The 115742-nt window shown below is 43.6% G+C and overlaps 1 protein-coding gene across 1 annotated transcript; it reads left to right on the top strand.

Annotated features, from left to right (window-relative positions):
* Window positions 1-32926: 32926 nt before the first annotated feature.
* adamts18 (ADAM metallopeptidase with thrombospondin type 1 motif, 18) lies at window positions 32927-85489 on the top strand. The gene is made up of 24 exons (XM_068756785.1): window positions 32927-33028; window positions 33234-33288; window positions 34325-34638; window positions 43297-43570; window positions 43901-44100; window positions 44228-44311; window positions 44405-44564; window positions 48585-48690; window positions 49165-49302; window positions 49399-49552; window positions 52054-52149; window positions 54733-54881; window positions 62287-62459; window positions 63669-63799; window positions 64083-64206; window positions 64558-64802; window positions 72430-72550; window positions 72936-73062; window positions 79452-79656; window positions 82036-82230; window positions 82878-82948; window positions 83108-83273; window positions 84197-84392; window positions 85374-85489. The coding sequence occupies exons 1-24, from the start codon at window positions 32927-32929 to the stop codon at window positions 85487-85489; spliced, it is 3702 nt and encodes a 1233-aa protein (XP_068612886.1).
* The last annotated feature ends 30253 nt before the right edge of the window (window positions 85490-115742 follow it).

Genomic DNA, 115742 nt, shown 5'->3' with positions numbered 1-115742 from the left:
AGGTGGAAGAGGGATGGATGGATGGATTGATGGATGGAGGGATGGACGATCGATCATGGATGGGGTTAATCCGTTCGACGGATTAAAAAATATCATGAACAAACCACTATACTCTCAAACACTTTATTGAACAATATTGCATCAATAAGAACGATTACATTAATCATATCAGAAATTATTATTCGTAAAACCTCCCCTCCTCGGCTGAGGTAATTACAACCTCGACCGTGAACAGAAGCGTTATTTTATGTTTTCTGCTGCTTTCTATTCCGGCATATTATACCGTCATTACTTCTCTAGCTGTTGTAACAGGATCATCACAATCAAGAAGCAAATATATTCTGCATCTCACAAAACATATGTAAGAACCGTCCCTCAGCATGACAAAAAAGAAAAGCCCAATTAAACAATAAACAACAACATTGTGTGTTCCCTCAAGGTAAACAAGTGCATACAATCTGTGTGTGTATATGTTCGGCAAAAGTCTACAAAGAATCAATAAGATCAGTCCCTATCTGCTGAGTCAGCTGAATTCCGTGTTGTTGTTGTTGTTTTTTACTCACTTGGTGAAATCTCTTCACTCTGAAAAGTTTCAATATTACATCATACGTAAACATTCAGATGAGGATGGAGCTCCAGTTTCCTCCAATGGAGCGTCTCGGAATCCAATTCTATTCCTGGCCAGGAATGTCTCCAGGTCGCTGTTTCTAACCTGCATGCGATGCGCCACTGGTCCCAGTCCTCGCCCTCCAAATATATTTGATCACAAATGTTTCTGCTGCTGTCTGTCTTGCTCAGCTAAACGAGTTTCTAATTTCATGCAGATTATAGCTATCTTTCAAATTCATGTTAAAAAAAAAAAAAATGTGGCAGAGTGGTGGGAGATTGCTTGTTGCACCACCCAGGAGAACTTCACGCCTGGGAAATTCTTAGATGGGGAATTAAACACAGACTCTATATGTGCACTTGTTTCCAGATACCAGGGGCGCAGGTTCACAGGATTATGGGTAATAACTTGGAACTAATTGCTCAGTTCTGTAAATCAGAATCTGTAATTCATCAGAGGCTCTTTAGCTGCGGTTTTCTCTCTCACGCCGAATCTTTTAGAGAGTAAAGTATTTCCTACACAAAGAGTTGCTTTGGTTCAGCCCTAACTAACTTACAAAAAAGGCAATCACTCTGCAGCGTAATTACAAACATATTACGGACATGGTGATAAAGCCAATCAAATTCTAGCCCACCAGTTGCGGCATCAGGCTGCCTCTCGTTTGATTCCCCAAATAAAAGATTCTTCAGGCACACTACAAACGGACCCTAATAATATGTGATGCCTTTCTTAAAAAAATAAAAAGATTAGATATTCTTTAAGAGCGGTGCCCTCTTAGTTTCATAGTAAATGGCAACCTACGTTCCCTCTAAGCTGTGCGCGTGCGCAATTGCGCACTGCTGATGCGGTCTTTGCGCAGCGAAAATCTCCGCGGCGCACAAAAACAAAATCCAACCTGAATGTAAAATCAAAGAAACACGCAAAAGTTCATCCTGTGCTACTTTTCAATGTGAGCCAGTGAGTGGCCGGTGACCGGTAACCGGTAACCGGTAACCGGTGCTGCAGCTAACGATGAGAGTCACGTGCGTCTTTACGCAGCTAATCGACGTCCACAGGTGTTTGAGTGAACGAAGCGGCGTGGCCGATGTGGAGGGAAGACGCGTTATAATAATGACAAGGCGAACGGGCGGTGACGTCATCTCAGCGCGCCAGAGTGGAAAGGAGATGCGATTCTTTTGAGCTCGGTGGTTCTTAACCGGGGTTCGGTGAGCCGGTCTCAGGGGTTCGGCGGAGCCTCCGCCGTGGAGGTCCAGACGCCCCCGACTCATCGTGTCAATTCGCGATGACACGCCCCCTCCTGGCCGTCACTGGCTGCAGGGAATTGAGTGCGCCCAGTGCTCAACGTGGGACTGTCCTGGTCGTGCGTCTTGTGATTTTAATCCAGACTAACTATGTGGAGCAAAAAAAGAAAGTGGTCGGATGAATATGTTGTTAAGCCTTTCCGGTTCTGGTCTCGGGACCGTGGTTAGGTGACACCGGGGAGATCGCTCCTCTCCTCCGGGGTTAACTCCCTTCACGCTGGTGAACGAAGCTAAAGTGCAGCAATGCTAAAGCTAATGGGACACGCCAGACAAGCTGGATAGATGAAGCTGATTTATTCCACTTGCACTTAATAATAAAGTCCCTTTTCCTCGATACCTCCTATCTCCGCTCCGTGCTTTGCTCTCTCTCTCTCTCTCTCTCTCTCTCTCTCTCTCTCTCTGCGCTCGCGAGAGAGAGAAACAGAAGAAATGGGGAGACTGGGGGAGAAGTTTTCCTTTTGCTGCACTGGCAGAGAAGTGTGAGGCTGTTCTGCAGAACCCACATTCTGGAGGTCATTAAAGTGAGGCTGTTCTGCAGAACCCACATTCTGGAGGTCATTAAAGTGAGGCTGTTCTGCAGAACCCACATTCTGGAGGTGATTAAAGTGAGGCTGTTCTGCAGAACCCACATTCTGGAGGTCATTAAAGTGAGGCTGTTCTGCAGAACCCACATTCTGGAGGTCATTAAAGTGAGGCTGTTCTGCAGAACCCACATTCTGGAGGTCATTAAAGTGAGGCTGTTCTGCAGAACCCACATTCTGGAGGTCATTAAAGTGTGAGGCTGTTCTGCAGAACCCACATTCTGGAGGTCATTAAAGTGAGGCTGTTCTGCAGAACCCACATTCTGGAGGTCATTAAAGTGAGGCTGTTCTGCGGAACCCACATTCTGGAGGTCATTAAAGTGAAGCTGTTCTGCAGAACCCACATTCTGGAGGTCATTAAAGTGAAGCTGTTCTGCAGAACCCACATTCTGGAGGTCATTAAAGTGAAGCTGTTCTGCAGAACCCACATTCTGGAGGTCATTAAAGTGAAGCTGTTCTGCAGAACCCACATTCTGGAGGTCAGCTGCAGCAATAAAATCTAGGAGCTCAAACATCTCAGCTGTTTGTGCTACATCTCAAGCATCCAGAGCAGAATATGAAAGAGAACTTAGTTTAATGGAGCGTATTAAAATAGCATCCAGAAATGGTCTTGAAGTGTTTGGACCAGCCGATGCGTATAAAGTCAAAGCTGCAGGCAGGCGAGGACGTCAACCTGGACAACGTGTCCAACCGTCAACGTGAGAAGGACACAGGACAAATTTGGTTATATACTGTATTTTGCAGACGAGGAGTTCCACATGAATGAATGAATGAATTCTGTTTTCGAACATGTATAAAAAAATATATAAAGGTATTTGTAGATACAAAGGAAAGAAATACTGATAAAAAAAAAAGAAAGAAAAGACATAACCAAACAAGCACATAGTTCAAAAAAGGAATTGGAAGAAGTGGACTACTTATTTTAAAAAAATGTCAACCCTATTATTCAGTTTATAGCAAAATATTCAACATAAATACTTGCATTAATAAACCATAAAATACTATCATATACAAATACAAAATATATACTCCTCATCATCCACAGTTAACACCTTTTCTCTTCTGTATACTTGTTTAGAAAAACAAATGTTGGACCTCCCTTGCTTGTTAATTTTATGTTTTATTTGTTGATTTTATCTCTTGTTTTTGTGTTTCTTTTATACTATTGTGCACTTTGAGCTTTGCTTTCAAATATAAAGTGCGTTCAACATAAAATGTATTATTATGATGTTGCTCACATTTGTACGAGGGTCTACTCAGGGAGTGCATGTGTTTGCTCAGACGCACGCAAAATTAGAGGGAACATTGATGGCAACCCCCCCTTATCTTTGTATTTATTTGTTTTGTTTTATTTTCTCAATTCTTATTTGTTAAAAGAAAGTATTGATCTGGATTTTATTTATTTCTCTTTTTGTGACAAAAAAAAAGACTATTTGTGAGGTTTGTACTTCTTGAATTCTTACTTTTCTGATATTTTGTGATTCTGCCATATTTTCTTTTTCAATAAAGGACATAACTATATAACTTGCAGGGAAAGTTATGGATTTGTAATTAATATTTAATTACATGAAAATTCCGAGACCAAACTTTTTTTAAATAATTGCCCCAGCCCATGTCAATCATTGATTGCATGGGCTGGGGCAAGAGTCATGTGATTGGTAAGGCTTGGGAACACTTCAAATTAAAAGCACAGCAAACACTTAAACCCCATAGGCAAAACACACACACAGAAAAATAACATTCCATGTAATTTAGCCTGATCACACCGTGTGAAGAGGGTGTCAGTGAGGATGAAGGTAAGGTCTGCAAGACAGTGGTGAAGCCAGCCATGGTGCATGGCTTAGAGTAGGCACACCACGAACCAGCATTAAGATCAAAGCAGATCCACATCAAACAGCAGAGCATATCTGGCAACCAAAAGTCAACATCAAAGCAGATGGACATCAACGCAGATGCACATCAAAGCAGATGGACATCAAAGGGCGTTTATATAAGGAGTGTGTGGCTGCATTGCCATCTGCTACGAATTAAAATGCCACATTATTCATCTACCTTGAAATGTCAAGGTCGACGAGAAAATAGCGAAGAAATTGATGAATCGACAACACGCCGAGCTCAACGAGTAAACACGAACATTGCTGGACCATCTCAGCTGACGAGGAAAGTCAATCAGGATATTAGTCCTTCAAAGTCGCAAAATCAGCCACAACACCCACAATCCAGGCAATATGATCCCAACCACGGTCCCAGGACAAGGTCCCATAAAATAGTCACCCAGCACGTGGTGCGCCAGAAGGCTGAGCATTCTTGGAACGCCTCTGTGGAAGAATCCACTCTCTTCCGTAAAGCGGAGGCTGAGCAAGTCACGCCTGAAGGGCTGATCAAGCATCTTCATCGTAAACTCAACATGCCTAACCCTCAGAAGTTACAGGAACTGGTGATACAGGTGAAAGACCTGACATGCACAGAGAAGAGGCTTAATGAAGTCATTGATTTGATCTTTGAGAAGGCCATCTCAGAGCCCAGGTACTCTGAGCTCTATGCCAGCATGTGCCACAGCCTTGTGGGTTTTAAAGTTTCCAACCCAGACAAGCCTGAAACTTTTGTAGAGTTCAGGACTCTTCTCCTCAAACGATGCGAGAAAGAGTTTGACAGGGGCCCACATAAAGATGAAATTTTTGTGAAGAAACGCAAAGCGTTCGAGGCTGCCAAAGATGAAGAGCGTGATTGCCTTAAGAAAGAGCTGGAGGTGGCCAGAACCAAGGTCCTCCAGCGCTCACTGGCAAATGTACGTTTTATTGGTCAACTCTTCAATGTAAAAATGCTGGCAGCAAACATCATTCACAAATGTGCTTGTGATCTACTCAATGATCATGATGAGATGTCTCTAGAGTGTCTCTGCAAGCTGCTCTCTGTGACTGGAAAATTCCTGGACAATGACAGTGCCAAACCACAAATGGATCAGTACGTTGACCAGATGCACAATATCATCACAGAGAGGAAAACATCAACCAGAATCCGGTTCATGTTGGAAGATGTATTGGACCTTAAAACGCGTAACTGGTTGCCTCGTAGAGAAGATAACCAAGGTCCTAAAACAATTAAACCAATCAGCAAGGAAGCACAGATGGAAGAGACCAGAGGAGGATACAAGGCTCCAGAGGTCTGTGCTTTAAGGGCAGAGGCTGGCCTGAACTCGAACAAGGGGGTGGAGTGTAATACCCAAGGAAAGGGTAACATTGTGGACGTCACAAGTCTTCAAAACGAGCTCAGTGATCTCAAAGCCAATTATGAGAAAGTCACGCTGGCCATGGAGGAGCTGCAAATTAAACACAGGCAGCTGATGGAGGATTCTGAGCAGGCAGAGCAGGTCAGCAGGGAGAAGCTCACCAAGCAGGAGGACAATTTCAAAGAGATGCTCACCGAGAAGGAGGAACATTTCAAAGAGATCCTCACCAAGAAGGAGGAACATTTCAAAGAGATGCTCACCGAGAAGGAGGAACATTTCAAAGAGATGCTCACCGAGAAGGAGGAACATTTCAAAGAGATCCTCACCAAGAAGGAGGAAGATTTCAATGATGCGCTTGACAAAAAGGAGCAACGTTTCAAAGAGATCCTCACCAAGAAGGAGGAAGATTTCAAAGAGATCCTCGCCAAGAAGGAGGAAGAATTCAATGATGCGCTTGACAAACAGGACGCATATTACAAAGAGATCCTCGCCGAGGAGAAAGCCATTAGCAGAGAGTTCAGTGAGCAAAGGACGTTGATTGAAGAGGAGCCAGAGGAGGCACAGAGAAATGAGGAGGTCCTGAAACAGGATGATATCCAGTCACAGGAGCCGAAGAAAAAGAAGCGCTGGTGGGCTCGACTATTCCGACGCAGAAGGAAACCAGCAAACCAGTGAATGGATTGTGACTGAAAGGGGTTCAGCCCCTTTTTGATTATGCTCGCACCTCCTGGTATTCCAACATCAAAATGTCCCTGAAAACCAAGCTCCAAACTTCCCAAAACAAACTCATTCGGCTAGGAAGAAGGTGGATCATGGGCCCACCTTCTTCCTCAGTCCCCTCAACTCCTGCATACCTGAATAAACACCTCCAAAGATTCAGTGACACCCACAGCCACAACACTAGAGGGAGCTCAAACAAAAACCTGATTACACCCTCCTATCGGACAACATGGGTAAATCCTCCATTTACAATACTGCCACCCAAGGGTGGAACTGTTTGACTCCTGCCCTCAAAACATGCACCTCTTTGGCCTTTGCAGATAGACTGGACAAATGTATTGAAAAGAACAACCTCCTTACAGAGAGTCAATATGGATTTAGAGCAGACAGGTCAACAATCTCAAGTTTTATTCATCTTTTTTGACTGCTCCTGCTCTGTCTGGCTATCGCTTCCCTATACATCTCCATGTTTTTGTCTCTCCTCCGACCTGCCATTCTCTCTCTCTCTATCGCTCTCTCTCTCTCTCTCTCTCAACCCAGCCGGTCAGACAGATGACCGTCCACCATGAGCCTAGGTTCTGTCCAAGGTTTCTGCCTGTTAAAGGGAAGTTTTTCCTTGCCTCCGTTGCCAAAGTGCTTGCTCTTGTGGGTCAAGTTGGGTTCTGTTTTTCCTGGCAGGTCTTTCCCTGCTAACCAACCAAAGTGCCTTGAGATGACTTTATGTTGTGATCTGGCGCTATATAAATAAAACTGAATTGAATTAAATTGAATCTCTAGAACTAATTGAATTAATAGACAAAGTTATAAACTATGTATACAATAAAAGAAATATCAATTGGAGTATTTGTGGACCTAAAAAAATCATTTGATACCATTGACACAACATGTTATTAAATAAATTAGAAAAGTACTGTATCCTAGGCTGCAGTTCGATGATCGATTTTGTAGTCGTATCGCCGGACTTGCTGCCGCATGTTTTGGACTACAGCATTGATTAGTCGCTGTCCCTCTCCCCCCTGCTCTGTCGGTGTCTCTCTGCCTTTACAAAGGAAGATTTTCTTTCCTTTAACACCAAAGTGCTTTGTCAAAAAACCAGACATTCTATACAAATAAAGTCAAGAGAGAGGGCTTTCTTTTGCTGCGCTTTCTGTTCATAATGAATCTCTCCCAGGGCCCCCGTGGATGGGGCCTTGAAGATACAACAAAAGTCACACGGAAAGTCAATCTTGGCTCAACCAGACTCCCACTTGCAACAGTTGCTACTACTTTGTAAAATTCATTTTGTCACACACCCAATGTTTGTGTCAGCTGACAACACTATCAAATCAAAATATCAAGATGTCTTGTGCATCACTTCACACACACATATTTCCCACATCTGGTTGGCTATTTAGAATAAATTATAGAAGTGAGAGTTCTTTCCAAGAGTTTACCAACCAGTGCACTAAAACTGTCATTGACTCTGAACGTACCCCCATTAATAATATCAGCTTACATAATGCAATTATTGAATTAGAGGACAAAGTTGTATATTTTAGCTGTGAATTTCCAGGTCTTGTCAAAATCTCACTCCCAAAGATTTTACAGACTGCAGAAGCGAGCTGCTAAATAAATAATCTGTCCAACATTGCCATCTAGTGGCAGATATGAGAACAGCTGCAATACAGAGAAAATACCAGTAACTGTCAGATTAGGCCATAAGGCTGACTCCTGGGGAATATTACTTTTGTATAATAAAGAAATAGAGAACAGAGAAAGAAATACTGAAACATATTTTATGTCAGTATTTGTTTTGAACTTGACATTAATGGAGAGAATTATAACAACTCTAATGAGGTAAATTACAACTTTCAACTTTACTTTGAAGTTTCAGTCTTTATTTTGTCCTTAAAGACTATTTTCACCATCTAGTTTTGAAACATTGTGTCTACTGATGGTGAAAAAATATGTTTTCACCTGTATGAAAGTTGCATTGTAGCCATCAGCTACCTTCTTAAAGAAAGGAGAAAATAGAGTAAATTACATATTTTTTCATTATATTTTTTAAAACTTGTTCCATGCACTGGATGCAATATTCTTTTTCCTCCAGTGAAACTCCCGATGTTGACCCTGTCAGCAGCAATGACACAGGGGTCATTCGGCATTTGTAAAGGCCTGATGGATTCATCATCCATTTGATTGCACAGATGGAACATTTCTAAAAGGCTGCAACTGCATGAATAAAAACTAAATAAAGCAGTCAGAGAGCGCAGACCTCCACCGAGCAGCTCATTCCCCTCATAATTAGATTTACACATCCACATGATGCTCTGGACAATTGTCTGCAACAATGATGTGAGTGAGGATGATGATTGTTTTTCACCTGATCCAACAGAATAGTGGGTCTTGTCAGTCGTTGGTTGGCTGACTGTCATCCAAGATTTATTAAATGTAATAATTTGGCAGCAAAGCAGAATCAGTGGTAAAACCTGTTTGCGCTCAACAACTGAGGCTGAGCCTCATAGTTAGCCTGCTCATGGACCAGACTTGTTTCCCAGCATCAGTTGTCATAGTAACTGAGTTTAAGCTGTGTTGAACTTGCCTTATCGAACCAAATCAAGGGTCCGATATAAACTATCATGCAAAATATTCACAATGTGGTCAGAAGATACTTGAAAAACCCACGTTCAAAAATCAGTTAAAAATACACAATAACTCTGATTCACATTTACATTTAAAAAAGAGAACAAATTAGAACCTTTTGATGATTATCCGGATCACTGTGTGGAAGGTGTAAATCCAAATACGCGGGGAATGAGCCGCTTGGCGTGGTTCCCTTGAGAAAGCCCTCCGCTTGATGGATTTCGCTCGATACCCTGTCCACGCATGTTACGGGTGTCTACACATATGCATGTGTGTTTAATCACCTGGATGGATCCCATTGTAGTAGGCTGAAAATAAGTTCCGTTGTGTGTTGTGAACAATGTGCAACGACAACAATAATGCTTTGTTCTTCTCATGTGTTCAGTCATCCTACATGTAAAATCCATCAATATCTGGAGATGGTCTGTTTTCACATATGAATCCTTAAAGGTCCCATATTATGAAAAACCCACTTTTCCCATGTTTCTACACTATTATGGTGATTTTGGGTCCTTATCAAGTTAATCCTTCTTAGTTTGGGTTGGTCTGTAATCAGCTCCTGAAGAAATCTCTCCCCTTCTGATGTCAGGTGAGGCAAACGTGCACATGCGTGCGTGCGTCCCCGTGTCTGCGTTCTGCCCGTCCACGCTCTACGGCATTTTCCCTGCATAAAGTTTATTTTTGGTGGTAATGTTCCGGCGATAATATGTAAACACTTTGACTGCTTCATGTAGCGGCAGATAGACAGACGGATCGGCGCCGCGTCCGCGATACTGCCGACGCTGCGCCGATCCGTCAGGGTGAAGATGGAGCTGAGCTGAAAGGCGGAGCTCTCCATTTACCGGTCGATCTCCGTTCCTACCCTCACCTGTGGTCACGAGCTTCGGGTAGTGACCGAAAGAACAAGGTCACTCAAGCAAGTGATTTTAATTATCAACACCTCCTTCACTTTGAGATTAGGAACTCATTAGTGAGATCAGCTGCCGGAGAGATGGTTGGAAAGAAAGCCTGGAGTGTCTCAGCCCTCCATGGCACAGGTTCGACACCCCTGGTGCAGATCCAGTCAGGAGGGGAATGAGCTGCTTGGCGGAGGTCTGCGAAATTAAATTCACGTCCTCTGTCTCATAGAGCAGTAAAGGATGTATACATCGGAACATAATTTCATACGCCATGCTTTGTTTTGTGTGTCTGGTTATATTTCTTCTTTTGTTTTTGGTCATATATGTGCATAAGAGCAAAGGTCACATGCGTTTTGTGTGGTCTGCCTGCAGCGAGGTTAATGCCTCTCTGCGTGTTTCTGCGTCTGACATGATGGACGCGGCACCGTTTCATGCTTGGCTCTGGTGCGTGGGTGGATGGGATGCGAGAGGAAACGCTTGCCAGAGCAGCCGGCGTCGATGTAACCTCTCTCCATTAGCCCCGCGACCTTTAGTCAAACGTTTAAACAGAATATCTGCTTATCTGAGCTCCATGTTTTCAGGCCAAAGGGCTTTGTTGGGGCTCATTATTGTATCCGTTCCTCGCCGAAGTAAATGAGTGAGGGGACCTGGGGCAAGGGATACGATTCTGGGCAATTAGCAGACCGATTATTAAAAAAGAGTGTGCTGTGAGAGAGAGAGAGAGAGAGAGAGCATAACCAGTCATTACCCCAAGTGATGATTGAGCCATAATTATCGCAGGGATGTAAAAGGATATCGGGTGGATCTCTGGTATATTTAGAGTCAGTCACCGGGTGAAACAAATCCACACACACACGCAAACAAACACATGTTCAACATCAAGTCCATGCAGTTCTCGATGTGCGCAGTAATTTAATGAGGGTTGCTGCAGGCGACAGCTTAGTTAGAAGGAAGAGTGCTGATTGGAAAGAAAGCGTCCCGTCCTGTTACGTGTAATCTAACACGGCATTGAAGCAATCCCTGACTGCTTTGACAAATCGGTCTAAATACACAAGAATATACCTCTACTACGTAAATGCATAGCCTTGAAGCACCGTGAGTCACGAGTTAAAGGTGAACTGTCGGCTGCACAGACAGCAGCTGGGCGACTGAGAAGCCACAGATTAAACCAATCACATCCCTGCAGCTGGAAACACAAACGACCCTGACTGGCGTCCGTTACGTGTCTTTGTGCGCTTCCTGCCACCTATAAAGTCACACATGAAGTGAATTCTTTTTTTTTATCTGCGCATTGTGTTATGCAGTAATAAAAGAAGGAATCACACGCAAGCCTTTACGACATTCCATTTCGAGAGAGCTATTTTATGTTAATAAATTCTAGTTTGGTATTAGTTAGTGAAGGATAAAGCTACGGTCGGTAAATGTCGTATTAACAACATGTGACGATGACCTTTCTGCAGTGCAGACAGATTGCAAAGCGCAGGTGTTGTTCATAACTGGAGTGAATGGCTGCCAACATTAACATGATTCATTACACCTGCTCTGTGAAAAAAAGAAAAAAAACTGGTGGACTATCGGCATCAAAAACACATGAAAGAATCAGAAAAGCAGATGATAATATTTTGCTTTTTTTTTTTTTCATTTGTGCTACTGGATGGAACGTTTGAACATTGTTGAACTCTTCTTAAGCTCTGCAGTGGCGCGCATTAAAACGCGAGCATCCGGCAGCCGGCCTGCGATGATGTCACGTCTCGAGCTGTGCGAGTGTGTAGTTTGCCGTCACGCCGTGAACTCAAAGGAAAAGCGCAACAGTGTGGCCACTCATTCACCCCAATCAGGGCGGAAAATTGAGAGACAAGAGAGCACCTTCCCACCCTATCCCAAACACACACTTGCAGCCCGAGGATTCCTGGCTGCCCTTGGCCCTGGCAGCAGTTGAAAGCAGGCGGCGTGATCAACCGCATTGAGTTCGGCCTCTGTGATCCCAGATGACCAGAGACCAGAGAACTCGTGTGTGCGTGACTGTTGCTCCTGCAGCCGTGACTGACTGTCGTCGGGGTGCAGCTCAGAGGTCATCCTGTGGAAGTCGGAGCCTGCTCTTGGTTTTCAGCTCCTCGGTGAACCCGTGCTGCGCCGTTGTCAGCTACACGTCACTATTCCACTCATTTAATTACAACGTGCGGTACAGCTACAATTATTCCTGAATTGAGGTTCAACTTTAATTACTTTTGCCTTTTTTGCATCATTAATCACTATTTTATCACTGATTAATCACTGCTGAGTTTTTCCTTGACTCTTGTCTGTTCCTTTATCCCTTTCAGAGGTTTATGATCAGTGAAGAGAACATTTGACAGATTTAAACATTTAATAAAACAATTCAGGTACAAGTCGGTGAGGAAATCAGCGCTGGGTCCGAACGTCCAGCGTCCAGGCAAGGAAAAGCACAGGGGCGTATCTCTTGTACCCCTGTGGTGTGTCCCTCCGTTGGGGGAGGCTCCAATGCAAAGCTATCTAATACCTACATGGATCAGTACCTACTATGCATTGTATAAATATAGTGCTTTCGAAAGTGATTGAATGTGATCAGTATAATCAATGAAGCTAAATGTCAAGCAACCGTTCTTGTTCTGTGTGGCGATGGAATTTCCATCAATTAGGGAAATGTCCTGCATCAGGGAGAATTCAGCTGTATATGGAAAGGAATGTCCTTTTGTCTTCTTTTTTTATTTCACCAGTGCTTTGTTAAAAATCATCTGATAGGGACGTCATAGCAGATTGTCCCACCGACATCTGAATCGTTTCTAAGGCCATGGTTTTGGGTCACTTCTACTCCTCTTTTTGACATAAAGATTAGGGTTGCAAAGGGGCGGTAAATTTCTGGTAAATTTACATGGGTAGTTAAGCTGGGGAATTTTGGAAATATTCAATTCCATATTCCACATACACATCGGATAGCACACGTGGCATTTTTCTTTAAAATAAAAGAACAACAGCTAAGAATCCCAATGTAATGGCACGGACAGATATATAAATAGTTAGGCTAGCTAAACAACTGGAATGATCTTCAGAACATCTGGCAGGAGGCAGAACACAGCATCACAAGGGGGTGTGGTCTCAATAGCAATGCAGTAAGCAGTGTGTTCAAGTGTACTTGTATTTCAGCTGTTTATTTTTGTCAAGATTATGCTAAAATGTACTTTTACCAACTATATTTTACTTCCCTGTGAGAAGCAAACCTTCACTTTTGAAAATTCAGTTTATTCCCATAATTTCCCATTTATTCCAATGGAAACTTTGCATCTTTGAAAATTCTCGGAATTTTGCAACCCGAATAAAGCTCACGTTATATCATGAAACAAATAATTTCTCTCTCCAGCCTTGCCAGCGGTGTGATATAAATGCAGGTCGCCATGACACCAGGAAAAGACTCTTTATGTTTCTGTCTTTAGTAAACAGGCAGATTTGAAGTCATTTTGATTTGTTTGTGAACACAATAGTAGAAACAGCAATTTTAGTAGTAGTAGTAATAGTATTAGGAGTAGCCAACCTGCTCAGCTCTGTGCTTTCTACCCCAATTGCCCCGTATTACATTTGTATGCTCCTCTTTCACACACGCACCAATTGCACAGCCATCGGCGACAGTTTGGTGTTTTGTCTTTTCCCCAAGTATACGTTAGCATTCAGACTCAAGTCTGCTTCTAATTAATAAACAACCTCCTCGGCCAATTGCCAGCTTTAAAAAGAGTGAAGAAGACTGCTGCTTTGTGTGGGTGCGTTTTCTTTTCCTTTTTCTTTTCAGATGTTCTATTTGTACTGGTTTAAAATTTAAAATATTAAACACTAAAAAGTGTGAAGCAGGCCGGACAAATGAATGCTTACTGTATGGCGCTTTGCATCAGTGCACCTGAGCTCCCTCTTTCACACTTGCTCAGTCATTTCAATGATTTTGCAGCTTGCTGAATTGCAATGAAGTTGTCACCAAAGTGCCGGTTATTTTCACATTATGTCCAAATGCCAAAAGCAAATCAAAACAGGTTTAGGTATTTTTAAGCTGCAGCAAATGTTGCAAAATGAAGTCATGTTTGGCAAGAGAGAGAAACATTATTAGCCTGAGCCAGATGTGGCTCTTTTCATGGCTGCATATGACTCGGGAGCCAGATCTTTAATTATAAAAACAATTGTTTCGTTACACTCCGAAGGTCACCGGCGTCTAGAAAGCCGGTTCGCTATGAAGCAGCGATCAGAGGAAGTCCGGCTGATATACGGCGTTCTGCCCACTGGGAAAGGGACAAACGGCGATTGATAGCGGGTCGGTCTGTGTTCGAAAACAGTGTCAAATTCAGTAATATTTAGTTTTAAACATATTGTCTGGCTCTCGTGGAATTACATTAAAAAATATGTGGTGTTCATGGCTCTCAGCCAAAAAGGTTCCCGACCCCTGGGTCAGAGTATGTCTGATGGCTGCTCCATCAGTTTAAATGTTTTGATGTCTCATATGGCTATAAGGAAATTAAACTGCTGAGATGTTTTCTTTAAAGACTCTCACAGCTCGATTATGGCAGATCTCTGCCTCTGGTAACCGGGACTCAGCCGGCTTGGTTTGGATTGGCTCGATGACCTTCATTAACCAGCCATTTGAAAGACCTTTGCTGCCTGCAGGTGATTTGGCTGCAGTGTTTATTTATGAGGCTCGGATCTCCATCGCTTTGATTTTGAAATCAAAAACCCTTTCAGATGAGAACCAGAGAAGAGAATCTCCTCCCATCCCGTAGAAACGGTTAGTGCTCCTCTTCATCAATAACGTCCCGATTACCTAATGAAAGCGTCTTAAATCGGTTTTCAAGTGCTCCTGATATTATGATCGTATATATTTTATATATTAACAGGGAAGAATGGCAAAGCAGTGAACAGATGAAAAGTTGTGAGGCTAACAGAGTGACATACTGCTGAAGACTGTTGAAGACATCATGTCTCTGGGATGGAAGTGGCCGTGAAACCTTAGCACAATAAGTAAAGCTTTTAAAATCAATACCAGAGCTATCCGTCCATCCTCTACTCCAATGGCATTCACACTGAAAGGTAATGTCAGCACTTTCACACGCCATTGCTTCCCTTTGACGAAACTTACACCCTGCGTTGTGCAGAACAACCATTTTTGTAAAGTGCTTTCTGCAGCATGTTGCAACTTGCCTTTCTCAATACAGATTATGAAGGTGGAATGGGGTATTATCATTCCACCTCTGAGCTGCTTGCACCAGGTAATACCAGTGCTGAATCAGCGTTTGTGATTTTGAAGCTGTGCAACCTACGGCCAGCTGATTTAAAAAAGCAATTCGATGCAGTTAACACTCACTCAAAGAGAAAAGTCAACCGAAAATGAATTCAAATTATGTGGATAAAGTCCAGAAACCCAGGGCAATTAATCACACTCACATGTATTCATGCCCCAAAGCAAAGATATCTGTTCATAACTACTTTGTTAAAAAAAAAAAGGCTCAGACTTTTCAAAGAGTCAGACACTGGACTGGTGGTGGCGGTGGCTGATGACGCTATTGAGATGGATGAAATAACAGATTTGGTGAATCTGTGAAGACTGCACAATGAGAGGGGGAAAACAGAACGAATGTTTTGCTGTGCTATAACTTTGTGGTCTGGAGGTGAGAACCATTGATATTTGACAGCCCCAAAGAATGAAGACAAAAACCATGAATGACTGTTGTTAAGGATAGAACATAAGCTGCAGGCATAAGCATAAAAACAAGTCTTCCTGACTCAGCATTCACCCGAGACTCATATCAAGTTGTACAGTAAATGCTGTCCTCGAATTTCCCACGCAATTGCAATACGTAATGTTCGGTTTACTGTAACTGAAATTTATAAAACAAACCTTTGAATTTATTTTTTATTTAAATCAAATAACGTTTATGAGATGAGATTTTGTGATCCATCCCATAAACGTGCGTTTTGACCTGTTGGGGCAATAATCTGTTTGGAACTGGAGCTCCAAGGTTCAATGTTTTAATCCAGATTCAATGTGAATCTACCTTTACTGTTTCTTGAATACAGGCCTTTTAGCAAACAAAGCTTAGTAATATCCTCAGGAAGTCATGCCCTATCAGAACCACAGATTTATAAACAGAGCTACGTTAGCCGTTATAGCAGGCACTGTAGCAGGTAAAAACACTACCGGTTTAGAAGGATTTATACACAGGTGTTTGCGGTAATCAGCACATTTATGATGTTTAATCACCGTAGGCTGCAAGATTCAGTCAACACTGAGGGAAAAATATAAATTCATTTCCTCACAACTTCCAATTCTTCCCCTTTAGTTACCGCCATTCAGAGCCAAATGGAGATGTTACCAGTCATGACTGTCTACCATGCAATAGGTAGCAGACAGATGTGGCTTTGCTTTCGTTCTGCACAAACCTTTGATTCAGTTCGGCATTTTATGAACTCCGCATACATCCTGCGCAAGTCACACGAGTTTTCCACAACTTTACAAAAGTACGTACGTGCACAAAGACATCTTTTGCGGTGGATTGTGGGAAGGGGCGCGGAGCAGGGCGGAGCCTCCAGACATGACGACATGACAAAATAATATGCATTCACCAGCAAACTTTAAATCAAACGTTTGGCAGCACTACGGGTTTTACAAGCAAGAGGGAAAGCTTGACAAATTGAGCGCATTTTGCAAAGTTTGCAACGCTGAAATTAGTTACTAATTTCATCGCCCACGTGAAACGGTGACAGAGCATAGATAGTGTTCTATTTGACCACATATGAATGCGTTGTTTACATTTTGTCTAACAGTGCAACGTCACTTTGTTTACAGTTTTTGAAAAATACATACATTTTTGTTAAGTTATTAAACTTAGTGAACTGCTTTATTCATTTCTATAAAGTATTATTATTATTATTATTATTATTAATATAGTTAAAAAGAAGATGGAAATGAGTGTTGCGTAAATATAGCCCTAAAAAACCTAAAATGCTGAAACCAACTGAATTGCATCATCTTGACCAGCCAACGCTAAATCCAGATGCATTGTGGGAATGGTTTAAATTGAATCGTATCGGTGGCTTCAGCAGACGTTGAACTTGAATCGTATCGCATCGGAGGTTTTAACAGCTGTATATTGAATTAATCGGATCGTGACAAGTGTATCAAGATACTAATCGAACCGACCAGAGATTCGCATCCCAAGTGTCTTGGATTATCTTGTTTCCTCACAACCTACGTAACAAAATATGATATATTTTTAAAAAGATAATCTACTGACTAGAACACGATGCACTGGCCACAAAGCGAGCAGGCAGGAAAATGCAGAGGAGAATTCTGTTCGCTGTTTGCCTGATGCTGCTCTGTCTATGCTTACATTTTACTTGATTCATAATGCTAACCCTGGAGCAACATGCAGGCCATGAATATGATGTGTGTATTGTGTTTTTTTTATATATATATATATGGAAATCTGTCTTCAAATAGCATAGCAAAAATTTGTATTAAACTTTTTTGACTGAAAAATGCACAAAGAATAGTCAGTGATTCTAAAAATATCGCTCTCTCAAAGATCACTCTGTGTACTTGCAGTCCCTTTTGAATCTCGAGCATTAGCTTTTGTTAACTCCGCAGGCTTGAGATCACGAAGTGAAAAGATCGCATGGTGGAGCAATATCCTGCTCCGCATTGTGTAGGTTGTGTATGGCCACGCACAATGAAGCTGGTATGTGTGTGTAATCCCATTTGAAATGATCTCACCTCTCTTCAGGTCACTTCATCATTGAGGCCCTCAAGCTTTTGTCCTCTCCTCGCTCTCTCTCTGTATTTCCTTTTGTGTTTTTCTTTTCGTTGAAAAAGCAAATTGGCATACCCCAACATAGACGTGCGCATACACACAAACACACACTCACACGCATACGCCAGTGAGAAGAGAGGAGATAGAAAAGCAACCATTGCCAACAATAATCCCGTGCTGTACCCTTGGAGGATGGGGTGTAAGGGGTTTGTCTTTGAACAATGTCCAGCCGTGGAGGCCAGCATTTTCAGCTTCTGCCCTCAGACAATGGGCCCTTGGACGAGAGCAGGACTGACAATGTATAGCTAGGAGCCCATTCATACACAACGGGTCATTGAGGTTATTGGACGTCATCTCAATGTGTATAAAAAGTTGGTTCAGCTGACAAGGTGTCAAAACTCTGAATGGAATTAAATCTGAAAATGTCTTAGGTGAAGCACGGGGGCCCATTCAGACGTGCTCTCACCATCCATCCCAAGGTAGCCAATCACACGTCATCAGCTTAAGATAAGTGTAAATCCACCTAAGATGCAGTGAGGACACGTTTCAGATGAGACAAAGACACATTCCTTCAGCTGAGCAAATGTTCCTCTGAATCAGCAGGAAGCCACAACAACAGACGCGATGGATTAAATGCTGCCTGATATTATTTACTGTCATCAGCAATATACAGGATAGTTGTATATATACACAGACAGTATACACCTACTCAACCCAACCTGCTGAGACAGATGGCTACCCACTATAAGCCTTAGGTTCTGTCCAAGGTTTCTGCCTGATAAAAGGAAGTTTTTCCTTGCCTCCGTCTCCAAAGTTCTTGCCCTTGTGCATCAAGTTGGGTTTCTGTCTGTCCCTGCTGCACCTGTAAAGTGCATTGAGGTAACTCTATGTTGTGATCTGGCCCCAAATACAATTTAATTGAATATATATATGGGGGGGGGGGGGATAGAGAGAGAGAGAGAGAGAGAGAGATGATGTGCTTTCCTACCACCTTGTCCTGGTGAGCCTGTTGGTTTTTCGGCTCCTGCTCTGTGTATTTTCACAGATGATGTTTATCCTCAAAATACCGGTCAAGCTGTAATTTGGGGTCATACATCCGTCTCTGTCTGTCTGTCTGTCTGTCTGTCTGTCGCTCTGATGATGAGAGAAGAGGTTTTGGCTGCGGACCGACTTGGGGCGGTCGTACAGCGTCTCAACCGGTTGACCGAGTAACACACAGCGGCAAACACCACCTCTGATGTGGTGGGAAAAGAAGCAAAAGGAGACGCCGGTCGTTACTTCTTCATTTGGCACGGTGCTTTGAAGTCTGCATTTTGGAAACTGAATTTCCATCCGACAGCATAAACTGTCTGCTTCCCGACGACACGTGGAGCGTGAGTCACCCGCAGTGCCATCAAAATGAAGCACAGCAGAGTATTCTCCTCTGATAACCACAGTCATTGTCATTCATTTCAGAAATATCGGAAATTAACAAATTAAATAAAATTCTTGATCATATTTTGGAGATATCATGTTTTCTATCCTCAACGATATTTGCAGTACTGATTGTCTAAATAAGGGTCTGGACCTAAAACCCTAATCTATGTAAAGGTGAACGTTCTCATTAATGTAGACTGGAAACAATCCTTTCAATAATTCACTTTCCTTTTTCCAGGAGTGGAAGTGGCTCAGTAGGTTGGCACTTCAGTTAGCAACCGGAGGGTTCCCGGCTCAAATCCTAGGTCAGAGTGTGGTACTGGTGGCTGGAGAAGTGCCAGTCCAACTTCAGAGCACTGCCGAGCTGCCCTTGAGCAAGGCACCGTGCCCCCTCAACTGGTCCAGGCGCACTAACCATAGGGGCAAATTTACCCTTTGCATGTTACGGGGTCCCTGTACATGTGTGTGATTTGTTGAGCGGGGCCCCTCGGACTGCGGTGTGAATTCATTCTCCTTGTGGTGTGTTCCGGACTACGTGTGTGACATCATTTACAATGACAAAATACAGCTTCCTTTCCTCTTCTTCTTTTTTTGAAGCAGTCTTTTTTGTATGACCATATTATTAAAAAAGTAAATGAACAAGATTAACTGTTAATTGCACAGGAAATTGTCCATCCATCCATCCTCAATGTGTCTACGATGACAAAATAAAGCTTCCTTTCCTCTTCTTATATTCTAATATTTTTTCCTGACTTCATTCTGGATCAGATCCAAATGAAATTTGGTGGTGAGATAGAGGCCCCCACCCAACATGATTGTGTCAAATTCCATAAACATCAGTCAATAATCAACCGATAAAGAAAATTTCAAATCACATTTTGGTGAAAATCGAGCAAGTCTCCTGGATCCTCACCAAAATGTGTTAATCTGTCGGTAACAATTCCAGCATTTGCTGAAAATTTCCTTCCATCAAGACGGATGGACGGGCAGACAGACAGACAAACGGCGGCGATTTCATGACCTCCGCCTCATTAAGGGCAGAATTCCTGTTTAGCTTAGCAAGCTAATGTTCATGTTCCACACGCATTGAGACTGTTTCGATTATGATTAATAATAATACATTATTATGAAACAGTATACAGTATTGTGAACTTCGCCTCTTTAATTTATGTCCAAATTATTTTTTTTACATTAGTCTTATTGTTTGTTTGTTTTTTAGCATTGTAATAGAAATCAGTGGGAATGATGATCAATGGTAGACCAATTATTGGATAATAAAGTTTTCACCCTCTTTTTAAAGGTCCAATGTGTCTCTTCAGCCTAAATCCGATTCCAAGGATCTTAGTTTTTGGTCAACATGATATTGAATATTTGTGTGACTGTCTCAGTATTTGACTCCGAGAGCGGATGAAAGAGCAACGTGTGGCGAGAGACTAATCGAAGCATCACTGCCTTATGCTTCATAGTCGCTGAAAGAAAAACGGTGAAAGGAGGGGGTTACTGACTGAGCCTTCGTCTTCAGATTTAGACATTTTTTTATTATTTTTTATTTATGACTGGGCTGTCCATTCCAATAACAATGTTTGTTTGGTTTGTTTGTTCCTGAGCGATCGGATGCCCGTTTGATTCATGTGTTTCTTGTTTGTGCTGACCACATTTAAAAGTACCTCGTGGAGCTGCAAAGAAAAACACAGTTTATAGACAGTTTATTTCTCAATCAAAAGGGTGGAACACATTTTCAACCTCATGCAACATTTGCATACGTTAAAACCAACCATGTTCACCATTTGTCTTCTATTTACATACATTGCCGATTATATTTTGTTAATAGAGACATTAAACCAAAATAAATAACAAACTAAACTATTTTCGTATTCGCTAATGTGGTCCAGGTGCAAAAAAACAAAAACGTCAGTGCGACAAAAGTAGTCTCTAAAACAGAGCACACCCAACAGTATAAGGTGCAATGAAACCATAAGCAATGTAATAAATAAATAAAAAGTATGTGCAATATAATGGAACATTATGCTATTACAAGACCAGAATGCAAAAAATAGTACACAATAAATTATAACGGGGCAAAGCAGCGATTGGGGGGGGAGGGGGTCCTAGTAGATTTTGAGGAAAAGCTGAAATTTGCAGAAACGTAGGGGATGGGATCCTTCACATCTGCAAAATCTATGCATGTGCAACTCATCTTATCGATAGCATTCATGTGAGAACCTCAGTGATCTTTTCTGTCATCCTCACCACACACTCCAGAGTCTTGTGATCACTGGATTTGCTGTTACCAAACCACATCATGATGCAGCCACCAATTGGTCACGACCCTCTCTCAGAGTTCCTTTGTAGAGGGTGGTGAGAGCAGATGGTTGAAAGCTGGCTGTCTTCTGTCTACCAAGGGCGTCGTTGTGGCTGTGGCTGCGTCGTTAGGGTGGAGATGAGGTCATCTGAGATGTTAATGCTAAGAAACTTTGTGCTGCTAACCTTCTCTATTGTAGATCGATTGATAGACATTAGTTGCAGATGAGGACGACCACAGTCATGTTCTTAAAACAACAACAACAACAACCTGTGATGTGATTGCTCTTCGATTCAGCACAGCGGTAACGCAGGAGTCATGAGTGAACAGCATGGTGCCGAGCATCTATCCTTGTGGGACGCCTTCATTCTGTTGCCAGTTCATTCTGACTGCATTCTGCAAACAGTCCAAAAAGGGGATGATTGTGTTGAATATTGAGCTGAAGCTGACAAACCACATTCTGGTCTGTTTCTTTCATGTTAAAGTGGGATGGAACTGAGTAGTACAGGGTTTAAGCAGTGGAGTGGTTGTAGTTGTTGGAACGCTATGCAATCTGAAGAGGATCGAGTTAGCTAGGGAGGGCAGATACGATGTCACTACAAGCTGCTGCAATCACTTAAAGCACTAAACCTATAGAAGGATAGGTGGGGAGAGTGGGTGTGTGGGGCAAGAAGACAGACACGGGTAACCACAGTAACAATTACGGGTATAATAATAGAAAAAATAAACAAACATTTACTTCTGGGGAAGAAGTCAAATAACTGAATTAAACTAAAGAGAACTAATGTTTACCAGAGAAGGCAGAAGCTCAGTGCATCATGGGAAGTCCCCCATCAGTCTAGGCCATGGGCATTATAACTAAATACTAGCTAGCCTTAATTATAAGCTCTATCAAAAAGGAATGTTTTCAGCCTCCTCTTAAATGTAGAGAGGAGGTCTGCCTCTCGGACTGAAACTGGAAGAGGGTTCTACAGGAGAGGAGTCTGGCTCCCATCCGACGTTTGGAGTCTCCAGTGACCACAAGAATCCCTGCGCCCTGAGAGCCTAATGTTACAGACAGGTAATATGGCACTATGAGATCTCGGAGGTATGTCGGGGCCTTAGCATAAGTCGGGTCAGAACACATTCAGCAGCATTATGGGTCAGATGGAGTCTCTAGAAACGTGTTTGTGGGGCCTGATAATAGCGTGTTAAAAATCTCTGTTCTCCAAGTCATGTAGATTCATTTGTCTTTTTTGATGCAGAATGTGCCTCTTGTTTTTAGATACTGCTCAACTTAAAGAAGGCCGTTCTAGACACGTGTTTTATGTGGGTGCTAAACAGGGCAGCACAGGGGAAGGTGCTGTTGCCTCACAGCAAGAAGGTCACAGGTTCAAACCCAACTTGGGACCTTTCTGTGAGGAGTTTGCCTGTTCTCCCCGTGTCTGCGTGGGTTCTCTCCGGGTTCTCTGGTTTCCTCCCACCACCAAAAACAGGTGAATGGGTTACACTCGCGTAGGTGTGAGTTTCTGTGTGAATGATTGTCGGTCTGCGTGTGGCCCTGGGATGAAGGAGGAGCTTGCCCAACAATATTGATTTTAAGCATTATATCATGACTCATAACAGAATTCATTTTTTGTGAGATGCTTCATGAGTCAAAACATATTCAAATGTAACTGTTTATTATAATAATACAGAGTGTGTTTGAAAGTTTAGAGACAAAAACTGCACTAAATGTGTGTTACGGACACAAACATTAACAGTGCACTGTAATGTCAGGAGACACACACACATCTGGAATATGTGAAACAAATATGTGATTAGAAAGCAGAAAAAAGACAAAAATATAAATATAAATGACATCTATGCTGCATTTGTGTTAACGCAGCATAGATGTCATTTTGGTGGTTTATTTCATCATACACAAAATTATTACAAAAAAAGTTAAACATCTGCATTTTGTAATAACCGGTGCAATATGTAACAACTTATTACAAAATGAAGCAAACTTTATTGCATATTACTTTCAAGAATTTTGTTACAAAATGTGGTGTTATTACATAATGCGGTGCTACACAACCTTTTCATGTTATATTATTGGTAACTGGCAGGATAAAGGAAACATTTTAAATTTGTTATAAATTCCTGTTTGTTGTAATCTCTCTCATTGAATTTCCACTTTTCCACAGCTGCCGGTCAAAGAGGCGTCTGTTGATAGTTTAGTTTTGCCTTCTTTCATTTTGGTTTCCTTTCTTTCATCCACGGTGGCCTTTCTAAAGCCACTGTTTCTTCTGACTCCAGATAAACCACAGACATAAAATGCATCTCTCCCAGCGTGCATGCTCCTGTTTCCCAGTGAAGGACCTCCAAGGCGCTGAAAGCAGCTGGATGTGGCTGAAATCATGACGTCTGCTGTGAGGATCCATTTACATAGAAGCATCTTGAATGAATACTGCTCTTACAGTCATTTTCATTCTGGTTCACTGCTTCAGAAAGTGTCATCGCTTGGCTCGGTGACATTTTTGAATTTACATGTTTGGAGTGTGGATCGTAGAGACTTCACACAGATGCTCCACAATTAATTTAAAGGATGAAAGGTTAGACTGGAAATAGCCTGTTCTGGTGCCACAGGCCTTTAGTGTGTCTGGCAACAAACACTGAGAGACATCAAACACACAACACAGACAGTTAACACCTCTGTTTGCGTGGGCCCATGTGATGTCATCAAAGACTGGATTCCCAGGTGCTGATGGGACAGGAACGGGCCGCGTTGGCTCTCCTATTCATGGTGCCTGGCTGAGAACTGACACGTCACACACACACACACACACCACACACACACGTCAAGTCATCTATTCATTCCCCACAAGCAGGAGATTGAAAAAAACCCCAGCAGTACTACTATTAATGTACTTTCTAGTCGCCACAGCAAACCAACGTTCTCCACTCCACCCTGTCCTTTGCATCAACCAGCCTCCCTCATGTCCTCCCTCACTGTGTCCATCTGTCTCAGGGGTAGGCAACCTTTTTCATGGCTTGTGCCACTTTACAATATACTCAAGCCCAAAGTGCCAACACGTACATTTTGAAGAAAATAATTTGTCAGTGATGTGCATTTATAGAGGGGTTTGTTCGTCCTTTCCGTAATGGTATCCCACAATATTTGTGGGCAGTGTTTACAGAGACGTACACGATCGCTAATCGTAACACGTGTCATTTTCCCCAAGTATTCGTCGTTGGATTTTGTAACATGAAGTATTACAAGTCACTAGACAAGAAGGCTTTTACTCTTACAAGGAGAAAACGGCTGTGATTGGGGTGAAGATCCTTACAGGATGGACAAGTCCGAGTGGTTAATGATCGCTTCCTGTTTCCTACCCGGACTTAATAAACGACCTGATCTTTCAACCCAGCCCATTTTACTCTTTGAAGGACTTTCAGGATTATCGGAGTCTTGACAGCTACGGTCGTTTCGTTTTGGATGTTTGTGTTTATCTGCATAAACCCAGCTCTGCTCACGTAAACCAAACTACTTTTTGAACACACATCAATTTAATATGGAACGTGGGCTTCATTTATTACGATGTTACATCAATATCCAGCAAATTTTGCTTATTATAACTTGCCTGAAGTGTTTTGTGACGCCTGCCCGTCCGGTTTTCCTGAGTTTTGTGTTTTGTCGCTAAAACCTTTCTTTCAGTCTACGTCTCTGCATTTTGGGGTCCACTCTTTCGAAAGCCATCACATTTACGGTACTTTAAAAGCAATCTCTCTGGTAAAATGGGCCTGGCCATTCTCTCTATTTCTTCCTTTGAATAGGACAAGGCTTATTGTCATATCCTCTTTTTCTCTGCTGTGGCTGTAAATGAATAACAAATACATTAGCTGGTAGAAGCCTTCGTAGCAGCACACTTGTTCAATCTCCTGGTTAAAAAGGCTATTGTGGGTTTTACTAGCTGGTAAAGTTAGATAGCAGGATGTTGTTCTGCAAGCAAAAATAAAAATAAGCAGCTGTGTCATACAGCAATGTTGGAATCCAGTGTTTTATAATGTGACAACATAATAACTTAACATCATACTGCATGGCGGTTGATCTTGTCCCCTGCGCTCAGGGTAAGGAGTCACATTTTCAGTTTGCTGCTCTTTCTTTACTGAGCAGCAAACTGCTAGAAGCTGCTTTTTAAAATATTCTAGCTTTTGATCACACACAAAATTCACTTTCAGGCATTACTAACTCTTACCTCCAATCATCCCTGCATGCAAAACAGAATATTAAATTGAAATAATGATCATACTTTGAAATGTCTGTCTAGAATAAGCAGCAGAAAGAGAATTGTCTTTTTGCAGGAGACAAACAATTCCATGATACGTTTTCTCGGCCTGTACACTGAGGTCAACTCGGAGCCACATAGCCTCAGCTGTGCTTTAGCTCTGTACATGACTGATTACAAATGCTTGATCATCCTCCTGTGAACTAAACTATAGCATTCCACATATTTGATGCTGACGGGGGGGGGGGGGGGGGGGGTTGCAGGCAGATGCCAGAGTGGAGAGGAGCTCCTCAGAATAACACGACATGATAAGTGACACTGCCTAATGACGGAAACACACAGTCCCAGAGACACATGGAGTAACTCAAACCAAGTTGATGGATCTTTGTGTTGAAATTCAAAACTGCCCCATTCTCACACATAAACATGGTGCATGTGGTCGGGCCACATGTGATCTATTTCTATCTGCATCTCGGAGATCGGAGGACAAAATGTGACTTAAAAGCTGATGTCACTCCTGCAAAACCACTGACACGGTCAGAAATAATCATAAACTCACCCCCCAGACGGTCCCACAGACTCACGCAGCAGAGAAATTATAAGGTTTAAAATGAGTCCCAGATACAGGATGAGAGCCCAGGACAGGAGAGATGAGGAGCCTCTGGAGCGCACGCTGGAAAAAGCCATGCCACATGACAGGAAAAACAAACAAACAAAAGCAAAATGAAAGCTGGGGAAAGCAAGGGAAAAGCTGACACGACGTTTCTGAGGTAACAGCTTGCTCCTCTTAGGACTTCAGGGAAGTGCAGAACATTGCATCTCGTTTCTCAACCGGCTGCAGACGACTTGGAAGGAAAGGCGTCTCCTCTCGGGTCGATGAGATGAGAAAGGTTTCAACTTTTTGGACTTTTGAAAATGTCACGTCTTTTACTTTTGCTCCCTTTCTCATTGTGAGCTTTCAGGCTAGGATGCTCGCCCACGTTTGTAAAAACGATGTAATGTGTCGTTAACGTGAAATGACAATGCAGTCAATGCACAAAAATACACAATATTGGCTTCACGTTTTATCTGAAGTTGTGTCTCTGAGAAACTATCATGTGCAGAACACACCAATAAATTCTTACTTCCTATTTCCTCACTTTATAGCAGGTTATGCAGTTGCTGTTTTCTTGTTATCTAAAGGTGACTGCTCGGGAGAACACTCGATTCTCCCACTGCTGAAGCGTCTTCTGTCATCATTAAATCATCACTGTAGCCTCAGATACAATAATTACCCCTCACCCCATCTGAAGAAGATCACCATACGCCATGGGTCTCAGCAAACAAACAGAAAAACAAACAAACAATAATGTAACTTTAGATCCGGTAACATTTGCTGTAAGCACAGATAATGCATAATACGCAAACATATGAATGAACTTTTGTAAACTGTCGTGTATTCAGTCTTTTTTTATAGTAGCTTTAAACTTTTAAAAGAGGTTCCCATCTTCTTCAGCAGTTACAAAGAATGCTACAAAGCTGCTTGGCTTTGAAGCTCCAGAAATGTCCCTTTCTAACAGCCTGGAGGTGAGTAGACAATGATTGAACATTTACGTTGAACATTATTCCACTTAAAAGACAATCGGTCACTCAGATATTCAAAGTCATGGCAAAGACTTTCCGGAGCGACCCTGAAAGCATTTCAAGCCGCTACACCCTGAGTTCAAACGCATCTCTGCAGGTCGAGCTTTGCATAGTTTTATACCATCCATTTGTCAGAGGATTGCTTTACTCTGGTCTGTCTCATGCTGTGTTCCTAAGTCCGGAGGCTTCGGGGGGGTACAGGTCTCATCTCAGTGTGGTCTCTACATTTTCCAATCTATTTCCATCTCCGGCCAGAAAAGCCCAATTGCTTATATTCCCGGCTGCAACCAGATATGTTGCATTGCTTTTGGGAAACAAACAACAGACCGGCCTGCCTGACCCTGAATGGTAACCCAACAAGCCGACTGGGAGAGACACACCATGAGGAAAGGAGCGAGGGAAGAAGAGAGCACTAAGGGTTTCAGACAGCTGGTTTTGCAGGCTGTAAATAAGCACATCGTCTGTCAACGCGGTGGCGCAGGGCTACGAGCTGCGGTGTGCCGGGGTGGAACTCTGGTCAGATTTAACATCTGCAGCCACAGTCAGCGACGCACACTGGGAGATCAAGATGTCGCTTCTGATGCTTCTGTCTCAGTTTGCTCACATAAAAAAAGACATGGAGTCAGCATGTGCCGTTTGTCCAGCCCATCCTGACCTTCGGTGCGGTCGCTTCTCTTCACCAACCCTCCACATTGAGCACGTGGCAGAGCAATTTACCCTCCGGAGCAGACTGCGGGGACGACCGCCCATCATCGACACTCAGGAGCGAGGCCATCGATGCATTTTACAGCATGAGGACGAGCAGGCGCTGTAATGTCATGATAATATCATCATGCAGAACGCAGTGAAGACGTATGAAACCGTTGTGCCACCAGTGTAGGCACAAGACAGAAAAAAACAGCAACTCAAGATAATAGTTTATTTCAATTTATCCCGCATTCATTTCCATCTGAAATGATGAACTCTGGACTAAAGAGAGAGAGAGTCTATCTCTACATTTTGATTATAGGCCGATGGCGTTTTTCTGGACCCGCTGCCCACATTACGACTCGTGCCCCTCCGTGATGGGAGTCCTGCTCTGAATATGAGGTCTCGGCAGGCGCTTTGCCCTCTTGAAGCATAAAAAAAGGGATTTAATCACGAAGCAACAAAAACTTGGTCCTAACTTAATGCTGTGCTGTTTTTTTCTGCTGTTTAAAAGGCACATCAGATACATGCCTTTGCGACATGGGCTAATTTATGACATACACATGTAACCGGTTCATTAATAAGTGTTAATATAATTACACAAAATTGTCCGTGTGTTCTGTTTCTGTTATACCTGGTGTGTCATACGCTGTGCAGACTTCAGGTCCTCCAGCTACTTCTTCTATGGTTTTATTTCTTCTTCGTGTGTCTGTTATAAATACTGAGTTCTCCCGCTGCCTCTTCCCTTTTCGTATCTGATCGCGGAAGAGTTTGGGCTGGACTGTATGCTAGCGACGCATATCGATGTTCTTTTATTTCATATGTCAACCAGATTAAACGGAGAGTGCCTCCAAAAGTTCCCGCTGTATCCCGTGGCTCCTTCCTGCATCACACGCTGCACGAAATTACACAACGCAGAAGTCCACCGGTCACACACAGACTCACTTTGTTGATTCGCAGATTGGCTGGTACATCAAATTTGGTCATTGTTGACCATTCTTTTAATGCGCAATGTGCATTATGTCAATTTTGTATTTCAGATTTTGTTGAGTGGAGCGATGTTGCTCATGGTATTTCCCCCTGGGATTAATTGTCACACCTTGAGGCGGGCCTGTATGATCCTTCCCCCACTAACTCTCCCTGTCTTCCCCTCTCCTGTGCTCCTGCAATCAGTTCATTCCCATCACCTGTGCTCCTGCCATCACCTGCATCACATCAGCAATCAGCCCGGACTCTACATATACTCTGCTCACACACTGCACCCCTGCCAGATTGTTAGCGATGCGTCCTGCTTCCCAGCGATTCAGACCGACCTCCCGGGTTTCGACCCTGCCTGCTTCCCGGACTCCGCCTCTTCGCCTGCCCCTTGGATCTGTCTGCCCGTCTGTTTGGATTTCCTGGCTTGTGACCCCTGCCTGTCTTTTGGACCTTTCCTTTGCCTGCTCCTTCGGATCTGTCTGCCGGTTTGGACTGACTACCCTGTAATGAAAAATAAAGCTCAGTTTTTGGATTCCCACTCTACTGTCGTGTGTTTGAGTTTTTTCCTGCCTTGGTCCATGACATCAGTAAAGTATTCCGATCTGATGATTGGAACACATTTCCCTGCTGTGGGTGCAAATAAACTGTTGCGTCCCGTAGGGCTAACGAGCAGAGAAGACCCTGAAAATGACAGACAGAGCCAGGAAACAGAATAGAGACTTTGATTGCTCTTAAACAAAAAACACTGTCTAAAACGGTAACGAGGGGTGGACGGGCTGGAACGTCCGGTAAGAAAAAAGACACGAAATCACAGCCAAACAAAAGTGCAAAAAACAGCTGAGCTGGAGATTAAATCTAATAAACAGAATCCAAATACTCAACGGCAGAGAACGGGACAGCATCCCAAGAAGAGGAACAGGAACGGGAAACAAGCATAGGGGCCATTTGGATGATCCGGTAATCGGAAAACTGGTGACCAAGGGATTATAAACAGTTGGGGAATTGGATGATGGATTACAGGTGTGTCTGCTCTGCCGCTCCGTTCTCTGCCACGCCCACTGTCAAGAGAGGGAGAGAGGGAAATGAAAAAACAAACCAAGGAAAAAACCCAGAACCCCAACATAAACACGTTGCCGGGACAACAATAGATCTCTGTTGACTAAAGCCGACTGAACTTCAGTTCTGCTGAAAAATGAAAGAGACCTCTTGAATGAATGGAAAATAGAAGCAATGTTTCTAACACAAATAACTTACCAGGAGGCCCAGGTCTGGACCGGACTTGTTGCCCATTTAGGATCAGTAAAGGCATGGGATTTATTAGTGATGCTATTACAATGATAGCAAGACACAACTGTAAAAGCAAAGTCAATGTATCTGTTTTCATTTTACAGACACCATGAATCAAAAAGAAAATCATGAATGCACTGTAAAAATGTAGGATCTCAGCAAGACTTAAATCTTGTCCAAAAAAAATCTTATTCATCTTGTTTTGAGAGGAATATACTATTCAAGAGCAAATTGTCTAAGACTAACAAGCTTGTTTTAAGAATATGGATTTTTCTTTTCTTAATTAGCTGGTAAATCTTATAGTTAGTTATTTTGCATGCAAGTCATGCTGATCACTGATAGAATGGTGTCTTTATTTTACTCAAAACACACATAATAAGAAAAAAAACGTGACATTTTTTAGTGAAGTTTCATTTCTGAGTTCGCCTGCAAACAGCTGCCGGTGCATTCCAGAAGCTCATCCAGGTGTTTGCAGGCCACCAGAAAAGGCTGCTGGAGGACCGGTTGTAATCCTAAAACTCAGGACTTGCAGTAACAACACACTCCAACGTGTGTGAAGCCCGTCTCTTCGAGGAAAGATTTGCCTGAATGGTGACTCTTGAACAGTGCAAAGCGACTCCATTGTGGCTTGTCGAACAGACTAATCTTCACTGCTGCAGTAAGTGGAAAGAAAGGAGCAGCGCTGCTGCTTTTCTGTGCTGTCAGACATATTTACATTTTCAGGTGGATGACCCGAAAAACTTCATGCATGCAAAATGTAATCAATCAGAACAAATGATAAGCACGGCAGAACATTCTCTTGTACTTGTTAAGTATTTAAGAAAGCACATGCAGACCATATTTTGTGCATAAACGACCCGTAATCCTTGCTTTAATTAAGCCATGGGCTACATTTGTTTTATATTCGGTGCATTCGTTATGGTAGAATCAGAAAGTTCCCTTCAGCAGCGTTCATGAAATCGGCACTCTTGTTACCCTCGCCAAAGAGGAGGCGAGGGTATTGCAATTGGATGCGTTTGTTTGTCTGTCTGTTTGTTTGTTTGTTTGTCTGTCCGAGCGCATAACTCAAAAACTAGTGACCCAATCGACTTGAAAATGTTACACAAGCAAGGTTCTGTCCGTGGCTCGGTCCTCTCCGAGAATGGCGTTGATCCGGATCTGGATCCAGATTCTAGAATTATTTTTACATCTGGAATTGTGCCTGTGCTGTAAACTGCCACTTTAAGAGGGAGGGACACGAATGGCATGATGGGAAAAAGAGTCCAGAAGGAGTCTTGTAGTACGTTCCGGAGCAGCAAGCTAGAGCAGGTTTGACCTCTCTGATCCGGAAGCCCTGTTTACTGTCTCACAAGATCCAATAGTATATTGGAGGCGAGGGTCTGCAATCTCTGATTGTCGTTTTCTAGTTAGTGTTACAGCTGCCAGTATTTTGTGTACATGTAGGACATGGACTAACATGGGACACAGTGGGCTGAGGTGGGATGATAAAAAACTAACGTTTCATTGTTCCCTCACTGTGACCAAATGTGTTGGAGTGACATCAAGCCAGGTCAAAGTAAGAATTCATCCCACTCGACTTTGGTGGCTGAGACAAACTACTCTGTGCCGATACTGTTAGGTGAGATGACCTCAATCGTCTTGTCTATGGGTGAGAGGTGGGGTACACCCTGGATGCGTCGCCAGCACATCGTACAGCCACGCATAGACAACCTCTCGCGCACACACTCACACCTACGGACAATTTTGGGGCAGTCAATCCACTTAAGTTGTATGTTTTTGGGGGTGAGAGGAAGCCGGAGAGCCTGGAGAAAACCCACACGGACACGGAGAACTGACAAACTCCACACACAGGATTCGAACCCAGAACATTCTTGCTATATGAGGCAGCAGCGCTATCAACTGCATCTTCCGAACCGATTTGTCCGTTACCGGGTCGCGGATCGTGCTGGAGGCTATCCCAGCATCAGCAGGCGAGAGGCAGGGTACACCCTGGACAAGCTGTCGGTTCATCACAGGGCCAGAAACATCGGCCAATAATCAACAGGGACACATTTTGAAGCTCCATTGACTGCAATGTTAACAAACATTTCATAATGATCCATAATCCAGGATCTTTTCTGGATCATCACCAAAATGTAATAATCTGTTCCTGGAAACATTCCCAACATTTCCTGAAAGTTTCATCCAGATCCTCCCATAATATTTTGAGTTATCTCGCTAACAGACAGACAGTCAAACAAACAAACTGCGGTGACGTTGAAAGCTCAGATTTACGAGTGTCACTGAAGGCACCAGCCGAGAAGCGGAATCTCTTCTGCGCTCTCCGCTGATTGGCTGCCGGCTCGGCTGGTGCTCCGCGCTCCATCCTCGCGGAGCCGCGCTGCGCTCAGTCCGCTCCTCCCGACTGCGCTCCCTGCAACACACACACACACACACACACGCACAAAGCGCGCTGCTTCCGTGCGCGCCGCCAGCTGCTGCTGCTGCTGCAACCTGCCGACTTCACGCCAGCCACCAAAGCGCGACGAAGGAAACGATGCATGCGCGCTGCATTACGCGATATCGCAGGTTATTCCTACTTTTGCGCTCTTTCAGGAGGTGTAACCGCGCGCGCGTGACGTCACCATGGACCGCTTTTTTCTTCTGATATGGACTTTATCCATCCCGCCGGTCGGCTGCGCCTCAGTCGGGCTCCTGTCAACCCTCTTGTCCTGGAATATTGTCAAGGCATGTGTGTCTTTCTTCAAACAGTAATCCATCACACGCACTGAACGAGTTCGGGACCAAACCGATCAAGCGCTCTATTTGATGTCATTGATTTTCAACCAAAGTGATTGTCTGAAGTGCAGCTCCTCTTTCAGCAGAGCAGCTCCATTCATCCTGCTGGGGCTTGCTACCTGTTGCTACCTGTTCATCTCTTTTTTTCTTGCAGACGCTGCACATTTCCAGCTCACATACCGACCACAGCAGCCACGGTTTAAATCACGGTGAGTGTCTTTCGGCATCGACAGATCATTCTTCCAGCGAGCATGAAAGTGATTGTGATCAGAGGCTCGCTCCAACGGTTCCCTTCCATCATTGTAAAATGTTTTTTTTTGGCTCACAAATCAAAGCGGTGCCAGATCGTGCTCGGGGCTGATGTGCACGCTGGGGTTCCCCCTTGGCTGCTCAGACCTGTGGAAGCCCAGTAAATAAAGCTCTCTCATTCTCCCAGTAGTCCCCCTCCTGGGGGGCTTGTAGGTGCCAGATAAAGAGAGTGGGCCATCCTGTAGCAATCTGAAAGGGGGGTGGCAGTTATCCACTGCTGAAAGGGTTTGCAAATCAAATGTGTGACTTTTGATTTAAACCGTGAAAACGGCATGAAATCATCCCAACATTTCAAACCTCTGGTTATGACGTATCGACCCACGCCTGATATTCGTGATGTGACGAGTCGACGCTTCTTGCCCTGAAGGTTTCAGAAGGATGGCGCTCGAACCAGTTTAAATGATGACGATAATGCTTTTCTTCCTCTAACTGACATGGGAGACCATGTTACGTTGATAGACTCTATACATCTGTCGGTTTGTGGCACAACCATTGATATGAAGCTCCCAGTATTGATGTGATCAGCTTCAGGTTATTCACCAGCAGTCAGAAGAAGCAAGGCGCCGGGACTTGACCCAGATCATCGTCTGATTGGCGGCTGAGTCTCAACCCAGATCAGCGTCTGATTGGGATTGTCCCGATTGTGCCTTTTTTTTCCTAAATCCATTCTTAACCACTCGATTAATCCGTCCCGCAGACAGACAGATCTTAACCTCCTTCGTGGCGGTAAAAATAGAACACGTCCGAGCTGCAGCCGATTTATTTCCTTTCACTCTTTCGGCATTCTCACCCTCCCCTCGGAAGCTGAATGCACACAAATGACTTTTAGAAAATGTTTGAAATGATGAACCGAATCAGAAGAATTGCGATCGAAATGACAAGTCCAGCTCAGAACGACTCGTGTCTGAGTGTTTCATGTCGTCTCATTCTCCTCAGACTACGTGTTTGTCACCCCGGTGGAAGTCGATTCTGCGGGAGGATACCTGACGCACGATGTGTTCAGGCGGCCCCGGCGCAGCAGGAGGTCCCTCTCTTCTTCTCTGCACTACCGGGTCTCTGCGTTTGGGCAGAACATGCATCTGGACTTGCATCCTTCCTCTGTGGTGGGTCCGGGGTTCACCGTGCAGACGCTGGGGTCAGATGGCGTTTCCACGGTGATGGGTAATCTGGGGTTACACAAATGTCTGTATCAAGGATTTATCCGCAACCTGTCGGCCTCCTCCGCTGCCATATCAACGTGCTCCGGACTAGTAAGTATCTGCCTGTAGCCTCTTGGTTCACAGAGGGTTACTCTATCATCTAATAAACTTATTGAATATTTTCCTTTCACCATTTAGGACCTGGTGTCCAGATGCGTGGACATCACATTTTGGGTTATATGTCATAATACTTTGTTCTGTTCAACTGAGGCTTGACGCCGTACACGAGGACACCGACCCTACTATCTACCACCATCACGAGAGATAGATAGATAGATAGTGGTTATAAATGACCATCTTGTAATGATTGCGATAAAAAAAGGTGGGGGCATAAGAATTTAATCTTCTACCTGCTCCTTTCTAATCATGTAAATGTTGAGAATGCATTTTCATGAAAATAATAAAATAATAAGAAAGATTATAGATAGATAGCTAGATAGATGATGGATGGATTGATAGACAGATAGATAGATAGATAGAGATAGATGATAGATGATAGATAGATAGAGAGATAGATCTTTAGTTTGGGAGACTGGTGGGTTACCTCAGGGAAATTGGGATGCCTTCGTTCTTATACTGATCAGTTTCCAATGAGAGAAATAAAACACAACAAGGAAGAGCTTGGGTCTGAATCAAACTGATCCCATGAACTGTTCTTAAAACAGTTTGAAGTCACACGTTCATCTTCTCAACACTTTGGCTGAGATGTTGGAAACGGCAGGTTACGACTCCACCCCGATTTCCAGTCTTACCATTATGCCTGAAACAATGCGCTGACCTCTGACCTTCGGTGCCCCAGCTGATTTGATGCATTGAGCGAACGACTCCGCCCTCAGTTATGTTATGGGTTAGGTGTGAAAGGGCGCCGATGCCCTCGAGCATCAGCATCCATTTGTGGGGATTTATTCAAAGCATGAGACCAGACTAAACCGGTTATCCACGACTGTTTATTGTGCCTCGCCATGCTGTGTATAATGAACAAAGGTGCGCAGCCATTGTGGATCCCCGCCAGAGCTGTCTCCACGGTTACGATGTGGTCTCCATGGAATGGGCGCTGCGGGATTGTTTTAAAGACAAGACAACCACGTTTACGTCTTCCTCCCATAACCAGGCGAGTTTAAATGCAATTAGCAGCAGCTAGACATTAAGGCATAGAAGGAAATCGGCTAAGATGTCTTCATATCGGGGGGGGGGGTCCTCTTTGACCCTTGAGCAGTGAGGGATTTTGGGATGCCTGATAAATGTCGTTGCCGCCTCTTACGTATGTAAATCTAACGCGAGACGCAGCCGCACCCACAAGGTATGAATCGTTTCCCTTAAAAGACACAGACTGTCATTACGGAATCCCATGCTGCACTTTATGAGTCACCTGCACCTTTCCGGCTCATCCGTGACACATCCCACCCCCAGCCTGGCCCAAATGGACACGCTGCCCCTCCGGCCCTTTCCTTTTTGCTCACCCTGGTCTTTTGTCCTCTGTTTGCCCTGCTTCTGCGTGTCCCCTTGTTGGCAGTAATTAAAGCCATGGTGAAGTTTGAGCCGCCTGGCTGGCACTGCTAATCTTTGCATTGTCCTTTTCATTAGGCTGGCTCCCATTCACAATAAAACACCGCTGACCCGTTCTCTTAAGAGCGGCCTGCGAACACAGTGTGATTGGTTCATTGAACAGGCCGGGACGACTGCTTTGATCTATTTTTACCGCGAAGCTTTGCCTCATTTTTTTTTTTTTTTGTCATCGTTGGTTGGATGTTCAGTTGGCCTGTTACATCAACTACGTATAAAGATTCATGCTGTTCAATTGTAAGTCAACATCCGTGTGTGTTGCGCTCTGCTGCGATTAGCAGTTCACCCCTGCTTTCCATCAACCCAGAATATTTGGAGGAAGTACAAATGATCGATGCGGCGGCAGAGTAGAGAAGCCGATTGAGGAAAGCTAGAAAAAAAAGGCAAGAAGATATGGAAATCTAGTAAAACGCAAAACCCGAGATGAGCAGAGAGGATCGAATCATGAATGAGATTTGAGGCGGGCTGGGAGTGAAGTGCTCCGTTGTGCACGGATGATGCGCCCTCATTGTTCGGAGGCTCTCAGGGAGGCTGGTTTCCTGAAAGAGAGTTGGAGAGATGGACTGTTTGCGTGAAAGGGCTATGGAGAAGAAATGGGGTGAGGGAAAGACGGGAAAGTGAGAGAGAGAGCTCCGTCAATGCTTCGTTCATTGTCTCCTTTCAGCAGAGCAGATGAGAAAGGAGGAGCGCAAAGCATCTGAAATAAGGTCTCTGGATTTATCTGGGGGCAAACCGGGGCGAGGTCTTACTTGAAGGGTCGCCCTGGCCGGGCCGAGCAGATGGGAGTGGGAGTCTGCTTTAATGAGGGGCGAGGCGAGATGGTATTAAGGGCAGAGCAGGATGGATGGATGGATGGATGGATGGATGGATGGATGGACGGATGGACGGATGGACGGACGGACGGATGGATGACCGGCAAACAAGGATTTCCTACTGTAAATCCTCTAATTGAACTGGTGTTAAATTTGTTGGTATCTCGTCCATTCACATCCGTGTGGAGAATCACGCTTCGGTTGCCGCCTCTTTAGCCTGATAGATGAAAGGATGGATGATGTCATAGAGGAGCGTACGCCGATGGAGAGGTCTTATTCTTCTTTTTGTGTTTTCTCATTTGAGGTCACGTTGGTGGTTGACCCTAATCCTCTGTGTTCATGTAAATGGGGGTTGCAGCATGGCTCTGTGTGTGTGTGTGTGGGGGGGGGGGGGTCACAGGTTCTTACTATGTAGAGCGAGTTCAGAGCTGTTTGCCGCTCCATGTACTGAAATGAAGAATTGAAGTCCACACAATTTCCTGTTAGCGACGCAGCCTCTTGTGGATGGGTGTGAGTGTGTGTGTGGCTGGTTGTCTGTCTTTGTGTTGCCCTGCGATGAACTGGCGGCTTGTCCAGGGTGTTCCCCGCCTCTCGCCCATTGACTGTTGGGATAGGCTCCAGCTTGGCCCGTGACCAGATAACGGACAAAGCGGTCGGAAAATGAATGAATGAATGAATGAATGAATGTCTGACTGTCGGGGCCACAGCTAGCATTTATGAAACCCAGGACCGAACTCATTTCAAGGTTTGGGAGTTCAACACAATTAAACCTGGTTTGTGTCAGACTGTTGTCTGATGGCTCGCTGAAGCTATCACAGGCATGGCCTGATTTTGATTGATTTTGATTCTTATGTTGCATCATTGATTGACCACTTTAATTTGTCCAAATATCTGGACTGCTGCTACAGTCCGAAAGAGAAAGCAACAAAAAAGCAACAACAGATTCTGCACGTTTGCTGGTTGCACACTCCCAACCGTAATGATTTCCTTTCTTGCTGCATTAACTCTGAGCATCCAATGACGCCAACCTGAGGGTGGAAACACACTCGCATGTGCTCACATTTGTTTTCCATGACCTGAATCGGCTTTAAGAGTTTTAGATGCATGTTTGGAGCTGGGATAATGATCCGGGAACCCCCAGGTGTCACGGTTTTATGGCTGAAATGTGTTTAGCACACCCATGTGTGAGAGAAAAACACCAGAGAACGTGTCAGGACACACCCACTCTCTATTCGCTCCTTCAGCCTCCTTCATCTTCTCACAGCCCAGACCCAACCTGTCAGATTGCCGTCGTTGACACGGCGCTGAGCGTTGTGGCGACCTACGACCTCTGTCTTTCTCTGCTAGGCATGGAGCTCCCTGTATAGTGTGAAGAAGGCTTTTGCCCTTTTCCCGGGCCTCTCTCCAAATGCTGGACGTACCGTAGCCTCTGGAGGCCTTTGTGCACGAAGGGAGTTTGTGCCATCCTCTCATGCAAAACTGTTCCTGGCATGAAGCACTTTTCAGTGGCTTTGTTGTCTTTGTGAAACAAAAAAGTGTATTTCAGGAATAATTGTTAATTTGAAAATCCGCTCTATTCCAGGACTTCATTCAAACTCATGAAAAAGTATCCATCTGGAAAGTAAAAGCATTTGGCCAAGAGGCATGCATTTAAACGGTGTTTGTATATTTAACATGTGGAGGTGTTGTAATCCCATTAGACTCCTCGTGGAGTTGAGACATATGATGTGTGTGTGTTTGTCCGTGCGCTCCAAATCCCTTGGGCTGCAGCAGAGTCAGAATCACACGCGAGTGACCGATTTCCAGCGAGGGTCATTTGTACCTGTCTGTTTTCCGTAAAGGCCAACAAATCGAAACGCCTCGGCGCTGCAATGCGCCTCTCTGGCTTGGCCACATTTCAGCGACCGGGCTGGGCCGCAGAGGCGCTCAGAGCCTGGCGCTACAAAAGGAGAGTGGCCCGGAGCCGTTCCCTGGTGGTCTGGATGCTGACAGTGATGTAGTGCCCACTGTTAGATGCCAGCAGGAGAGGCGGGAGGGCTCTCAGCATGAGTGTGGGATGTTGTGTGTGTGAAAGGGAGAGAAGAAAGCAGGAAGCCCGTGTGTATACGTGAACGCTGCATGTGTGTGTGTGGTTGCACGTCCTCTCCGCTATGCACGAGGTCTTTCTTTCACAAGATGAATGGCTCGTGTTGAAGTCTTCGAGTGGACGCTGCAGCCTCTACAAACAGCACCCATGCATCAAATCTGACCTGCTTTTGTCACAACTGCATTAAAACCTGGCCGTGCCAGTTTCCCGTATGGCTGTGTTGGATACAAATTAAAGGGATAGTTCACTTCCCCCGCCGAAAAGTCAATAAATAAATACAAATCAGATGTAATTGATGGGAACTCCAGAATTATTCTGAACAAATGAAGAAGATGTTATTTTTTTGTTTTGTTTTTTTTTAAAAGGACTTTCACACAATTCTGATGATGAAATCCAAACCTCCAGAATCCCGAAGTCCCAAAATAACACCATTTATACCGAAAAGGAACGTGGATCTCTGCTTTGTTAAGGAGCAGGAATTTGCAGGTTTTTTTCCTCATGAGGGATCGTTTAACTCTCGTAAAAGGACAGGATGTGTTCTTAGCTCGGCTTCCCTCAATCAAAACGATGAAAAGGTAAAAAGATGCATCTTTGATCGTTGTGTGGCACGGTGGCGCAGTGGTTAGCACCGTTCCCTCACGGCAGGTTCCGCGGCTTTTCTGTGAGGAGTTGGCACGTTCTCCCGGTGTCTGCGTGGGTTCTCTCGGGTTCTCTCCGGGTTCTCCGGGTCCTCCCACCACCAAAAACTCCCTTTCACATCACTTGAATTGTGTCACCGATTACTCTTAAATCAGTAAAAGTGTGACGGTGACCCTGATGGTGAAATCAGTAGCATTTTGAAGGAGGACATTTCCATTTGTGAGGGATGGGGTGGGAGTAGCCCCCGTCCCGTCTTCCGTAATCTGTCCATAGTGCCCGCGGGCTCCTGCATCTAAATCTGCTGTGCTAACCAGGCATGCTCAAAGGGTGCTAGTAGGTTAGTGGCAAGGGTTAGCTTGTCATGCTATCACTAATAGTAGCTGTAATACCACAGCCCTGTATTGTAGTTGACGTATAGAAGCGTGGCCTGCTGGGCCCCCGTCCTCTGATCAAGGACCCAGAATAGCCGTCCCCTTTCTTACCTGATTTTAAATGCACACAATTCACTTAAGAAAATTACTCAAATTGTGATTACTGAACATGCAAGATGCCTTCGGCGCCTCCATCCTCCCGTTTAATCCCCCCCCCCCCCTCACCACACACTGTGCTCCCGTGATGTGCTCTGAGCTGGAGTGCAGATGTGCTCTAGAGCTCGATAATAACCAGCTTGGGGCTTCTCACCGCTCGGCACTGGTCTTTAGCAGCATGTAAGCACTTACTCATTTGCCTTATAATATCATGCTTGGAAACCTTCAAAGAGGACGTGGCCCATTGCGTTGCCAGCGACACAGAGCTCTTTGTCGGAGTGGCTCGTGTTGGCTTTGCTCAAAGAAAAGGAAAAGTCCTGAGAGAGTTTCTAACCCTTGTTTTTCTTCTGTAGGAAATATTGCCGGTGCTGATTTTGATGTGGCGATTCAGCTTCTCTCTGGCTGCGTGCACCTCTGTGAGCCTGCGTGTGAATGCAGGCTCACAGCTCGTGTGCATCCCTTTAATCCAGCTCGGTCTTAATGCACACAGATAACTAGAGGTCTGACGCAGCTGCAGGCTACAACATTTCTCTGGCGTGTCTTAAACTCTGTGAAACTCGAGACACCTCATCCTCCTTTTTCATCATACATCACTGAATGTACAGCCCGGCTGCTGCGAAGTGCAGCCGGTCCACCAGAGGCAAAGGGAGAGAGTCCAACACAGAGTCTGGCATTCTTATTTTTAGAACAAAAAGGCATTGCTGTGAAATGACCAGAAATCACTGGTGGATCCATTCATCGGACATCTCTGTGCCGGTTTCATCAAGAGCCCGAAAATCCTGCAGACAAACAAACAGCATCAAAATCATTGCCTCCCCAGTGGAGGTAATGATTAGGCGTTTCAGCTTTAAAGGAGGCATCTTTAAACAGACAGGTCTGTAAATGCCAGACGGAGAAATGGATGAAGAAGTTTGAGGAAGGAGAGGGTGATTTATGGATGTACAGACGGATGTACGGATGGATGCAAGAACGGACGGTTGCATGGTGGCAGGAAGCCATGTATCCGGTCACCGAGGGCTTCCTCTGTTTAGTTTGACACTTGCTGGTCTGAGGGGATGGGGTCAGCTCAGCCTGACCGGGATTCTGTTGCACGCACGGGCACACACACACACACACACACCCACACACACACACGTCAGTAGGTTGCTGAGGAAATAGATGACTCACACATGAAGGTCAGAAGTCAAGGGGTGTGTGTGTGTTAGCTTTTGATAAATTCAGCAAATGCATGCCTTTATATTGGTGCACGTGTGTGTGCATGTGTGTGTGTGTCTGATTGTGCAGCTATTTTTTGTGCACTTAGTGGGTTGTGCAGTGAATTAGGATTCTGTGGTTTGTCCGTCCTGAGGGCAGCTGAGGCCGCTTCACCAGAGCAGAGCGCCCGCCTGCTGTGATGAGTAGTATGTTCAAATGTACTGCTGCATGAAGTACTGCACCCAAATGTTCACATTTAGCTTTGGGAGCAGTCGTCTCATATTACTGAGGCTACCACGAAAACGTGGCGAAAATGTGTCCAATGAATGAAGCGCTAGCTAATGCTAATGCTATATCTCTGACCACCAACTCTGTGAAGACAGATAATGTATGAACGAATCATTCCCGCCATCTGCCTCGTGTCTTTTAACTAGCCATTCTTTTGTCACCAAGAACTGAAAACATGAACAAAAATAAAAATCTCTAATTACCGTACTTTCCTGACTATACGTCGCTCCGGAGTATAAGTCGCAGGACCAGCCTAACTATGAAAAAAAGTGTGACTTATAGTCCGGAGAATACGGTAACATGATCCAATTGAGCGAAACTCAATGAGTTTCAGTTCTTCATCAGACATTGTAATTTCATGCTAAATATCTTCCACCCAGGCTAATGCTGTCATCACGCTGCACCTCTACTGAGTGAGTGTCGGTAGCTGATGGGGCGGATCTGGATAGGCTGGAAAGTTAATGTCGCTGAGTCTGAAAGGATGAATCACTTCTGTGATTCTATGTGACCTGCAACACCGCTGGACATGGACGTGGCAGCGTGCAGCGTGTTGGATTGAAAGCTATGCTCTTCCAGAATATGGCGGCCTTCATTCATTGTCAGCGTGGGTAGCGTGAAACGGCACGAATGCTGTGTGGTAAAATGTCGAAGGACATTAAAAGGTTGGAAGTCATACAATCTCACTCTGTGGTGGCCATTCATATTAAAGGATTGGCCAATAGGACTCTCTTGTGCAAATACAATATATTGCTTGATGCCTCTAATAATATTGTGATGCAGTAAAAAAAAGAAATATTCAATGTGGTCATGGGAGAGCCAATCACTCTCATATCTTTTGGCTTTGTGGAAAGATTCAGACATTTTGGGACAGTGTTATGCTAATTCTAGAGGAGGTGTTTGGTTGCGAGATCCCACGGGACCCCCGGATAGTGTACCTGGGTTTAATACCCAGTGATATGTTTCAGAAGAAAGACATTTACCTCTTTAAAATCCTGACACTTGCATGTAAAAAGGCCGTCACAAGGAACTGGCTTAAAAGTGACCCTCCAACGATTGGTCAATGGCTGGACATTGTAGAGGAAATGTACTCCATGGAGAAGTTGACGTTTTTTCTGAAGACCAAAGCAAGGACTCACGGACAGCGGTGGAGGAAATGGACCGCTTATAAGACTAACAATTGAGCCCTGAAATGGTGGAACCAAGGTGTGGACTGTGAAGCATAGTACCCTCACAAGTGTTTATCTCTGAGTATATGTATGTATGTGTAGGTATGTGTGTGTATACGTATGTACGTATATATATATACTTTTTTTTGTTTTTGTTTTTTGTCGTTGTTGTCCTGTTTCTTGTTGATATTCTTTGAATTTTTGTAAACTTGAAAAATACAAATAAAGATTTAAAAAAAAAAGAAATATTCAAAGCAGTACTCCGCAAACTGGATAAAGAAAACCTCTCTGGAGGAGTTATTGCTGATTTTGACGGGGATCAACAATAATTAGAATGCTTGTTTTACATCTCACAAATCATGAAAAGATGCGTCGTCTGAACACAACCCGAAGCTATGTGGTTTCTAATTCTACCTTTTGTGTCCATCCTGCAGTCAGGCTTCATCCGTTTGTCTGAAGAGGAGTATATGATCACGCCGCTACCTCAACATCTGGCTCAACTACACAACTATAGTGCCCCTGAAGGTCACCGCCCACATGTGGTCTACAAACGCTCTGCAGAGCATGTTGTTCATGGAAGATCTACAAGCTCATCTACCACCAGACCTCACAACCCGCACCTTCACCATCACCATCATCATCATCACCATGACCGCCGTCGGCATGGAAAGCTGCAGAGGCAACACTTCTGCGGACGCCGCAAGCAATGTATGTAAGGAACCTTATTTATATATCTCATTTCTCACTATCTAAAGTTGCAGCCTGCTTATTTGGAAGATTAATGTACCGGTATGTCTAAATGGTTTTGAGTGTATGTTTCCGCTGTAATAACACATCTACCTGTGAGAATCAAACTTTCAGTCTAGTATATAGTTTAAATTTAAGGAGTGAAGCATCTTGGGGTGTGAAATTCCTGCCATTTCCACCTCAGAGCAGACATTCTAACCAGGAAAATCACAGTGCCTTCGTTTGACCCTTTATCTTCCTCTTAACTAATCAACTCTCCTCACTTTTATCCCTCCATCTTTCCTCTCCTAGATGTCCCCAAGCCTCCTGCTGAGGACACGTTCATCATGCCTGATGAGTATGTGACGCCTGGGAGGACAAAGAGATCGCCCATCACCTCCAACAAGGTCGGAGGCCTGAATGTGGAGACCCTGGTGGTGGCGGACAAGAAGATGTTGGAGAAACATGGCAGGGACAATGTCACCACATACGTCCTCACTGTCATGAATATGGTGAGGGCAGGACAGGGGAGAAGAAGGAAAGGAAGAGGTGGCTTGGAAAATATCTCCCTCATTCCCTTCCTTCTTTTTTGAATTAGATTTGACCCGTGAGAATTTACATGACAACTGTTTTCTACAGGTGTCCAGCCTTTTCAAAGATAGCACCATTGGGACAGATATCAACATAGTGCTGGTTAGCTTGTTGCTATTGGAACAGGACCCGGTGAGCAGACTCAGAAACACAATTTAGCAATGAATTGACTTTTTGAATGGGCTACACACTCATGTAACTCTGTTTCTCTCCTTTCATTCGTAGCTTGGCTTGACCATCCATCATCATGCTGACCAGTCGCTCAACAGTTTCTGTCAGTGGCAGTCGGGCCTTGTTGGGAAAGGTGGCAAACGGCATGACCATGCTATTCTCCTCACAGGACTGGACATCTGTTCCTGGAAGAATGAGCCCTGTGACACCCTGGGTGAGACTAAAGCTGCACTTTATCAAAGCGGAGCGCTCGTTTCGCACAACGCTGTTCTGTGAGATGTGGGATGTGGGACGGCACAGAAACCTTTGCTTGACGTAAATGCTCTCACGTCTCGGGGTTGTGTGGTGACACCATTTGTCTTTGCGTGTTTTCAATTGATCTCAAAGTCATTACGTGGAAAGGTGGGTCCAGGAGAGGAGACCAGGCAATTAGATGTTGAGGGTTATCCAGAAGATGATGTGCCTGCAGGATTTTTAAAAATGAACTCTACTATGGTGATGCCATGTCCCACCATACGCTGCCTCTGATTGGCTTAGCTATGGCATTGATGAGTTCTCTCATATATTATTTTTATTCAGTGAGAAACATCAGACCGAGACAACCAGAGGCAGGTCTAGGGTGGGTCATGGCATCGCCATAGTTGGATTCGTAAAGTCCCTTGGTGGCGGTACGCACTCTCTGACTGGCCTTTTATTTTGGCTATGTAGGCAAAGTTAAAGGTAATAGAAGTTGTGTGGACATTGCACTAGTGAAGGAAGTTTGACGGGCAGAGGAGATTGCAAGAGAAAAATCAAACTCATTTCTTGCCAGGATTTATTGAAGGTCTTTGCCAGAAGTGGAAACATCTCCTTGACAAACTGTCAGTTTGAGAAAAAGGAGATTATTAAAATGTATCCTACCATGATTTCTGTCAAACCTGTCATGAGGAGAAAAAAACCCCCAGAAAACACCTGGTTTGCTAAAGTAAGATAAAAGAAAATCTGCAGCAAGTGCCAAAGATTTAACAAAAAACCCATATTCAACATGACTGATTTAACCAGCATCACACAGGATGAGGTTATGTTCACTTAAAGGTGACATATTATACCCTTTTTCCGCAAGTTAACACAGACACAGACTTTGGTCAAAACAGCAAACAGACGCTGCAGGACATCGTCCCTCTTGTCTGTCTCAAACAGGTCCATCAGAAACGCTCTAAACCCGGAAGCAAAAGTACGTTCATAGCGAGCATGCACGCTACCATGAGGGACGCTTTTAGCACACAAAAACATTGTTGGCAATTTTCACCGGAACAAAAAATAAACTTTATCCAGTCTACTCGGCAGCGAGATGACACGGCGAAGGGTCGAGTCGCGGGACCAGCAGCCTAGGAGGAGCGGAGATCTCCGCGCTCTGAGGGAGTATCCGGAGTCTCACACCGTCACCCTACGGACGAAGCTCATTTCAGCCTCTTTTACGCACGACCTTGTTCTTTCGGTCACTACCCAAAGCTCGTGACCACAGGTGAGGGTAGGAACGGAGATCATCTCCCGCTCCATAAAGCAGTCTCGTTCAAAGTGTTTACCACACACTAAATATTTTTGGCCATTTTCAACCGTATCATTACCAACAAAAATAAAATGTATGCAGGGAAAATGCCGTAGAGTGTGGACGGGCAGAACGCAGACACGGGTACGCACGGGGAGCCACGTCACCTGGCTGCTCTCAGCACGAGCAGCGGCTCGACTCACGGATGGGGGAGCGTCTGACCTGATCTCTAAGGGCGAGCCCAGCCAGCCTACGGAGGAAGCTCATTTGAGCCGCTTGTACCTGCGACCTTGTTCTTTCGGTCACTACCCAAAGTTCGTGAGCACAGCTGAGGCTAGGAACGGAGATCGACTAGTAAATGGAGAACTTCACCTTTCGGCTCAGCTTCCTCGTCACCATGAAGGTGAAGGTGAAGAGAGCGCAGACACAGGGACGCACGCACGCATGTTCACGCACACCTTGTGCACGTTTGCCCAATTTCTTCCAGACGTGTTTCAGGAGGTTATTGCAGACCTACGCAAACTACGAAGGATTGACTGGATGGTTTATTTATCTGTTTTTAGGTTGATAAGGACCCAAAATCACCATAATAGTGTAGAAACATGCGAAAAGTTAGTTTTTCATAATATGGGACCTTTAACACATAACTCTTTTGGCTTAATGGTGCAATCCTATCCTAGCTGATACGACAGTGGAACCTCCATTCTGAAATGGCTCGGTAGTCAAACTACTCGGTTTTTGACCAAAAAAAATGGAGATTAAAATGCCTTGGAAGTCGAACAGATTGGACAAGTGGAGCCGAGGCGACCCAAAGACGCTTGAACTATGGCGGAGCCTACCCGAGTAGATCAAGTTTGAGTCGGCCTGCCATGGGAGAAAGACTTTGCAGATTTTTCACTTCGTGTGCGTGTTTTTTGCTTTGTTCTCTTTAGTTCTTAGTCATGGGTCCAAAGAATACTATTGGAAAAGAAAAGAAGAAAGTAGTGAGAACAAGTAGTGACCCGAGGTACCTGAAGTCCTCTACCTTCTTCACATCTAACTGGATACATTTATCTACTTATTTTATTAGGCCCGAGCGCCTATACTAGGCGTAAGGGGCTATTGCTTTTGCAACGCAGAAGACGACAAGTTGACGAGCGCAGCTCGTCAACTCTCGACAAAGTTGACGAGCGCAGCTCGTCAACCCTCGACAAAGTTGACGAGCGCAGCTCGTCAACCCTCGGCATCCAACACACTCACGCACACACACACCGACACTCAACAGCACACACACACACACCGACACTCAACAACACTCACGCACACACACAGACATCGACAAACACAGTTGACGAGCGCAGCGAGTCAACTGTGTTTGTAACTGTCTTCCGATGGTTGACGAGCGCAGCGAGTCAACCATCGGGCGACCAACACACCCACGCCCACACCCACGACACTCAACAGCACACACACACACACCCCGACACTAAACAACACAGACACACAGACACACACACACACACAAACACGAGTTGACGAGCGAAGCTCGTCAACTCGTGTTTGTGTGCCCCCACAGACGCGTAGCCCTCGTCGAGACCATTCCAAAAACGTATTTTGTGTAGAAATCGCATACTCAGAAAAAAAGTTATATTGTTTTTGCAAAAATTCTTTATTCTTCTTTATTCTTTATTTTTCTTCTTTGTTCTGCTGTTTAAACGGCAATTTGACCCCCTGAACATGCTCGAAAACTCACCAAACTTTGAACCAAGCTCAGAACCGGCGAAAAATTAATTATTTTATGTGTTTCAAAATTGGGCATGAAAACGTGGCGCGCTAGCGCCACCTACAAAAATCACAATGCATTGTGCCTATGGGGGGTCCGACGCCAACTTTGTCGGACAGCCACGAAATTCGGTACACACATGCGTCAAGTCAGGGCAAAAAAAAAAAAAAATTATGGCCACGCCCCCAAACACACAGGAAGGCGGCCATATTGGATTGAAACTTAAAAACTGCTGAGTCAGCGTTTGCACACACACACACTCCAATCCAAACCAAATTTTAAACACTTTTTGACCCTTCCTACCTGGACATTTTAAAAGTGAAACTTTGACAATCAGCCTTACAGCGCCCCCTAGCGAACATTAACAAAAATTGAGTGGGAATTAAAAAAATACTTTGCCAGAAATGATTGAAACTTACCAGAAAAGTCCCTCATGTGGTCCCGATCAAAAAACACAATCGTAACCACGTTGTTGTTTTTACGCTGTTGCCATGGCGATGGCAACCCCTCCTATGGGGAGGGGTCCGACGCCAACTTTGTCGGACAGCCACGAAATTCGGTACAGACATGCGTCATGTCAGGGCAAAAAAAAAATGTATTGTGGCCACGCCCCCAGACACACAGGAAGGCGGCCATATTGGATTGAAACTCCTGACGGCAGATGGCCATATAATCGAAATAACGATTTGACTAAACTGTGAGCTACTAATGCAGCTAAAATCTAAACACTTGCGAAGCACTCAGGACAAAAGCGGCGTGCGTCGGCGGGTCAGCTCAACGGCCTGTCGGCCGGCGAGGGCCTACAACGCCGCTTGCGGCTTTAATTTGAATTGTTTTTGCATTTTTTTTGCACGGCCTCCCCTGACTGCACGTGACTGGTTGTTATAGTTAATGAGTGTTCTGTCCTGCCAACGCCATTGTCTCTTCCACTCTTGTGTATGCAGGTTTTGCCCCCATCAGTGGAATGTGCAGTAAATACAGGAGTTGTACCATCAATGAAGACACAGGACTTGGCTTGGCTTTCACCATTGCCCATGAGTCTGGGCACAAGTACGTTGAACAGAAATTACATCAAGCGGTTGTGGGACACGAGATTACTTTTTTTGTATTCTACAAGATGATAAAACTGGATACAGATATTGATGGAACTTGCATCTGTACAATGAAATAAACGAGTGTCCGGATCTGAGCAGTAGACTGTAGCAGCCACTGTACTGTCAGTTTGCGTGTATTAAATTACATGAATGTGATCTGATTTAAGTAAACAACTAAGAGTCATCCACTCCATGACGCTTTAAGAGAGGATAATGCAAACTGCTCTGGCACAATGGATCTGTGTTGAGACATTTCCACTGAGATGTATACATGCCATGCCATTTCTGATTGTTACATTTGGCATGCTCATAATCAATCAATGTCATCCAGGAATTTAGCTGAGGTGTCTGTAACACATGGAGAAAGAGCGAAACGTAACTTGCTGTTACTTGTAAAGAACACAAACCTCTCATCCGTTGTTTCCTCCAGCTTCGGGATGATCCATGATGGCGAGGGAAACCCATGTCGCAAGACAGAAGGCAACATTATGTCTCCCACCCTGGCTGGAAACAACGGCGTCTTCTTCTGGTCTACCTGTAGTCGACAGTACCTCAACCGCTTCCTTGGGTAGGACTTAATGTTGCCTGAAAGAGTACAAAAACTGCGACTAATAAGTGTACAAACTCACTTTCTGACACATGGGTGGTTCGTTGTGCTCACCAGAACAGCCCAGGCATCCTGTCTGGTGGATGAACCAAAGCAGATTGGCCAGTATAAGTTTCCTGAACAGCTTCCTGGACAGCTGTACGATGCTCACACCCAGTGCAAATGGCAGTTTGGCGCCAAGGCCCAAGTGTGTGGCCTTGATTTTGTGAAGGTGAGATATTCACATTGTACACGTTATCGTTAACTAACCAAAAGAGAATTATCATCTACTGCTTCACTTTGTTTCAGCTTGACAGAACACCACAGCATCTTTGAGCTTTGTTTCACTCCCGTTAGTTGTCTTCAGACTCAGTGAGCGACTGCGTGAAGAGAAACAACAAAACAATATACTTTTCCCTTTTTAGGTTTTCCTAAATGTACCTGGTATCTACTTTTTTTGGGGGGGGATCACCTCCATTTAGGTTCCAAAAACATTGAGCTGAGAACTCTGATTTAGAGAGAATTGTCATGACATCCATTTGAGGCAGAAAATATGAAAGTTCATGCACAGCACAAAGAAAGAAAGAAATACTTTATTTTTGTCATTGTAATGTCAACCAATGTTACACTGGAAACACACAATGAAATTACATTTACACCCTAGTACAACGGGCCCCTTAAAAAAAAAACACACATGCACAAATGCATGTGGCCCTAGCATGCGGAGAGGGCATAGGGTGAAGGCACCGCCAATATCGGCCCACCTGGAGTAGTTGGGGGGGTCTTGCTCAAGGACACCTCGGCAGTGCTCTGGAGGTAGACTGGCCATTCTTCAGCCATCAGCACGTAATCCTGATTTCGCCTGGGCTGGGACTTGAACCAGTAGACTCTCCGCTGCCCAACCCAAGGCCCAACCAACTGAACCGCCAAAGCCATACCAACAACTTTTGATCAGCCAGGCTTCAATGGTGTCAGCCATTTTCTAGTTCAATGAACACAAATATGTGGCAAAATACCACGCCACGGTCAATTTAGATGGTACTGCCATTCCTGCCTTTATTAGGCAACAAGATCCTAAGAGCCAAAAGACAGCTGTGCTGCACATTGGATATGATTGTCACAGTATTTTCACACAGTGCTGGCATTGCAAGCAGCGCTTCACTGAGACAGTAGCTTTAATGGAAAACCATCTCCAGAAACATTCCGAATACCAAAACTGTCAACTCAAGCAAAACTACCGCCGCATAATATTTTTACTGTTGCTTGTTGATGAACAAGACTGATCATTTAGCAAAGAACGAGACAAGAGTTAGGGGATGCTAGGAGAACTTAAAAAAAAAAAATCTAAATGTGGATTACGTCAGGCAGCCATGACTCCAACTGCCGAATCCTTTGTGTCTGCCGGATGTGTCAAAGGGAAAACCGCTGTGACAATCAATTTTGTGCTATCATCGTAGTGTCAAATGTGTCTGTGTTGGCTTTTGGATACTATGAAGGTCCTGTGACTGAAAAACGAAGCAAATATTGCAGGTTCAACCAGGGTTGTAGCAGGTGATCGCAGTCTCTTTAACGATGTTTCCCATTTCCCCAGCTACAGCATAAGCACTATGCAAAGGAATAAGGGTAATTCCGACAACAGGTCAAGAAACTATCCCTGTGTTGTGAACTTACAAAGACCCAAATCTATGGCAATTAAATAGTGAATCCCCTAAAACTCACCAGATGAGCCTTCAGTAATGAAATGGGGCACCCGGATCACATAGCGACTTCCAATGTCCGCTTTATGGCGCTAATTATGCAGTGCTAAATTGGCACCTTAATAATTAGAAGGATATTTGCTTAACAACCTTGAAACCTCCACATTTGACCCTCCATTTAATGCTTTCCATCATTTCAATGGAAATACCCGCCCCCCCCCTTCCCATGCCCCCTTAAATCCTTCAGGTTCTTGTGTAAGCCTGGCTCCATTCTCTAATGTTAATTCACATGTAAATGCAGTTCAAAATACTGCAGGGTTTCCTCTCCAATGCGCCAATTGCTGGGAAATCGACTTTGCCAAATCTATAGCTTTGATGATTAGCCCATTTGACGTTGCCTTTACTGGGTATTCTGTTCATGATTGATGTGTTTCGTGAATACATTTCTTCGACCTATGTGCAAGTCAGTAGGTGGTAATTTACCCTCCCTCCTTGTTTATTGCCCCTGAAGAGCTTGTGTAGGGCGTTTTTCAGTATGCCAGGGTGGTTGTCAACAGCCTGCTTAGGGTCAAAGAAGTAGAGCAGCATTAGGACAAAGACTTAAAAACACACACACACCTACAAACCAGAGATGTCTCTCCTGCTCTTACCCGCCCTCCTTCGCTTCTTTCTTTTGTCAGTTCATGTTCGGCGGGTTAAAGATTCTGTTGCCTCTCTTTTGAACCCAGTGCTTCCTCATAGTTGTTTGACCTGTCTCTTTATTGTTGGGTCAGATGTCACATACAATTATACAACATTTCATTATGGAAGTACAGTGATTTGACACCGAGGCTTGGCTTTTCCCTAGTTATTTTGCCAATGGGGGGTGCTGACCTGGCCTGGACTTGCCTGATGATGGTCTGAGCAAGAAGCACGTTATGTCGGGTCAAGGAAGATGAACATAATGTCAAAAGTTCATGTCATAATGACGATGGTAACAAAGACAACTTATCTGATGGACATTTCATCTGTTGTTTGTGTTTTGCCTGACTGACAGGACATCTGCAAGTCGTTGTGGTGTCACCGCGCAGGACACAGGTGTGAGACGAAGTTCATGCCGGCTGCAGAGGGAACCATCTGTGGTCCTGACATGGTGAGGCAATGTCTTGTTGTGCAATAATGGGGACTAATATGTGGAGTTTCTCATTTTAAAGCATGTTATGTATGTGCTATTTTATATGAATGAGCAAACACAAATTAAAAAAGATAATCAAACTAGGAAACTCTAAAGCATATGTGCCAAACTCAAGGCCCGGGGGCCAATGTGGCCCGCCACGTCATTTTTTGTGGCCCGCAAGAGCTTTGTGCAGAAATTTGTTTTTGTAGAATGCTGAAAAGTAAAAGTGAATCAGAGTTGATGTGTATTTGTTTATCTGTAAATGGGGTTTTAATGTTAAAATTAAATATTTGTTGCTGACTCCATTCTGGATCTGACCCAGATGATATTCATTGGTGAGATAGAGGCCCCCACCCTACATGACTGTGTTAAATTCCCTAAATATCGGTCAATAATCAATGGAGATATTGAAGAACAAATTACAGACAGACGCCGGCGATTACTGTACATAACTTCGGCGGATATTTTTACAGCAGTAAGGTATCGATATATTTTTAGAACTATGCAATTGCATATGTAATATTTATAATTAATTAAGTATGTAGTAGTAAATACAGTTATTTAGCAGCATGTTAAGGAGTAGTTACATTTTATTTACATTACATTACATTGAGTTACATTTACACAATGTTACATTTACAACTGGCTCTTTGAGGGCAACCATAATGCTGATGTGGCCCTCGGAGAAAATGAGTTTGACACCCCTACTCTAAAGTATAATAAATGTAAACACAATTATGATGCATCCTGGGTTTGGGACCATTCCTATCGCCATTGTGCTCTCTGAGTTAACTGCTAAGATGTGGGAGTGGTGCCACATTGATTAACTGATATCAATAATATTCCTTCCACCAGTCAGTCTGATGAGATTAATTCTGACATGTTAATGGAATGTTTCCAATTTTGTTTGCTTTCTTGCCAAATGCTAGATGCGACTGACTGAGTCTGTATGGAATCTTTCTGCAGTCTAGGCCTGACAACTTCATCTTAACAAGATCTGAGGAAGCCACTGAGAAATAAGAAATTAATAAACCTAGCAAAGTGAAAACCACATTGTACTTCTGCATTTTGCCAGCTCAATAATTACTGCTCCTACTGTACTCTCTTGCTGTATTAATTAATAATTGGCTGTAATAATAATATTGTACAAACATTAGGGGTTCTACTCATCTAACTTTGGGAAGCAAATCAAACAAGCCCATTGCTCAAAACATGAAAGTATTAATTTCAACAAATCCCCTGTTTGTCAGACTGAAACGAGAAACTTAAAAATGCAGTGCAGAATATTTTTCTCCCTCCTTTGGAATTGACACAATCACTGTTGATGTCTCCTCCTCTGCCTCTCGGGTTGCTCGCCACTTAATCTGTGCGAAACTAATGATCTGTGCGCTGCTATTTATCTGGCGATTACAAGGCTTACTCAGTTTCCTGCAAACCCAGTGACTTCATTGTACCATCTGTTAAACGCCCCACCCTTCAGGTTTGAACTTATACCACATTTTAAGTTTAAAACATCATAGCATGCTTTGCTCAGACATTTCCAATAATAATAATAATAATAGTAATAATCACTAGAAAAGCACTCAGAGCGCAGACCTCCACCAAGCAGCTCATTCCCCTCATAATTGGATTTATACCGTCCACATGATGATGTGGATCACCATCAAAAGGTTCTAATTTGTTCTTGGTATCTTTATACTATCAGAGTTTATCTGTATTTTTCACTGATTTTTTAATCTGTAGGTGGAGTTTTCAATGTTAAAATGTAATGTTTTTTTCCTGACCTCATTCTGGATCTGATCCAGCTGAAATTCATTGGTAAGATAGAGATCTTCACCCCACATGACTGTGTCAAATTCCATAAATATCGGTTAATTATCAACCGAGATATTGAGGAACACCTTTTGAAGCTCCATTGACTGAAATGTTACCGAAAATGTAAAAGTGATCCAGAATCCAGGATCTCTTCTGAATCACAGCCATAGCTGGGAAGATTCCAAACATTTCTTAAAAATGTCATCGAGATCCGTCCAGAAGGTTTTGAGTTATCTAGCAAACAGATGTCAAACCAACGCAGGTGGAAACAACATTCTCAGCAGAGTAATAATAATAGATCAGGTAGTTTTCCCTCATCACCTTAATCCCTCATTTAGTGAAATGTTAGAATAACTGATGAATGTTTAACAAATACACATGATGAATAAATAATGACTGTTAATATGCTCCAAGTTCCAGTAAGTATTCTTCCTATTTTCCTAAACCAAAGTATATCCTTGCAACTTAAAAAGGGGTGGACAGCAGACAGCTGAAGCAAGATATATGTATTTAATCATTCCTTCTCTCAGCTGGACACATATTGAAACATGATAATAGTGAGCGAGCGGGGTGGTGATCTGTGTGGGGGCAGTGTTTGGCTGACGGACTCGTGGTGTTCAGGTGTAGCGCTGGGCTTTTACTCAAGTCAGAAAACTAAGGCAAAAAACCGGGCCAAGTACTGATATGAACAATATTTCTTTGCCTCTCTTCTTTCATCGCCTTCTCGTTCTCCCTCTGCTCCAGTGGTGTCGGAAAGGTCAGTGCGTGAAGTATGGCGAGCACGGTCCCAGGGCGATTCATGGCCAGTGGTCAGCCTGGACTCGGTGGTCTGACTGCTCCAGAACCTGTGGAGGAGGGGTGATGTACAGGGAGCGCTCCTGCACCAGCCCAAGGTACACACACTTGCATAAGCTTCTATTCATTTATCAACACCTTTTTAATGTTACTAACTCAGCAAAGACATGACAATGCGTTCCTACAATGAAAATCTTGATGTGCTATTTGGGCCAGAAAGCAATTCTTCAAAGCTGTAGCTCTTTTTCTGAACACCTGAAAGCGAAGTCTGCCAGATAGCTGTGCACGCACACACACACACACACACACACACACACACCCACCTGTCCTGTCTACCACTGCCCATTTGGGTTACGTGGCCATGAAAAAGTCTCTTCCTGTGGACACTTAGAGGGGACGTATTGTGAAAAACATGTCTGGTCGGACACTTTTTGTCCATAAGCTGTGTGTGCACTCTTCCCGTGTCTGCGCTCCACACGCCCACGCTCTACCTGTGGCTCGTGCATGAGTTGAAGAAGAAGAAGAGAGTGGATAAGGTTTTTTTTTGGTAATGTTCCGGCAAAAATTGGCAAAAATGTTTTTTTAGTGTGTGCTAAAAAAAGTTACCTCACGGGTTACCATGGTAGCGTGCCCGCTATGAATTTTGTTTCGGTTTCATTTTCAGAGACTTTTCTGACAGAGCTGTTTGAGACAGAAAAGAGGGACGCTGTCCTGCAGCATCTGTTTGCTGTTTTGACCAAAGACTGTCACAGATATTTTATAGAAGTGTTTGGGAACCGCGTTAACTTGTGGAAAAAGGGTAGAATATGTGACCTTTAACTCCTCTAAGCTCTTAAAACGCCTCTTGCAGTTTGGACATTGGAGAGAGCCTCGGTGCTTTTGGACTGGTTTTGTTCGCTCCTCAAGGCACTTGTGTCTCTCACACACACACACACACACACACACACACACCTACACGCGGTTCTGATAACAGCTCTCATCAGTCAGGCTGACAGTCCAGACAGACAGACTATCTCTCCACATGTTCCAGACAAGGAGAACCTCCTAATAGCCCAGAGCTCCCTTTTCTCTCTGAAAGCTGCCAAGACCGTCTGCAATCGTCCCCCATTGCTGCTCGCTCATACGAACAGAACTCTCCATCATTCTGCAGGCCAAGATCCCACAGCGAATATCTCCTTGTTAGCTCGCTACATTATTTTATATTTACGCAAGTGCGAAATTTCCCTCATTTTAATGTGTTTAATAACAATTGGTATCGCTGTTCCCCAGAACAGATTTATTTTTGCTCTATTATTGTGTCATTAACATTTGGTGTTCGGGAGAACGAAGCAAAGGACAGGGTGAAGTGGGGAAAGATGATTTGCTGTGGCGACCCCTCATGAGAAAGTACAGTAGTACAGTGTCATCAGCATTGCCTTGGCTCTTAAACTGAAATGCCAGACAAGCTGCTCTGGGATATCGCTTCCTCTTCTCCACCTTTTCTGTCCGGGGTGTGTAATCCAAGTCAGAGTTACAGATGCCTTGTTAAACACTGACCTTATGTTGTATGCAGTTGCATTCAATGTCAGGTTTTGAGTAATGTGTGTTTCAAGTTGCAATTCAGGAGGAGTCATGATGGGGATGGTGAAGCCAATATAAAGTCTTTTTATTCAATATTATTGGAGCAATCAATCAATAAGAATGAGATCTTCAATTGCTAGATGTTGAACCTAATTGTATTTCCAGCCATCAGGATCATTTAAACACTCTTGTTGCTCTAAAGTACTGAATTTTTATTCTGTTGTAAATCTATTTTTCACTGTAATTCTCTGTTTTATGACAAATGTTTCACTCAATCTGATTCTCCTGCCCGCTCATCCACAAAGAAACAGGAACAGAAACACTTCTGATACGATTGTGATGATCTCCAAGGCATCTGATTGGTTGGCTGGTCTCAAACTTTACAACAAATAATTTGCTTATTGTAGTCCCTGAGGAATTAATCACAGCAGGATGAATCATATTGGGATGTCACATCTAACCTTAACTTATCGCTGCATCACTATGCTGTATGTATTATGTAGTGCCGACGCATGTGACTTAAATGTCACAATTACTTCATATCATAATATGGACTTGACTGTCAAGCATTGAGCATAGAAACCAGAAATAATACAACTGAACTCTAAATTGCAATTGAGTTTTGAGAGATTACAATTAAATTCACATTAATTGCTGGTGAACCAAAAGGGCTTTTTGACTGTTTACACTCGCACATTGTTGTAGCCTGACTTATCTACTTCACTACTATGCAAGAGTCAGCTGGATTCATGCACACAGGTTTCTCTGTTTCATTTAAACTCTGTAGTCCTTCTCTTTCACTCATTAATCAGAAAATACCTCAAACGTTAAGACTTGAAACTTTGAACTTTGATCATGAAAACTCCAAAGACGACAAAGCAATTCGGCTGGTTGAACCAACCCGAACAGTACAAGTCACACATTCAGTAAAATAATTCAGCCAGTCGAGTAATTTGGCACAATCCAGAGCAGAGTCACGTTTTAGTCCCGGACTCATGGAATTCACAATGCGTTCCTGCTTTGTATATTTTTTTGCTTCGCTCTTCTTCCCTCAGTTTGAGCAGAATGAAAGGGAAGTGCCTGAATCTCATTTCTTTTGTCTCGTGTCATCTTTGCCTTGAATCTGGACTCTTTGGACAGTGGGAAACATGACACTGTTGTTAAACTGGCTGCACATACATGTATAAATGCATGTGAGCCCATAACGCCAATTTTAGACAAAATGCTTGAAGTTAGACATTACTTGTACACTTTCACCCCAAACCTGCTACAAAGTCTACACTAAACAGTATTAAAATCCTTCATCTGATTGTGCACACACCCATCCATTTTACGAGGCCAGTGACTAACTTCTGCACGCTTGTAAATAGTTATAGGGATACCTTTCCTTCCAAGAGTTGCTTCAAGATAGAAAATAACTCGTCTTCCGTTCCCTCTCTCCACCCTCTCTCTTTCCCTCTAGACCACCTGTCAGATCAAACACAGTCCACCTAATCCTCGACAACATGCCTCAGAGATTAGGTTCATGATTTTGACCTGGTTTTCTGGGGATCACATTTAGTGGAAAAACACCATTGAAAGCGAGTCGGGGTGTATGATTAGGGGTTGTTGGTGCTGAGATAGGGATTTGTATGTTGCAATGTGCCAATAAAATTGTAAAGGTGCTTTAATAGGGGTAAACAGAGCAGGAGAAAGTTGGGTGAGACGTTACTCGTGGGGCAGAGAGCTTTCGACTCAAGAAAACACGACTCAACATAATGACCTTTGACCCACAGGAGTTCAGCCTCAGTTTTGGTTGTTGGGAAGATTTACAGAGCTCCTGGGATATTTTAAAGCATTCTTAAGTGCCCCGAGGGTTGTGTTGGAGCAGAGGTGCAGAGGCAGTGGGAGTATGACCAAAACAGAAAGTAAAAACTTGGCATATCTGGTTTCTGTCTCTTGTTGGATGTAGATTTACAGTTGATTATATAGGCACAAGAGAGGATCAGAAAAGGGAATCGAAAGAGAAATCAGGAATGTCTCGAAACTTGGGGCCCAAATTTGACAAAACTAAATTCTCAAGTAAACGGTCCCTAGTTAATATTTGACTGATTGTATTGCTATTACTGATGGAGAATACAGCGTAGTTCTTAAACAGCCCATCATAATAATGTTACCATGTGTGCTGCATTTGTCTATCTCCTACTGTCTAAGTCTTAATTGGATCAGGCAGGCAAAATCCTGGGCCAACCCCACCCCTCAATGCTTTCACAAAGGGAAGCAAGCCTGGCACGGAGAAGACGCACACACACACACACTGAATAGAGTGCCATCATTTTTGGCCGTTAAGTCACTGTTTGATTGACTCCAGGGTTGAATGAAATGGGTGAACAACTGGAGTTAGAGGAAAAAAAAGCAATGCAATTACATGACATTGGCTTTTTTCCCCAACAGCAGCATAAAATGAATGTTGGTGTCTACCATACCTTTGATGGAAATACTCCCCTCATCCTGGTGCATCTACCTAGGAATTTCTACCTTTTTCCCCCCAAACCATATCATTAAATTTTTACACTCAGTACACTCTTTTATTAGACATGTTTAATCAGCATGCTTCCTCAGTCTGTGTTTGCAGAGGGGCTATGGTCAATTTTCTCTGCTGGTGGTTGCGTTGGAATGCCTGGTATGAGTTTAGAGAGTCTGGGAAGTCAGTCATGGCTCCCTATTGTTCATGAAATATCAAGACTCTGCTTGTCTTCCTCAGTTCTGTTTGCCCCTATCATTTTAATGGCTATTTAAAGCCCTATTAAATGTTTATTTCCTGAACCAGATCTTTCCATGTGGTTGAAGAAGTGTTGATTTGTTGTGGAAACATCTGCAGTACTATACAAACCTCTGTTTGACAGTCAATACAAACTAGTCCTGTTGTTCCCGAATGTTAGTCTTATATAATTGGGGTTAATGCCACATTGACAGACATTAAGATGTAATTTTCTTGACTTTGATTAAGGCAGCACTTTTAGATGAAGAAAACAACTATATGAGAAGGATTTAAATGATCGCAGCTTTTTGTTGGTTGTCGCACTAACTGGAGTATGTTAGCCTGCAGAGTTGCGGTGCAAAGCTCTTACAGCTGTTTGAGTTTAAGTAACATTGATGTTTATCACAAAATGGAAATCCCTGCTTAGCTTTGTAATTGCTTGATGTATAGCTTACGTAAGGCGTTTTAATAGCATCTGATAATGGACTTATCTCTGTGCTTATTTTATTAGATCTCAGTGCAGCCTTTGACACAATAGATCATTGGGTTCTGTTACAGAGGCTGGAACAATCAGTTGGTGTTACAGGATCTGCATTGAACTAGTTTAGATCATATTTATCTGATAGATTTCAGTTTGTACGTGTTCATGATAAATCTACATACACAGAAGTCAAATATGGAGATCCACGGGTTTTGGTGCTTGGACTTATTTTATTCACATTGTATATGCTTCCCTTAAAAATTTCCACTGCTATGCAGATGACACACATTCATAAGTGTCAGTTCAGCCAGACAAAACCGGTCAGTTAGTTAGACTTCAGACATGTCCTCCTTAAGGACATTAGTTCCTGGATGACAAAGAAGTTCCTGTTGTTGAATATAAATAAAACTGAGGTACTAGTTCTTGGATCAAAACATCTCAGAAATGTTCTCGTGATGTAGTTGAACTAGATTGCATCTCAGTGTCCAGCAGCACCACTGTCAAGAATCTGGGTGTAATCTTTGATCAGAACCTGTCCTTTCATTCCCAGATAAAGCATATTACAAGGACTGCGTTCTTTCACCTTTGCAATATTTAAAAGAAATAGGCACTTTACCTTACAGAGCTCATTATGCCATATTAGAACCCTGCGGTCCCAAAATGCTGGCCTGCTCTTGGTTCAAAAAATGTCCAAGAGAAGCCTGGGGGGGCAGAGCTTTCAGTTATCAAGCTCCTTTATTGTGGAATCAGCTCCCTGATACGGTTCGTGAGGCAGACACCATCTCTATGTTCAAGAGTAGACTAAATACTTTCCTTTTTAACGAAGCTTATAGTTAATCAATACAATAATCAATAGGCCAACACTGGTGGCATAACCTCCTATAACACACCAAGCTCCTCCCGCTCTGGTTATTCATGTTATAAATATATGTAAGAATCCCTCTCTCTTCCCCGTAGTCTCGCATGCTCTTTCCTTCTGTTTGTCCCCATTTCTGTCTCTCAGTCTGCAGGTCCTTCTGTCCGTGATGTTGCAGAATCTGGTCCTGTTGCTGTCAACTCTGATGTCCCTATCACTAGCATTAGCATTTATAGTCTTATAGCCCCTCTTTAGTCAGTATCTTGTTCAGCAGCCTTAATGTTACATTATGTTTTTTGTCTGTTCCTGCTCCCTCTTTGTTTTTCACACTCCTCCTCGCCGTCATTGTCTCTCTCTCTTTCTTCTGCTTTCTCTCTCTCTCTCTCCTTCTCTACCCAACCAGTCAAGATAAATGGCCGCCTACTATGAGTCTTAGATTCTGGCCAAGGTTCTTGATGAATAAAAGGAAGTTTTCCCTTGCCTTCGTCACCAAAGTGCTTGCTGTTGTGGGTCAAGTTGGGTTCTGTCTTTCCCTTTTAAACCTGTTATCTCAGATATCTTTCTGTTATTGAATAAGAAAGAAAAATTGTTATGATTGTGGAATGTACTCCAGAAAAGAAAATAAGCATACAGTAAAAGCAGGATACATTTTTTGTTTATTTATACCAATGTGTTTAGGTAAGCTGAAAGATGTGTACATCGAAAGACATCGAAATATTTTGTGAGGTGTTGGGTGCTGGTGGGGCGCCGGGCTGGCCTGCTGTGTCCCGTGCCACTGAGTTGGCCTTGGTTTTGTCGGCTGAGTCGGCGACTATCGCTCTGGTGCCCTGGGCTGGTTCTTTTGCGGGTGGCTGGTGGGGCCCCGGGGGGTCATTCTCGGCATGCTGTACTGGTCTTGGGGTGATCTGGGGTGCTCGTGCTGCCGTTGATTGGCCCATGATAACAGCCCTTTCCTTAGTTGGAGGTTTCACGCATGCCAGGTCCACCACACCAACACCCATCGAAACTTGATATGAGAGTTAACTCCTCCCAACGGTCTCTGAGTCAGTGGAGGTTGCTGGGTTAGTGTCTGTGGCTCTTCTTCCTCAGATCTCCTGAGAACTTGATGATCCAGACTTTCCTCTAGAGACTGACGAGATCCTGGGGTTTTGGGATATTTCTTAGTTATGGTTGGATGAGAGGGTTGGAATCAAGGAGCACAAATAAATCCATTGCACGTTCTTATCAGAACACTGTGTATTTGTCACTTTTTGTTTGTCCATGTATGTTTCACTGTAGTGTACACAACCCTCTACGGCGGAAAGCAGGAAATAAAACTAATAAAATAGGCTAGTCTGCCAAGAGGGCAGGTGTCGGTCACAATCACAATAAAAATAAATTGCGTAAAACTCTGGCAGTGATGGACATCATGTGTGCCGCCACTCTTGAGCACAAATGCAGACAAAAAAAATAGTTACAAATTTGAGTGTTAATGCGTTTAAAATGGTGGAGCAAGAGGCCATGAGATCAGCTCCTGATGCTCTGTGCCTCCTGAAGCCAGCCCTGCAACTCTGTTATCTTTAATACGATGATATACTGTATGTTGAGTAGGAGTTCTGTTATTTGCACATTTTAGACGCTATTTATAGAGGTATTTCCAGTCTACATCACTTTTAAATTCTAAAAAGGTCTGAAAAAGACGTGAACTAAACTTATCATGTACATTTACTTCAGAAAATAATTGTATGCAAACTACTTGAGTACTATACAGCCCAGTGTGAAATGTTGGATTCAAGAAATGGAACAAAACAGTGACAAATGTCTGTCAAACTGTCAGAAAACAACCTTGATTTTCTCCTTTCCTGTATTTGCTTGTTTTCCACACAGGCCACAGAACAATGGTAAATTCTGCTTCGGCTCCAGCCGTCATAACCAGCTGTGTAACACTCGGCTCTGCCCTCCGAATGCAGTGGACTTCCGGGCACAGCAGTGTGCTGAATACAACAGCAAGTCCTTCAGGGGCTGGTATTACAGATGGAAGCCATACACCAAAGTGGATGGTACAGTTGTCCATCCTACAGTTGTTACTAGTTCTATGGTTTATGTACATTGCATGTTTCTTGCAGCTGTTTTAAAGATGTAATGATTATATACAGGCTATTGGTTTTATATTCTTGGCACAAAATGCACAAGGTAAGAATCCTTCTTGTTTGAAGGAGGCAGCAAAGAGAGTCGCAGACTTCTCAGGACAAGCTTTCTCTTGTCTTAATCCTGAGGATGTTTTACATCCGTACCCTGCTGTTTTTTGCTTGTTAAAAGTTATACAGGAGCTTTGGGCGGGGCAGCAGTGGCTCAGTCGGCTGGGACTTGGGTTGGGAACCGGAGGTTTCCGGTTCAAGACAAAATTATGGAGTGTGGATTGGTGGCTGGACAGGGGTCAGTCTACCTCCAGGGCACTGCCGAGGTGCCCTTGAGCAATGCGCCACCCTCTCCGGGCATGCGGACTACAGCGGTGCCTTCACCCTATGCCCTCTCTGCATGTTAAGGGGCCCCTACATATGTGTGTGTGTTTGTAGAGTGTTTACAGGGGCCTACTAATAATTTTGTTATGTGTGTTTGTACTGATCGTATTCGCATGCATAATGACAGAAGAATAAAGATTTCTTTAAAGATTTGTGACACCACAGTCTGCATACAGCATCAATGATTTGACCTAAAATGCTGCAAGCACGCATCATGCTGAAATGTGCATTGGAGACGTGTAGCCACCTGCACCCTTTGTCACAGAGGGGATGGATTAAAAAAGAAAGCCTACGGGCCAGCTTTGCTGCACACACTGAAGGAGCGCTGTGTGTTTGGCCGTCTTCCCAGGCCTGTTTAAGCTGTTGATGAATGGGAGGTGGTGCAGAGAGGGACAGATTCTGAACTGCCTTTTGGGTCCTTGAGTCCAGTCACCTTCACTGCCATCTATTTTAATCAAAGACGACTGTAGGGACCTGTCTGTGATAACTGATCTAAACTACAAACAAACCTGTGGCCCCACAAGAACACCCCGGGGTGCGCTCATTGTCAGCTCCTGTCTTTCCCAATTCAGTCTCAGCAGGGGCTGTACACACTGTGTGTGTAACAGGAGGCAGTGCAGTAGTCTCAACTGCTTTCAATTTACCGCATCTGAGAACTGCAGCTACGTGGCAACAACTTGCACTTTAACTATTGCTTTGTTCAGAGTTCATAGCATTGGCATTGTATGTCTGTCTGTGTTTGTACAGATGAAGACATCTGCAAGTTGTACTGCATTGCAGAAGACTTTGACTTCTTCTTCGCCATGTCAAGCAAGGTCAAAGATGGTACCCCGTGCTCAAACCAAAATGATAATGTCTGCATTGAAGGCCTGTGTGAGGTAACTTAGGATAAATATCACTGTGCCATGGAAGTTTGCTTTTGTTCTTATGCAATGCTAGAAAAGCTGTTACTGAACTGAAACAGAAGGCCTCTTGAAAATGTTTTCATAGTACTAAGAAAACCCGTTTTTATTGGATCTGCACCACTAGAACTAGGAATGAATGTATTATTTAGAACTCCATTTTGGAACTTTTATAGATCTGTTTGGAGCAGACAAGAGTAACCAGGTTGGATAGGATCAGAAAGAGCTCATAATTAACTCCAGTTTTGGGTGCTTGCAGGCAGTTGGCTGTGACCAGATATTGGGCTCCAAGGCCTCTCTTGATGCCTGCGGTGTCTGTGAGGGAGACAACTCCACCTGCAAGTTCTTCAAGGGCCAATACACCCTTCAACACCGGGCTAATGGTAAGCCTGTCTTTGTCTTTCATTGCGTAGTGCCTCTACATTAAAGAAACAGTTCACACAAAAATGAAAATATTTATTCAATGTTGTAAAATGACTCCATACAACTTGCAAGTAAACCCAAGTCTTTGAGTCTTGTTGTGCATGATGGGAAGTTTGCAGAAACAGACCAAAGTTTAAATAGTATCTTTTCAGAACCAATTGGCCCCTCTGCACAAAGCAGGATATTTTTAGTTGTTTACTTACATTTCAATAAGAGTTAGATACGGTTTAAGCTGTATAAACTTTGGATAATGAGAATTAAAGACCATTAATAAACTTAGCATGACTCGTACTCTTTCTTCCCCCCCAAAGAATATTACCTCATGGTAATAGTCCCAGCTGGGGCTCGAAGCATTCTCATTCAGGAAATGGACGTGTCCACCAGCTACCTTGCAGTCCGGTCCTTGAAGAAGAGGTACTACCTGACCGGGGATTGGACTGTGGACTGGCCAGGGAAGTTCTACTTCGGTGGGACAGTTTTCGACTACCAGCGCTCTTTCAGCAAGCCGGAGAGCCTTTATGCGGCTGGACCTACTAATGAGACGCTGGTGTTTGAAGTAAGCCGCCACTGCTGGGTGATGTCTGTTTGTGGATATTGAGAGTGACAGCTCTGTCTCTTTTCCTTATATCTGGATATGAATAGACTAAGATGAAAAAAAGAATGTTGGGCAACAGGAAGAACAGGGGTGTTTGTTGCTTCTGCAGCACTTTCGTGGTACTATTTTATTTTCTGGGGATGGGTAGGTCGTGTGGAAGGCCTGTTAATTTGGACCATCTAGAGCGGGTGCGGACGAGTGGTGCTTAAAACATTTCTGCCTTTCGGCACACCTGGTGTCAATCTACTGATCGTGGCCAGTTGTGGGTAGTTCAGGCGTCGTAGTAAAAACAAGTAGGCCTTAAAAACACACAAAAACAAAACTCCCATGTAAAAACCAAAACATGCATCAAAAGCACACAGAATGAAATAAAAACATAAAAACAATAAAGCATGCAATTGTCCCTAAAAATTGACCCCTTCACACAGGGATTTCAAACTCGCGGCCCCTGGGCCATTTGCAGGATGTTAATTTGTTGCCCGCAGGACAATTTTAAATTAAAAAGTTTAAGTTTAATGCGGCCTGTGAGTTTTATATGAAAAAGCTAAAATTAATTATGTTTAATTTTAATAAAATTTCATTTAATGATATAATTTCGACAAGTTTGGCAGGCCGGATTAAAAATCCCAACTGGCATATGGCCCCCGGGCCTTGGTTTGCCCACGCCTGGTGTAGGATGACCCCTGAAAAGGTTTTAAGTGTGCTCACTTTTCATTTTCCTTCTTTTCATAATCGGGTTGAAATAATTCTGCTTTGTTTAGAGTTGAGCTTCTGTCTTTGCCCTTTTGCACCACTTCCAATTAGTTACCCGAAGCCAACGTTCTAGCCATCCTAAATATTGTTGCTTGTCCTCCGAGCTGCTTGACCACGTGGCCCAGTCGTCCATCTGTCCAGCAGAGAGCTCAGCATTAGCATGCTGCTGATTTGCAGATGAAATGAGGATAATCTCTGTAAGTATGTCCCGCAATTACTGAAAGGAGAAGGAGGTTGATGGAAAGAGAGAGAGAGTGAAAGGGAGAAGGGCGTGAGATTAAAAGATGAAGGATTCTGCAATTGAAGTGCTTGGATGTGAGCTAAGGTCAGGGACTTGAACTGCAAATGAAAAAAGTAAAATACGCTTTTTTTCCAACAGTTGACCTGCATCTGTTTCACAGATTTTACGTAACAGACACACTGAGACTCTATGGGGTGATTATACAGTCTGATCCAATCACTCCCAGGCCCTCGCTCAGTTTGAAACACGAAAAGAAAAACAAGTGTTGAGGAGTGGGAGCACAAACTGTGACAAGGTGTTCAAGGCTGTGCAGCTGTTCAGTTAGTAAGGGGGGGGGGGTGAAGAAGTAGCTAACAAGAGAAGGAGGAAGGAACAGACTAAACATATGGTTGAGGTCGAAGAGGGTGCCGAAAAGGGTTATTCTCGCTGGATTGGCATTCTTGTGGCGAGGAAAGGTCGCGCCAGTCCAGGGCTGAGCACTGCGAGCCCTCGTGGGAGACACCGACTCATCGTCATCGCATGCTGTGCTGGTTGGGCTGTGAAATCTAACATGAGCTATGACCCAGTATTGTCCTGCAGGAAGGAATATATTATGCTGAATCCTTCTGCAGAAATATTTCTGTTAACATGCATTACGAAATATTTTATAACTTGAAAGATTGCCAGTAGTGTGTAGCCACATTAAAAAAAAAAGCAAAACAACAACAGTCATGCTAAACCATGTCAAGATTAAACCACATTTAGTTCCATGTCCAGTTCACCCAAGAATCCAACATTTCTCCTACTGAATTTGTGGGCCTGTATTTTAACTTCTTTGAAGCTAAAATTCTTATATTTATTATTTTTGACCTACCAGGACAGGAATTAGTAATAATCCTCTAATTGTTGGCTATATGACACATTTTCAACTATCTCATCCACATTTCCAACTATCTTTCTACACACATTGGCTATCTGCAGGGCTCAACATTTCCTGGCTAATTTAAGGACAATCATATCTGAAGGTCAAGTAAACTAGTTTTCCTTCCATCATATGTTTCCCTTTTTTGTCTGAAGGAGGATCTTTGTTAGTAGGAAATCTGTATGGCAATACCTAAAAAACTTCTTTAAAAAAATGGATATGGCAGGCGTCAGTCTGAACATGTACAAGAATCAAAAAACATATCAAAAAAATGTAATGTGAAACCTATATTTGTTCTTTATACCAACAATGTAGAAGTTCACCTTCTGGCATTATTGGCTAAGTGGCAGGAATGTCTTTTTCATTTTAGGAACGAACAGTTGCCAGTGTAACCTCGGCCAAACCAAATAAAAAACAATGAGATCAGCATTTAACCTCATCCCGATGTGAAACCAGTGAAATCAGGGAGACATTAATTTTGATCATTAAACTAATGAGGCCATGGTGGCTGTGAGTTCCAGTCAACTGTTAAGTTCAAATTATTTTTACAAGCATAAACCCCTTGATAGGGGTCATCTCGTTTTTGAAGGGGTCCCAACTTATATCAGAGTCCGAGGAAGATGGAAAGTCATCAAATGTGTGCCTGCGCTAACAATGAGATGAACCATCTCTGCATACTTTGAATATAGTGTTTACCTACTGCAGTGCAAAGGAAAAGGAAGCTGTCAAGTTGCAGATGCAATTACCTCTTGTTAAAATCTAACATGGCAGTTGTATTTTTGGGTGTGTACTGAGGTATCTTGTCCAGTGGTGCAAGTGCACGTTAAACTCATGCACCTTACTATAATGAAACTTGTGTTGATGCATTCAGTTTCGAGGCTACATAGCAGATTTCAGCCTCAACAGTGTATTTAAAGTAACCCAGTGTTTTTTTATGGTTTTGGGAGGGTTGGACTCGAGCTGAATGAAGTCATTGTTTGGTTTGGGTTGTTTTTAGGTTTTTAAACGAGTCCTCATTATCTTCATCAGTTCAGGAAAATTCTGATATATCTTGTTTTGAATTTATTTTTATTTTTTTCAAATGTAGATAATGAAAGAAATGTTCTTTTACAGTGCTCATCAACTTGTGTTGCATTAATTGTCTACAAACATGATATTCCCAACACATGTTTACTTACTCTGTTTTATTTATGGCTATGTTTTGTTGTCAATGGATATTTTGCAGATGTGTGGGCTATCACTGATATCAAGGTCCTTTTTTTTTTTTTTTTTTCACAAAGACATGACCAGGGTTAGTTTGTTTTTGCGGTTTCTGTTTTAAGCACAAGTAGGTAGGATACTAGTCTTTATTATTATCAGTTTGGCTCTTTGATCGTCAGTCAGGGGATCAGCTTTGGCTGCTTTTTTCCCAAATATGGATGGAAGGGAGACAAGTTTGGATATGTTTTGTTAATGCTGAAGGTTGATTCTCTATTGGCAACCAATGTTAACAGTGTATTGACTTGGGTGGATCATTGCGGATGACTTGGCAAAGAAAGATCAACTATTTAGGAAGCATCAAGACTTCAAGGATCCGCTTTTAAAGGGATTATAAAACAAAACTGCCAAATGTAGTTTTTATAGCTGCTGGCTAACATTGTTGGTGGTTGTTTGTGGAAGGAGCAGGAATGCTGGTGGGTAAGACTTGGAGTTGGAACTGAAGATGTATAATCTTCTTTTTCCTTTTGTTTTCTTTATTGTAGTTGTTGTTGTTGAAAGAATGGATGCAGCTTTAGATGTCTGATGTAAAATGAAGCTTGACTTTTGATCCAGTACCAGTTGTCAGCTCTGGTTTGTGTGACTGAAATCAAAGAATAATTTCCCTCTGCACTTGGATTCATCAATGCCTTCTAATGTGAACAGCAGGGTTTTAGTATACACGAGCATCCACCCTTTTTGGAGTCCTTGGAGGGGGGCACTGGAGAGTGCCCCTTCTGGGGATTCCCTCGTTCTATGGGTGAACTTCAACGCTCCCATTGGCAACGACAATGAGAGCTGGAGGGGTGAACACCATGTTCAAGCATAAGGGTGTTCATACGTGCACTTGGCACCAGAACACCCGAGGCCAAAGTTCTATGATCGTATGATTGTAGTCGTATCAGTGGACTTTCAACCACATGTCTTGGACACTTGGGCGAAGTGCAGCTACTGCGGTTGCTGAGGCAAAAACCCGGGCGTGGGAGGAGTTCGGAGGGGCCATGGAAAACGGAATGAAAATCAGCACCTCTAAATCCGAGGCCATGCTTCTCAGCCGGAAAAGGGTGGAGAGTAACCTCCAGGTTGGGGAAGAACTCCTACCCCAAGTGGAGGAGTTTAAGAACCTAGGGGTCTCGCTCACGAGTGAGGGAAGGATGGAGCGGGCGATCGACAGGTGGATCGATTCAGCAACTGCAGTAATGCGGACCCTGGACTTCATCTGTCATGGTGATGAGGAAGCTGAGCCAAAAGACAAAGCTCTCCATTTACCAGTTGATCTTCAATCCTGCCCTCACCTCTGGTCACAAGCTTTGGGTAGTGACCGAAAGAACAAGGTCGCGGGTACAAGTCGCTGAAATGAGCTTCCTCCGTAGGGTGGCTGGACTCTCCCTTAGAGATCGGGTGAGAAGCTCAGTCATCCGGGAGGAGCTCGGAGTAGAGCCGCTGCTCCTCCGCATTGAGAGGAGCCGGATGAGGTGGCTTGGGCATCTATTGAGGATACTTCCCGGATGCCTCCCTGGCAAGGTGTTCAGGACACGTCCCACCGGGAGGAGACCACGGGGAAGACCCAGGACACGCTGCAGAGACTATGTCTCTCGGCTGGGCTGGGAATGCTTCGGGATCCCCCTGGAAGAGCTGGAAGAAGTGGCCAGGGAGCGGGAAGTCTGGGCTTCCCTGCTTAGGCTGCTGCCCCCGCGGCCCAGCCCCGGAAAAGTGGTTGATGGTGGATGGATGGATGGATGGATGGATGGATGGATGGATGGATGGATGGCATGTAGTTCTGACATGTGGCTATTTGCATGCACCTAATCCTTTAGCCAGTCCATGATTGCATAAACTGCCCACATATGCAGATGTACTCCTGTCAAGGCCACACACTTGGAACAGTTAACATGCAGCAGAAGATGATTGGTTCAGTCAGTGAAAGCATCCCAGGACGGTTGAATACAGATCTAATCCATGAGGTACTTGGCTCTCTAAATTGGATGGCTAATGGTAAATTCCTTGTGCTTTAGGAAAGACCCCAAAGAAAATACATCTGTCCAAGCTCATTAATTTAGAGATTGATAGATTTTAGTTTGTCATGTATTGGAGTAGCTATTGACAGTTTGACGTAGCCAAATTAATTTAGGATTAATACTCACACAACCTGAATGGATCCAAGGTGAACTGTAGTGACCAACAGATGCAACTATTTTGAGAACTATCCACTGTTGTGTTTTGAAATGGTTTAAAATGACACATTTTGAGCTGACAATGTAAATTCATCTCTAGAGAAATGCTTTCAGCACGCCAGTGACTCCTCGTGGGTCTGCTAAAATGATAGCCTGAAGCTTCTGCTGTAATTGGCATGTCTGCTTTCATTCATCCGTTTGTCTCAGCTTGACTTAAATGTGCAAATAAATCTCCTGCACAGAAAAAGGTAGCTCAGCATCACTAACCAGTATACAGCATGTGGTAATAATAATAATAAGCATATACAAGTAGGACTTGTATATGACTTTTTCCTACTTGTATACGATGTTCTGTCCAAATAAAATGACCATATAATGTTGCGGTCAAGCAGTTTTGACGAGGCAGGGAACAAAGTGTTACTTAGCATTTCTAAATGTAAGGGAGTGGTGAACTGTAATTCATGTAAATGTCATAAAATAAATGGTTCAACTATGTGTTGCAGTACTGGCACTTTAAGTATATTTGGATAGTGATTTAATTATGTGAACTTTGGGGTTAACTGCATGGTAGAAAGATTCCGCTGGTTTAAGACACAAGCCCACATTTAGAACAATATTCAAGCCATTCATTTCAGGTTTTTTTTTATGACTTTACCCAGGTGTCATCCAGACACCTGAACCAATGGCTGGGTGGCGTCCCTGTAGAAGAGGTCAGAGTATTGCTATCCGTCTCTTCCATATACAATTTTGCAACTATCGGAGACACCATATGGCACAACTATGCTTCTGCCTGCAGTAGTTTTCTCTGTACTGGGAATAGGAGGGGGTCAGACAGAGATCCAGCAGCTCGCCAGTGTGGTCTGGGGTGAGATGCGTTCTGTTTGGTAGTTTTTGGTCTTGCAGAAGTTGAATCTTTACTGCTCTAACTGCTTCTGTGGTTGGAATGCAGGTGAAAAGTGATGTGATGTCAGAGGAGACCACGGTTTCTTCCAGTCCAGTCTTATTTCCTTTGCCTTGCATGCAAAATCCTGGGAGTTTTTTTTTTTTTTTTTTACATGGTGTGAAGTGTTTCCAGCAAGAGGTGCTAGGATGCTGGCCGAGTAGATTCTGCTGACGATGGGTCTGACCTTCCTTGTGGATTTTGGGGAGTCCATAGATGCATGGAGTGGCTTCCCCAGACCAGAGGTCAGTCAATGACTTTCTCTTTCTCCAGATATTGTGGGAGGCTGATGATTTTCTTCTTGAAACAGCTGGTCGGGTCCGCTTTAGGGTCTCATATGTCGCTGAGTCACTGAGCCAACCAGTGGCCTCGGTGTGGTAGACAGTTGTGTGCAGTACGACCTCTGTATCTCTGTGCTTTTTGAGTGATACCAGCTCCTTCCTTTCCTGGTTGGAGAAGTTGGATGCAGGTATTTTGACACTAGTGAGCGCGGCTGTAACCTTGATTCTGCGTCTGCCAGCGTTTACTGATGGCTGATTCTCTCGCTGTAATGAGGCCTACCACCACAATCCAGTCCAGATGGGATTCTTCTCATTAGGACAAGATTAGGTTTAGGTCCAGAAAGCAGGGTCGTTAACAAAAACCATTTACTGTTGAAACCAAGTCAACTTTAATATATTTGGTGTTCACCATTCCAAGTGTTGATAAATGCTCGTTCAAATATTCTGGAAGGCAGGAGTATGACATTCTTGTGTTTCTTCATAATTAAAGGTATATCTGATGTGTAAGTTGTGAATGCACACACCCTTTGTGGAATAAATTGAGTATTTTTTTTTTTTTTGCTGCTCTTTGACTTTTTACATTATTATTTTGTAGTTTTTCTTCTACTTAGAAGTGCTAATCTAAGTGTCTTAAGTTAGCCATCCTCGATTTCTTCCTGTCTTTGCTCTAGTTATGCTGTGTGTTTTTGGATACTTGGTTATTTTTGCTTTATATATTTATACAGGGTGTGTGTGTGATGTAAATTATAATTTTTCAAGCTATGACTTTGCAGTTTCCCTAACATATCTGTATAGTCAGAAACAGCTCACCTGATTGGCTGAATTAAGCAGCCATCATGTTAGTTCTCCTACTTGTAGTCTGAAAATCCATAAGAAAGGCAATTTGTTCATTTACACTCAGGTCATGCATCGAGAATGAAATTAAGAAGAGAATAAGAGCCATGTCTGCATCACGGAAGTTGTTTGCCCTGCAGTAATATAGGACAAAGGACAAGGAAGAAAAAGACAAACGACATTCTTACATGTGACACCTTTCTGACTTCCTGCATTCTCACCTGACAGATCCTTCTGCAGGGGAAGAACCCAGGAGTGGTGTGGGAATATGCGCTGCCTCGAACCGAAAGGAAGCCCGACTACAGCTGGGGTGTGATGCGCTCTGACTGCTCTGCGCCCTGTGCTGGAGGTGAAGCTGCACTTGTGTTTGGATGCAGCCGTGGAGCTGAACGTTGTCCCACAGCCAATAAAATGGCCTTTCCTCATGAGAACTTAAACATACATGTCAGGCCGGTATGGATTGCTCCACACATAGGCCTTTTGGATAGCATTAGCTAGCATTCTATGTCTTGCTAAGGAATATAGAATGTTGCCACAACCAATTTCTCAGCCAGAAATACTATTCTCCCATTTTAACCCCCTTTATATATTTGTCATTGTCCAGTGTGGTTCAGGAACTGTGTGGAGGCCTATGAAGGGACATTCACAGGATGGCGGACCTGTGAGAGTCCTGGCTGGAGCTCCTTTCTCCTCATCTCACACTCTCTCTTTCGCTCTTCCCGCATTTCCATCAGGTCGTATTTCGACCAAGGCAATCTGTCTGCAGGACCTGAAGGTTCAGGTCAATTCTACCATGTGTCATCCCCACACCAGGCCGACACTGGGCTCCCACCTCTGCAACACACAGCCCTGCCCTGCATAGTAAGTGGAGCTGCTGCCTCTGTGTGTGTGTGTGTGTGTGCGCGTGGCTCAGGGCATGTCTCCTGTGGGATGTGTGGCATGTGTCTCGATGTTGCCAAATTTTTAGGAACCTCAGTCGGTGTTTTTATTACAGACACACCTACACACGCACACACATTGTGGTTGAGCAGCCTGGAGGTCGCCCTTTGCTGCGGCCAGCCACCACTCTACCTCTCTTCTCTCAATCCTCCCTTCCTCTCTACCCATTTATTTTTCTCCGTTTTCTTTTTTAAGAAACCCAAGAACGTTCTCCCAGCGGCAGTCTCTTTGCATCGGTCTTATCCGACTGCAGCAGCATTTTCTCTGGCTGTACGGTGTCAGGTGGACTTCATAGTCGAAATGACAAATGTGTGATTTTGTTTTTGGGATGTTCATGTCGCACAGCAAGCGTAGTCTACCATTTGATCGGAATTGGACAATAGAAGATCATTTGAAACTTTCTTCACTTGAAAAGCTTTAACCAGTAGAAGAAACCAAACCAAATAATTATTTGCCATTACTCTCGGGGCTATTTGATTTAAGAATGCATCATATTAAGCGCACTTCACTCTGTGCATAAATAGAACCTTGTGTTCCAGCTCTTGTTGCAGCTGAAATCAAGCCTGTAGCTGCATAACAACATCATTACCGCACTAATATTTACAGGAATCTGTTCATTACAGAATGTTTGATTTTTGAGGCTGATCAAAAAGTACATCTTTGAATTTCCCATTTGGTTTATTTGATCAACATGTGATGAAAAGCAGGTTGAGAGATTAAGAACGCAGCTTTGCAGAAGGTGGCTGGTTGGACTATTTCAGTTTAAGGAATTCATCCAGACATGGAACAAGCCCTGATTTGCATATGTATTTGGAACCACGCCCAGATCCAAACCAGCAAGCTGGGCCTCTTACTTATTGAAAAGTTTAAAAATATTTTGAGATCATTTCAGCCCTAAGACCTCCAACCACTTTAGACCCTGAAACTAAACCTAATTTTAACCTTCCAATTGTCATCTTGTCACCAATGGAGAAAATCCAGCAAATCTGAAGATGGGTCTTGATCTAATTTACATCCCATCAAATTTTGAAAGCGATCCGGATACCAGTCTGGATACAAAAAAATCTGGATTTTTCCATTTACTTATAATGGAGGCTTTTTAAAAGAAATTCAAGTAAAATATTCTTTCAATTCACTCACCAAAAATCACAGTCAAAGAGGGGTCCGATATGAACTATCATGCAAAATGTCTTCTGGATCTGACCCAAAATGAGGTCAGAAAAAAAGATAAAATTTTAACATTGAAAACTCCATTTACGGTTTCAAAAACCAGTTACAAATACACATCAACTTGGATTCACTTTTTTTTCATGGTTGGTGTATAAAGACACCAATAACAATTTAGGACCTTTTGATGATGATCCAGATCACCATGTGGACGGTGTAGATCCAGTTAGGAGGGGAACGAGCTGCTTGGTGGAGGTCTGTGCTCTCTGAGTGCTTCTCTAGTTCGTCTCTGTTTGTGTTTCTTTGTCAAGGATGTTTATTATGGATTTAGTATCAATTGATTTTTAATGACGATGTCATGAAGAAAGACTAAATTATAATAAAATTATTTTAGAAAATAATGAGTCCACTAATTCAACACCAAACAAACAATTACCATTCAGACTAATGTTGAGACATGGGGAAGTAGCATGTATACTGCACCATCATGAGAGGATGGCTATTTGGTTATCTGAGCAGAGTTTATATATTATCCCCGTGTCCACATGGTTTTTCTACGCTTTCCTCCCACCTCCAAAAACATGCTATTTAGGTCAATTGATTGCTATAAATTTAGTGTGAGTGTTTGTTTGTCCCTGTGTGGCCCTGCGATGTGCTGGCGACGCATTAGGGATGTACCCCGCCTTTCCAGCAACTCCCCTGACAAAGTGGGAAAGCGGTAAAAGATGGATGGATGGAGACCAACAGAGGGCAGTCGTCCATAATTGGCAGTCCAAATTCAAAGCATTGTTATGACAAAAAAACAATGATCGGTTGGGCCAAAGGTTGATGATGGCGCTCGCCGGTGCCTACGATGTGGACCACACCGCATAAAGCAGGGCCACGAAAGGACATCCTCCCTTCGTATCCCAAGACGTGAGGCTGACAGTTCATCACAGTTAGAAACAAGCTGATCAATCAGAGATTGCAGACCCTCGCCTCCAAGTGCCCTATCTCGCAATGTTAAAGAATCCTCCCATCATGCCATTCGTGTCCCTCCCTCTTAAAGTGACACTCCCATGTTACAGCACAGGCACAATTGGACAAAATAATTCTAGAATCTGGATCCAGATCCGGATCAACGCCATTCCCACTGACGGAACCTTGCTTGTGTAAATATTTCAAGTCGATTGGGTTACTAGTTTTTGAGTTATGCGCGCGGACAAACAAACAAACAAACAGACAAACAGACAAACAGACAAACAGACAAACAAACAAACAAGCAAACAAACAAACAAACAGACAAACGGACAAACAGACAAACAAACAAACAGACAAACGGACCCCATTGCAATACCCTCGCCTCCCCTTCGACGAGGGTAACAAACAACCACTCGCCAGTTCACTTGCAATGCGTGAGGAGCCTGAGCACTTACTGGGACAGAGCAGATCATTTAAACCATCAGCCACAAGGCTCATTCAGTTATTAGTTCATTGTTTTTGTCCTGAATTAAGCAAAATGTCATACTTCCAAGTTTGCAGTGGACCTTTTACTGATGAAAACATTTATATTCTGACACATTTAGGGAGAGGGATCGAGGCACTGAAGGAAAATAGGCATTTATTTCGTACACATTATCCATCTTAAAAATGCTCTTAGTAGCAAAATCATACCCACGTTTACTTCCATGCTCTCGACAATTTGTGTAATTGCATGCAATTTTAATGGCTGGTGTCCATTTGGAGACTTGTGTGACAGGCGGAGGAGGAGAGTCTCTCCTATATGTGCCTTTGGTTGAGGGAAGAAGTGCTAGCTTAATTTAAAGCACTGGTCCAATGAACCGGCAGGGAACCATGCCTTGCATTCAGAATGAGGACACAATAACACACACACACACACAAAGGCTGCCTTTACATTTACAGCTCTTCAGCACAATGTTGCCGAATGCATGATGCTGAAACGTATTTAAGATAGAAACCATGAGGCAGAAATAGCCTCATGGTAATCATGATACTGTGAGTTACCCATCATTAGCCTGGGACGAGTCCAGACTGGAGGTTCTCCTGTGTCAGGGGTTGCACAAGCTATCAGTTACGCCTCCAACATGCAGCCTCTGTGCCGAAGTTTCCCACCACCGGAGAGGGCATTTCCTGCCGCTAATCGTGGGCATACCATTTCTCTTATCTTGGTGAAAGGTATTAAACAGCCTTGTTGCTTGTCCTCAACTCCTGCTTTGTCTCGGTGAAGAAAATGGTATAACCCAGTTCAATAGTAGCGTGTTTGTCCGTTCAGCAAATTAAACAGTTCGACACCCATGGTCCTTATTATACAGGCGATGACGCCTTTTCTCTGCTGGTTGTATGTACAGACCGAATTATGGCCACTGCACAGGGTGAGGGTTGGGATGAGTGAGCAGCATGAAAGCTGTAATGACTGCATTAAGACCGGTGGGCAACCATTCAAGAGTCCACCAGAGAAAGGGAAAATTTACAATGAAGTGGGATGCATGTGTGCTTCTGACAGGAGGGGGGGGTGTAGAAGTCCCTGCTTATCTCGGGTGCTGACAGGTCTAACCATGCTTTATTGTGCAGAGAAGGTGGAATTCCCACGGGGCCCAGCCACTCGAGCCATGCAGAGTCGGTTTGACTCACCCCTGCACACCCGCGTCCCTTAGCGCTCATCTCTTCCCTTTAGCTTTAGAGCTGCTTTAAACATTCACTCTCCAAACTGCAGTTTGGGAACACTGGCATGCCTGATCTCAGGGATGTGAAGACACATTGTGCTTGTGCCAGGGAGGATACACAGACAAATGAACTCAACATTCGTTAGCACAGGATACTGACCAGAGCCAATATTTTTTCCACAGATCTTCAGAGACAACTTACCATCCCAGTCAAAAATAAACATTTAGAAATAATGTTCAGATAACGCAAAACATAAAAATAGTACACTGGCTAAAACCAGCAACGTTTATCCATCCATCGGACTACGACTGCTGCGCTTTCGGCTTGTCCCTTGAGGGGTCGCTATAGCAACCCAACCTTCTCACTTCACCCTGTCCTTTGCATCGTCCTCCCCAACACCAGCCACTATCATGCCCTCCCTCACTACGTCCATGTATCTTCTCCTGGGTCGTCCTCTAGCCCTGTTCCCTGGCAGTTCCATCCTCAGCATCCTTCTACCGATATAGTCCCCGTCTCTCCTCTGGACATGTCCAAACCATCAAAGACTAGTTTCTCTGACCTTGTCTCCAAAACGTCTAACCTTCACTGTCCCTCTTATTGTCTCATTTCTAATCCTATCCAACCTGGTCACTCCCAAGGAGAACGTCAGCATCTTCATCTCCTCCCCTTCTAGCTCCGCCTCCTGTCTCGTCCATCATGGCTGTCCTCACCACTGTCTCTAAGCCGTCCATCATGGCTGTTCTCACCACTGTCTCTAAGCCGTCCATCATGGCTGTCCTCACCACTGTCTCTAAGCCGTCCATCATGACTGTCCTCACCACTGTCTTGTAGACCTGTCCCTTCGTCCTATCACAGAGCACACCTGATACTTTCCTCCCCCCGTTCCAGCCTGCCTGCACACGATTCTTCACCTCCTTTCCACATTCTCTCCATCACTCTGCACTGTTGACCCGAGGTACCTGAAGTCCTCGGCCTTCTTTACGTCTATTCCTTGTAACTTCACTGTAAGCAGGGTTGGCATGAGAGACAGCCGATCCGTCCTCTGCCACGCCCACTGCCGGGAGAGAAAGGTAGAGTGAATGCAAGGGAAAAATCAGGAACGGAAAACGATCAAAAGTGGTGATCACAAACCCAAAACCTGACTTAAAGTCGATGAATGAATGAATGAACTTTGTAAAATCCAAGCACACCGCATCACACAAACATGAACCGAAAATACTTCCTTAAAATCCCAGTTATTATGGTTTAAAAATGAGCACTCTTCAAAATTAATATATGGCTGCTTGTTTGGCCATTTTGGTATACAGTACAATTAAGAAGAAAAATAACATTGGAAAACTGCTAGCCTCCAATCAAACCCGATATTATGCTGTGGAATAAATGTTCATTCATTGGTGGTATCTGGTGTGCAGGATTATGAGTTCTTAAAAATGCCTGGCTGAGCTTCTGAGAGCCTCCCTTGCAGCGCCGCGCACTTCCACCTCAAAATATGTAAGTTATTGAAGTATTTCAGAGATACACATTGCAACTAGTTCAGCGGCGGTTTGCAGCGAGGCGAAGTGGTACTTAAGCCACTTTCCCCCAATGATATATTGTTATTTATAAGCCAGGCAAAACAGAGGGGAAAAAGCGAGCTGTCTCCAAAATCCCAAACTGATGCTTTTGCTGCCCAAATGGTTCACGTCTTTCCCACTTCCAAATTGCAGTTTAGTCCTGCTGCTTCATCCGTCTGTGGTGTTCTGAAAGCAAATGAAAGCATTTTTCAACCCCTGAAGCAGGTCGCCGGCGTAGAGGAATGGTCTTTGTGGTCGGGTGTCCTTTCAGTACCGGACTGAGCCATCTGCCCATCTCTCCATCTCCCTCATCTAAGGCTGTGGTTGTCAGACCACTCATTTGCTGTAATGTCCCCCGCCAGCCCCGCCGCCAAGACAGAAGCTATTTTAGAAGCAGCAGTCGGCTTTCATCAGCGGAAAAGCAGAATTCAAAAGACTTTAAGGGAGGAGAGAGGACAGGGGAAATATAAAAACTAAACAAAAGAGAGGAGGAAAGGATTGAAATCCCATCTGCCACTTTTTTTTTTTTTGTCTGTTTTTGTGTATGTTGTTTATGGCATTTGATTTTGGATGTATGTACAGAATGGTTTCCTTTTTAGGTTCACATATGAAAGTGAGAGGATGATTGGGATTCATGTGCATTTCAGTAATGATGATAATAGATCCTTGCAAAGCACGAGATTACCCGGTTGGACTTTTAAGGTTGCTAAATAATATTTTAAATTTTCTGTGTGTTTGGACCCAAAATAAATGTAGCAGAGCTAGAAACTGTGCTTGAATGCCCCGATGAGAAGCGCGGTTGTCCTTGGTAACCTGATGGATGGTAGATGTTTTTATTTAGTAATCATCACTCACACAAGGTTTTCATCAGTGTCACTTTTTGCTTGGGTGCCTCCTGTCATCATTCCCTCTTTGGTCCCTCCATAGTTGGTTGGCTGGAGACTGGGGTCCCTGCAGCTGCTCGTGCGGAGGAGGTCAGCAGGCCAGGACACTGCGCTGCTTCAGAAAGGTGACTTATCAAAGGGAGGAGCTTGTGGCCCACTCCCTCTGCCCCGCCATCTCTCCGGCCCAGGTCCGGCCCTGCCACACCCAGACCTGCCCGCCCGAGTGGAGCGCCGGATCCTGGTCACAGGTGGGTTGGTGGCAGCATTTGAAAACTCTAGCAATGTGGCTAAAAGTAATTACCAATACCTGAAATATATCCACATGTTGGAGATGGGTTGATGTCAAATTTGGCATCGTTGCGCTCCTATAGTGGGTTGAAGTTGCCGAACTAACTTTTAATTTTTTGCCATCATGAGGTTGACGTTTTGTGTTTATCAGCCAGGCACAATGACTTGGAGTCGACAGCTGCATTGTTTTTTGCTAACATTCATATTCCTGATGAATTATTACCTCCGCCAAGGCGGGGGTCTGTAATCACAGGCATCCGTCCGGTCTGTCTGTCTGTCTGCAACATAACTCAAAAGGTTACAAATGGATCTTGATAAGATTTTAAGGAAATGTTGGGAATGTTACCAGGAACAGGTGATTTGTGATGATCCAGAAGAGATCCTGGATTATGGATCAATTTCAAATGTTTGTTAACATTTCAGTCAATGGAGCTTCAAAATGTGTTCCTCAATATCTCGGTTGATTATTGACCAATGTTCCAAGGAATTGGAATAGGTTTAATGTTTAGCTCACAGGTTCATAAATATGTTGTTGTTGTTTTTTTAACTATAATAACTACATATTGTTCTGAAAGATTTCCACAATGCATTCTGTGTTCAGTTTCTTGTTAATTTGGAAATGGTGAGATTGACTGACTGCAATGTATCCTGATGGGTAGCACGGGCAGGGCGTTTAGCAGGAGCTAACGTAGCATTGACAGTTTCTTCCTTGTGAACGGTCTCAAGCCCGGATCAACACAGACGGTGTAAAAATGTGCCAAAACAAAAGAAATGCAAATCTAAATAAATCAGAAAGTCATACCGGATCGGTCGAGGCCCGGATTACAGACCTGAAAAAAATAGCAGTTTATTATTTGACCTTCAAAGCCTGAAAATGAAAGCAGATAAATATTTACAAAGCCTGTATTTTAATTCCAAGTTAACATCGAACATTGCACATAAATAACTTACATGTAACACATTTTAATTCAATTTCTTGCGATCTTTATGTAGCCGAAACAGCTCATGTGTCTGAATTGTCATGTTGAAATGTTCTTGGCATGACAACAAGCCATGATGTCTGAAAGCAGGACCCCGGTGCTGAAGCGGCTCAATGGAATAACCGTTGAGTTCACTCTTCTCACCTTTTCTGTTCCTACCCAGAGAAAGAGGCACATTGTGATTTCTACACTGCAGCACAGACAACTGCCCTCTGTGAGGTTAAAAGGAACGCAGGCTGCAGTTCCTCTCGGTTATGCAGAGTTTCCTGTGGCTAAAGTTATTTTGAGCATCATGCAGAGACATGTCTGTGTCTGAGAGGAGAGGCTGATGCACACCCAGTGAAAGCAGATGTTTCAAGTGAACTGAAGCACTCTGCTGCCCTCTGTTGGACATGTGGAACACAATGGAAGGGAACCCGTTTTCCTAATGCTGTACATATTAATTAAATTCAGCCTTTACAATGCAATGTCTGACACAACATAGTCGACTTACACCAAGATTTAAAATAACAATGGCCAAATTACAAATATATAGTATAATATATATATACACACATATATATATATGATCCTTAATTGCCCATAGGCGTGGCTGTGAGTGTGATTGGTCGCGTGTCTTTCATGTGGTCCTGCGATATACGGGCCACTTGTCCCCGACTCCCGAATCGTCAAACCCGTAACATTTTTTTTCTCATGTTCGTCTTTACCCACATTACACGAATACATTTGCACGTTTTCCTTCCTACAGCATCACCAGCGTGCTGGTAGATGGTGGCGTGACCTCAACTCTACCAACCTTCATTTGTCATTCGGCCATCATTATTTTAAATCTTGGCGTTGCGTGTGTCAGGAACACAAACACCGTCGTGGGTTCACTTGGTGGTCAATCACACACAGGGCCCGTCTCCCTGACAAGATCAATATGCGTGTCTCTGTGGCAAAAGGACACGAGGATTTGTGCGCGCGCGTGCTCGTGCTACGTGCCTAAATGAATGATGCTGTCGCGTAAACTGCCCCGGCGGCCGTGGCCCTCGTTCCCTGGGGAGCCGTTTGCCTCTGCCGTGCGTTTACAGCAGCGCCGTTTGCTGTTTGCTGATACTTTGCTGGATTGGATTGGGTTATCGGTTTATTGTTTTTAATGTCAGGCCGTAATGTGCTGTCATCACACTGGGGAGCGTGTGTTTGCATGCACGCCGTGTGGTGAACTCCAGCTGCTTTGACAGTGGCAGTGCCCGGATTTAACCTCTGAGTGAGGCGTGATGCCTGAATGTGATTAAAGCTGAAGGATAAAAGCACCGTAAGCCAGTACGAGGCCAAGTTGTTTTAACATAAGCACCCCCCCCTCTTGTCCACCTGCAGTGCTCCAAGACCTGTGGTCGCGGATTGAGGAAAAGGAGCGTGTTTTGCCGCAGCGCTGATCCTGGCGCTAAAGCAGCAGTGGTGCCTGACAGCATGTGCAGACTGCATCATAAACCCAAAGCCCAGGAGACCTGCGTTCTACGGCGCTGCCCCAAGAACGAAAGGCTGCAGTGGATCCTCACTCCCTGGGAAGAGGTAGGAAAAGAGGAGCGTGAAGCTCAAGGAACACTGTTGGTCAATTCAGTCACTTCAATCAAGATCCATCCCGAAGCACAGAACCCAATGGCCGTATATCTTGTGTTTGCCGGTCACATTTGTAGCTTGGCAGAAGGATTCTCTCTGGGTTTTCAGCTTGTCTCGGCCTTCAGTGCTGCCCAGCGTCGCATTCCTTCACCGAGCTGGTTGAGAGGGAAACTGATGAGATGATTGATGCAAACGGAAGAACCGGCCTTCAGTAGAGTAGTATGATGTGATGCAGCTGTATGTCAATATTACTTAGCCTGCACAAAAACATTGTTTATAGTTTATACCTTTAGATTGTATGGATCTAATAGGTGGGCAGTAATTTCAGTCTTGCGAAGTGCCTGCATGAAATAACGGCTCCGCTCCTCTTCCAAGTCTTTCGGCATTATGAAGCTCATCGTGCTATTGGGTAACCAGTAACTTCTAAGTCCTGTGTATGTGTTCCCGATGCTGTCCAGATCTTTGATGATGATGATGAATCAGTAATGAAGATGACTGAGTGTGCAATTGAACACACATATTCTCTCTCTCACACACACACACACGCAGTGACAAGAGTTCATTTTCTAAACCGTCCCTCCTGATGCGTTCTGTTTCAGTGCTCCGGGTCTTGTGGTTCAGGCATCCAGAAAAGAGAGCTTCACTGTGGGGAGAGAAACTCGCGGGGAGGGTATGTGCGTTCAGCTGCAGGCTAAGACACCCCTCACTCTTGAATAAACATGCAAACACTCAAGCCCCCCCCCCCCCCCTCCATCTGTGCACGGTGGGCGTAAAACAAACCGGGAACTGGTAGGAATACTCATTTTGAAATTTGGCATCTGCACTGCAGGTACATGGAGTTACCCATACGGAGGTGCAGGAACATGGCCAGACCTCTGGTGGATCTCCAGCAGGGCTGCGACCGAGGTCCATGCCCTGAACCCCCATGGGTCATCCCTGGTAGGACCACCGCCTCTGCTGTGGTCTCAGGCTGGTATACGTCTCCTTGGCAACAGGTACAGACTTTTAGGGCTGCAAATGTCGTCCTGCATGCAATCTCAGCACAATGGAGATTTTCACCCACGTCATTGTGGACTACAATAAATGAATATTTGGCCCATGTACAGTAAAAGTACACTCAAAAAGGTAGTCAAATCCCGACTTAAAAGAAAGTTTGCGCAAGTGTCAAATTCAGAATCAACATCAACCTTTCTTTCATCAGGCCCCACCAAATGAAGCTTGCATATGATGGATGTTCTCTGGAGTGTTGGGTTCATTTTCTTTGCTTTTTTTGAGTTAACAACCAACTGATAACGACTGTTGATGTTTATTTTGTAGTTTTTAAACTCATTCTCGGCACTTCCTACCTTCTTAGAGGCCCCAAACATGTCCAATACCAGATACGACCATGAGTGGTTTCTGTATTCCACTAGCTTTGCTTCCTCGAATCCTCTGAGGCGCTTCGTACACTCTCGGTGGTGGGAGGTCAGACGCATCTCTTAGCCAATCGCGGCTGGCTGCGTGGAATGGACCTCAGATGTAATCCAAAAGCTGCACTTTGTTGCAGAGCCTACCGGGGAAGCTTGCGTTTGTGTTATGTCATCTATTATGCAAAAAGTCTTCAGGGCAGCCTCTCATAGCACCTTTTCTTATTCTGCTTCATCTCAAACGTGTGATCTGTGCATGTTTCCACCAGAGGAGATATCTCCTGACAGCTTGCTGGAGGGCGAGTACATGCTGGATGGAATGTTTGTTTTCTTCATCTGTTCTTTGTCTCTGTCTCCATCCTTCCCCCCCCCCCCCCCTGCTCCTTTTTATGATGAGTACTTTCTCGTCCTGTGCTCCAGTGTTAGACCTCTTCCCCCTATTTATATCGATGTGCCTTTTTCTGGTTTCTCTGCCCCGTTTCATTTCTGTCTCTCTTCTTCCACTGTGTCAGTGCTCTGTGTCCTGCGGCGGGGGAGTCCAGACTCGGTCCATCCAGTGTCTCAGGCAAGGGCGCCCTGCAGCTGGCTGCCTGCCCTTCCAGAGGCCTGTCTTTTCTAGGGCTTGTAACACACATTTCTGCCCTCCTGCCCCCCCAGTTCTGCCACAAAGCCCCGGTCGGGTCACAGCTGTTGGGACGACACTGAAAGGTAAATTCCTCCAGTTTGATTTTCCTAAAACTATATAAGGAAATAAAAGTACTATTTGGAGTTTGAATTGCGACTGATTGGGTTTCTGCTCCGAGACATTTCAAGACTCGGAGCACAAGAACATTTAATAATGTCTTGTTTTTTTTCTTTAGCCAATTGGTTGACTCATCATGTTGCAAACATTGTTGGCCTAGCAGGCGGCTAGCATTGGTCCTGGCAGATGGGAACAACATTAGCAAGATAGAGAACAAATATTGGCTGAATTGTCACATCCTGTCGTCATCCATTGAATCTGATCATAACCAGTTTTTAACATTTCACATCCTCGCCAATGTTTCAAGTAGTTTATTGGCACAGAAAACTGAGCAATGAAAATCATACTTTGCGATTTGCAAACAATTTACACTGGTGTGACGTGAACAAAGTTAACCCTTTAAAGCCCGCACCATGAAATAATCGCCAGAACACTATAATTGTTCTACAATAAGGTCTTAATGGAACCTTTAACTTCTGAAGTAGAAGTCTCAAAATCCTGAAAGGCCATGTGTATCAAATATGATATGTTTGGCAATAAAGGGTTAGAGGTAGTAGACTGTATTATTTAACATTGCACCAAACTAAGTAAACAACTAAGGGAATAAACTGTACACTGAATAATTGTTAGCATGCTGGCAAGATAAATGAAGAGATTGCTAAAACCATCTAATTAGCATTATTGTCAACAGGTTTACCCACTAAGATGAGCATTTAGCTCAAAAAACAGCTGAGCTAGCATCACCTAGGTGTTCTCTATCATTTGAGTGAACTTAAATGATAGACACGAGAAATCAATCACTCATGCGAGACGTCTCCCTACATCCCTGATAAATGTAATGTAGAATTATTCACGATTTTTCATGCTCCATCAATGAATGAAAACTGTTCCTAGATAGCAAGTGTTTTGCCCCTTAAAATGTGCCTTGCCTTTTGATGTCTGTGCAGGTGAACACTGTCTGGACCGTTTCAGCTGGTGCCACTTGGTTCCCCAGCACGGCGTTTGCACCCACAGGTTCTACGGGCAGCAGTGCTGCGAGTCCTGCTCCAGCAGGAGGCCATAGCGCTCTGTTGCGTCTGTGGCTTTGGCCCCGTCAAGGAAACAACACCACAGAAGCCGTTTGGGAGCGATTACTCACTGCACACAAAACTCTTCTCAACACTTGTGTGGGTGGGGGGTTTTTCCTGGAGGACTTGACTAATGAATTTTATAAGCAAGTGAAAGAGAGAAACCACAGACGGTTCTTGTTAAAGAAGGCAATGCGGCTGTTGAAGCTCATCAAGTCAACACAGGTCACCTTGGAACTGGAATTTATTACAGCCCATCTGATGACTTGATGTAATGTATCCTCTAAAGCTGCAAGCAATCAAGAGAAGAGAACAGGAAAACAGAGCATGTCGTATGTTTTTCTGGTTTCTTCTTTTAAGTTATTACGGTTCGGAATACGTACAGATTTACATTTTGTCAGGCGTACAGCGGATGTGTTTGGATCCCCATCGTGAGATTTTACAGACACCAGGGGCCTTTTGCACTTCTTTACTCTCTCTTCTTCTCATGTTTGCTGCTGCTTCAACCTTCCTGGGTGAGATGTTCCATGTGCATTCCATTCATGTCAATGCTAGTAAAAAAAATAAATCACACCTGTCTTTATATGTCAAAACATTTTACTCATTGTAAGCGGCCCTTTACTTTGATCTTTTCTGTTTATCTATGCGGGAACAACTTGATCATCCGTCATCCTTCTGTGTCCTACGTTCCCTCTATGGATTATAGCCACGATGACGGTGATGACGTCCTGTGTCCGTCTGCAGGCCTGGGGGGAGGGAGGAGAGTAGGGTGAAGTGGGAGAGAAGAGAATGATTGTGGGGAGAGTGGGTTTCTAAATAGCAAGAGCACGGTGGGGGTGTGTTCTCAGCAGAGGCTTGCTCAAAATGCAGCTCGAGAGAGATCTGGCTTTTGGATTGAAACGAGTGAGAACAGTCACTTCTGTTTATTAGATGCCACTTGAGCAATCTCATCCCGGACTCAGAGCAGTGTCGTACAAACATGCTTCACAGCGGTCTTCGAGAATAAATCAAGATATGTTATTATCCCTCATGTTCTTCTGAGTCCTTTTTGTAGTCTGTTCCTTTAAATATTGAACCAATGTTTTCAGGTTTTTAATGCGGGCAAGTCAGAACAACAACAACAACAACAATCTGGATTTAACACTGAGGCTCTTCTGACTGATTCAGGTTTGGGTTTAATTGAACCGATTTGTGTTCTCATATCGCTGAACGGATCAGCGATGTGACGGTAGCCTCTGTGATGAAACGCAATCATTTACATCCTGTCAAAAAGGTTCGAAAAGACACGCTGTTAAAAAAAAAAAAAAGATTTCAGAACATCTTTACTCAGTCCATGGATCCTCTCCAAAATGTGATGGATACCTCCTAAATACAGGAACAACCCTTTAATTTAATGAAAATCAGTCTAAAACAAGAATTTACCTCTACTACATAAATATGGAATTATTTTTTATAAGATATAAAGTCTGTTTTGTTTAGGAGCCGCCAATGTTGTTTACGTCATTTGTTTGGCCACTCAGTGGGAATCTGCCTGGCCTCTTCAGTAGTTTCAGACGTCTGATAACTTTTTTCCCCTCCAAAACTTTACAAAGTTGGCGTGTGCTGAGATTTATGCGAGCAGGCAGTGTTTTGCATCTGGTGATTATGCCACCCTGTCTCGCACTGTGGGGGCTGCGATTGCTCTTTAATCAACCCGGATCCTTGAATCATGGAGCCTGGAGCCCCCACCTTGTCTCGGCTGCATGTTGTTTACTCGCATGCTGTGAGCCATGCGCGCACACACAAATGTGATAGGTAAGCTAACATACACAAATCCACACTCAGGAAGCATCAGCCTGTCTGTGAAGCTGGGTGTTTACTCATGTCTGTGGATGGGTGAACTTGACTTGAGCAATGTGAGTTGGAAGTGACACATGGATGTTTACTGGCTGAATTTTTGCATTTAGGGTGCTTGAATAATATATAAGTCTGTCCCTACAGCCCAACTTATGATTTCTACATTTTGGAAGGGCAGACATTTCATTGGTGCGGTGAATTTTTGTTTCTCTGTCCTGCTTTTATTTTCAGGACTTGGTTTCTTTTGTTCGTATTTGTTCAAAATCTACCACTACTTCTGTACTTTCGGCTTCTCCCATGAGGGGCCGCCCATGAGGGGCTGCCACAGACCTCCACTTCTCTAGATTCTCCTCTACCTGCTCCCTGCTCACGGAAGATCACAATGTCATCTGCAAACATCATATTCCAAGGAGCTTCCTGTCTCACTAGTGTTGTGCGAGTCATGAACGAATCGTTCAAATCTCGTGATTCACTTTACTGACTCGTGAGTCATGATTCTTCTTCCCCACTGAGTCGTTTACTGACTCCACCCTGCTACCGCTAGTTTGCATTACAGCTAACTGGAGACACCAATCAGTATATCACTGCTGCTCTAACATACCTTGTTGAAACATATCGAGTTAATTATTCCAAATGTGAGAAAAGCATCAATTCATGTTTTCACTCAGTCGTTCACCCCTCCCTCCCTGCAGCACATACGAGTCACTGAGTCGGAACTCACGTACGAATCACCGAGTCGAAGCCAGCTCAGCTCCTCCCTCATTTCCTCCATTACTATTCTTGGTCACTATTCTTTCCCCTTCTCCCCCTCTGTAAATAACCTGGGTGTCAGGTTTGACCACCATCTTAGTTTTGAAAAACACATCACTACCATCTGCAAAACGTAAATTTTTCATCTCCGTAACATCGCCGAACTACGGTCATCTCTCTCTTCCTGCTGCAGAGAAACTCGTCCAGGCCTTTGTCTCCTCCAGGTTGGACTACTGCAATGTACTCCTCATCGCGATTCCTGGCAAGAGCATCCAAAAGCTCCAGCATGTTCTTAACAGTGCTGCCAGGATCCTGATGAGGGATGAGCGTAAACGTGGGCACATCACCCCCTTCCTTCACACATTACACTGGCTACCCATTCACCTCCGTGTAGAATACAAAAGCCTCCTGCACACCCATCAATGTCTGCACGGTGCGGCTCCCACTTACCTCACAGAACTCCTCACTCCACACACCTCAGCGAGAAGCCGGTCCGGTCAACACAAGATGTTTTCCACCTGTCTGCTCCTCCCTCCACTCTTGTAGGTCACCCTATGTTCTAGTTTCTTCTGGAAATAAGTGTTAACTACCGGTATCAGGTCTTGGACCTCTTTGTCATGACCACTGTTATTATTATTCATTAGTATGACAATTTCTTGCAGACATTTATATTCTTACTCTCATTTGGATGGAAAGTTGGATAGTTATAGTTTCATAGTCCACATAGTACCAGTGAGCAGAGAGTGCTTTACGAGTTTGAAAGGTTTTCACTCTTGCGAAGCATCTTCCTCTACATGGACGAGCACGTATAGCATACATGCAACACTGAAATCTTCAGTTTAAAACATGATGAGACGAGGTATTTTCAAAATTAATTGGGATCCCAGATTTGGATTATGCTGGCGATGCATCCAGGGTGTGCCCCGCCTCTTTCCCGTAGTCAGATGAGATAAGGTCCAGCAACTCCCGTGATCTGCAAGGCAGATAAACGGGACGATTGAGGTGGATGGGTGGATTTCGCTTATGAAACAAAAGCTGTATTTTTTTTATTGCAGTTTCAAACAAGTCCCCATATACTTTGGCTTTTGAGGTAAATGCTGCAGACCTATTTTTGGATTACCTGACAAGGCATGGGGAGAGAACAAATTACTTTTCACTTTGGGATTCGACCCCTTTGGAATGAGTGTAGACAGTCTGCAGACTGATCCATACAAGATGCCCTGCTCTGTCAGCTCCAAAATAAACTTGTCTCTCTTAATACCTTCCATACCCAATTTGACCGATCCAGGTACTGTTTTCAACATGCTCTCAAGGCCCATCTCCTTTTCTTAACTGGCAGACGACCAGATGTTGTTAGTCAGTCTAATATGTAAACCAGAGTCAGCTCCTGATTCCAGCGCATACATTCCTCCTCAGGCTGACTTTTGTCAGGCAGCCTGGCTAAGATGTTCGCTTTGCGTGTTTGGCGGGCAGCGAACCTTGACGGGACCCTCCACAACTGACAGTTAGCCTAATCACATCACGATGTCTCTGAGCGTGGGTCGGGAGAAAGTAAGAGCGAGCTCTCTATTTCTTACAGGGCTTGCTCTGAGGACAGGCTCCGTAGCTGTCATATTTTAACGCCACCTTTCCCATCGGTACCTCCATATCAAGTCGAGCTCACCGAGCACGCTCCCACGCATACCGAAGGACCGCCAACACACAGTCTTACCCCGCTTCTCCATATTCCCCACAGCCTTTTGCTCATTCCTCCCTCTTTTTCTCTCACCCAGGAAATATGGCTTCACACAAAGGGAAGCACCCGGTATTAGCTGCAGGTGGATCATGACACAGGCAAGGGGCTTTGTTGGTGTTGAGGTTGTGTGGGAGTGGCATTGGGAAGATCATTTGTTGCTACTCGGTGTCTCCACAAAATGTTAACCAAGCTCGTGTAAGAGTCATAGATAAACACATGAGTTTATGGTTAAAATCTGTTAAATAAGCTATAAAAGAAGTGGTGAAATTGTTATAACTCCTAAATACATTTTATATGTTAAATTTAAGAAAATGATCTATCCATAGAAATTATTTTCAAGTGTCCCACACTGCCAGAAAAGACATTTAAATCTCGATTTAGTAAAGTTTATGGCGGATGGGATGAGAGCACGACTCCAGCGGCTCAACCTGTTCAACATTAAGCAAGAACAGAAAGATGGTTTAAACATGCTCACCCCTCCCGTGCACGAGAGGGGCGACACTAGCGCTCGTAAATCTCGTAAATCTCGTAAATCTCAGTGATTAGCAGCTGAAGAGACAACGGACAGCTCTGCGTCATCTCTGCCACGGTGGATGATTTAGCAGTCAGATAAAGACCCAGTGGATATCTGGCTGGAGCTGAAATAAGCCTCCCCAGGTTACCCTTTCCTGGGCCATCACACATCCCAAGCCCACTTCTCATAACCCCCCCTGTCATCTCATTTTCCACAAATGTATAAACATACATTTTCTCTTTAATTTTACTTTCTCATCCTCCGCATTACTTAGATTTTAGAGCCTCGACAGTGGAATATTTACTTCTCATGCGAACTCTCTATCTCCCTCTCGAGTATAAAGTCGGAAACGCCAGCCGCATTCCTGACCATCCTCGCTCAGTTCCATTGAGTAAAAAGCTTTTACTTAACATATTTTCTCCTTGAGGCTATGAATATTATTGATCTGTGTGTTTGCTGCAAATACCGCTCATCTATCTTCCTTTGAGCGTCCGCTTTCTCATCATTTCCCCCTGAAAAGCAAGAATTGATTGGGATCCTGAGGGCCCTATAGGGACCGGCTGAAGCAGTGCCCACCTGCCCGTTTGTCTTGTCTTGTTCAGCTTTGCTCTTGTAGTGTTTGTTCAATATGTGTATGCATGTCCATTGATCAATGCAAAGCAGAAAGCTCATCCATCTAATTCTCGGAGGCAAGGTTTGCCCCGCCCCCTCCCCCTCCTCCTCCTCCTCTCTGCTGTGCATAACTTCAATGTAGTAATATAGAGACATACACAGAACATGTCCACATCGATATAAATGTGTATGGGATGCTTTAAGCTGTTATGCACAACGAAGACATGGAATGTAACACAAGTGAGTTCCTTGCCTGACCACCAGAGGGCAATGCTCACTCAATAATTCCAGAATAATTCCAGAAGTCTCACTTCATGTTTTAAATGCAAATTACAGACAACATTAACAAAGAAGAAAATCGCCAAAACAATTCCTACTCTCAAACACATATGATGATGCGTATACTAATGGACTCTCCTGATTTCTGCATCTCCCAAACAAATAGAGACTTTTATGACCTCTGTCGCTTTGTTGAACATCGTCACACCACAAACTGCAGTCGCATTTCCAAACTTCATTCTATCAGGAATAATCTTTTTTTTGCTCCATCATATTTTATTGATGAACTGTGTGCACACACTGCCCACAGGGAATATAGATATGTAAATTCCCAACCTATCTATTTTTCAGAGATTTTGGTCTGGAACGCCAGCTTAATCTCAGGAGCGATCCTTCATTCCTGCCCCTTGTGGATAAAAAGACAAATAGGCAAAAACAAGCCAGACTTGATTTTTAGACCACCGGTGATTTCCTAAGGAGATGGAATGGACTCCAGCATGTTGAGGGCGAAGCTGACTTAAATAATCAGGACAAAACATCATCAGGCGGATGAAACAAGGTCAGAGCAATTAAATTATCAATTAAATATTACCTATTTTTTTTTGCAAGGCAGGCACCAAAAGTGTTGAAAGGGGGTAAGGTGTTCTCCTTCATTGTTGAAAAACAGCTAAGCCGTGTGTTTGTAGGTGATTGGTCAATGTTACAAACCTTAATAAATCAAAGCCATGCAGGCGCTTCAAACAAGGACACAGCAGTGGTCACAATACAGCAGGTACACTATTTTCAGACACATTCTGTAGCTGCCATCCCCTTTCTGTAGGAGCGTTTGCTGTACAGTCACCCACACAGCAGAGGAGCCGCTACGTCCAACCAGACTTTAATCTACTTGAGACCTTCCTGAGCCTGAACAGATTACATTTTAAAGTGAAATGCTACACAATTGAACAAAATTCAGTCATTGCAGTGAGACATTCACTTTTTGTGGCGCCATTTGTGGTGCTTGAAAAGTGAAAAGAAATCAACTACGGTTTTAAGGTGAAATCTTCTTAAAGATAATTTTCACAGATTAGAAGTTTTCCCCCCTTTAAAATAATATAAAATAAAATCAATCTCAACAGTTCTTAATTAATAGGACATTAGATGTAGTCAAATACCTTAGGCCAGGGGTGAGCAAACGTTTTTGACTTGCGGGCCACAATGGCTTCTAAAATTTGACAGAGGGGCTGGGCCAGGAACAGATGGATAGAGTGTTTGTGTGAACTAATATAAATAACATGTAAAAGCCATTACATGAAAGGATTTGGCCTTTTACAGGCAGCATTACAGGGAAAAGGTAAAATGAATGAGGGTTATGATAACATTTTATTTAATGATATCATTCGGACAAGTTTGGCGGGCGGTATTATAAAGCCTAACGGGCCGTATGTGGCGCGGGCCGTAGTTTGCCCATGTCTGCCTTCGCCTCATAGCATCAAAGAAATTCAGATCAATATGAGGGCAACATGTACCGGTATACACTTTACCTATGTTTAAATATTGTATATATGGAGTATTTTGTATGGTATTGGTGTGTAGTGGAGAAAAGCAAAAGAAATGAACGAGGCAGACGGAGACAGAGTGAGAGAAGAGGCTTCCGGCAGTCAGTGACAATGTGCCTTACAGTCATTTCCTCCGTACTTTGTATCCAGTGCCTCTGGTGAAGTACACACACGGAAGTGAAGGAGATATCGCAAACAACCCAGATACGAAACAAGTATCACCTGAAGTCGGAGTCAGAGGGTTCATAACTTACCTCACCTTACCTTGGATAGAGTGAATTTAAACGGTGAAAATTACAAGTAGAAAAGAACGGCTCTATCACTCATGTCCAAGGAACTCAAATGGCAACTAAATCCAGTCTGTAGACGATCTCCTATATTAGATGCATCATTTATAGGAGCCTGGACTATTCTCTGAACACATCTCCACCTCTTTCTAGTTCACTTTGGAGATGGATACGCCTCTGCAGCAATCACAGCTGAAATAGATACACATTCAAATGAAGTAAATCAATCAAACCGCCCCAACAGCGAAAGCAGGTGATGTTAAAGTGGAGCTAAAATGGCAACGTTTGCTGCTGTTTGGGGTGAGGTTCCTTCGGTGAGCCGGTGTGTCTGGCTGTGCTGGAGAGGATCAGTTTCCCAGTTACCTTTGCTAAACCTCAGCTAATCATGCAACTCAGTGGTCGGCCGAGCCGGCGGGAGCCGCCGATACCTCGTCCCTCCCTCTGCACCTCCCAGTGTTGGCCCCAATTAGCGGGGAATTAAAGTCCTGATTCTCATGGGGGACGCCTCTTCTTAATTACAGCAGCTCTCCATGTGCTGCTGGGGACTGATTGCGCCGCGAGACATCCCCCAACCTGGCACCACTGTATGCCTATTTAGAGACGTCTGGAAGGCAGTGTTGTTCAACTCAGCATGCAGATGCAGATTAGTTATTCAGCTCATACAATGGTGGAGAGCTACAAGTGCCACTGTCATTGTTGCATTTTTATTTTATTTTTTTGCGTTTTCTTATCCTGCTGTTGACAACAATTCAAGGGAGGCGCAGGTCTCTTCTCATTTTAATGCAGCAACACAACAGAACAGCTGTGAGGGAAGTTCTGTTGTGTGACCTCTTTTATTTGTTGTTAAATTTTGCACACACAAAAAAAAGTTAACTCTTGGATAGTTTAATTATCTTTCCACTAAATGTTATACCATGTGGTATAAACATTTCCTCTTCAAAATGAAGATCGGACAATGGCCCAACTTTATTTCATTTAAATATTTTCCATCATGTTTAATGTTACCGTGGCAAATGAGAGTTCTTTTCACCTGTATCAGTTTGTGGAGTTGATTGCAAGCAGGCTTTTGGAAAGAAACGTTTGCAAGAATTTCTCAGAACTTTTGGTTTGTTTTGATTTTGTTTTTGTCTTGAGAAATTTTAATTGGGTTGTCTTTTTGGATATTTTCTCTGTTTGCCTAGGATTAATGTTATTTATTATCTGGGGGAGCCCTAAATTCTGCTATTGCAGCAAAAGCCAAAATAGATCCCTGAAAATATATCATTCATTGATGAGATTCATTCTTATTACTTATTTAAGATATTATGCCATATCAAACAACTGATACCAGAGTCCACTGACAGCAGGAATGACAGTGAAGCCAAGTGACAAGGGGTGAAACTTTGAATAAATAAATACACTTGCTGCCTGGAATCACCATCAATGACCGGAGTTTCTAGCTCTTCCTTTAAATCATGTGTTTCTAGCTCCTCCTTTAAATCATGCGATCTGTCTAGACGCACTCATCGAGTCGGGAGCTCGCAGTAGTTGGTCAGACTTCCCATAAAACATCCTGTACATTTCATTCATTCATTTTCTACCGCTTTTCTGCTCTGCAGGTCACGGGAGTTGCTGAAGCCTATCCCAGTTTGCTATGGGCAGAAGCAGGGGACACCCCGAATGCGTCGCCAGAACATCGCCTCCTGTGCATTTGACATTGGAAATTTCCTGCTACATCGGCGAAGACAACTCTGTGTATATCCTTGCTACACTTCTATAGCTAGCTTGTAATTGCAATGGGTTTGTCACCTCACATGAAAACACGCCGAGCTCTGTTTACATGAAACATAATAGGTTTTACTTTGTGTCAGAAAAATGCACACAGAGTTCCTAAAATGGTTGGAAAGCCTGTTGTCAGGGTTTGTTTTTTGTGCTGGCTTTATTGCGTTCATTTGTGTCCCTGTTAAGTCCCTCATTCTCCTTTCTCTCTCAGCAGTGGGCGTGGCGGAGCCGACACACCTGCATTCCATCTTCCCGTCATCCTTCTGTTTAAATTATGGCTCACCTGTGCTCCCAGCACTTGCAGTTGTACAGTCACATTCCCCTCGGGTGCGGAAGCAGGAAAACAAGTAACTGCGACATGTCAGATCGTATGTTTTATTCTTGTCGTTTTTTTCTGTAGACTCGAAAAATAAAATGTAATTCCGATGAGTAATATAAATTTCATTGGAAAGTTCTCAGTAAAAATGTTTGGGACTCTTATCTCATGTTACATTGAACAGATGTCGGGGCAAGTCGTTTTTATTAACAAGTAGACTGTCTGCAAATGTTTACCTTTTAGTTTATACTATTAAAATCTTTTATCATGTTCTATCTGATGTATTTCTTGTGCTGCCATTAGACTTCCAACACACTGAAGCATTGTTATGTAAATGCATCTGCCAAATGACTCTGTATAGTGTCCATAATATACACCGTCAGAAGACACTGAATTTCCTGGACTTGAACTCCATATCGTTCCTCGTGCACAGCAGCAAACATTTCCCAGTCGGTTCCAGATAGCTCCACGTTCTAGGGAAGAGAAAAAGGTTTTAAATATTTTGTATGAAACAGCATTCGTTAGCCTCAGAATAACTGCCTGTCATATTTGACGTTTAGTACAATAATGCACTGTGAATGTGCAGCGTTAGGGGAACTAGTAATTAGGTTATACTAAGTCTAATAATTTATAAATATTTTAAAAACATATCGAACCACACGCAGATTACACAGTTCAGTAACAACAGACTACACAGAATAAAGTGTGTATAAAGTTAAAGCAATCAGAACATGGAGTACATCTATCATACATTTTGCTTTGTTGACTGGCCCTTTTTGTGTTATCACTTGAAGTATCACACCTACTTATTCCTGATTGGAATTCCACACTGTTGAAGATATTGATCCCATTCAAATAAAAATTAAAGACTCAGAAAATTGTATATAAACCTAAGCCTCCACATATTCAGTTTCAAAACTTGTCAACGGCACTTTGCCTTTGTAAACAGAGTCTGTGTTTGTGCTTCAACAAACATGCAAAGACCTAGTGTGCACAAAACAGATGAACATCTGCCAAATGCAACAGGCCGTCTCCCTCGATTCTCTGAAGAACTTCAGTCATGCTGTGTCACGCTGGTCCAGACGTCTCGCCACAGGCGCTGGATTCTCGATCAGAAACACGACTTATTCAGCTGGAAAGTAATTTAAATTGTCTGACAAAAAAAAACTTTACAACAATAATTTCCCATTTTACATCTTACTGTTGATATTCTGTAAATGATGTGAACTATTTATTGTAACCTCTGATATTGTCCACGCACTCTTCCAGCGCCTTTAACGGTGAACATGGTTTCAGCAATTCAGACATTTTCAACGCCTTCATCGTCCGACCCTTGAAAATACATGTGAGAAATGTTCAGCCATATTCATCACAGCCCAAAATGCCATTGAATATGACTGAAATTAGTCATTAGGGCATGGAAACAATAGCACAAGTTTAAATCATTGTATACCTGCTTCTTGATTTACATTGGACTGCAAATAGTCGGAATTCAACACTATGTGTTGGTGCTGTGATGAACTGTAGACTTGTCCAGGGAGTACCTTACCTCTCACACAATGTCAGCTGGGATATGTTCCACCCCCCACCATGACACTGGCAACAGAGAATGGAAGGAAGGATGGATGGATGGATTTTTCTTTCTTGAAAGTGGTGCACATACCGTAATTCCCGGTGTACAAGCCGCTACTTTTTTCCAATATTTTGAACCTTGCGGTTTATGCAACGACGCGGCAAATTTACGGATATTTTCCAACTTTCGTTACGAGCCGTGTTTCGTTAAAGCCTATTTATTTTCGTTACGAAATTAACGCCCGCCCGCCCGGAGGGAAAGCCCCGCTTGCGCGTAGCTGGGGAGATCTGCGAGAAGGGCCCGGCGCGCGTCCAGAGTCGCCGCCGCCGGACTGCCGTACCCGGTCCCCCGCCGCCTGTCCGCCATCCGCTACGCGGCGTCGGACGCGCCGCCCCGCGTGGAAGGAACCCACCCCCTCGACCTCCCGGGCGTCCCCACCCCTGCCGCACCACGCTCCCGCGGACGGAGGATGAGGGGCACGGGGGCAAGGGGGACGGGGACACCCCGCCAGGCGCGCGCGCGCCACGCAGCCTCCGACGGGCGGAGAGGGGAGGGCGACGGGGCGACTGCTCCCCCAGCCGCGTCTTGAGCCCAGCCCCGCTTCGCACCCCAGCCCGACCGACCCAGCCCTTAGAGCCAATCCTTATCCCGAAGTTACGGATCTGATTTGCCGACTTCCCTTATTCTAACATGCCAGAGGCTGTTCACCTTGGAGACCTGCTGCGGATATCGTTACGAGCCGCGTTCCGTTAAATATCATTTGTTTCAATGTACCGGTAGACACCTGCAGTTTACGAACATGTGCGGCTTATTTTTGTTCAAAATAAATATTTTTTTAAAATTCAGTGGGTGCGGCTTTTTCACAGGTGCGCATAGTAGTTCAGCAATTACGGTAAGTAATTTCTTTTTAAATTGATTAAGACTTGAATTGCACCATATGAGCAGTGGTTTGGAGAGCATGATGGAACTTTATTTTGGTGAACTGTTCCTTTAAAAAATGTCTTACTCTTAAACATTTTCAATGAAAGACAGGATATTTAGAATAGCATAGAATAGCACTTTATTGTAATTACACACGGCGATGCAATGCAAAGATTAATGAAAGGTTACGAAAGAACATTTTACTATGCAGTCATTACTGTACAACTGGAGAGTCGGGGAGTGCATTATGTTGTCACTGATGTTCATATGATCTCACCAAGTCTGATCAGATGCTTGATTGCCACGCAGCAGCCTGAAGTACACAATCAAAGGGATGTAGTGGAGAGGGCATATTTCATTTTATCCGATGCATCTGCTCTGGATAGCTCCTTTGATTCTATGCAAATTAGCACACCAAGTCCAGGCAGTGTAATAAGTAATGAAAGATAGAACCATATGTTTCATAACATGCACTGTGCAATGTTGTTTCATGTTCAAAAATACTGTGCAGGTCATGTCCTGGGACTTAAACTGTGTTTATTCAAAGGCTTGCGTCTGTTCTTTCTCCCTCACCTAATTGCCCTTTGCTCACAGTTTTTGCGACCGCACCAGATGGATTGACTGAGCATTATCAGACACACCTGACTCGCATCTATGCAATTAGATGTACTCTTCTCAACCGCGGTCCAACCTGTGTCAGATTATGCTTTCGTTTCCTGGAAGACTCACATGTCCTTTGTCCATTCAACTGTGTTGAATGGACAAAGGACAACTGTGTTGTTTGTTCGATCAGGTTAGTTTCAGGTTAGTTTCTTGCAGTTTACCTTGGTTGTGTTTGTGTTGTGGCCTCATTTGCTGGCCTCTTGGTTTTTCTCCTTGTGTTGTTTAATGTTAATAAAGACAGTATATGTTAGATATGTGTTCTCATATGCAGTGTTATTTTCTGTATTTGTTTATGCGCTTTTATTTTGTACTGCATGAAGCAGCCTTTATGTTGAAGGCCAAAAGGTTGATATTCTCTTCCGTTACCTCTCTTCCTGTGCCCGCTCGATTTGTACTGACTGAGATTTTCCCTCCTGAATCGTACGAGTGGAAATAAATACGAGGACGGAGAAACTACGTGTCGACATTTATTTCCACCATGCGAGATGAGTATATTTATGTTAAACTTTGGTTTGGGATGCAAGCCAGTCTAAGGCTCCTTTTGTTTTCTAGTTTTAGTTTCAGCTGTGTAACCCGGTCCGAGCCCGATTTTGTATTATTATTTGCTTCTTAGTTTTCACTTCTTTATATATACAATCTTCCTCTCCGCAAAGCAGTAAATGGACCGGTGAATGGACTGCACATATATAGCGCTTTTACCACCTTTGCTGAGCTCAAAGCGCTTTAAATTAGGCCTCAAATTCACCCACACATTCACACTCCAGTGGGCGACTGCTGCCATGCAAGGTGCTCCCAGACCCACTGGGAGCAATTTGGGGTTCAGTGTCTTGTCCAATGACACTCCAACATGCAGACAGTCAGAGCTGGATTCGAACCACTGACCTACTGATCTCCTAGGAACTTAGCCATAACTTTAAGGGTGGGGAACATGTTAGCTGTCTTTTAAAATCCTACTAAGCATTGATACAGACAGGAAAACGAGGCACATCATGTAACATTCTCCACCTGCTTGCTGTGTTCTAGTCCTCTCTTCTGTCGACATTTTCACTTCTGACTTTAAAACATTTGTGGTATCAACCTCGTTTTTGAACCTACATTGCCACCCTGTTGCCTTCAGGTGTAACTGATTATCATATTAAAATGTATCATATCATCTGTATGTGTATCGTGTAAGTGTAAGTAAGTGTAATTAAGCAATGGCAACTTCAGCCCTTGCTCTTCGTCACTTATTTTATTTCCTTACAATGTAGCACGAGGTAACTACTGGAAAATAATTTAACATGTTTCATGTATTTTGAACATGTTGTCTAAGATATGTGTGTCTTTGTCAATAGGCTCACGGAGAAACCCTTGATGCGGCCATGAATGGAGTGCTAGTTGGACTGCTGATTGGACATGAAGGCCCTCTGCTCGATGCATCTCCCCTGGATGTCTTTAATGTGGCTGTGGTGGTAGAGGAGACCATCATCCTACATGACCTCAGAGATGTGCCCACAGGTTTTGCCATGTTATTGGGGGCAATCTACTGCCTCAACCTGGAACACCCCCATAACGTGAAGTACTGCTTTGAGTTCTTCCAGAAGGTTGTCATGAGCATCAAAGCAGACCAGTGCTCGGCAAGAATCCATGGACTCAGAAATAGACTGCTGAGATATCGTCTGTAGTTGTCCACAGACAATGAATGTTCATCAGTGCTCTCTGTGAACAGAGGAGTGGTTCAGGACTTTTGTTTTGCACATTGTTCTTGTTTGAATTATCATTATGTTTAATGCAAAACCATGGTGACTCCGCAACTTCACAAATGCAATTTTCCCTCTGTTGTATTTCTAATCCTGAGGTTTGCTTGATTCATTATACAAAGCAAACACCAGAGTCATAAGATCAAGTTTATTTTTTAATTCTAATAATGGTAATCTCCTGTCATTGCAGAGCCATCTCCACCTCCCTGCACACAATCAAGCTCATGCCCTTTATCTGTGTATCCTCAGTCACCTGCAACCCATCTCTCATTTAGACAGGGTTTAACCGTCCTTACATATAATATGACGAATAAAGAGTTCTTTATTTCTTTAAACTCTATTCAGCCTTTGGTTCTCTGGCAGATTGTTCGTGTTACTGCTACTTTCCAGCCTTATTGTTTTCTGCCACAATATCTAGGGCTGATTCTGTCTGTTTCCTGCTTCTTGCTGGATTTGTTTGCTTGTTTGGACAGATTACCTGCTGTGCTGAACTTTGCTGTGGAATTAAATACGGATTTCGAGTCTACTCTCCTGTCGTGCTTTTGCATTCCATCTCTCTTTGAACTCGGAGCTTGACAGTATGGCTCTTCCTAACATTTATTTAATTTGTACAGACCAATTTATTGATTGATGATGAAAAACAAATCTACATTTTCAGAGGTTTGACAGTTTATCTATGAGAAATGTTGAAATTGTGTCATTTCTAATGCAAATTTAACAACCTAACATAATTAAGCCATAGTTAAGACGACCAGATTTTGATGTGTGAATCTTTGCTTGGTGAGTAGTGGAAGCTATTTTGGAATCTAGTTGTTAGTATCAGCAAATCCCAATCCCATATTGCCGAGTTCTCCAAACTGGCAAGATTTTAGTGCCATTTTCTCTTGATTACCATAGAATCAGTCTATTAGTTTAGGCCTTGCTCTTTCATCTTTAGTTGAATCCTCCTCCTTTTCCTGTCTCCCTCCTTCCCGCAGACGGTGTCTTGGGCGTAAAAAAAAACAGCCTGTTGAGCAGCCATCAGTCTGCTGACATTTGATCAATGCTGAGGCCCCATTGTGCTGCTAAGCAGCAGACAAAAGAGACTGTTATCAGCGTCACAGCATCAGCTGCAGATAGCTGTGTTGCAGTGACAGAGCGGGCCGGTAGAGCTAAGAGGGGGAGGGGGGCAACATTTCTGCAAAATGTTGAAGGGGAGAATCAGAGATGGAGGGAAGAGGGGGGGGGGGGGGGGTATGGGAAAGCCCACTATAGGTCAACGCCTTGATACAGGGTTTTACAGCCGTCACAAGCTCTCTGGAGAGAAACACAGAGAGAGGATGTGAGGTGAGCAACAGGGAATAAAAATGAAGCAATGATTACTGGGAGAAACAGTGTTCTAACCATTGTATAACCTGTAGACCAGGGGTCACAACCTGGAGCCATTTGGACCATCTCCCACAGAAAAGAAAAACCTTTATGTCATCTAAACAAAACAGTGAAACAAAAATGGGTTCCGTTATCTACAAAAGTTTTGTCCGAAATGAAAGTGAGACATTGAGAGGGAATTAATCTGCTAGCGTTGCAGTAAGCATTCTGTTTTCTTCAGAAACTTTTCTTTTCTTGGATTTTACCATCATTTACCAACCAGGGGTCGAAAAGTGATATAGGCGCTAGATCAGTCCGGGTATCGCACATCGGCAGCTGTGATGCATATTTTGAGCGCTAAAAATATTTAAAACATTTTTTTTTACAAGATTGCCACAATCTTCGAATAATGGGTCGGTTTTATTAGTCAAAGCCATCAATCAGCGAGAAATGTGTATTTGAACAAAAAGCTAGTTTTCTCAATTTTCTGTTGGAAACTGTTGATTTAAGTCGATTAAATACTTATTATTTATTTTCCAAAGTCACAACGAGCCAAACAGAAGAATTAAAGAGCCGCATGTAGCTCTGGAGCCGCAAGTTGCTGACCCCGCTGTAGACCAACACAGATTGTGAAAAAGTAAATGTCGCTGAGCTGAGCTGAACTTCCCTGCTGAATGCTAAATGCATGGTAAAAACACGAGACAGCAAGCGTGCACAGTTAATATCTGAGCTATATGCAAGATAAAACAATAAGTATAACTGTCCATGCACATACTCTCATCACAAAACATGTATCTATTCTTGTTAAACGTCCCTGTCATTTTGTCCCCGACTTGTTATCAGTATGTAATGAACTCTCAGCAGAGGAGGAGATTTAATGGCATGACTAACAGTTGCTGTCTGGAGCTACATCAGACTCTGTCTCCTTTCTTTGAAGAGTCAAAGTTAATTAATTGGCAGGTTTGTAAGATCTCTTCTCCCAATGGTTTCGTGGACAATTTTTTCACACCTCGTAAAAAACCCCTTCTGTTTGAATGAAACAAATATATTCAATTCATGGCATCCTTTGGCTAAAGCAAACAGAAAAGCTTTGCTTGTGAACAGCCTAATGGATTGAAGAGTCCATTTCTGCAAACCAACAGATAGTGCAAATGAGCGACACTGATTAATAAAACAGTTTCTCAAGTAGTACGAGACAAGCAGCGTAATGACACAATGTTTGTAGTGCTTTCTTTTTTATGTGGCTTGACAAAAGCCTGACAAGATGACAGACATCAGCAGCTAAAAAAGACTCTGAATAGCAGACAGAAATAGTTTCATTCCCTAAGTTTACTGAGGATGGGAGACAAGGAGAAAATCCTATCTTAATATATTTATTAAACAACCTGGTTTAAACAGCATCAGGACTGACTGGAGGAAAATCTAAAGAGAAAAACACAATGGAAGTCAAACTCCTTTAAGCACTGAATTCACCATTTAGATGGGCAACTTCTGATTTTATTGAGCCTTTATTTAACCAGGTTAGTCCTATTGAGAACTGAAAAAGCACTCGAAGAGCGCGAGCCTTCACCAAGCAGCTCATTTTCCTAGTAATTGTATTCACACCATTCACATGGTGATCTGGATCATCGTCAATTCAATTAAATGTTATTTATATAGTGCCAGATCACAACAGAAAGTTAGCGCAAAGCACTTTACAGGATTAGCAGGGAAAGACAGAACCCAACTTGACCCACGAGAGCAAGAACTTTGGCAACGGAGGCAAGGAAAAACTTTCCTTTAACAGGCAGAAACCTTGGACAGAACCTAAGTCTCATGGTGGCAGATTAAAATGTCCACCTGAGCAGAATGTTAACTTCATCACTAGATGAATCTGCCTGATAAACATTAGCCCCCTTATCTACTTTCAACATGCACAGAACCTCCTCTACACAAAACAGGACATGCTTTCCGTCATTGTTTTTAAATTTTGCAGCATTTACACGACAATGTACATGCTGTGAGTGCACCCCCCCATGCGTAACAGGCAGCCCAAGATCCACACCCTTTACGGGCATTTGACTAGTTTTGGTAATTTGATTTTCTATATGGAATTGTTTTGGTTTTTTAAATGTTACAACACAATTAGAGTTTTGTTATATCCCCCAATAACATTTTAAAGATGCATTTTTTGAATTTCAAAGTAGTTCAATGAGTTCCCTTTAAAGGTCAGACAACGAAGACCAGGCTTTTTGCAGTGTCCATTTTTCGCCAGAATATGAATGTGTGAATGATCCAGACAGAGTTCTTTACTTGGGTTCTGAAGCTATCGCACTCCATGCTGCGGGTAAAGAAGGACTATGTCGCACCTCGCTGCCAGCCCAAAGGCCTGCCACACCTCCGACCAGAGCCGGAGATGATACAGTGACATCGTCAACACCCCAGGGTTCTACCACACTGCCTCCTCCCGCTAAAGACAACGGGACAATCTGGCCACCATCACAAAGGAAACCTGCCCCTGTCCGGCCACCTCAACCACCATCTGTCGAGACCGAGCAAGCCATCGACAACCTGTACCACAGAAGCTGCGGTCCCCAACCTTTTTTTGCACCACGGACCGGTTTAATCCTTATGCTGTGCTTATTTATTTATCTTAATTTGGTGTTAACCGGGTCCGTTCGGACCCTAACACCGCATAAGGATTAAGGTGCGGCGGATAAGTACAACACAATAAAATATATGGCCGACCGGCATAAAAACTGGTATTTTCTAAATATAATAATAAACGTGAATCCACTGTGTACTTGTATGAAACTTTATTAGCAGCGTCCTCGTAACAGCGCCAACAACATACCATGAGTAACATCCTCTCTGATCCGTAACACTCTGGTCCCTATGGTAATGTTTAAACATGCCTTCAAAATAAGATACACAACAAATATAAAGTGCGGGAAAAATACAATTCACCAAAACGCTGAATCAGTGGGAGCCCTGAGCTTGTTTCTCTGCAATGAGACGGTCCCATCTCGGGGTAATGGGAGACAATGACACCCGAAGTGTGTTGCTTATGTCCGGTCTATTCCGTAATTTGATTTTGGTCGCTGTCACTGCAGAAAACCCCGCTTCACACAGATAAGACATCAGAAATGGCAACAGGGTTTTCAGTGCTGTTGTGGCAATCTTAGGGTATTCTGCCGTGACTTTAATCCAGAACACTGGCAGAGTTGTTGTCTCGAACATGCTTCTAAGGCCGCCGTCATTTGCAATCTCCAGCAGTTGATCTTCTTCTTGGACAGTCATGCTGGATTCACCTGGTTTGTTGACGAATGGTTTGCGGATCCATTCCTTGGCAGTTCGTGGGTCTTTTGTGGTTGGGAAGTAGCGCTCAAACTGTTGTAACAGCAAAGACATGTGATGTTGCACCAGCTGGGAGAATGAAGACTCGGGATCAGTCTCTTCCAAAATCCCAGCTAATGTTTGGAACATGTCAAAAATCCCTCTGTTCACACGCCGTCCCTACAAATCCAGTTTGCCTTTAAATGCAAATACTTTATCTGCCAACTTGAAGACAGTTGTCATTTTTCCAGGAAGTGACAGATTGAGTTCATTGAGCAGGTTGAATATGTCGCAGAAGTAAACCAGTTTTGAGACCCATTCCTCGTCACTGAAATGTGCTGCCAGCGGTGACTTTTCCTCTGAGAAAAATCTCTGCAGCGGCTCTCGTAATTCAAACACTCTGGCCAGCGATCTCCCTCGGGATAACCATCTTATTTCTGTGTATAAGAGAAGGCGTCTGTGCTCCGCGTCCATCTCCTCACAAAGCTGCTCGAACAGGCACGCGTTAAGGGCGTGCGCTTTGATGTTGTTAATAACTTTAACGACGTCATACAATACTCATTTTTCGGCTGGCCAGCATTTCCCTGTGAATGACACGATGTGTAGACTCGCATTCATGTGCAACCTCCTGAATCAGAGCACTTAAACCGGACAGCCGTCCGGTCATTGCTCCGACACAAAAGGACCGTATTGGTTTTCCTGATACATAGTCATCCAGCGACTTGAATAGTTCTGCGGCTGTGGTTGGCAGTGATAGTGCACATAACATCCTCATCCACATCCTCCTGATAAAGATATCCCACATAAAACAAATAGTATTGCCTTGTTGTCAATATCTGGAGACTCGTCAACCTGGAGTGCGTACCACGGTGATGTATTAATCATCTCCAACAATTGTCTCTCAACGTCCTCTGCTATTTCCTCAATGCGCCGAGTGACGGTGCTAGCCGAAAGAGGCACATGTGCTATACTTTTAACTGCAGCCTCTCCTAGAAGTTCACGGCAAAAGCCTTTAGTGGCGGGCAGGATCAATTCTTCACCAATATTGAATGGCTTCTTAGCCTTAGCAATATGGTCAGCAACCAAGTATGATGGTTTCAGTGCACTGGCATTTGTTGATGTGGTGGCCCTCAGTAATTGCTTCTGTCCTTCTTGTTCACGTTTTTTGGTTCTTGGTTAACAGCAAGGTCCGCACCGCTAAGAGAGGGCTGGCTAGCTTAACAGTACCAAACGAAACTGCCCAACAAAGCTGTGAAATTGGTGTAACTAATCCACTAACAGCGAATATTACAAGCAGCTCAAATGTTTGTGATAAATGAAAAGTGTGACTGATTTTCGGTGGCTAAATAGCACACAACCAAACCGTGAAACAGACAAACAGGAAGTGACACAATACGCTCACCGGGGTACGTCAGTACGTCTATCTCTCTGACCGACCACAACCGACAGACTCTGTTTTGTGTGTGTTTGTGTGTGTGTGAGTGTGTTAACAGGCCACACACCAAGCAGCAGTTGCCTCTGAGATTGACAGGCTTTATCATGTGTTTGCAAGCTCCCATCCAGCACTTGTCCACCATGTGACACGGCCTGTCACACCACTTTGTCACGGAGGGAGAAAGGCTTTAACAAACACACACACACATGCACCCCACTTCAACTTTCAGATCAGGGTGTGACAGAGGGGGATGAAGAGGCAGAAGAACTGATAAGGGGGGGTGGGGATAGAAACATAGCACCGTTGCCTCGCAGCAAGGTCGCAGGTTCAAATCCAACTTGCAGCCTTTCTGTGAGGAGTTTACATGTTCTTTCTGTGTCTGCATGGGTTCTCTGGCTTCCTCCGACCACTAAAACGTGCAATTTATGTCCAAGTTGTTAATGAAAAAGATAATTATCTGGTTAAATAAATAAATCTTATTTGCTGGGGAGAAAACTAAAGTGTTGTGGCTTCTAATAAATGGTCCAAAAATCCATGAACATCAAAAAAGAGCTGTTTTCTATTCATGAACTGAAGTAGAAACACCCTGTGTGAAGAGCAGAATACATCGGTGATCCCTACCATTTCCTCCATGCCTTTTTTTCTGCATGCTTGTCAAAAGTAATTTATGATTGCTGCTGGAAGGCTTGTATGTGTACATTTTAATATCTTTGACTGCATAGCATTTTCATCCAAAAATGCAAGCAAGCAAACAGAGTTCAAGGGCTAACAACACCGCTGTGCTTCTAAATTGCTCAATTTCAGCTCCAGATAAAAAGCACAGTTCAAAAAAGATAACTTATTTTAAAAGGTTGTGTTCAGTAAATGTCCTACGTGCGAAAGGGCAGCAAAATTGGAGTCACTATTTTAGATGGACGGAATTGTTTTCTATTAGTGGAGGAAGCTTAGACTTAAAGCTGTATGGTCTCTATGTAAAGACAAAGCATCATTTCCAGTTGAGAAAATAGTTTTCTATGTCAAAACGCTCAGCCTGCAAAACTTTCCTTTTCAAGAGTATAAATGAATCCTGGCTAATTTTGGAGGAGTTAACGACTAACAGCAACAAACGAGGTCAAAAGATAATCTGGTTTTCTCTCTGATGAATGACAATACGTAGCTTTCTTTACAAAACAAGGCTTCACGGGCCTGATCAAGCAAAATCGAAATTTGGGTATAAATAGAGCCGTAACAGAACTTTCACCCCTGAGGTGAAGCAAACATCACTGGATGATGAATGTCGGATGTTACCTGGCCACTGATGATTTTTATTTTTTACCTTTGATCAGAATACATTGTACTCATTATCACTTCCACCTCATCTTGTCCGTTTTAAGTCAATAAAGAGTTATTTTTACTGCTGGCAATAAAAATGTAATGTAGGCTGTAATGTAAGCTTGCTTTACATCCATACGACGCCACCATCAGTGCCACCATCGAACTCGCTGGCTGACCCTTACTTAGAGGCAGAAATTAGGACTTTAACTTGACCGTAACATTTATTGGTCGTACTTCGCTGTAGCTTTTTCTTAACTAGCGTGCATCACTAATTAGTGCACGTGCGGAAAACATTTCCTGAACAATAGTTCCGACCCTGAAACTATCAAATAACGATAAATATGTAAATATGCTTAACACAAAAACTAATAGATAAACAAAAATTATGGCAGTAAAACTCATTAATATATTTTGTTCTACATTTAATTAATACATGATCATCAATGTACAGCTCAAATATTATTCTTTCAGTCAAGCAACTTTCAGTGGTGCAATGCTTCACAGATTCAAATCAATGTGTGCTTAACATTTAAGATGTAGCTGCATCGATGTAACAGCCTGAATCTGACCACAGCTGAGAGAGAACCGAAGCTGAATTGATGTAGGCTTGTTAAAACAATAACAAGTGGGCTTTTCCTCCCTGTATTGATTATTGTCATATATCGCCGGCACCTTCTGTACAGGCAGACTTCAAAGTTCTGTGTACTTTGTCTGATATGTGAAAGAAAAAAACACACACTGGAAATTTTTTATCATTGGTTAAACCTTAAAAAAAAAATGAGGTAATCATTCACATCTACCGTATTGGCCCGAATATAACACGACCCCGGATATAATACGACCCCCTCTTTTTCAAGACTCAAGTTTGAGAAAATACTTTTTGAACACCAATTTCAATTTTTATACAGAAAATAATTACAGTACATCTGAAACAAATGATTATAACAATAAATTCGAGAGAAAAAGCATGTTATTTTGCCACATTCAAATCATGCAAAAACTGTCTCACATCTTAATATCTGAACATTTAAATACGTGAACTAAAGTGCAATCACATTTGTTAATGAATGGCTTCTAGTTTTTAAAATGTAAATAAACCAATCTACTGTGATAAAACAACAAAATTGCAATAACTGCATTAACCATCAAAGTGAAGTCTAAATGGGGAAATCGTTGTTCTCCAGCGCCTCCGGGGTTAACTTCCAGACCACGCTGGGGACGAAGGCTGAAGCGCAGCAATGCAAGATGGACGCCGGCCAGACGTGCTGAATCACTGAAGCTGCTTTATTTTACTTGCACTGTTAAACAAAACTCCGTTACCTCCTATTGCTCGCATATCTCTGTCTCCTAGTTGCGCTCTCTCTCTTTCTCACACACTCGCTCCCTCCGGCGGGACACGCCCCAGCTGGACACACATCCACATCCAGCTGGACGCACACACACACATCCACACAGACACATCTCACAACATATGAATAAGGAAAAACATTGCAATAAAATAATGATAGGCGTTTGCTTTGGCCTGGGGAGTTCAGTTCACCGTTCGTTGTAACGATATCTGGCGCCATCTAGCGTTCAGAATGGGTATAATGTCTAGACCCCGAATATAACACGATCCGACTTTTTCAGCCTAATTTCAATGCAAAAAACATTGTGTTATATTCGGGCCAATACGGCAATATTTTACATTGACTCAATGCAAGTAAACGTGTTCCATTTAACCTAAAAAAAATCCCAATGAGGGAATCAAGAGTTTCGGTACAGCTTATTTCTGTGTACTATGAGCTGCAAAGCTTGGTGTAGTCAGTTAGCTGGTACATTGAACTTTTGAACCTCTGCAGACATATCTGTAAATATTACACTGTAAATTCAGTCCTCCTTCAGTGCAACCTCTGGAAATCAGCTTTTTCTTAAGACTTTAAAATATTTAGCGTCAGCTCAGCACATTTTTCACACAACATTCCTTAATAACACTTAGCAGACTTCAACCTGAGGCTGTTAATTCATTTACAATTGTAATGAACATGCAGTCATGTGGCTGGAACCTTCAGTACCAACCTCTCTTAGAGTGAACTGTCTGAAGTGTAAACTGTGTAAATAGATCAACACAAAATTAAACCACCAATAGAAAAGAACCAAAATCAGTGAGTCTGCTACTCAACTCTGCCAATACTCTTAGCTGTACAGCTGGTTGCAGAGTTCGTTAACTTTCGGGCTCATCTTTTTCCGATCAAGATCCATCAAGAATTTCTGCACAAACTCAAAGGTGTATTTCAATGTCTTTGGATACTTCAGATTAAGTGTGTATATGAGCCCAAAGATCATGGTAAAAACTGCTACAACTGAAGGCAAACAATTGAGAACCTGTTCCTTCAATGATGATCTCGATGTCTTTGGGTGGGTCCAGATTGTCTGTGGTCCAGATTGCCATGGCTGTCTGCTGCAGTTCTTTGGTATCATTTTCTGAAACATCCTGTGAATAATATATATAAAGATTGTAATGTATCCGTGGCTAAAGTGGTCACTTCCATACCAGCACTTTACTTCAAAGGGACATGGTTATCACTGTATTTATAATGATTAGACAAGTGGCCCAAAGTATTTTTTATCTTGGGCACTATAGAACAAATGTTGGGCCGAGATTTTTTATTTCAACAACATTTACAGGACTATAAATGTGTGCAACTTTTTTTTAATGGATATCCTGCCTTTCATATCAATGCAATTTAATTATACGATTAATTCAAACAACAGGTATGTTAGATATTTGAGTTATGCATGCACGCTCACAATACACAGGTTGCACAAACACTCTTAGTTTCTTTATCTCTACATACTCTGAGGTAATCACACACATAGATTAATCACATATAAAGTATCACACATTGTAACTGATACACAATGGGAATAAGTTAGGGCCCTAACGGCCCATCCCAGGAGGAGGGTGTAAGCACCCCCTGGGAGGAGGGTGTTTTCATGGCCACTATAAAGATCACTGCCGTAGAACATTCGGGACTCTTCTACAGAGTCCCGCTTCCGCGTCTGTAGGAGAGTCCAGCGCTGTATTTCCTTACCAGCTTTGTACTTACTGAAAACCTTCAGTAAACTTGATTTGTTTTATAATCCTGACTCATTATTGAATAAACACCTCCAACACGAGATATAATAAAAGAACCGGGGAAAAAGGAGAAACCTAACAGGTATCATCTCTACAGTTGCAGCCAATTTATGCTAGTTTCATACAGATTTCATTCCAAATAATGCTTTTTTTCGCAATATGGGTAAAAAACTGAATACGTCTATAAAGCTGAAGCTTGTGAAATCAAAGACCATTTATAATTTCATGTGTATTTATGCATTATCTGTAGTGGCCATTTTGTATAAAACTTAAACTCACTGTATAAAATTACTTTTTGCAATCCGGGTTAAGCCCCCTTCCCTATATGTGAGTGAGATGCCCTTAACTGATATTATTTGATCAGGTGCTCAAAAAGTTCCCCCAGGTAGATCATCACAGATGTGTCGATACACTCTCTTCTAGTGTCGATGTCTAAAGTCTGATTCAGAACAATTACGATTAAGTATAATCGCAAACACATAAGGGAAATACATATTCAGCATGAATCCCACTGATAAAAAGCCCATTTATAGATACCTCATCTAAAAGCTGCAGGATCCTGGATGGCTCCCCCCTTCCTTCTGATGACCTCCAACAGTTTGGCGGAGTGCTTGTGTAACTGTGCCAATAACTTAGTCTCCAAGTGGACTGTTGTTATTCTCATGAACTCAGCATTGATCTATAAAACAAAAACAGCACGCAAGATTAAGTTTTAAAATGTACATTTTTTACAGCCAATCATAACTTAAGCGGTGACACTGTTTCAAAATATACTTTTTTGTCAAAGTAACAAAACTCACCAGTACAAACTCACTGAAAATATCTTACACAAAACATTAGCATTTCCCGAGGTCAACATAGAAGGAAATCTAGCAGTGAGTAATCACCAATATGTTCAAAAGGAATACCGATAATGTGGTGTAACCTGTTTGAGTTACTGTTGTTTTATTGTGAAAGGTTAACCAGATGTGCCGGAATGGAAGTTGAGATGTGGTTCGTGAAGTACGAGGATGGAAATAAACGGATTACAGTTGCTCTACAATGTGTCGCATGAATCCTTGCCTTGTATAACACGACAGATAAAACAAAACAGGTAAACGCCCCCTTTCGAATCAGTCTGCTCGGTCATAAGTTCAAAGATAACCCTTCGACGAAGAAGATGGCGAAAAGAAAAAAAGATGACGAGTATCGTACATTTCAGGACGAACGGACCAAGGAATTTGCCTTTGGGGAGAGAACATACTCTCTGCTCCGCCCGCTGTTTTTCGTTCCGGTGTGCAGAACGTCCCTGTGCCACTCCCCATCTCTGATCCTCGCCTCGCCCGTGCTGACCGCAGCTGGTTTGTGCTCCCAGGTTGTGTGTCGTGTTTTTTGTTGTAAGTAACTTGTTCACTCGTGGCTGGATCTTATGTTCCGTTTTCTTTGCCAGTCAGTCGCCGCCTGTTAGTATAGCGGCAACTGACTGGCCGCTCTACTAATGTTTGTTGCGCGGCTGGCATTTTATTGTGAAAAATCACAGCGCGGAAGCGCGCTGCCACGGTTCCGCCCTGAGCCTGGGCTGCCACTTTAAAAGTAGGCCGTCATCCCGTCATTAGGCGTGTGGAGTGGCCAGCTGTGTGCACGGTGGCAAGAGTGGACTTTGTTTGGCTCCACCTTAATTCCAGATTACTGGCTATTTTAATGTATTTATATCTGGGACCTTCTTTTGGAATAAATGTGTGAAAAAGACGGGGCCCTGCCCTGCATTTGCTTCAAGAGGGCAACACTTGCTTTTTGGTTTTTCCGTCGGCTGTGTATTATTGTTATATATATTACGTTGGGCTCCAGCCGCCCCTCGTCCTGTGTGCAGCTCCAGGTGTAAATGATCAATTCAACTATCGCACCGTCTCTGTTCTCTGCTTTCTGGGGTCCGCTCACGTTAGTCCGTAACATTCAGAGGCATCCGCCTTACCACTCCAGTGAGGCGGACTCAGTCAGGCGCCCCGCAGAGTGATACGTACTGACTCTGCGCTTCACCATAGTATTATGGTGTGCTGACGAGGCGGAGTTCCAACTCGAGGCTGTCGGTCCCGCAGCAGAACAAGGGAATAGAGCAGCGGTGAGAGGATCCAGCATTAGGTAATGAATCAATGGAGGAAGCGGAGGACGCAAGAAGATCTGCAGCAACTCGGCTCCCGCGATCTGCGACTCTGTGCGCGCTGATCTCACCGATACGGTCTATACCGGAGTGAAGCTAGCTAACTAGCAAACTAGCTTATCATCATCATCCCTGGTGGATTAACCAAAGAACTCCAACCGCGCAACGTTAAACTGCGAGCTGCGTGGGAGCGCTGGACGACAGACCTCCGGAGACCACATTTTCACTAAGAGTGGAAGGCAGCGCAGCGTCACAGTTTGTGAATGGATTGTAGATGCTTGGGCTAACTGTCTGCTAGCATTGTTGGTCGAGCCTTCGCAGAAGCCGGCGCCGCACGGCATGGAAATGTTTGACGGAGATCTAGCGCAGCTGTTCAATACAGAAACAGAGGATGAGGACTTTGATGGGTTTGATTAATGACAATTAAAAAAAACTGTGTACTAAACTGTTTTGCGCCGGCTCTATTTTTGAAAACGCGCACTAGTATGCTTGTTTGATGATGATTAAAAATGTGTGTACCTACCAAACTCTGTTTTGCTCCTGCTTTATTTTGCACACCTATCATGCCGGCGCCTTTTGAGCCAGCACGCCCTTTGTATGTTTAAAATACCAAAAAATCAGCTGTTAATGAGACAGCGCCGAATCAGCAGGTGTGTCATAAGGTTGTGAAAATACGGTTCATTTATCAGTTTGATTATTTTCCTTTTTCTAAGGCAACAGCCACAGAGAGAATGGCTGGGTCAATGGCTTGACAGCAAATAGAAAGGACTGATAGAGATATACAGGACAAATGTCTCCATCCTGACACTCACATGCACGTGCACAATGTCTCCCTCTCTTCCATGACACAGAAACCTACATGGCTCAGGAGTTTCATTTGCCTGCACTGTGGGGTGCCGTATGTAGGTTGTTGTTGTCCTAACGCAGTGGTTCTCAAATGGTGGGGGCGCCTGTGACCACGGAGAAAATGTTTTTTTTGCCTTACGAGATTAAAGTGTAATTGCACATCCATTCCAGTAGTTGGCAGTGGCGCCCTGATTGTCAGAGTGCGCACAGGGAGTATTAGCAGAAGAAGAGCGGTTGTAAACAAACCTTCAAGACACAGTGCAGAGAAATATTTAACGGAGTAAAAGAGAGACGTAGCGAGACGGAGACGATAAAACAAAGGAGGGTCAGTCGAAAGCAAAGACGAGGAAATATAACGTAGCTAGTCCGTAGCGTTTGGCTTCACCGTGACTCCGGTGGGAGAAGACCTGACTTCCTCATTTTGCTAAAAGTACAATTCTTTTTTCATTTTGGTTTTGTTGTTGTTAAAGTGTTGTATACTTTGTGCTCCCTAGTTAATGTTGCTGATCAATATTAATTTATTTATTGATGTTATTTAATTTAATTATTTAATTGTATAAATTGTAGTTTAAGGATTAAAATTTCCGGCAAATTGTTGCACTTCAAATATTTTCCGTTGCAGACTAAAAAAATGGTAATAAAGTTATCCTTTGTTGTAAATTGATCTATATTTCTTTGTATGTTAATAAGGATACAAGTGTGTTTTTTTTTTTTGGGAGGGGGGGGGCAAAAAAATAATTTCTTCCTAGGGGGGGCGCGACAGAAAATAATTGAGACATTTGACATTTTACGGGTGTAACATGTTCTATCCCGTGCAATGATGCTTCGGATTAGAGTGACCGCGATGAACTGGTGACTTTTGGCCAAACGACAAAGAAGGCGAAATCTCCCGCGTTCGGCTGGAAGTCGATAGGTTAACATAGTCGCCCCGAAGACGTATTTACCATTCATGGCTCCCGTTCACAGTAAAACTTCTTTAACGTTACGAAACAAACATTTGACGCGATTCAGAAGTGCAATACACATGAACGAGTACTTTAGTCCGGAGGGAGGACGGTTACTAACAAAAGTATGATTAGCTTGTTATTCGAGGTGCACTTTAAGCTAGCAAACAAAGTTAGTTCTAGATACAAACTCTTGCACTAGAAAACGCAGATGAGCCAGGGTGGGTTAAATAAAATTACACCCAGAGATGATAAAATAACGTTAATGTCACCATCTGAAAAAGAAAGAGAGTCGGATCGATTTTTATCAGGCCACTTAATGTTTGCTTTCATTTAATCGGTGTTAAATGGCTATTGGCTCTTTGCTTTGGATTGAAAGACAACTATCATTTTAGGCGGGTCACAAAATGCTCAACCACCTCTGGTGAAGGAGCAGCGAGTAACGGAGACGGGTTCCATCTGGGAATTGTTGGGCCGGCCCAGCCTATAAGCAACCCAAGCAGCTGCTTAGGGAGGCAATCCTATTTAGCATTACGCCGGGCGTGATGTTCATAATCATGGCAGCTATCCTGTTTCGGTGATTACAAGCTGGCAACCTACAGAGTGATGTTGGACCTGACCTCACGCTGATTGGTCATCCTTATTGTGAGTTTTTTTTTGTTTTAAATGTCAGAACCAAAAGCTGGAAAGCAGGTATTCTAGTACAGTAGTAGACTTCTACTACTGTACTGGTGCCCCTAATATTAATACCCTAACCACAAAGTAAAAACCTGTACATAAGTGAATATATATATATAATAATGGAATGTTTTTATTGTCATTGTACTGTGGTACAAGCACAGTGCAACAAGAGGGAGAAGGACTGGGACATAATAGATCCAATATTCAGCTGAAATGAAAATTTAGCTTAATCCAAATCCTCCTTAGTTATTCCTCGTTTCGTGTGCCAAGGCGAGACGACTTCAGTCCTACCAAGCCGATACAGTTCTGCCTGCTGGCGCAAGATGGGATCCCGATTCTGCCGGTCCTCCCCGGATCGATCCCTGAGGGGGAGGGAGGGGTGGGTCTTAAAAGACCCGTTGCATCCACCCTGTTTTTCCCTCTCGCTGCTCCTTTCTGTCCCAGCTTGCATTCTTTGCTCGTCTGTCTGCTTTCCCGGACCCGCTGTGTGCTGGAGCTCTGGTCGCATCCACCCTTGGGGACCCGCATTGGGGGGGGTGGACCCTTGGGGTGGATGAGACTCACCCTGACTATCTTTAAAGGTCCCAT

The sequence above is a fragment of the Brachionichthys hirsutus genome, chromosome 1 (assembly GCF_040956055.1).
Source record: "Brachionichthys hirsutus isolate HB-005 chromosome 1, CSIRO-AGI_Bhir_v1, whole genome shotgun sequence".
Taxonomy (NCBI): Eukaryota; Metazoa; Chordata; class Actinopteri; order Lophiiformes; family Brachionichthyidae; genus Brachionichthys; species Brachionichthys hirsutus.
The sequence above is the reverse complement of the archived record's forward strand: the minus strand, read 5'-3'. Positions and strand labels throughout refer to the sequence as shown.

What these genes read in the sequence shown, in the direction of transcription:
- adamts18 (XM_068756785.1), top strand. Translation starts at nt 32,927, where the DNA reads ATGGACCGCTTTTTTCTTCTGATATGGACTTTATCCATCCCGCCGGTC. An exon ending in CCATCTGTGGTCCTGACATG is followed by an intron (nt 52,150 to 54,732) that starts GTGAGGCAATGT and finishes CCTCTGCTCCAG; the next exon opens with TGGTGTCGGAAAGGTCAGTG. An exon ending in TGTTGGGACGACACTGAAAG is followed by an intron (nt 84,393 to 85,373) that starts GTAAATTCCTCC and finishes ATGTCTGTGCAG; the next exon opens with GTGAACACTGTCTGGACCGT.